Raw genomic sequence first — 128,327 nt, forward strand, 5'->3', positions numbered from 1 at the left:
TTTAAAACTTTATTAACATATTGCAGTACGGCTCGATCGCCTCGCCGACAAGTTAAATGCGTTATCTATAGGCTAATTTTAAGTCCCTCATTACCTCAATCAATCAGATTATATTTCTTTAAACTTGCCTGCTGGATTGAATAATCAAATGAGATCTTGCTAGCGAAAATAATTAGTTAAACTGTTATACAAAATAACGATACGGCTCTCTTCCCATTGATTGATGTATGGTCGATCTTTTACTTATCTCCACTGTGGTGTAACAGGTTCTTCTTTTGACTTTCACGCAGACGACCGGGGTTCGAAACCTAGTCTTTCCCTTCTTTTTGCGCTGTAGGAATAATTCAATTTGGTGCACGTTGAGAGCTATATAAAGAATGACATCCTCAATGCATGTAGATTTATAATATTTTAACTTAAAACTAGGCTACTTTGGCGTATAATCATTAATATTATATTCCAAAAAATTATATTAGAAACGGGGTTTTGAACACCGGTCGCTGGGTTGCCAGGATTGAGCACTACCGCTGCGCCACTGTGCCAGATGGGATAAATTCATTGTTTATACATTAATGAACGAGACAAGATCCACAATCCACGCATAGACACTTCAATTTTATGCTTGAATGAAACACAATCCAGGCGCTCCATTAAACATCCACAGCGGAGAATATGAAAGGAATCAGAGCCAAACGAGCGATAGGTTTCAATCATTAAAAATATCCCCGCGGGATTCACATTTGCAATGCTGCGCGTTGTTAAAATAACCACATAATGTGTACATCGCACCGAGCGAGCGCCACGGTATATATAACGTGCATTATTTAGGACAAAGTGAATTTAGTATCAGCATTTTGGGTCTATTTTACATTTCAAAAGCCCCCTCTGGAAGAATGGAGCACAAAAACGTAATTCAGAATGGTATAAAGCAGATCCTAGACTGTGGGAATAATTTCAGGAAAGAGCTGTCACTTCTTTGCGGGGCGTGGCTGTGCTTCATCCGGCTAACTTGAACTTAACCCTGCTCTCGACCAGGCTCAAACTTTTGGATCTGTTGTCATGGTGATTTGGACAATCCAGGTACGGGGAACGGGAAAGTCCGGCTTAAGTCAGACTTAACCGAAAGTTATCCGGCTAACTCAGTTATCCAGGTACGGGGAACGGGGCCCTGGTGTTCTCCTGGTGTTCTCCATTAGGCCTGTAGGTGGAGCTATGATAGCACACGTACAGTACACACACCGATGGTGTGTGATGTGTCCAAAAATGAATGGGCAAATGTGAGTGAAATGGTCGCACTGTATGCAGTTGTTTGTCTGCATTGCATCCCCCCCCCCCCCCCCCCAAACTCAGATTTAGGGTTGATACAACCATCATAATAATATTGTTAATAATAACAATAGCAATAATGATGTAATAATGTAAAAATTATCATTAATACTTTGGTCGCCAAAAACGTCTTACCATGTCATTCCTCGCCATGCTCATTCTGCCAAAGACGCCGTACCACGTCTTTGATCTGTTTACATCTTTTTTCCATTTTCCCAGTCTGAACTTCACCGCAGAGCTTTTGGACTTGGGTTTGAACCGGAAACTGCATTTCCTCTCAAATTACACTAGGTGGCAGTGTCCCCCTATTTTCTAACACTGTATCCCAAGAGAATGATATTGCAGCCTACAATGAAGCTGATCTTTGATTGGCCAGTATACCTGACCGCAGGTATAAGAGCTTACGCCTCCCCAGAATCGACAAGGTTTTGTTGGGGAGAGAGATAGAGAGAGATAGATAGAGAGATAGAGAGAGAGATTGAGAGAGATATTTACATTGAGATCAGCGTATAGTCATAGTTTTATACAGTATTAGTAGTAGTATCAGAATAATTGTAAGGTTTCAGCTGTGCTTTAGAAGTACCTAGTCGTGCTAACTAGTAGTACTATTGTGAGGGATTAGTGGTAGTCTAGTTAGTATATTGTAGTAGTAGTAGTAATAGTAGTTTGGTCAGTTAGTTGTTCCATTTAGATTATTATTTCAGTATGAGGAAACGTAGTGTAGGTAAGAAACGTAGGGACAGGCCGACGGAGGATCGGTTTGTTCAAACCAAGTTGCCGTTTGGACCCGTTGCAACGACCGGGCCATTGGTAGCTCCGACCGGGCAGCGCCGTGAGACCGTCGCTGGGCCCAGCGGCGTGTCTCGCCCCGGGAGCGTATCTCCCCGTCGCAGTTCGAGGAAGAGGAAGGTGGCTGTGCAGACAGTGTCTTCTTCAGACTCATCGGACAGTGATTCAACTGTTCATGAATCGGACTGCAGCGCCGATTGGAAACCACCAGGTAAGGTCGTGTTGATGTGATTGTGTGTGTGAAACGTGTATATTTGATATAATGCTTTACCTAACGCTAATGGATTCATTGTACTGTCCATGTGAATATGTAACGCTAGTTTGCCAACCAACGCCGGTATGTATTGATTATAGATCAGGAGTCCTCCGACGACGACCTTGATCTTGGTAGGAGATATCACCATGGTAAGTGCACAGCTCATTTTGACGCATGTGCATATTTATTTCATAGTGTATATTCGCCGACCAACGTTATAATTTATTTATTATAGACTCTGATTCATCTCACGACGAGGGCCTTGGTGGTCGACGAGAGCAGGGTAAGTGGAGAGCTCATTTTGACGAATGCAATGTGAATATTGTGTATACAGTATAATGTATATACATACAGGTTCAAATCGATGCATTATACTATCGTGTAAATTTGTTTATTCAACTCAAACAGCTAAATTATTGGAGATGATCGTTCTAAATCAAGGCCTATAGGCCTTGATTTACATGTGGTCACTACTACATGTGCTTCATCTATATGGGGGGAGGTCATGGCCTTGCTGTACATCAATAGAATGCATCACTTTGAAGTACATCAAAGAGAATACAGGTTCAAATTGATGAATTTGTGGAAAATTGTTATTCAACTCAAACAGCTAAATTATTGGAGATTATATTCAGTGTAATTCCAAGTTCTTTTGTATTTTTTATTATAATGTAATTAATTCTAAATCGACATGTGCTTCAGCCATCTGTTTTTTTTTTACAAGGGCTTGTGTGTGTGTGTGTGTGTGTGTGTGTGTGTGTGTGTGTGTGTGTGTGTGTGTGTGTACCAACAGCTGCAGCAGACCATCTCACAGCTAGGCTACAGATGTAAACTCCTAGTTTCGAAGACAGCTGATTTATTTTCTGTGCATTATAGGCTCCGATACCGACTCAGCGTCAGGTGGTGGTACACCCACCTACTTGGGTATGTACTAACTGCATTCATGTATGTAAATGTATTACTATTGTGTTTTATGAGACTTACTTACTGAATGAATTCAATTCAATTCAGATTCTGGAGCAGAGAGTGACACAGAGACTGACAATGGCCCACACGACAGAGCATCACAGTCTACTCCTGCAGGTGATTGTACATAAAATATAACACATAATGCTATATATATATATATCATGTAAATAAAAGGACAATACATTGCACTATTGTAATGTATTACATCATGTGATTCTAGAACTGGATGATAGTCAGGACATTCCGGAACCCGTTGCAGGGCGGAAGCGCACATCTAAGAGTGGTAAGTTGGCCTCACTCTGCACACCACTTCCAGCTCTGACCTCTGACCCCCACACCACGTCCAGCTCTGACATCTGAACCCCACACACACTCACTCATTCACTCACACACAGTTTGTAACTACGTGGTATATGAATGTTTGTCTACAGTAGGGGTGTTATGATAATTGTATATTTGTATAATTGACAGGTCGTGGGGTGCAACGCGGAGCGAAGAGCAGGTCAGCGAGCCGTCAGGACCAGGAGAATGCCTGGTCTCGTGAGGGCTGGGTGCCTCGTAGGATCCCCTTCACATCCCAACCGGGGCTGCTCCAGGACGCCGCGGCACTGAATTTGCACCGGCCTGCAAAATGGCTAGATCTGTTCCTGACAGATGACTTTCTCAATGCCATTGTTGCCCAGACCAACCTCTACGCGGATCAGTTCATTGCCCGGCTGGATCCCACGCTAACCAGTAGCAGGGCACTGGTTTGGAAGGCCCTCACATTGAAGGAGCTGAAGCAGTTCCTTGGACTGATCTTCCTGAGCAGTGTCCTTTGGAAGCCTCGCATGGACATGTTTTGGACCACGGATGAGCTGATGTTCACACCGTTATACTCAGCCACCATGTCACGCAACCGTTATGAGTTGATCTGGCGCTTCCTCCACTTTGCAGACAATACATCCCTAGATGTGAGAGACAAACTATGTAAGGTACGCCCTGTAGTCGACCATGTCAATATGCGGTGCAAGGAACTGTACCAGCCCGAACGTGAGCTCGCCATTGACAAGGGGATGATGGCATGGCGAGGCCGCCTGGCTTTCCGCGTCTACAACCCCAACCAGCCAACCCGGTATGGCATCAAGTCATACTTCCTGTGCGAATCACGCACAGGATATTGCTTCGCCTTCAAGCCATATTGCCGGGATGGCGCGAACCTGGGGGACACGGTCGTCGGTCTGCTTGGACGTTTGGCCGGCGCAGGGCATTCTTTATACATGGATAATTTCTATAACTCCGTTAGCATGTGCACCAGGCTCCGACAGTTGAGGACCGATGTCTGTGGTACCCTCAGGAAGCACCGGGGGGAGCCAGCCATCATCAAGAACCTGACCAATGCTGACATCGGTGTGGGGGAGTGCATTGCTGTCAACAACAAGCAGGTCATGATCGTGGCATGGCGTGATAAAAGGATCGTGAAGACGATCACCAGCTTCCATGAGGACACCATGGAAATGGCAAAAGTGTGGCAGAAGCAGAAGAAGGGCAAAGCAGTGAGGGTGGAGATGCTCAAGCCGTCAACCATCATGTGTTATAACCGCCATATGAAAGGAATCGACCAGCTGGATCAGAACCTTGCATACTATCCGTGTACACGTAAGACTGGAAAGTGGACCAAAAGGTTTGTGCTGTATCTGATCCAAATATCTATGTTCAACTCTTTTGTCTTGTACAAAACCAGGCACCCACAAGGGTATTATCACAACCTCTTCCGGTACACCAGGGCTGTGGCGCGGACCTACACAGGGGCTGAGGAGTTGAAGATTCCTGGGGTGGCAGAGGAGGAGGAGGAGGGCGGCAATGGGGGTGAGGAGGAGGCAGGGGCTGAGCAGGTGGGGCGTGACAGGCAGCTCGACCCTAGGGCCCCACCGGGGGACCCGCAGAGCAGATTAGTGGGTGGCTTTGTGAAACATGTAATGGTGGCGTACAAAGCCACCCCCAAGCAAAAGCTACCGTGTAGGAAATGTCGGGTCTGCCTTAGGTGTGGCCTCAGGAGTGAGACCAGATATTTTTGCACATCGTGCAAAGTCCCCCTGCATCGTGAAAAATGCTTCACTCTGTATCACACAAAGAAGGATTTTTCTAAATTTCTTTATTAGTTGTCATACAGAAGTACAGACTACTTCTAAATAATCCGGCACACAGAAGTACAGAGTACTTCTAAATAATCCATCATTGTGTGATACAGACAGAACCATGTGTACCACTCCGGTAGATAGTATAGCTAGCTGAGAGTAGTATAGTATCAAGTTTCTTTAATAGTTGTCATACAGAAGTACAGAATACTTTTATACAAAATGCTTCTTACTGTTACGCTCCAGAGACTGTGCAAGACAAGATAAGTATGAAATAAAATAACATAGTATAGCATGTAAATTAGAAGTAAAAAAATGAGGTCACAGTGTTCAGTATAGACATATGTACAATGTTCGATGCAGAATAGACGTAACTGAGTTACCATATAATATACAATACTATGCAGTGTACTAATATACAATACTATATAGTGCAAGGCAGAAATGGGATGAGGTGCAATTTACAGTAGGTGTACGAGTTGTAGTGCAAATCCTTTATCAATAAATATAAAGTGTGTTTGTGTGATCTAAAGTGTGGAGAGTGGGTGCTGCAGTGTGTTGTTTGTTTAAGTGAGTGTGTGCGTGTGGGTGTGTGTGCTATACTTTGGAAGCCTGTATTGGATATTTTTTGGTCCACAGATCATCTGGCGCTTCATCCATTTATCAATGGACAATGCAGTCATCGATGCGAGAGACCAACTGTAAGATACGCCCTGTAGTTGATCATGTGACGTGCCTATACTGTGAATGTTACCAGCAAACTTCTAAATGCACAGAAACAATGGTTGGTTTTCACCCAGTGTTCACTTTTTATAAGGTATTGTGTTGGTAAATTACCATAATCCTATACTGTGAATGTTACCAGCATACTTCGAAAATGCACAAACAATGGTTGGTTCTCACCCAGTGTTCACTTTTTATAAGGTATCGTGTTGGTAAATTACCATAATCCTATACTGTGAATGTTACCAGCAAACTTCTAAATGCACAGAAACAATGGTTGGTTCTCATCCAGTGTTCACTTTTTATAAGGTATTGTGTTGGTAAATTACCATAATCCTATACTGTGAATGTTACCAGCATACTTTGAAAATGCACAAACAATGGTTGGTTCTCACCCAGTGTTCACTTTTTATAAGGTATTGTGTTGGTAAATTACCATAATTTTATACTGTGAATGTTACCAGCATATGTGTCTAATGCACAGCAACAATGGTTGGTACTGATGACTGTCACCCAGTTTATTGAACATATTGTGAAATAAAAATGTCTTCACTTCATCAAAGTTTCAAGTTTTCTGCATTGTAAAGTATTCTGTATTTTATAATAATGTTTTCTGGACCTACACCAGTAGTTATAACTTACTTGTTCGTTAGCGCCAGGCATGGTGGTTGATAAGGTAGTAGTATTTCCAGGTGAAACTAATTGATATATTATCAATACAAGATATTATTACTTTATGAATGTGTTTATCATGTATGGACAAATAAATTGGAAAACAGGTAGGTACAGAGCAACACAGTGTCTACAACACAGGAGCAGATTATGCACAGTACATGAATGAGAAACAGTCGAAATGTTTTTTTTTTGTTTATTGCATGCACATGATCTATAATACCTGATATACAATATCTACTAACCTGATCAATACAATATATTCCCACCTGATCGATATAATAGTATTACTGCATTTCAAGTTTGTCAGTCAGTCAGTCACTGTCAGTCAGTCAGTCAGTCAGTCAGTCAGTCAGTCAGTCAGTCAGTCAGTCAGTCAGTCAGTCAGTCAGTCAGTCTGACTAATTGTTTCAAGCAGCATCAACGAATAATTGCGCAGCTCGCATACACCCCTTCCTGACAGGCAGCAACGCGAGCGAGAAAAAGTGATTAAAATGTATTCGTTTCAATCAGACTATCCTGACCTGCCGCGAGCGACAGCGAACTGAGCGGCGATGTCGTTCCTCCCTCAAATATTCGCTCGCTGTGTCTCTAGTTGAGCGATTATGCGGCCGAGTCCCGCCCCTAAACACTTTTTATTGGTCGACAATCGCAGGCTGCTTTTGCCCCCTGTACACACACACACAGACACACTCGGACACGCGCTGCGTCATATCAGGACAGTGTCGTGCGCGATTTCGTCTCCAGTTCGCTCGCTCGCTGCCTGTCAGGAACCGGTGTTAAAAGAGCTGTAACTTTTTTTCTAGGAAATCCGCCTGGATTTCCCCCTCTATTTACCTTTTTTAACTTGTAATTGTGAACGAACGAAGACATGCAGAAACAAACGGTTTTTTTCATAGTGTACATAAACTCGTCGTCGTCAAATGAGCCAAACCATTTCCCCATAGTTATAATATAAAATATAGAAATAGCTCCGCTAAGATCATGAGATATCGCCAAAATCGCCCAGAAATCCTGGCCAGGGGCTGTCATTTCCGGATTTCTGGCTGGCGACCAAAGTGTTAAAAATACCTGATTATGAGAAAAGAAATGTACGATGCATGGAATATTGTTGAGGCAACTATATTTCAAACAGGCACTCCATGTCAAAAAGGTTGCTGACCCCTGGTCTAAGCTGACAACACTGATATGCCTGGGCATGTTCTACAAAAGGGGGCGTGGCCTAGCATCGAGTTACATCCCACTGTCTTTATGTCTGCCCAGTTCTTGGGCCTTTTGCACAAGATATCTCGTTTTTAATCGTTATTTTTTTTATTAGCGATTTCCATTCATATTTCATCAATCTAGCCTCAAGTTACCAGTGGGGATCTGTCTGAACTCGAATTGGGAAAATACCGCCCCCTATCGTCTCCCAGATGGTACTGCACCCCTTTGGATTGGATTGAATGAAACGCATGGGAAAAAAAGAGTCCGGAATCCACATTTTACTTCTCAGGCAAGTAACCCGAGCCGATCGGACTCATTGTGGACCATCAGAACAGCGTGGAATATATATTTCCAGTACCCAGCATTGGATCAATTAAAAAAAATGACAACGTGTTTTGTGTATTCCAGTGTATTCCAGTAAAGGGTGATTATCACAGAATCTTCTGAAATCTTCTGGAAGTTTCAAGAAACATGCGTTTTTCAAAATGGTATAAAACGGAAATGAACCGATTAAAAAACAATCCGTTTCGACAATGTTGACTGCAAAAAAGTCATTGATAAGCGAGGGCCATATTAGACACATAGCCATAATTTAAGATATAGTTTATGCGTTCACAAATATGAGAGCTCTATCATTGAAGTGGGTGGTGGCATTCAACGGGGTAAATAGGAAACGGAGGCCGACACTAAAAGTGTTAACATACTGTATGCAAAATGGAACCAATACATGTCAAGCTCCCTCTTCTCACTCTTTATGATTTTATTGGTGCACCTCACAGCTGCAAAACCCCACCTGCTACAAAGGAGCGTGTGGGAGGGCAACAGAACCAGCGGCTGAAGGGCCGCTTCAAGAGAGTTGTGCTTCCAAAATTGCTGTAGCAACTGCCCTACTTCACAGCCATTTGGGGGACATCCGGCACACCTATCCACCCCCCTCCTACTGCCCAGCCCTCTCCACACCCTGCCCCCCCCCCCTTCACAGTTACCAGCTAAAAACAACCTTGCCCTCTGAGGGGTTGAGTGGCGCTCTGCCTCCACTTCTGTTAGAATAACACTCTCACTCCCTAAATGTATGCCGTGATTGAATAAGAAGTGTCTGTGTTTAGTTTCATATTGTTCTGGTTCAGGTGCTTGAGGCTTACTAAAGAATTAAGCTGTGGATTTTGTGTAATTTTTTTTGGGATATTAATGTTTTACACATGGCACAGCAGAAGCAACAAAGACAGATTATGCAAGAGGGGTAGGATGGGTGGTGGAAATATAATAGAATAGTCTTTATTGTCATACCGTGTACAACGAGATTAAGAACTCAAACGTAAGGTGCGAGACAATAAATCACACAAGTGCACAGTTATCAAAATAACAAAGTTAAGGTGCTACACAATAGATCACACTGTACACAATTATCAAATAACAGCCAATGATCTTTTGTGCTGTATTTATTACCCTCTGAAGCCCCTTGCTGTCCGCCTCGGTGCAGCTAGCGTACCACACTCCACAGCAGAGCGGTAGGGAGGTCACCAGCAGCGTCTCTTCCAGACGTTCCCTCCTCAGCACCGGGAAGAGTAGTCGCTGCTGTGCCTTCTTGATGGCAGCAGTTGTGTTTCCAGTCCAAGAGAGGTCAGCAGATATGAGGTACCGAGGAACTTGAAGGTGTTGACTCTCTCTGACTTATGTCAAGTTATCCTGAAAATTATCCGGCTAACTCAGTTAGCCACGTGCGAGGGACGGGGCCGTACCTACACCATGCATTGCAGCAATGACGATCACTAACTCACTCACACCTTCACTCTCTTACTCACTCATTTAGCCACTCTCTGCCCCTAGTGGTGGGTCACATGCATTGCATTATGAGTGGATATCTGAGGGAGGGAAGGAGAGGAAGAGTTGAGTATCATCGGCATAACAATGATATGAGAAGCCATGAGACGTTATAATGTTACCCAGTGATTTAGTGTAGAGGGAGAAGAGAAGGGGTCCTAGGACCGAGCCTTGTTGGCTGACAGGGTCCCTCTCCATGACACTTGGTAGGAGCGGTCATTGAGGTATGATGTCAGCCATGTCAGCGCAGATCCAGCCACTCCCATTCCTGCGAGGGCCGCGAGGAGGATTTGATGGTTGACTGTGTCGAAGGCTGCAGATAGATCTAGAAGAATCAGGACAGAGGAGAGGCCTTTCGCTTTTGCTAAGTGAAGTGCCTCTGTGACCGCAATGAGGGCCGTTTCTGTGGAGTGGCCAGTCCGGAAGCCAGACTGATTAGGGTCTAGAGATCATTCTGTAAGAGATAAGCAGTAAGTTGGTTGGATACAGCACGTTCAAGTGTTTTAGAAAGGAAGGAGAGAAGAGAGACAGGACGATAGTTGCCTATGACGGTGGGGTTCAGGGTTGGTTTTTTTATGAGGGGCATGACTCTGGCTTGTGGGTGTAACGGTACACAAAAACCACGGTACGGTATGTACCTCGGTTTTGAAGTCAAGGTTCGGTATGGGGTTTTCGGTACAGTGGGGGAAAGTTTGGCTTTCCATGTTCCATTCAGGGGTGATGTAGTGTGCAGTAACTAATTGTACTTGTAGGACTGTCAACGAATATTCTATATTGAAATTAATAATCGATTTTTTAATATCGATTTTAATTTTTTATAATAATAATAATTATATTAGATTGTGAAAAAAACAGCCCCAGATGGGCGGTCGTTAGTGGTTAACATACCGTCGTTCAGTGATGCCAGTAACTAGTTACTCTAATCTGTAAATAGTAATCTAACTTGTTACTTTTTACAAGCCAGTAATCTGATTACAGTTACTTTTCCAAGTGGCTGTGCGTTACTATTTAGTTACTATCTCATAATGCTGATAAGAGAGCCAGGGGTACAGTCAGCTACCTCTCCAGAACCCAGACCGGAGATGGGACGTGCCCTCACCCTCGCGCACTGGCGGACTCAGGGGGGGGGCAGGGGGGGCGACCGCCCCCCCCTGGTGCCCCCACGGTCGAAAAACGCGCGCTTAAGTGCCCTTTTGAGTGAAAGAAATTAGAGGATGTGCCCTATTGGTGCCCCCACGGTTGAAAAACGCGCGCTAAAGTGCCCTTTTGAGTGAAAGAAATTAGAGGATGTGCCCTATTGGTGCCCCCACGGTCGAAAAACGCGAGCTTAAGTGCCCTTTTGAGTGAAAGAAATTAGAGGATGTGCCCTATTGGTGCCCCCACGGTTGAAAAACGCACGCTAAAGTGCCCTTTTGAGTGAAAGAAATTAGAGGATGTGCCCTATTGGTGCCCCCACGGTCGAAAAACGCGCGCTTAAGTGCCCTTTTGAGTGAAATAAATTAGAGGATGTGCCCTATTGGTGCCCCCACGGTTGAAAAACGCGCGCTAAAGTGCCCTTTTGAATGAAAGAAATTAGAGGATGTGCCCTATTGGTGCCCCCCCACGGCTGAAAAACGCGCACTTAAGTGCCCTTTTGAGTGAAATTTTTTTGAGGATGTGCCCTATTGGTGCCCCCACGGTTGAAAAATGCGCGCTTAAGTGCCCTTTTGAGTGAAAGAAATTAGAGGATGTGCCCTATTGGTGTCCCCACGGTCGAAAAACACGCGTTTAAGTGCCCTTTTGAGTGAAAGAAATTAGAGGATGTGCCCTATTGGTGCCCCCACGGTTGAAAAACGCGCGCTAAAGTGCCCTTTTGAGTGAAAGAAATTAGACGATGTGCCCTATTGGTGCCCCCATGGTTGAAAAACGCGCACTTAAGTGCCCTTTTGAGTGAAAGAAATTAGACGATGTGCCCTATTGGTGCCCCCACGGTTGAAAAATGCACGCTAAAATGCCCTTTTGAGTGGCGAAAAATTTGAAGGTGTGCCCTATTGGTGCTCTTCCAATGGTCTAAACTTGACCATGTGCCCCGACGGTTAAATAATGTCACACAAAAGTGCCCTTTTGAGTGGAGAAAATTAGAGGACATGCCCTATTGGTGCCCCTCTAATGGTTAAACGTGAACATTTATGCTAAATATGGGGTATGCTTGGGCATAACTATATATAAAACGTTATACACTGTTATCTTCATTTTAAGGGTAAATTTGTTTTGCGGCTCCAGATGAATTTTAGTTTGTGGGAGGGGGGGGGGGGGGGGGGCTCTTTTGATAGTAAAGGTTGCTGACCCCTGCCCTAGAGCATGGCCCAGGGAGTGCTTAGTGTGGGGGCTTTTGTTTCACTTCAGGTGCATAAACAAATAAACAAACTTGAAACTTGCATCTGGGTCTCTGGGCAGAATAGTCAGCCAGGCTGGGGTCAAAGCCAGACACACACACACACGCACGCACGCACGCACACATGCATTAACCTGTTCATTTCTGCAACTAGGGTGGATGGTACTGTAGGGCTGGGCGATTCTTGCTCAAATGTGAATCACGATTTTTTTCTCTAAGAATTGAGATCACGATTCTCTCACACGATTCTTATTTTTTCAATAAAATAATTGATTGCACTCTTTCTTAAACAGACAACATAACATATCAAAGTGCTTGACTTAAACTTAAAAATAACATATATGAAAGTGCTTGACTTAAACTTAAAAGTCTATTGTAACATACAAAATAACTCAAGTCAGAATCGTCATCATTTAAAAAAGTTAACTTAACTTTTTTTAATATTTTTTAATAAAAAATATCTTCATAATTTAGAAATGAGATTGCATAGGTCTATGAATCGAGATCGCGATTTTATTTCGATTAATTGCCCAGCCCTAGTGGATGGCGTGACACTTTTATGCCACATGCTTAATAGTGATTTTTGAAGAAAAAAACAAATATGGATTATTGTAATGTGAGTCAAAGATGTGATACTGAGATACTTTCCTGGCATATACATAAAATATAGCCAACGCTATCCACAAACACACATGAGAATTGCGACAAGGGTGACTGGAGGGTTACGTTTTAGACACACCCCCTCTTGAATGTTCAGATGCCAGATGGCTGTAACCCTGCATCCTACTGCTGTGGGTAATACAGCAAGCTTTCTTTGAAGTTGCAAAGCTTGAGTTTGTTTTACCAATTATGCATTACTAAATACTAATGTATGTAGGCCTACACTGCAAGTGTTTTTATTGATGGCAGTATGTTTTAGCCTAGGCTAGTGTAGGCTAGCTTTATTACTACTGTAGCTAGCTAACTAAACAGGTACCTTGCTTAGCTGATTATATGCTATAATGCTAACCTGTGTTCTCAATTTAGAAATAAAGTGTACACATTACTTTAGGATAGTTTGCACAAAATATACCCATAGCACTTTAAAGTTCAGTGTGGATTGCTTTTTAAAGTTAATTTAAAAGTGGTATTAAACTTAAAAGTGGGTTTAGCATTGGCCTATATTCTTTTAAGATTACAGAATGCCAAGGAGAGAGAGAAATCGGAAGAATGTTAAAAAGCATCTGAGAAATGCTTCTCTTTGAAGAATTGGGTCCAAAGCAATAATAGTAAGGGAGGAGATAAGGATACAGGTAGCCTATGTATTTGTAAGTCCTCACTACTAGCTACATGTACAAGCTGCTTGTCTCACAGAGCCATAGTTTGGATTATAACTGAGAATCTGGTGCTAACATGGTCAATAATGCTTATTTTGGACAGAAAATGTGTCTTAAACATTTAAATTGACCAACCATAGACCGTTTTTATTCCAATCAAGGCAAGGAGGCTAGTGGTAGTGCTATATGACATATTATTTTATAATACAACATTGTAGGCTACAGTACAAATATTATATACAATACAATTATATTACTATTATAAAACTAATATTATTTGCTCCACCTTAGATAAAGACAGTACAGACAATGAAGATGGAGATATTCACAAGGGAAATGGTGAAGAAGTGGAGGAAGGAGAAAATGCAGATGATTGTATGGAGAGAAACGATGAAGAAGTGGAGGAAAGAGAGAATGCAGATAATGCTATAGAGAGAAATGATGGTGACACAACAACAAATAACTTGAATGCTCTCCTGTTGCCATTAAAATATCCCACTGATCCAGCCCATGTTCAGAAGCACAGCATAGACCACCACTCTGATAGATTTGTTGAGTTTTGTTGCTCTATTCTGAAGATAGGGAGGGGGAGGGAGAGAAAGAGAGGGAGAGGAGGAGAGGACAGGATGAGAGAAGGAGAGTAAAGGACAGGGGGAGAGAAGGAGAGGACAGGAGGAGAGAAGGAGTGGACAGGAGGAGAGAAGGAGTGGACAGGAGGAGAGAAGGGGAGTACAGTAGGAGAGAAGGGGAGTATAGGAGGAGAGAAGGGGAGTACAGGAGGAGAGTAGGGGAGTATAGGAGGAGAGAAGGGGAGTACAGGAGGAGAGTAGGGGAGTATAGGAGGATAGTAGGGGAGTATAGGAGGATAGAAGGGGAGGAGAGGACAGGAGGAGAGAATGAGAATGAATGAATGAAAACTTTATTTAACAGATTGCAGAATGGGTACAATACAGTACGGCTCAATACATACAATTGTTAAGGGGATGCAGACCTGAGAAAGACGTTTGTCTTGTTTCCATCAGGGTCCCCCATTTTCAATTCATATAGACATTTATGACATACATAACATACATGACATTTATGGCATAGGGACATATAGGTATTTAGTACTGATACATTTGTGACATAGGCGGTATTCAAATATACAGTACTGTTACCCCTAGATCCTGACAGAGTATATACATATGATGGGGAGGGGACTGTACATTAGGAGGGGGTGGGTGGGTGGGAGGGGAATATACATACGGCGGGGAGGGAATATATACATGCGGTGGGGAGGAGACTGTCTATTAGGAGGTGGTGGGGGTTTTGGGCATTTACGGTGGCCAGTTTCGAATTGCAGCCTCCCGTAGGTGCTCTTTGAGGGCGGTTTTGAATGTGGGCAGGGATTCACATTCCTTTACAGCTTTGGGTAGGGCGTTCCACATTGTTGTGGCATAATTGCGAAACGTGTTTAGTCCCTTGTTTGAGCCGAATCTGGGTTTAACATGATTTGTTGAGCTTCCTCTGGTGTAGTGGTTGTGGTATTCACTGACCTTTGGGAAGTATTTTGACATGTACATGGGCACCCCGAGGAGAGGGGGAGTACAGCAGGAGAGGACATGAGGAGAGAAGGGGAGGAGAGAGAAAGGAAGAAGCTCAACGGCACTCAAATTAACTGTTAAACTGTTTTATGAAATAAAAATGTTAAAGGTGTATTGTTCCCTGTGTGTTTTTATCATAGAGGTGTGGTTATACTATTAATCTGGATTGTCTATGTTATTCTAATGTTAATCGGATGAAGACTATTTCATCATGACGCATCATAGTTTTTTTTCTTACTGATGGGGTCCCATGTTGTGCAGTAGGTGCCCTTTTTTTATTTTCGCCCCTGCCCTTCAAACAGCCTGAGTCCGCCACTGCCCTCGCGCATGCACACAGCCACACACACATGTTTACGCTTATAGCTGATTTTAGAATAGCTTCAGCATGAAGTTAAATCAACTATCCAGTTCGTTTTATAGTGTAATTTGGCTACTTGAGAGAGATTCCTGTTACGCGCGCACTGAGTCCGTTGTCTCAGAATGGATGGAGTGCCTGAGCAGTGAACAGCTGCGACCTTATATGGCCTGATGACGTCTCATGATGACCTGTCTGAGCAGCCAATCATGATTTATGACATTATGCACTTTCAATAAAGCATTATTTAAAAAAAAAAGTGTTGTCATTCTTATGTTGTGGCAGCAGCAGGGGGACGGTGACTAAGTTACTCTGATAATCGAGTAATCAGTAAAGTAACTAGATTACTTTTTAAAGGAGTAATCAGTAATCAGATTACTTTTACAAGTAATCTGTAGCATCACTGCCGTCGTTGTATTCGTTCGGTACACTACACAGCCGTTCGGTACGGTACACACTAAAACGGTTCGGTACGGATACGTGTACCTTTACACCCCTAGTCTTTCTTGATGCAGGTGGTTTGATCAACTTTTAGGAATCGCATATTTGTGATGATGTCCCATCACATTTATTATGTGCATAAAGTGTGTTAGCACAATATAGGTGAAAGGTCAGTGATGCATCACAACTTACCGTGGAAGTTGCCCGTGTTTACCACTGGTAATAAGACTTTGTTGCCTGTTCAAATGCAACTTTGCGGTAGTAAACTCTGACATTTCTAGAACTTTACAAATTGACAAGGACAAGCTGAATGCACCATTAGGTGAAACATATATTTGATAAAGTCAGTGGTGATTGGTTCAGGTTGGTAATGATGGGAGATGAAGTCCCTCAAGAGTCAAGACATATCAACCATACCTTCTACCTTCTAATTTGCTATTCTATTTATATCCACTTGGGGGCAGTATTGCTATACAAAAAATCAGCTAAGGAGTTTATATACATGCAGTACACTTTCTGTAGGTGCAAACTATGGTAACATCAATTTGATCATTATAATCTATGATCTATAATATAATTAATAAAATATGTATAATATAATTATATATAAATAAAAAATGAATTAATACAATTAAATGTTCATCTGAAATTACTTTAGAAATTACTATACTTGAATTTGGAGTGCATGATACAAAAGTGAAAATAACATTTGACAAGCGAATATTCTTTGAAATACACATACATTTTATTGGATGACAGTATTTGACAGTGAATACTTCGTGTTGATCAAAGTACAACTAATTATTTGTGAAAAGGGCAAGAGAACAAGACATAAAAAAATAAAAATAACAATTAAAGAATGTTCATCATTAACCCAAGCATTAAAGGAATAATGTGTGATTTGTGATCAGTTTGAGTGGCAATTCTGGCTGAGATGAACATGATCACATGCACAGATAACTGAATGTTTGCTGTGAAAATTGAATGGCCTGAATCATTGTATATTCTAGATAGTGTTAAGCAATTTAGTATGCAAGCTAGCTAGACTGCTACCAATTGTGTAAATTCCGTTCACTCATTTGAGTTCAGATTAATCAACAACACATTTGTAGGCTGTGACATATTTGCAGCATAATTAAAAAATGCCATCTTTTGCTGCTGTACACCGATAATATAATGCTAACATCAGCTATAAAGCAGCTACATAGGAGTATCCTGTGCATTACATAATACTGAAGGTTGCAGAAAATACAATGTAATTATCTAACAAAGAATACAATCAAAACAATTGTCTTACATCAATTCCTTCAACTATATGCATCCTTTGTCTCCCAAGGGGGGGTAGAGAAAGGTTATTGGGTTAATTAGAGGGGAGATTACAGATATGTGGAACAGACCTTTGCAGTGTTTTTCGTATGAACATTAAATAACATTCTGGCCCCACTGAAAGAATACAAGCCGTCTGAGCATTCCACTGACTGAGAGTACATCTTCTTAGAATGCAGCATGGTAATAGAAGGAGTCTTTTCCCATAGAGACACTTGGTAAAGAAGGCCACATGTTCCTCCGTGTAGCAATTTCATCAGAGATGACCTCCATTTGAGTGGATAGCAATAATCTTCTTTTTATTCATTGTTTTCCCATTCATTTCTATTTTACTCATGCAAATCGTGCATTGCAAAAGAGTGCCAAAGACAGATAGGGTGCTGAAGCTTCTGTACAAGGACGGTGAAAGGGAGGCTAACCTTGATTCACAGTTTTAAAAGAGGATCTAACCCAGTAAAAAATATATAGCTTAAGCAAACTTTATTTTTTTTTAACTCAACGTGTGACGTTTTTCAAAGAGATATTAGGAGGTGACCATAAACATTCAGGTGAGGTCATGCTCATGATTATATCAGAGACTGAGTGTATGAATTGACCATCAATGTGCCCTATTGAGATTACTTCTGAAGCCACGCTGAAATGACGTGTCGGACATCTTTGAGGATTAGCTATTTAAATAGGAATGTACTGTATGTTCACAGACTGTGGAGAATCAACCTTCTGGTTTCATTTTAGGCAATAGGCACTCCTTTCATTAAACTTTAAATTAAAACATAGAACCCTTACTCTATTCATAGTATTCTCATGATGGGTCATGCATAACCATATGGTGCCATGCTCGTTGGCCAAGGTTGTAATTTAATGACAATGTTATTTTATTACAATCGCATGTCGTTTGCCAACCAAATGTATGCGATGATACAAATAATGTCATTATTGCTGACCGTACACTGACACACGTTGTAGTTTTACTTTTGTTGAGCCAATTTAACACTTTAAGACTGTAAACCCATAGGAAGGAAACATGGTGTCGTACACATTCAACCCTCAAACATCAAAGTTGTAGGAGACCGTAACATTGTTCAGTGGATATAACGTTATTAAATGAGCTTTCATTCCCTCTGGTCAGAGGGATGTCGCAACTACTGTGAGGGCCAGCTTAAGAGTTAGAAACTATTTCAGTTTGTATTGCGAGATAAACATCTTTAAAAGGAGATTGAAGTCTTTTGGATTTCAGTCCAAAAATCCATTACTGCTCCACATGTTTACCTAAATGCTTTTAAGGACGGAGGTATTCAAGTTTCTACTTGTGATTAATTGCAAAGCAACACGCAGGCAGCACATCCTATGACATCCTGTGGATAAACGCATGAGGACATATCAAACTGCCGTGGTCTCTCATGCTATGGCTGGTGAGAAAATGGATAAAAAGTGTGAAAGCACACGCACACACACACCCATGTACGCACGCGCGCACACACACACACACACATCGTACATTCTGCTCTAAAGCTGCTAAAATAATAAAGCTAAAAATCTGTACAATATTTAAATACTGTATTTACAGAAATAAACATTATTTCATAATTTCACCTATCCCAAAACGGCAAATCACCTGGATTAAAAATACTCAAAGTGGGCAAATTCAGTGGCTTTTTGTCCTTGGTTGTATCATAAGCACAAATTAATAACAATTAAGCACATTGGACGGCTATATTAAGATCAGTCTGCAGATCTAGCTAGCAGCACATTACACTCTGCCATTATTTCTTATGACACTTTTCACATTCTAGGATTCATATTTCACTGTGGAAGATTATTTTTCCTGCAGTGAGGTGGGCTTTTATCGGTTTGGTGAGAAATTACATACTGTTAAGACTTGCCAACCAACCTCACCTGGATGCCAAAATGGATGGTGTACACAGTATTACTCAGTCATTTTGTTAGTCCTATTACATACAAATGTTTGCAGTGCACAATATACCACATCTAGCAGCCAGCCATTGCATGAAACAGGTATAATCATCATTATAGGACGATCTGCTGTAATTTGACCAAAACATAAACAGAATTTTCAAGTGTTAAAGACGTCTTCTGAAAGCGTATGCGCCACAAGTTCTTCTTTATTGTATTATTTTTGTAAGATAATATAATCCTTCCTCAGGCATCAAAGCCCTTCCTCAGGAGTGAGAGATAAATACACATTTGAAAAGCTATCTTGTGATGTAATGTAAGTATTACTGTCGAGAGAGGATACATGTGAGTGTTAAAGTGAATAACCGTTAGCGTTCCTTCAGTTTTACCTTGACGAACTCTCAAACCTGACTCAATAATGCTCTGGAAGAAGAACAGCCGGAGTTTAGAGGAGCCCAATGTTTTTAAGCTGTACATGTAATTTTCTGTATAACCATTTATGAGAATAGTGTGTGATGAGTCCAAGTTTGAGAGGGCGCTGAGGAGATGAGTGGAGATGAGACCGAGTGCTACACTCTGGTGCTAAATAGCACTAAAAGTGGTTATTTGGCTTGTACAACGGTACAGTGGGTGTACTGTATATAGCACCAACAGACGTTCCCCTATGATTACGAGCCAAAGAACCACCTTTAGTGCTATTTAGCACCATTTCTGTTAAGAGTGTATAGTATCTACTTGTATAGTATCTACTATAGTATCAGTCTATCTTGCCTTGCAAACAGCTAAACGACACAACCATGCATGGAGCCTGGCTGATGTGGTCCATACAGTGAATTAATGAAAGCAACACCTGCCTGTTCTGTGTGTCAAAACTATGCTGCATCTCTGCACACACAAACAAGCTTGTACAAGATGAATACCTAAAACAGCCAGAGACTAGACTTAGAATATCTAAATAGATACTACACAGGGAATCCAGCCTGGGTGCTAGTTTAAGCAGGTACGCTAACATATCGTCTAGCTAGCACCCATACTGAATTGAGAGTGAACAAGCCTTGAAAATCATTAACACCAATCATATTCCAGCAAAGATCCCTGGCTCAATCTTGAGTGTGTATACTGTGTGAGCTTTAACGGTTTACATTTCCACTGCTTCCTATGACTCTAACAACAACTCTCTGGCACCCAATGCCCCCGCCCTCCCCAGTCTAATGACTGAGGAAGTCGATGCCAGCTTTGACGGAGCGCGAAGTAGCCACATCCACCGCCATGGCGCGGATCTCCGTGTCACCGAACTGCATGAGCGTCTGGATCTCGCGGCGCGGCGCCGTGCTCTCTGTGCCGCTCACGTCCAAGCGCAGCGTGCCACACTTCCTGACGCCGGGCTCGCTGATGAACGCCACGCCCTCCTTCTCCGAGCAGTAGACGTGGATGACGATGACCTGCTGGGATGGCTTGGCGGGCGTGTAGCTCCTCTTCACCAACTCGCCCAGGGCCACCGACTGGTCAGTCGCGATGAAGGTGTCGAAGACGTCCGTGCACCAGCGCGTGCCGTCCTTGACCAGCAGCTTCTCCGGCGGGTGCTTGCCGTCCACGAAGCGGTTGAGGACCCCGACGCCGTAGGTGAGGGGCGAGCGTCGCACTTTGATGACGCTCGGATCCAGGCCGAAGAGCACGGCGCCCTTGAGGATGGTGAGGCCGACGTCGTGGGGGATGATGATGCGGCTGCGCCCCTGCAGCATGTTCTGGACGGCCAGCTGCAGCAGAGGAGACTCAGCGAAGCCTCCAACCAGGAAGAGGAACTTGATGTCAGACACCTCCGGCTTATCAAACAGATCGGCTGGGATTTTAAAAGAAGAGTTTGAATTAGATTTTAATTCTAAATTTATATTTGATTTGAAACCCCTTCAGGTATAGGATTTCGTTCTAATGATGATGTCACAAATAATGGCTACTGGTTTACGGAAAGCTATAGGCGGCTTCAGTGGAATTGCGTTGCTACAGGGAACAGCTTCAGTGGAATTGCGTTGCTACAGGGAACAGCCCGAGTTTATTTCCTGATGGCAGGCACGTGCACACATAGAGCCCAAGGGGTGCTTGAGCACCTGCCCTTTTGAGCCCCATAAAAAAGTCCCCTTAAATCTTTTTTTTTTATAATAATTTTTTTTGTCACGCATATAGACTGTCATCAAGTCCGATGGGATTTGGGAATCTCAAATACAAATCGGGATTGGAATAAAAAATGCATTTATATTAAACAATACAGAATATACAGCACTTCTTGGGGTCTGTAGGGTAAGCACTTATTCCCTCCCCCCTGAACATTTATGGAGATGTATGGGCCTTTTAAGTCAGTGATAAAAGTGTCTTTCAAGGATAAGTGAGCTCCTGCACTGATTATTATAGTTCAATATTCAACATTTGATCACCAAAAAGCATAAAAAGGGGGCCCCCCCACCCGAAAAGGGCCCTTAAAAATCGGGCTTGCGCGCTTCGGGCACTCGGTTACATCACAAACACGTATAGGGCCCTTTTCAGCCGTTGAGCACCTGCCCCTCTAAAGTCCTGTGCACGTCCCTGCCTGCTGCAGTAGTTTGCTAATAGCTGACAGGAAATCAAATGTGCTCCATTTATAATGTTTATGTTGTCTATAGCCTATAGAGGTCTAGAATTCTAAGATAGAATTATGAGAAAACAAACCATATACCTGTAAGGTTTAAAGGCCAACTTGCAGGTTGTATTTTTGTTCAATAAACAATGTGACTAGGGCAACAATGACTTTCATGAAGAGGGGAAAAAGAATTATCGAAATTGACCCAGTTTTAGCGTTTTTTGTCGACCAAACCACAACCTCCACGCACATGCATATTTTAATCCATGGTTTCATAGCGTGCGTGTGTCATCCTAATGATGACGTCACACTGGGTACAGGGCAGCAGGGGCTCTGAGACTCACAGGCAGACGGCAGGAAGCAGAGAGCCTTCTTGTTACTACTAGCCGAGGAGCTAGTCTCTGTTTCACCTAACACTATTGCTCCGTGATCATAGCCATTCATCTCTAAAGCTAACCACTATTTGTAAAAGCCACAACCACGTTACCATATTTGTAATAATGTAAATCATTGTGTCGTTGTACATATTGTGTTTATAACGTTAACCAAGTGCTATCCGAGGGGCTACTATCGTATCAATATGCCGCGACGTGTAGCTTGCTAGCTGGCATGATGCGTGCAGTGCTTTGCCCCACAGGTCTGAGAAGAGGACCTGCACATTTTACTCGTTCCCCAAACTCCTCTACATGCCCCGATCTAAAATGGTTCACGACAGTAGCCATAATACTAACGTTAGCGGGGTAACGTTAGCCAGAGCCATAGCCAGTAGTACTATACGCCCGGACGCGTGTAGCCTTTTTCCAACGCGTCCGCGTTTCCGGGTTCCCGTTTTGCGCTGATTGGCCGCTGACCTACGGTAGTACGCCCCCCTCGCTATGAGCGTAGCAGGAGGACGGACGCTGAAATCAAACAGCTGTTAGCGCGATAGCCGCCGTTCTCGAAACCTAACAATGCCCGATCTAAACTGGTTCTCTCCTCTTTGGATACCTTTGTCCTCACAAGTATTCTGCCAGAAAACGTATGGACACGACAATAGTAATAAGTAATAACATTCTGCAATGTTAAATAACGTTTATCCATTCAACTAGCGGTACTAGGTAGCTAGCCTAGCCGCAATGCTATGGTTGATCCCATTCACGTTAACATGTAAGCTAACAACAGCGTTAGTGAATCAATGGAACGAAGACATAGAGGAGGAAATATCTTTAGAAGAATGGAGCGTGGCATGTAAAGAGGCACAGAGTCAGACAGTCAGTAGCAACCTAAAACGTATACAATATAAATGGCTGATGCGTACATATATAACTCCTGTTAAATTGCATACGTTTAATGATAATATTCCAGATACTTGTATTAAGTGTAGTGAGGAAAGGGGGACACTGTTCCACTGCATATGGGAATGTGTGAAAGTGAAAACCTTCTGGCAAGATGTTATTGATCTGATCGATCAAATCTTATCAAAGAAGTTGCCATTGAATCCCAAGCTTTTTATTCTTGGTTTATATCCTACCACCCCACATCTACAACGCAAAGAGTTTAGATTTATAGATATGTGCATATTACAAGCAAAACGTGTAATAGCTCTTAATTGGAAAAATGTTGATGGACCAAGAATTGGTATGTGGATTAAAGAAATGGCTTCAAATATGTCAATGGAAAAGATGTTGTATATTGTTAGACGTAAACAAAACATTTTTGATAATGCCTGGGGACCATTTGTGTACTTCTTAAAGCATAATACGAATGTTGGGAACTTGCTTCAACAAGAACGGGATTAGGGGGAGTACTGTGGGACAACTCTTATTATTGTGTAAAAACGACAAGAAACACCCTTTACTTAATGTGTAAAACATTTTGGTTGTATTATTATTTATTTGTGTTTATTTTTTATTTAAATCTGTATCCTTCCTATGTGAACCTGTTTTTGAAGTTAATTATTATTTTGTGTGGGGTGGGGTTAGGGGAGGGTGAACGGGGTGAAAATGTTTGCTGAATACTGCTCTGCTGATATACATGTTGTAATTTGCAAACTAAAACCCAATAAATATATTGTTAAAAAAAAAAAAAAACAGCGTTAGTGCAGCTAAAGGGGCTATCGTGTCAACATCAGCGTCCGTCCTGCTCAAACACCTTATAACTACTACTATTGTCGTGTCCAAAGTCTTCTGCCAGGGAACTTATGGACACGACAATAGTAGTAGTTATAAGGTGTTTGAGCAGGACGGACGCTGATGGCGATACGATAGCCCCTTTAGCTGCACTAACGCTGTTGTTAGCTTACATGCTAACGTGAATGGGATCGACCATAGCATTGCGGCTAGGCTAGCTACCTAGTACCGCTAGTTGAATGGATAAACGTTATTTAACATTGCAGAATGTTATTACTTATTACTATTGTCGTGTCCATAAGTTCCCTGGCAGAATCCACAACCACGTTACCATATTTGTAATAATGTAAATCATTGTGTCGTTGTACATATTGTGTATACAACGTGAGTAGCTAACGTAGCTTAGCGCGATAGCCGCCGTTCTCGAAACCTAACAATGCCCGATCTAAAATGGTTCTCTCCTCTTTGTATACCTTTGTCCTCACAAGTATTCTGCCAGGGAACTTATGGACACGACAATAGTAGTAGTTATAAGGTGTTTGAGCAGGACGGACGCTGATGTTGATACGATAGCCCCTTTAGCTGCACTAACGCTGTTGTTAGCTTACATGCTAACGTGAATGGGATCGACCATAGCATTGCGGCTAGGCTAGATACCTAGTACCGCTAGTTGAATGGATAAACGTTATTTAACATTGCAGAATGTTATTACTTATTACTATTGTCGTGTCCATAAGTTCCCTGGCAGAATACTTGTGAGGACAAAGGTATACAAAGAGAGAACCATTTTAGATCGGGCATTGTTAGGTTTCGAGAACGGCGGCTATCGCGCTAACAGCTGTTCGATTTCAGCGTCCGTCCTCCTGCTACGCTCATAGCGAGGGGGGCGTACTAGCGTAGGTCAGCGGCCAATCAGAGCGCAAAACGGGAACCCGGAAACGCGGACGCGTTGGAAAAAGGCTACACGCGACCCGGACGGGCATAAGGCATAAGTTGCCTCGAGTGACGTCATGGCCCTGCTAGCGTCTGATAAGCTTTTAGATTTGCTCCGTGCATGTTATTCGTGCATGGACCTTTTTAACCCTTTCTGAGTGGCATTTCAAATGGAAATAAATAAATAATGAAATTAGATACCAATGATGTAAACTACCCATAACTGAAGAGTAGGGTTTAACCTGCAAGTTGGCCTTTAAGTATAGATTAGCCCAGCGTTAAGTGTGTGTTTTATGGCAGAGAACTCTAGACAAGCTACAGGCTAGAGTGCTGCAGGCCTCATGCTTAGGACCACAAGTCATGAACAAGTGGAAAATGGTAGTAATCCAATTTATCCTCTATAAATGGGTTAAGTATTGATAGAGAGCCTGTTTTCTCCAGGGTGTAGTGAATAAGAAGACCTCAGAGTTTATTCCAAAAGCACTACTATTATTAATAATGATTTCCAACTTCTTACTCAGTTAGTAGCTGAATGAAACTAAATGTACCCTCCCCTTCCCTACTCTGACAGAATAACACTCTACTTCCAACCCCCCCCCCCACCCTCTCAAGCCAAGTATTATCAGGCTGCTCGTCAGATTTGAAGCAGACCAGGCTAAAGTAATGTGACCTACTTTCCTTGGGTCCAAACCCCAGTAAATAATGGAGGCTAGTTGTTTACAGGGAGATATGATGGGAGGGAAGAGAGGGGGCAGTTTAAGTTCACTCTCATTCTCATTCTTCAAAAAGTGTGTGTGTGTGTGTGTGTGTGTGCGCGCGCACGCGTACATTTTAGGTTCCTGACACAGGGAAGTACCGCATGCGGCCAAAACAGGGCTTAAGTAGACCTGTTCTATCATAATGTCATAACTAGACATAATTCATAGTATATAAACCTGTTATTGTGACATGTTATATCCTGCTAAGATATGATAAGATATTCCTTTATCGATCCCCTTGGAATTACAGTATTTTCACATGTTAATCCTGTTATAGGAATTACAGTATTTTGACATGTTAATGCTGATATAAGAATTACAGTATTTTGACTTGTTATATCCTAATATAGAAATGACAGTATTTGACATGTTATATCATGACATAGGAATGACAGTATTTTGACATGTTATATCATGTCATAGGAATGACAGTATTTTGACATGTTATATCCTGATATAGGATACAGTGTGGTGGTGGGAGGAGACGGCAGCTTACTGAGGTGCTGGATGATGTGATCTATGGTTGGCTTGAAGAGGCCGTTCATGGCATCTGGATTCATCCTCAGCATTCCCTGGGAGGACCATTTGACAAAATCCACACTGGAAAACAGGAGGGTGAGAGAGGGCAGGGAGGAAGAGGGAGAGAGATAGGGGAGGGAGTGGGCAGGGGGGAAGAGAAGATGGGGAGAGGAATATATTGAAATTCTTTTATTGGGAAAACCACTTGAGATACAGTATCTAGTTTTCGAGAGGGTCCCACATTTTGTGCATTGTAACACATGACACACAACAACAACAACATTTTTATAAATACAGGACATACAAAAACACAACAGAACAAGTACACATTGTAAGAGGATATGTCTCATTATAAGAGGATATGTCTCAATCTCCATCATAAGAGGCCCACTCCACGGCAGTCACATGACGCTGCCACCGCAGGGCAAACAAATATGCTTACCCTGCGATGACACTGCCAGGCAGCTACAGCGAGAAAGGCCCAACAAAACATTCAAAGGGTGAGTAGAATACAGGATGTAATAGAAATTGAGCTCCAGGACTGGCAGGAGAAGAGGAGCAATCAACCCGCCCAACGAGCGCCCAAATCAACCAATCGACCCCCCCTGCCTAAAATAGGAGTAGAGCCAACTAGCTAACCCGTAACACCCGCATAAAGGACGGCTGTGCCCCACGTCCCCTCACCAGCCCAGGAGCCCCACCAAGGAAGCATGTACACTTGACCATAAAATTAGAACAAAGAGCATTTTTAAAGAGGTAAAATGAAGATATGGATCGAATGATCACCGGAAGATTGTTCCAGTCCGAAGGGGCTTTGAACATGAAAGATTTCTTGGCCATTGCTTTTGAAAATGGAGAAACTGTGAAAAAATACTGTACAGAGTGTCTTAGACGATAAGTGCAAGAGAAAGGGACCATCAACTGTTTCAGGTAAGCAGGATAGTCAGAATGGATACATTTGAAAATCAATTGCAGCCAATGTCTGTCTTCTTAAAGTAGGAGAAGGCCAGTCTAAGGTTTGATACATAGTACAATGGTGGGTTGTGAACGGACAGTCAAGAACAAATCTGCATAGTCTATTGTAAGCCACATTTAGAGGTGATAAATGGGTTTTGGAGGCAGCTTGATAGACAACATCAGCATAGTCCATTAATGGCAAAATAAGTTGTTGTGCAAGTCTCTTTCTAACAGTGAAGCAAAAATGGAGGAAGAGAGGGGGGAAAGGGGGGGAAGGGTGAAAAGAGAGGACAGGGAGTGGGAGGAGAGGAAGACAGTGGGGAGAGGAGTAGATGGCACATTGAAAAACAGACCTACAGAATGGACACCTCAGAGAGGTCTGGAGAAAAATACTGGTGATATTTCTCACATGTGGCAGGTTGTGAGACCATTCTTTATCTTTCTATGTGCAGCTCCCTGCCAATTCAACCATAAATACTAGAGGAATCCATAGTATCTGTCCCTGGTATGATCCCTAAGGTGTGTCTGTGTGTGTGAGAGAGAGAGAGAGAGAGAGAGAGAGAGAGAGAGAGAGAGAGAGAGAGAGAGAGAGAGAGAGAGAGAGAGAGAGAGAGAGAGAGAGAGAGAGAGAGAGAGAGAGAGAGAGAGAGAGAGAGAGAGAGAGAGAGAGAGAGGGAGAGAGAGAGAGAAGCCAGGTAGGAACCGTGACATATATGTTGATGTTGTTTTTCAGAGAGAGGAGATAAAGAAAAAGAGATAGCTTGTGAGATAGTGTGTGGGGTGGTGCCTGTGTCTCAGCGCGCCTCCACAGAGCCTCCAGCGCTGAGACAGACCATTATTTACAGTCATGAACCAGACACCCAGAGGGAGGCTCAGGTTTCCTCCATATAAATATCTGGACACTGACTGACGGATTATGAAAATCTATAAAGATCATGGTGCAATGCCATTAACGGACCAGATGAGTCAATAATGACTGGACATAGTAGGAAGCACTATTACCGTTAATATTGGTTTAATTGTTTTAAAGTGTACTCATAAAACTGTACTTTATCATGTTTTTTTTTAATCTATCATATTTATGTGGTTAGGAAACACTTAAAGGGCAAGTTCATTTTGGACTCCTAGTCCTATTTCCTACTTAACAATGTAAGTAGTCCTTTACATTGGAGTAGTAAGGAGTCCTTTCTTAGCACAGTCCGGCTAGTTAGCCTCAAAACTAATGGAGTCAATGGGGCCATGCTTCAGTCTGTACAAGAAATAAACACAGAAACCTACAACACAGTGCACCCGAAGTTGGTTTCATCATTTATTTCAGGGCTTGTACAGAGTTGAGTGTGGCACCATTAATTTTCTCTTGGTGGCTAACTACAAGATGCGGTTATCCAGTATTACAAACAGCATGGACTGTGCTGAGAAAGGACTATTCTTTAGCTTGTCCTGCATGTCATTCAGTCATGTTTTGATAAGCTCAGAGCACCGGGCCATTCTTTTCTATGAAAAGTAACCTATTTGATTATCTGCAGTGGAGGACGTTTAAAAGACGAATCTGGACACGCCCAAAAGCGAGGGAGAGGGTGTTGTTTTTCTGAACCCAAAACAAATGTACTCAAATGTCAGCTTGGGATGTATGTGGAAGATTGATCTAGAGTGGGAAGACCTCAATGTCAGATGAAAACAAACAGGATCTAACGTTATGTCTGCTCAAAGGTCTGAAAGCATTAATAGTTGTTATATTGTATATAAATGGTCTCTGGCTAGACTATAATGCTAGGCAATGTGCAGCCAAGCCAACAATAACAGTATTAGCATTAGCATTAGCATTAGCCGTTTCTAAAATGACTTGTGCATGGCAGATCATATTTTCTGGATTCCCTTTGTAAAACCAATGTTCAGCAAAGGCTAATCGTAGTGAATGAAGGGGCATGTTCAATCTGAAACTGTTTTGTTGGGCTGAATGCGACCGTGGTCAAGCTAAGGCGCTTAGCAGTGGTTGCTAAGGTATGATTGGAGGGTCAAGAAAATAAGGCGGTGCTTGGGATTGCACAGGGAATTGTACAGGGAACTGCTGAGGAGGACTGTGTATATATATCATAAATCTAACCCGTTCGACTTGTAGGCCTACCATGAATTACACATGAGTAATTGTCAGCTAGCTAACGTTATGTTATAGCATCAAAAGCTATCTATAATAGCTAACATTAGCTAATTTGCTTGTCAAGCTTGCATCAACATCGTATGTGTAATTCATGGTACAACTCAAACAGAATCAAAACATTATTTAACTATCATACATATTGTTTCCGAAATAGGGTCCCATTAGCAGATGGGAAGGGACTTTGCCTCTCTATTCTAACAACATGACTCTATGACGTGCACATACACATACACACACACACTCACTTGCTCTTGCGCAGGGCATGCTCAACACTGTGGCCCCTAAACTTCTTGTAGTAGTCAATGAAGGAGAAAGGAAGGTTGATGTTGAGGGGGTTGGTCCTGTCGGGTGCTGCCGCCCTCTTCCGTGACTCAAATGCAATCATCAGGTCCACCCAGGCGGCCGGCCTCTTGATCTTGAACTGGTCGATGAAATCCTGACCGAAGATCTTACACAGGAGCTTCTCGAACTCATAGTCAATACCGATGGAGCCATAGGGACCGCCTGTGAAAAACATGGAGAGGATATGCAAAAGGGAATGGGAATGCTGGTCAGTATTAGCTCATAGTGTATGGGTCAGTATTAGCTCATACTCTCATAGTGTATGGGTCAATATTAGCTCATACTCTCATAGTGTATGGGTCAATAATATTAGCTCATAGTGTATGGGTCAGTATTAGCTCATAGTGTATGGGCCAGTATTAGCTCATAGTGTATGGGCCAGTATTAGCTCATAGTGTATGGGTCAGTATTAGCTCATAGTGTATGGGCCAGTATTAGCTCATAGTGTATGGGTCAGTATTAGCTCATAGTGTTTGGGTCAGCATTAGGTCATAGTGTATGGGTCAATATTAGCTCATAGTGTATGGGTCAGCATTAGGTCATAGTGTATTGGTCAATATTAGCTCATAGTGTATTGGTCAATATTAGCTCATAGTGTTTGGGTCAGCATTAGGTCATAGTGTATTGGTCAATATTAGCTCATAGTGTATTGGTCAATATTAGCTCATAGTGTATTGGTCAATATTAGCTCATAGTGTATGGGTCAATATTAGCTCATAGTGTATGGGTCAGCATTAGCTCATAGTGTATTGGTCAATATTAGCTCATAGTGTTTGGGTCAACTGATACTGGGTCAATCAAAGGGGTAGTTTAGAGGTGATTATTTTGTATGAGGAGACATTTTGGGGGTTGGGTTTTGGACATTAAGTGGCATGGAATACTTGCTAGTAGTGTAATTGATGCAATGCCTTTAGCTTACTCACCGCCCGGTTCCAAGCAAACCGGGACGCACCAGACAGGCAGGAAATGTCCCTATCTTATAAATGGCATTTTTCAGTGGTTTGCATTGTTTTCTAGCAATGTAGGGTTGTACCAACACTGACTAGATGTGAAATTTCTACCCAGTCCCATTCCTCCAGTTCAGCTGAGACAAGAACCTCCCCCACTAAACCAAGCCATTCTGAATTTATGTCAATCTGTGACGTGTAAGCATGCTTAACTGTGATTGGAGGAGTTAGCGTAACGTTGAGTAAGTATGAGCAAAACCAAGCAAGTGGAAATAATGCGGAAGCGGTTTCCCTGTCAGTCAGCACTTCCTCAAAAGAGAGAAAAAGAGAGAGAGACAGATAGAGGAGAGAGGCGTATGTCTCTCTCTCTCTGTCAAGAGAGCACTCGCTGTATCCCTGTCAACCGGTTGCAAAATATCACAGCGCACACTCCCGCGCGCACTCCCGTATTCCGATCCATGCAATAATATTCACGGGGCTATATCTTGTCATGCTAAACAAGTTACCAATGCATTGTCCCGTGGGATTATGCCCCCCCGCGGCGAAATTAATTAGTCCCACAACCATGCGTCAGCAGTGGCACACACACACAGACACACATAGGACTTATATAACAGGAGGTGCAAATCCAGAGCCTGCTGAATAATGACCCCCACCACCCCAACAACAGCCTGTTCAAGCTGCTGCGGTCAGGCAAGCGCCTACATACACACGCTACGAGAAAAGAGAGACTCCGGCTCAGCTTCTTCCTCCAGGCCATCAGAACACTGAACACTGATCTCTCCACTCACAAGTACACATGAGCACATACACACATGCTGCAACCGCTTTAAACAATCACTTTAAACAAAATGTCACTTTAAACTAAATGGAAAAGACACTTTAAAGGAATGAGGAATATAAAAGTCACTTTAAAGGAAAGAACAGATGGTTCTTGTATAGTAAAGTGTATAGTTTAGATATAGTAAGTATAACATAATGACGGAGTTAAAATTGTATATTGTATAGTAATGTACATAGGAACCAGTGCCTTCTCAGGAATTTTGCATGTCTATTTTTATCATGCACATCTTATGGCTTACCTGTTTTTTTTTCTTCTATGTCTTTTTTCTTATTGTATTATTACACAATCGATGCGGGCATGACCACCCGCTTTTCACTGTATACCCTGGTATGTATGTGACAAATAAACCTCTTGATTCTTGACACATGAAAACACAGAGACACGCACACACAAATTGGCCAGGCTGCTGAAGCCTCGCGTGTGATAGCCTCTTCTCTCTCCCTCTCTCTATCTGTCTGTCTCTCCCTCTCTCCCTCCCTTAGGGGTATCTACCAGTGCAGGTGGGTGACTGTCACTCAAAGCACATTGCGAGTATGGGCAGAGCCCAGCCAAAAACAGCTTGGACTTTGCAAGGGCAGAAAGTGGTGCACCAAAGTACTTGATTAAAAATACATAACAATGAATTTTATTGAATTTTCTTTTACAGATGTGTTCCATAGACTCACAGGAATTGTGTAAAATTGCCCAAATAGTGAAAAATAAAGCAAAATATGACCCCTTTAACACACACGTTAACATGCAGGCAAAAGCTTCAACAATCAAAAACAAAAAGCTATGCTTGATTCATGTTGGAACGTGGCCTAGCACGTAGTGACTATGTCACACTGCGTCTAGTTCCAACAAATCACGTTGTTCTAAAGCATGAGAAATGCTTGAGGACCGCAGTTTTTTGTTTTGTTTTGTTTTTTGATTGAAGCTTTTGTCTCGTGACCCCATTTGTTGCCCCCAATCACTGGACTCTGTGAGTCAGCTAATGGCATTTCATCAACTACACTACTAGCAATTATTCCCTTCTACTGAATGTCCCAAAATCCCAACTATCCCTTTAAACTTAATGCGTAATGGAGGGATATTGGAGCACTGGTGACAGAATGCTGTGTTTCAATTAAAATACAAATTCAAACTATCTAGCCATGGCAGACTATTTGATTCCTTAAGGGCTCGAAATTGCCTGAGTTTTGGTCATATGCTCCCGAAATGCTCCCGCTGTTTGGCTGCTTCTATGTGCAGTGAAAACTACTCCAATGTTTTAGAACCTAGTCATTGATTTAATTCAGCGTAACCTAAGATTAGCCACGGAGCTAACGCTAGCTAATCAAGCTCACAGAGAGATAACAGCTGACAGCAGGTAGTACAGGTACAAATCAAATAAAAAAGGGGGTGGGGGCTGTTGTGTAAACCTTGTACTCTTTAGTTCACATATAATAAGAGACGGAGAGTGTGTGATCACGTTGACTGTTTACTAGTAAGTCAGGAAGTACCGTGCAACATACAAATATGTCCGTGTAGCAACACGAGACAATACCTTACAGGACAGGGGCCCGGGGAGGGAGCTCTGTGTGTGTGTGTGTGTGTGTGTGTGTGTGTGTGTGTGTGTGTGTGTGTGTGTGTGTGTGTGTGTGTGTGTGTGTGTGTGTGTGTGTGTGTGTGTGTGTGTGTGTGTGTGTGTGTGTGTGTGTGTGTGTGTGTGTGTGTGTGTGTGTGTGTGTGTGTGTGTGTGTGTGTGTGTGTGTGAGCGTGCGGAAAAGACCAGATGACATGAGTTTGATAGTATTTACTGAGGATTGCCAGATAATGTTGATATTTAATTAAATGTTAAAAAAATAATACAAAATAAATGTACATGATCATGCAACATAAAACAATTGTTGTAGGAACGGTTTGGGAGAGGGAGGTAGGGAGGGGTTTTAGATTGTGTGTTGTGAAGTTTAAACTTCAGAGAGAGAGTACAAATTTAACTCTGGCCTCTTTAAGTGTGTATTCTTCAACGTAATAGCTTATCTACTTGAAATGTACTGAAAAAAAATTATATATGTGACACAAAATTGCGTATTTTTTTTGACCGGTAAGAAATATGCTTGGCGGGTAGAATTTTCCCATCTACCCGCCACTGGCCGGTGAGTCAAAAAGTTTATTTCGTGCCCTGCGTGAAAACAAAAGCAAAACCACTGCTAGTGTTGCAAAAAGAAAGAAAGAAAGAAAGAAAGAAAGAAAGAAAGAAAGAAAGAAAGAAAGAAAGAAAGAAAGAAAGAAAGAAAGAAAGAAAGAAAGAAAGAAAGAATAACGAAAAAGAGAGAGAAAGGGAGGTTTTGGTTAATCCTCTTACCTGAGGCTTTGTAGAGCTCCTTCAGGTGTCCCTCAGGGAGACGTATCTGATGGACTGTAAGGTCGACTGTTCCGCCACCGCAGTCAACCACCACGTAGCGGTCGCCTGCACAGAGATAAAAAAACACGTGTGGCAAAAAATACTCCAGCTTGAGTGGCATCTAAAATGGCTTAATAAATACAAAATAAAGTGATAGCATCCTTCTCAACGGTGTGACTTCTGGCTCTTATTGACTAAGGCCCAGATCAGACAGGAAGCGTTTTTCAGGCTGTAAAAAGTGAGGCGCACTGCACTGCTTTTATTTTGCTGCGACTAGGAGATTTATAAGTCAGTCTATCAGGTCGAGTGTGTGTGAAGGTGTGTGTGTGTGTGTGTGTGTGTGTGTGTGTGTGTGTTCATGCCAATTGGCTAAAAGGAGGTGTGGCAATGGGAGTGACCTATCGCAAAAGGGTATGGATTCCAAATGGATTCACAGATTTGCACAAAATCTTGTGGAAAGGTTGGTCATGACAGCTGATTAACTGTGCATGTCAATAAAACAAAAAGGCGCATAACTTCTAAACTGATTCACGTAACATGGCCGCACTTTGTGGAGATTGATCATGGGGCAAGGACACACACAGCCACACCCCTTGTGTGTGTGTGTGTCTGCATGTGTGATTTCATGCATAGATAGATCATAGCTATTGTGAATTTGCACTTGTTTTTTTTTTTTTTTATATATTTTTTATTATTGCAAAACAAAAAATTATTAAAAGTCAGTACTCAACACACAATGCATAATGAATGAATTTGCACTTGTTTTTGTTGATGTCTTTGAGTTTAAATTTTTTCACCTTGGGGTGTTCAGGGCACTGAAGCTGCTCCCCAGATGCTGAAAAGTGCCCCGTCTGATCCGGGCCGAAAAACACTGTTTTAGAAACAGACTGAAACGAGGTTGAGCGTAACTCGATGTGACACAATGCCCTGGAAACACCACTTCAGTGATTCTCAGGTGAGTACTGGCCACTCAGATTCTCCCCCCTAACAGATTCTGGTGGTAAATGGAGAAGAGGAAGGGCGAGGAGGGGTATGGCATGATGGGGGTATTGGTGTGGTAGGTTAGGTTTGTGGGAGGAAGGGTGGTTTATCTCACACAGCCACGGTCACATCATCACTTATATTTTGGACATTTGGCACCACTTAATATTACGGTAGGCAAATTACTGTGGAATAACACAAACATAACCAGAAATTACTTGCTAAATGGCCTAGTAGTTTCTGGTAAGATTTGTCAATGAAAAGGAATTATTACCTCCTTGAGAAAGTCCTTAATTACATCTCATTACCAAGTAATTAAGTTATTTCTGTTATTACACAGCAATTACCCTGTAATTTGTGTACTGTAATATGAGGTGCTACCGAACATTTTGCTCACTGTTACCAAATAACATGTCTAAACAGTTTTGTTAACAGTAGAATAAGTGACCTCACTAAAGGCTTACAAGTGAATGGATGTCCTCAGGATTCCTATAAATCCGACTTTGAGGCAAAAACACTTTGTTTGGGTCGACCTCTCAGTGCAACAGGTTTTAACTTTGTATCAGAGCAACATTCAAAGCCACCAACACAGTTTTATACAACAAGCAATCCATCGGTATTGTGGTCTGGGCAGCGTAGGAAACAGCAAGAGCAAGTCGCACCCCAAAAAGGAAGAGAAAGAGAAAAAGGAAACAAGAGGGATAAAAGAGAAAGACTCTACCTTCTTCCAGCTCCGACCAGAGCTCTCCTACGACATTTTCCACCAAAAAGGTGCGGCTCTGTCGATTACGCCGGACATGATCCTTGGCTGGTTATTAACAGAGAGAGAATGACCCAGTGAGTGTGATGAAGGGCAGAAGAAGCGCTTGTGTGTGTGTGTGAGGCAGTGGGTCAAGCAAGCAGCAGGCGGACAGGGCTGTGGAGTGTGGTGGTGGGAGGGGGGGGTTGGCTTGTGAGGTGAGTGGCAAGATTCTACATCCATTCTCTCCATAACGGTCTATCAGGAGTTGCTACCGATATAAACAGTCATCCATAACACACACAGTGCCCATACAATACCCAGAGCAAGCAAAACGGTGATGACATCGGTAGAGTATGCGACCGTGTCGTCTCCGACTAACAACAGGAAGACGCGGTAACACTGAGCATGACCACATCGACAAATCTGTCAAATGGACATTTCCTCCTACACAGGGGGACAAGACGGAGAGGGGAAGAGGCCTTTCTGATCCTCATTAGCTTTCGGGAGGTCGTGAGAAAGGTCTGTCGTCGCTAGCATTACTCCTTCCCAACACTGTATAAACAGCATCGGTTCAATCCGGATGTAACCTTCCAAGAAATATTGGAAGCCTGACTTGACACAGACGTGATAAAAGATGCTTGGGGTGTGAATTATTACACATTATGTGTTAGTTTAAGATGAAAACAGCCACAGCAGGGCAGAAGGTGGACTCTTCCTGTGGGCTTCCCTCACAACACAATAAGTCGGAGTTCCACCCAGTTGGAAAAGGTTTTGTAACGTCCGGTGAAATAATATAGCATTATAAATTATTGGCATGTCTTCTCTCAGTCTGTTTGTGCATTGACACAATTAAAGCAGCAATATTATAACAAAATAGAAATATGTACCTCTTTTGTTTGGCGCAATCTTGTTAATTTCTATTGAAAAGCATTACTAAATAGATCACTGAACACCAATAAACAACTCTACCTGCACTTTTATAAACTGTACTCTTAGCTTGATGCCTTAAAGGGGCACTTCCCCAAAAAACAATGCTGATTTATTTTGTACATAATCTCACACACATCCAAAACTCTAAACAGTTTTGCACACATTCATTTAGTCTGATAGTTACTGAGAGTAAATTTGTTTGAATATGGCCACCAGTGATGTCATCGGGGACATTGAATCCATGTGTTGTGTTAATTACAGCACCATGAAATGATGTAGATGAAGAATGTCTTATATGGACTGCTACCTTATCATTTCCCTATAATTGAAACTAGCTGTAATCTACTCCACAGTGCACACAAAGTAGCTTGACCCATTTACTTTGCATTCATTTGTGGCTAACTAGCTGGAGCTATTAGGAGGAACAACATGAACTGTGCTGAGAAAGGACAACATCATTGGTAAATAGCAAATAGGGCTCCAAAACTATGAACTATCCATTTAGATTATATAGTTCAGTCATTCTACACTCTAAACAGGTCATTGGAGAGACTGCAAATGACAAACATATCATAACATCTGACCTGAAAACATGTCAGTAGCCTGCAGCGTTAGCTACACAGACATCCGCACTGAAGAAGACAATTAGCATAGCCTAAAGGTATTTCCTTTGGTCTTGTGTCAACAAGGCAAAACAGGGTGCAATAAAGAGGCAAAGCTGCAGGCCCATTGCAAAGAGGACAGTATAGCAGAGAGGCGGTTTTTAATGGAATTGTTCGTAACACTAAAAAGGAAACAAAACGACTTGCTACAAAACAAACATATTCAGGGAAAAGGATTAAATGTGATGTGATTGTGTAAAATCATAATTTACTGGATTTTGAGGTGAAATGTCGGTTTTAAAGACATTCAAATGAATAACTGCTGAAAGGCTGGGAATCGCACAGTGAGTGGTTGCCATGGTAACTAAGGACTCTGTGGCAGAAACTACTAGATGGCGCATGTATTTAAGCTGGTCTAAGTCATGGAAACTATAAAAGAAGGAAGGGTCACACGTCAGAATACCAGCGTTCTATGCTGTTTGGGGCCAGACTTTGGTGACAGTTCTATTGAAGCCTATATTCAAAAAATATATATACAAGCTATCTGAGGAAATCAACCAATATAACATTCATAATAGTTAATAATGCAACAAATTGCAGATGATTCTGACATCCGATTTAACCTGTTAAAATACATAAACAAGTAGATGGTGATCCCAATCAAATCAATAGCGGAAGAAGGCATTTTTCTAACACATAATTGTCTTTTTTCACCAAATTGACCATTTTGTGTTGTCAGTAATTTACCAGTGACTTCACATATTAAACAGAAATTACAATATGTATGAGAGATTAATAATGAACATGAGTTGAATATTAATGAAAGATTCCACCCTAAAACATAATGTAGATTGTTATTCTAATAATCTTGGACAGTTAAGTCAATATCTATAAACACAGACAGCTGTCTCCCTAAGATGGAAACCAGAGCATCAAGACTTACATTTGTGATTTGATTTGAAGTCGGTCCAGTGAAATTGAATTTGTCACCAGCTTCATGGGCTCAAAGAATTTTTGTTTGAGTTATTGCAGTCAAATTCATTTTCAGAGCTCACAGCTGTGAATCATAAAATGTACCCATATCCCAGTAAAATCACCATGGGTAACTTTCATAGTATCCTAGGAGTTGTTCCACTTGTCATGGTTGGTTTTGACTTGGTTTGGTGGTGCTGTGATGGACATCTGTCAATCACTGGATTCTGTGGATTTATTCCTGTGATGGACAGCTGTCAACCCCTGGACTCTGTGGTTAATTGCCCCTTAGGAGGGCAGGTGTATGGGCTTGATTGCACCTGATTCAGTGCAGCTGCCCCTAATTGTGGCTAGGCCTATTTTCTTTTTTTTTATCTACTTTTTCTCCCATTTTTTTTTTTTTATTATTGGTCTTTTTCCCCCTCCATTTTTCCTCCGATTTTCTCCCATCCCAATGTTAGTCGTATGCCAATTCCCAGTCCCTTCCTGGTCGCTGCGCACTTACCCCCCACAGTCAGATCATCTGGGAGAGTGGAGGCTACCACGTGCTTCCTCCGACACACGTCCAGCCAATCACCGCTTCTTTTCACCTGGCAGCGCGGATTCTCATCGAGAGGGCGTAGCGTGTGGGAGGATCACACTATCCCCCTCAAGTCCTATCCGCGCTTAGCAGGCGCCCCGACCGAACTGTAGGAGTCGCTGTTTACAACGACCCGGACCCACCCCGCCAGCTTCTCCCACCCTCTAATACAGCCAATTGTATTAGTGCAGACGGCCAGCCAAGCTGGTGACAACCCCGGAGCTGTGAGCTGGATTCGAACAGGCGAATCCAGCTCACAGCTCCGGGGTTGGTGACGAACGCAATCTCCACTCGGCCACCTAACCGCCCCCTTTTTCTCCCATTTTCTATTTTTCTCCCATCCCAATTTCGTATTGTCCAATTCTACCCTCCCCTGTCTCGAACGCTGTTAGGCCATGCCTCCCACAGGCCGGCTGCAATGTGGACGAAGCCTTGCATCACATGTCCCCTCCGCGTGTAGCTTTTCTCCAACGCGTCCGTGTTTCCGGGTTCCCGTTTTGCGCTCTGATTGGCCAGGTCATGTGACATGTGCGCCAATCGTGGGACGGCAAGTTCTGCGCCTATTTCCGGGTCGAACAGCCTGCAAACTACCTAACGCCTAGTTTATCAGTGGTTAAGCTTAGGCGACTCTTTCGAAGTTGGTTAAGGTTAGAGTTTGGAATCAGGGCAGGCGTTCTATCGCCATGCTCTAAGACAAACTCTAACCTTAACCAACTTCGAAAGAGCGCCTAAGCTTAACCAGTGTAGAAACTTGCGGTCCCACGATTGGGCGTACATGTCACATGACCTGGCCAATCAGAGACGCGGAAACACGAACGCGTTGGAGAAAGGCTATAGGCGTCCCCTCCGGTACACGAGGAGGCAGCCGTTGCATCTTTTCACCTGCACAGCACGATCTCTCAGCGGCGAGGGTCTGCGTGGGAGGGACACGCCGCCCTCGTCGCTTCCTGATTCTACTGCGCAGGCGCACCAACCGACCTGTAGGAGTCGCTGTCCACAACGTCCGATCCCCACCCACCAGCTTCCCACCCCCTAATACTGCCAATTGTATTAGTATGAACGACCAGCCAAGCTGGTAGCAACGCAGAGAGCTTGGCTCGAACCAAGCATATCCTGCGTTGGTAGCGAGCGCCTTGCCCACTGCGCCAACTAGCCGCATGGCTGGGCCTATTTAAGCTTGAATCTTGCTTGAATGTTGGTTATCCTTATGGTCAGGCTTTCAATAAATCAGTTTTGTGCTGTTCTCCGCCCTGTTGAGCATTTAGCCTCTCTCTGTAGCTGTTAGGCTACTGGCTTTATTTAGCACTTTGTTTTTGAGAAGCTGTTTTGAGCTGAGTGTTTCATTATAGTGTGTTTCTTTTCATGTGTTTCCTTTTGTTTTATATCTGTCATTAGTCCACTATAACCCATAAACTCATTTAGTGGAGGTTTATCATTTTTGTTTAACATATTTATATTCTTTATATAAACTACAATTGTAGGAGGTCTTATGCCTTTGTGGCTTATTTCAGGTTTCCCATAATACCTCTTTATTAAGGTTTGTTGGTTTTTGGAGTTATTTATTTTCTAATCAACTCCTTGATTTGAGGCAGTCCACCTGTAAAGGTTGTTTTTAGTTGTTTATTATATTTATTATTTATCAATATGAACGTGTGCTTGAGATTGTGCGTATATCTACGCACAGCTCCGACCGTGCATACATGGTACCAAGCAGTAGAATAGGAAAACTGCAACAGACGGAATAAGCTTTCATGCATTAGAGTTCCAACACCGACGTGTTCGGTATGACTCATAATTAATTATAGTTAATTGTAAAATAGAGACATGAGTGTAATTATTGTCAAACCCTATAAATAGCATTTGGAATAGGTCTTTCTGAATGAATGCAGCATGGTTTATCTTGCGTTATCGGAAGACTTGTTACGGATATAGCAGTCTATTTGCCGAGAGAACATAAGTAGACGCAGAACAGAACAGAACATAAATCTACCCTTGCAAGTAGGGATGTCCCGATCGCATTTTTTTGCTCCCGATCTGTGATTTTGAGTATCTGCCGATACCGATTTTTCTCGATCCGATCTTTCGGCAATGCATTAAGAAAAAAGAAAAGAAAAATTGCAATCAAGTTGACCCTTAACACATTAATCGCCAATGACGAGTTAACTTGTTATAGCCCGCCAATCGTTGGACGCCAACAACGAGTATAGGCCTACTCGTTGTTATGATCGTTATTTCTTTTATTCGCTATTTCCATTCACAATTCATCCTGCTGTGCTGTAGGACTGTGTGGCACTCTGTCTGAGACCGCAACGGTCCGATACCGCCGCCTAACGCCTTACGGCCGCTATTGCACTCCATTTGAAATGATGTGGTTTGTTTTCCAGGCCAAGCTGCAGCGTGCAGGCGGGGTCTAAACACTCCAGCAAGACAAGCGGTTACAACAGATGCATCGACGAGTGTCCCCGCCCCCCCGTTCATTTTCTTTGGTGGATAACGTTGGACACACGACCGCGACCAGTATTTGGAATGACGATCAGATAATTGGATTATTCTTTTTGCAGTACATCATAGACAAGATAAGGACTATATATTATCAATCTTGTGTTGATCCGTTAGAAAATGTCCCGCGATTGCAGCATGTGTCTGTGGGCCGTGGCCCGTTGGCTGGACGGACGCCCCCCCCCCCCCCCCCCCCCCCCTTTCGTGCATGCATGATGAAACATAATATTTAAATATTTAAAAACGATTAAATATTGTTTAAATTAAAAAGCTGAATATTATTTTGTGTCATGTTTCCAAATAAGAACAAAATGCTTTCTACCTTCAATTTGTTGGTTAGATGACCTCTGTGATCAATCTCGCTCTGAAGTTTCTCTTTATAATTTGCTTAGCCATTATTCCACATTCCACAAACAGGCATGTTCCCATGGAGGTGTTTAATTACCATATATGGTTGATTATGGGCGGTTCTGTATGCAAATACTTAGAATCGTGCACAAGCATAGACGGTAAGAACAATTGGTATTTATCAACACGGAGTACTTGCATGTGTGCGTACGACCTGTGTACGCACGTTTGATAAATCCAGATTTGTCTGTGCGTAGAGACATTCTAAATTCTGTGTGTAGGAACGAAAATAGGACACTTACTATGCATTATTGATGAGGGCCCTGCAGCCCTCCAGCACTATTCACTGTCTATGGAGAAGCTCTGGGATGTGTCTCTTGATGACATCATCACTTAACACCTAGAGCAGGGGTCAGCAACCTTTTTGACATGAAGTGCCTGTTTGAAATATAGTTGTAACTAGTGTGCCATATCAACAATATTACATGCATCGTAAAAAACATTTCTCATAATCAGGTATTTTTTATGATAATTTTTACATTATTACATCATTATTGTTATTGTTATTATTAACAATATTATTATGATGGTTGTATCAACCCTAAATCTGAGTTGGGGCGGGGGGTGCAATGCAGACAAACAGTTTTGCTTTACTGAGCTCCGTTATCTGGGGGCTGTAGTTGGTCACTTTAAGCTGCACACCGGAGCATCTTTTAATCCAGCTGTTTGCTGTTCTCTGATATTTTCTGACATTTCGTTGATGCGTCGCTCAACACTTCAAGCTGACATGGGGATATCTTTTATCCTTGATTTGATTGTCTCTTTGTTTGGCAAGCCTTCAAACAAAACATCTGAGCTACAGAGAAAAGCCTCCTTGATATACTCGACTTACAAAAAAAAACCTGTGGGAGGATTTCAACAAGATATAAATATCAAAATATTTCACTATAATATTTCAAAGCAAAAAAAATATATATATATATATATATAATTTTTTTTTTAAACAAATTCTTTTTATGCTGCCCCCTGTGCCAATGAAAATGCCCCTGCGTGCCTATGCAGGCACGCGTGCCTAGGGTTGCCTACCCCAGACCTAGAGTCTGGTATTCAGCTTAAAGAAAGAATTGTTCATATATCAAACCTGGGCTGTACAATATTATAGAAATAACATGTGAATTTTACTTTAGGGTGGATTTTCCTTTTAAAGTAAGTACTACATCCTCTGCTTATACTGACTATGTGAACTTTCTTTGCACTGCCTGCTTGCTCAACTGACTACTTCAATACACTTTCTTTGCAATGTAGAATTCAATGTAGAGGTCAATAGAAAAGTTATTTCAGGGCCAAATTACTTCTATTAGCAATTACAAAAGAAAAGAAGAAATACATTTATATTCAAGCTCTCACATGTATGTATACTATTGTAATTGAATGCCTTGTAAAGGTGGCATGGTCTATCTATCTATCTATCTATCTATCTATCTATCTATCTATCTATCTATCTATCTATCTATCTATCTATCTATCTATCTATCTATCTATCTATCTATCTATCTATCTATCTATCTATCTATTGAACCTTACATGTGATTGGCCTGTATCTATTGAATCTTTATGTCACCTCTGTGCTCTTATTACTTGATCTCAGTGCAGCCTTTGACACTATCGATCACTCGATTCTTCTAGGTCGGCTTGAGAACCATGTTGGCATTCGGGGTCTCGCACTAGCTTGGTTTAAATCCTATTTAACTGATAGAACACACTGCGTGGTCTATAATGATTTAACATCTGAGACCCTCCCAGTGCAATGTGGTGTCCCACAAGGCTCTGTCCTGGGCCCTTTGCTATTTTCGATTTACATGCTACCCCTCGGCGATATCATACGCAAATTTGGCATAAACTTTCATTTTTACGCTGATGACACCCAATTATATATACCTATTAAGCCAAATGATTCCTCCCAACTACAAAACCTTGAGGCCTGCTTGCTTGCCGTCAAAAAATGGATGTCGCAAAACTTTCTACTCCTTAATGCAGATAAAACTGAGATGTTAATTGTTGGCCCCCCAAACCACAGAGGCCTGTTTCAGGACATCTCCCTCAACTTTGATACCTGTCATGTATCCCAGAGCTCCACCATAAAAAACCTCGGAGTCATTTTTGATTCCTCCCTCTCATTTAATGCACATATAAAAAACGTCACCAAAATTGCATTCTTCCATCTTCGTAATATCGCAAAAATACGCCCCATTTTAACTCTGGCTGATGCTGAAACCCTGATTCATGCTTTTGTCTCATCACGTCTGGACTACTGTAATGCACTTTTTTCAGGCTTACCTAATTCAAGCATCAAAAATCTTCAACTCGTGCAAAATGCGGCTGCACGGATACTAACTAGAACTAGAAAATTTGATCACATCACACCAGTTTTGTCCGCCCTACATTGGCTTCCTATCCAAGCCCGCTCTGACTTTAAAGTGCTACTCCTCACCTACAAAATTTTAAATGGGCTTGCACCGCTCTATCTATCTGATCTCATCTCCCGATACTCGCCCGCTCGTGCTCTGCGCTCACAAAATGCGGGGCTTCTATCGACCCCTAGGGTTAAAAAGAAATCCGCCGGCCACAGAGCCTTTGTCTACCGCGCTCCCTACCTGTGGAACAAATTACCTGCCGTCATCAGGGGCGCCTGCTCTGTCGAAGCTTTTAAATCCCTGCTTAAGACTCATCTTTTCTCTCTCTCCTTCAACCTACCTTGATCTCACCTGGTCGGGGACTGACCTTTAGATTAATCTGTGTAGTTTAGTTATGGTACAGGGTACTACATGGTACCACTGGGTAGTTTACTATAGGGTAGTTTAGTTAGGGTACAGGGTACTACATGGTACCACAGAGTACTACTTGGTACTGCATGGCATTACAGGGTACTACATGGCTTACACAGCTCTACATGGCACTACAGGGTACTACATGGCACCACAGGGTACTACATGGCACTACAGGGTACTACAGGATACTACGGGGTACTACATGGCACTATGGGGTACTATAGGGTACTACATGGCACTACGGGGTACTACATGGCACTACAGGGTACTACATGTCTGCTCCTTTGCAGCACCACAAACATGGGAACTCTCTAACTCTTCCCCCCCCCCCCCCCTCTCCCCCCCCCCCCTCTCCCTCCCCCTTCTCTCTGAGTACCCGTCTCCTGGCGCTGACCAAGGTGATGGATGCCTCGGGGTCTTGGCCAAGCTTGTAGTGACTGCTCTACATGCACCTCCGAGGCATTGGATCAGTTATTCACCGCCGTCTGTCCGTGGTCCTGTCAACTGATTAACAGACTGTTAACAGATTAACAGTCAACGCGGTTTCATTGCTGGGTTAAGTACTTCTATTCTATTCACATAATACGCTTACTTCATATATCTACTCCATTCACATATATGCCTACCACTTGTATCTATTGCTATGTCCGCCTACTACAATCTCATGAGCTGTCTAACGCCTGTCCCGTCTCCCTGTCTTCCTATGACTTGCTGTCCTGGAGTGTTGACCGGAGTGTTGGACGTCCCGTGACGAAGGCCGGGAGATTGCGACCCCCTCTGCGTGCCCCCCTGTCTTCGGAGGTTTCGTAGTGGTGACCGGAGTGCCGGATGTCCCGCGATGATGTCGGGGAGTTCGCGACCCTCTCTGTGCCACCCCCCCTTCCCCCTGTCTCCGGCTGTCCCTGAGCAACGACCGGAGTGTTGAATGTCCCGTGACTAAGACGGGGAGGACGTGACCCTCTTGCGCCGCCCCTGTGCTTCAAATAGATCCGCTATCAACTCTATCTTTAATTTTTCAAAATGTACAGTTGCTATTGCATGCACTCATCTGCGTTTCACCACACACATGAGTGCATGCTTACCAACTGTCCGTCTGCAACACTACTATCACCGACATCTAAGAAGGGAGATCCCCCCTTGAACGGCCCTTCTAAGGTTTCTCTCCTCCACATTGCCTGTGGAGCTTTTTTCCCTATTGTTAGGTTTTAGTGAGTTTTTCCTTACCTTCGCGTGGGGTATGTCTGGGAGTGCTTGCATTCTTTCATTTATTTGCATTTATCTAAAAAATGTTTGGACCCTATGGTGTTCTTGTTCTGTTCTTGACTTATTGTTATGTTGTCTTCTTGACTTGTTTAAAGAAGACCTGTACGGCCCATGGGGACATTAACGTGTGTTGTCGGGCCCTATAAATAAATTTGATTTGATTTGATTTGATTTGATTTATGTGCATACACATTTCCTCCCTGTCAAACATCCGCATCTCTAGGACTTGTTTTTTAATGAACACATTCAACATTCCAGCAGACATAATGGAAATAATACATGTAAGTAGCAAGGTTATATTGCCTTTGAGGTCGCTGCCTACTTCAGATGGATGGACAATTTTACCTTTATTAACCGTTTGGATTAAAGGCCCTTTTGAAAGGTATTGAGCAAATGTTCTTTGCAGTTAATTCCAACCAAGTCATTTGATTGGACTAGAGGCATTCAATGAGCGCTGATATTCAGTATAACAACACTGGGGACTTTTAACTATATGTATCACTCCGCCACACAGGTGTTCTATTAATAACCATTAATTAGGCAACGAGTTCAAGAGCGCAGTTGTGGAACAATTTACGGTCTAAGTTCAAGAGCGCAGTTATGGAACTATTTACGGTCTAAGTTCAAGACCGCAGTTGTGGAACTATTTGATGGCAGAGCTAAATAAATGATTAAATAAACAAACAAATCACGATGTGTTGTCGCTTATTACTGTGTTAACTAATAGATGTTGATTGTAGAACTGTTGTATAAAAGCAATATCACACTCGAGGTTGTGCTGTTATACTGAATATCAGCGCGGCTGTGATTATCTTCAGTACAAATCACAGCCGTGCTGATATTCAGTATAACAGCACAACCTCGAGTGTGATATTGCTTAGATAGTCTCCACAAGAGTTGTTGTTGAACTAGGGGGGGGGGGGTAAGATCTATTTGCATGAAAGCATTATGCTATTATGACATATCTGAGTACAGTAGATTGAGAGACGGTCCTGAAAGCCAACGGCCTTCTCAACCTTCACATTAGATCACTGATGTGGAACAAACACTGAGGCCAAAGCAAAATGGGAGTCCATGTGAAAACAAACTGAAAGGGTGCATTATGGGAAAGTAATTTGCTATTGCTGCTTCACATGCCGATGAATTGGATGTCATGGGAGTCCAGAATGGTCCCTTTCAATTTCAGAACCAGCAAATTTTTTCTATATGTTATTGAATTGCCATTCATATAGATTCACATTTGTGATTTATGAATTGCACTAATTCCATCACTGCAGTGCCCTCAATGTGCAGTTAATTTGGCATAAACAAATTTGCCAAATCCTAGTATCAATCAAGATACTTTGCATTTATGCATATCAAATGTTTTATAAAAAAAGAAGCAAAAGCAAGTTGAAAAGTGATCTTGGGATGTAAATAGTGAGCGACGATTTATTTAAAGGCCCAATCCACTATACTATTTTTACTATAAACAAACAAACCAATGTAAACAAACATTTTAAAGCGACAAAATGTAGCAAATTCAATTAAAAACTCATATAACCTTGTTTTCTAATAATAGTCCTTGTATCAAGAACTCAAGAAAATTAACGTTTTTCTCAATTTTCAAAAAATTTTGGTGGTGGGGCTATCCTCTTATTTAGGTTTTAATGACGGATTGGGCCTTTAACTCCATGCATTAGGTGTCTAGATGGTAAATGAGAGCATGTTTACCATGACCTGGGGAAACTATCACATAACAACAAGTCAAAAGGAGGGAAAACAGTAATGTTAAAGTTTGTTATAGCAAAACAAATTACTGGCACACTCTCAAAGAGACAACATCTCATGGATATATGTATGTATTGGCAACTTGCACTCCATACATCTTAATCCTAGTAGGTTATATTCATAGTATTCTCATGACGTGTGATGCATTTACTACCAATATGGTACACAGTTCTCATTTAATGATGATCACCTGTTATTTGATTATAATCACCTGTCGTTTGCCTGCCAAAACCTCTGCAATGATGATGTCATTGAATACTATGAATAAGCTTAAAGGAACACGCCAACATTATGAGAAATGTGCTGATCCTCTTCTGCAGAGTCAGACAAGAAGATAGATACCAATGTCCTCTCTGTGTGTTCAGTAGAAAGTTATCCGGCTGCAATCTAGTCTAGTTTAGCACAAATGAATGGATGCGGATGCGGACCAGCTAGCCTAGCTGTTGGCCAAAAACACCTCTCCTGGATTTTAAGATAAGCTAGATTGCAGCCGGATAGCTCTCTACTGAATGCACAGAGAGGAAATTTGTATCCATCTTCTTGTCTGACTCTGGAGAAGAGGGTAAGCGTATTCCCCATAATGTTGTGAATGAACTATACAAGAAAAACTAATTTTGTACACATAATAAGACCCAGCGACTTTGGGTCATTGAAAAGCGCTATACAAAATACATTTATTATTATTATTATTATTATTATTATTATTATTATTATTATTATTATTATTATTATTATTATTATTATTATTATTATTATTATTATTATTATTATTATTATAATGGTACACATGGTTTTAAAACAACATCACCATTCAAGCCTGAGATTAGTATGAAAGGTATAATGTATGAAATAATGATTGTGGTATGAAAATATTGCAATTATCACAGAGATTATAACAATTAGTCTATATTCCTTTTGGTAAATATGCCACACTTACAACATCTTGACATCACCTTCATAAGCCTGTGGAGTGGGCGGGACTTACCCTGGGTCATGTTCGCCCCTACATTTTCAGTGGGACTGAAGCCGTTCTGATTGGCCCGGCTGTCCAGGTCTACCATCTGGTGGAGGCGGAGCTTGCGGCAGTAGATTGAAGCTGCTTCTGGCTCCAATGCAATGAGCAGCTGTTCTGGGCTGTCCCGGGAGACCAGGCCAGACTACCAGAGGACAGAGAGAGCACAAATAAAACGGAAATGCATTTAACCCTTTCAGGTGTACAATCACACATATGAGATTATCATTTTGAGAACTGAACATCATAATGATGATGTCACAGTAATTACCAGAGAATTTAGTCAATTAAATTAAACTCATTAACGGAACTCTACTGAGGGACCCATGCTTTCAGACCACAAGCTACAACCTGAAACCCTGCATTCTCCATTTCAGGTTAGTCTCACTAAAGATGAAATATCTCCCTTTCAACAGGTAATTTGACAGAGGGGTGAGGAGTGACCTTCTACCTGGTAAAATATTCAATAATAAAGATCCCATCTCTCATCCCACAATTCATTCCAGCCAATGTCATCCCGATGACAAACGAGAGGACTTCTCAGTTTCTCTGTGCTAGCTCCCTTGTGAACACGCCTCCTGTGGCCACACTTCAATACAATAGCCGCTGTACGCACACCGATAGCCCTGTTGCCTTGGTAACAACTTGCAATGCCGGCACAAGGTCAACAAGAGCCTCCACCAGAGGGAACTGTTTGTCTTTAAACAAGTCTTGCCATCATCTGCCTTCTGTAGGCCTGCTGAAATTACATGGCTTTAGGCCTATTTACGTTGTTTTCAAATGTATTGATAATAGGCACATATTTTAATTATCTTCTGGATTTAATTGTGTACTATTTCGTATTGTATTTGATCCTGTGATGTAATGTAACCACGGCCTGTTTATTTGTATACTGCTCCATATCGTGTGTCACTACAGACTCCAGGGACCACAGCTGATGAGCTTATAGTTACATCTGGTGCACTATATTTATTGTGCATTGTCCCTGTTCTATAAACAAATAAAATAATGAATAAATAAAAACACAGAGAAATTTCAATGAATTATGGCATGAGAGACATTGTGCTGCTTTCAGACCCAATAGAGAGCTAGCTGCTCCATGGCTCTGACGTGTCAGGGTCAAATGTGAGACGTGAATTAGGAGAATTCAACATTGTAATGATTGCGTCACAATGGAGCAATAGAATGGTCGCTATGTGTTGATTGATATATATATATATATATATAAATTGGTGTCTTATTACTGGATCTTGTATACAAGTCAAAGGAACAGTAACATTGTGCTTTTCCAATGTTTTACCTTCTCTACCACAGCACAGATATTAGGCGTTTTCTATTTCAAGCTATTCACTTCATACGCCATTTCTGCCATTGTCTCTTTATTTCCTGTCACTTCGTGATAAATATGCTAGCCACTAGCTAATGTGGATATTCCCAAATCTATCAGCACAAAACTGTTTAGGTAGATCATTTTGTTTATAAGAATTTGCGTCAACTACAGGGGAACCATTGTTTACAGCATTCCTTCATCAATTTATTCATTCATCAATTGAAACCATAAGTGCATGTATTACTAAAGGTTTAATAGCCCTTTGGAAAGGTATGAGGCTCTGGGCAGGGAAAATTACAACAGCAATGAATCACCCTGTACCAAGATTAAACCCTATCATGTTTCATAGCTCTGCAGTCGCCACAGAGAACTACTACTTTTGCCATCAAAGATAGAACCACAGGGGCGTGGTGGTGTTACAAGGCTACAGCTTAATGCTTTGATCCATAATGACATGGAAGAGAGATAGAGAGATAGAGAGAGAGAGAGAGAGAGAGAGAGAGAATTAAGAGGCTGTGGATTGCATCATGGCCCCCAGAGATCTCGACGATGTGGTCTGAGGAGGAGACGGGAAGATGGAGGGAGGAGGAAGAGAGAGAGGATAGGATGACGGAGGGTGGGACGCTTTTCAGCTGCTCTCCCTCCATCTGCCACAAAAAAGAGCCGATCCAGCTAGCTGTATGCTGAGTCACTGATACCCCTCCCCTCTCTCTATTCTCCCTCCCCTCCCCTCTCACGCTTTCTCCCCAACCCTACTTCAAATCCCACTGCAGATATCAGGTAATCAGGCTGTCTAAAGAGCCTCCTCTCCTCCCCTCAGTCTCTCTCTTATCGTTTTCACCCCTTTCTTAGGGTTTGTGTCCATAGGGGACGTTTTATGAGTTGTCAGCTCCTTTCTGTCATTCATTTATATGCTGGAGAAGCGACAGGCGCGCTCCTCTTCCTAGAGCCGCGCCTCACGTTTTATGAGCTCTCGACGGCAGCATTTTTGGCGGAGCGCTCCCAGCTCATAAAGTTGAAACTAGTTAAACTTTTTTGGAAAGCAGCGCGCTCATCAATGTAACTCATCGAGGAAGGGGCGGAGCCGCGGCTGGCGCGAGCTCTGGGGAGACCCAGAAAGACGATCAAAGCTTTTTTTTCTTCTTTTTTCAAATCGGTCCGCCTCGAAAAAAAGGCTATTAGTGGACACATAGCCTTAGGGGCCTTTCTCACTCACGTATTGGGATCGAATCACTGCTCACGGGGGAGTGTTCTCACTCAGACGGACACACCCCTTTTTGGGATCGAACCGCGCTGATTCGTTTTACCCCCCGCTGAACCTGGGACAGTTGGATTAGGTGGTCTCGGAATCGGGCCGTGGGAGCGGGGGGCGTGACACACACAACGTCGTTACTGTCATGCTTGTTTGAATTTTGGGCAGATAACACCACACAGCAACAACTGGAGAATACCCACAAAAACGATATTTATGGGCAATTTGAGAGTTCAGACCTCAACCAAAAACAAGCATGTGGAACCTCACAGCTCAGTGGATGAAAACATGAAGCCACATTACAAAGCACAGCACTTCTGGCTCGCATTAGGCCTGGCAATTTTTATTTGCAATGCTATTTCTATACATTAGTTTCTTGTTTGAATGCATTTATTTCTATTAGACCAGTGGTGCCCAACCAGTCGGCCGTGGTCGACCAGTAGATCAATGACATGTAATATAATTGCCACGAGCGATGGGATAATGTTAGCTGCTGGACAGGCTAAGCTAACTAGCGTTAACTAAGTACCAGGTGAACAATGGGGGGGGGAGGGGGTGGAGGTTTGGAAGGGAGGGGGCATAGTTTATACACAGGTTAAGAGGTCTTGGCGATATATGCCACACAGATTGTATTACTATATTTGTGAGGAGCTTCCATATACATTAGTTTCCTATTCCCCGATTCCTAACCTTACTCAACACCACATGCCTAATCTTAATCCTAACCTAACCCTTAACACGGTCCCCCTTTAAAGCCAGCACTGGCCAAATTTTTATTTATTTATTAAAAAAACAGAGAAGCAAACTACATCAAATACATTCAGGAAAGGTCCAGAAATCCACTGGAGAGGCTAGTTAGTGATGTTCCCTTCTCCACATGAAGAGTAACACTACAGTGTCATCAAAATGAGTTTTCACACACTTTTTCTCACAGCCTCAAAAGTGTTCACTTCTCAGTCTTCACCTTAGGCGTCTACAACTCAAATGAAGAACTATGACTAGGGATGGGCATTTGAAGGCATATGAATATTGAAGTAGTCTATAAAAAAAAAAAAAAGCTTAAGTTAATCAGTTAACCAAGCTACCTAAAGTGTGCAGCCTAGGGCTGGGCGATATAACGATAACGATAAATATTGCGATATATTTTAATAATCGATATCGAATATCGAAATTAAAAAGAAAATTGAAAAATCGTTTTTTTTTAATATATATATATATATATTTTTTTTTTTGACCTGCAACAGGGCAGTTTTAAAATCAGAGACAGTGGACAGACTTGTCTTTCTTGCCTGCAACTTAAAGTAATGGCTTTGCTTGTCCAAATGACAATACTGACCAAATTGAGATTTATTTTTCTCTTGTCCATTTATTTTGTTTGCTTTCTAATTTAAAATACAGTTTGAAACCGTCTGTACACAGTAGGCTATGTGTGCTAGCAGAACTAGACTCCAGTCACGAGTCACGGTGCACATGTGTGGTGGTTTGTCCACCAAAAAAGCGCCAAAAAATCGAAAATAAACTGGCAGAGCCAGAACTGTTCAACTCCCCTGGAGCCACAGCCAGCAGAGAAGCCGGTTTACTTTCGCTTTTAAACCAGCTGCAGCCTGAGAACTGGAGTGTGAGGGGATGTAACACTAAAGATGGCGGCAATGACAAAGAATTGCTACAAAATAAACATACATCTGTTGTTAAAAAAAAAAAAAAAAAAAGTTTAATACTTATAACAATTCGATAATTATCGATATCGAGAAATATGATAACATTATCATATCGTTATCGCGATATGATTTTTTTCCATATCGCCCAGCCCTAGTGCAGCCCACTCATAATGTCGCTTGAAGGTCTTCTGTGATCCTCGCCTTCACTAAACAAATAATCCTATTTGCAACTGTTTACCATGTATTAGTCAAATATACGTATAAGGAAATCAAATCGAATGTTACATTTATTGGACACAGAAGAAAAAAAATCAGTTTGCTGAATCAGTGCAGTTGATGTAAACAAAACCATTTTGAATAGTCGAATACCAGTCAAATAACTGCCCATCCCTAACTATGACTATGAACTTCGTCTTCACAATTATAGTAATACAAGTACACACACACACACACACACACACACACACACCACACACACACACACACACACACACTATCACTTGTGCTTCTCGCACTGTTCTCTCTCACTCTTTCTCCTTTCTCTCATCCCTCCCTCATCCCTCTCTCTCTCTCTCTCTCTCTCTCCCTCTCCCTCTCTCCACACAGCCACACCTCTTTGGTCACTGCAGTGACTCAGTGAGTCAGACAGGCTACAGACACACCCAGATGACCCTTTCATACATATCCCTCACGTATGCATGTTTCTGGCCTCTGCATAGTCATGTGGCTGTACAGGCCAATGCATGATCCACACGTTTTGCCACATGAGGGTCAGGGGGGGTCTATACATGCTGCTGTATTCTCCTCTCTGCCTCCACACACGCCCATAAACCCCCCCCAAACACACACACATGCCCATAGCCCCCCCTCCACACGCACACATGTCTGCACACACACACACACACACACACACACACACACACACACACACACCCATAACCCCTCCACACACACACACACACACACACACACACACACACACACACACACACACACACACACACACACACACACACACACACACACACACACACACACACCACCCTCTGCGCTCATCACTCTGTCGTGGGAACACACACACCAATAAATATTAGAACTCTCTGACACATGCATCTATCTATATGCTTAAGTGTCCATGTGACTTTATTATGTAGCCTAAAGCGTAACCTTAAATTGAGAATAGCTGAACAGCTATAAGAAATTAAAACATGGATTAAACTATTGCGAGGCACTACAAGGAAAGAAACCATGATTCTGCCACCTCCCTTAAATTCACAGCGATAGAGAGTGGCAATATCATGAATCAGTTATTGAAAAGGGAAGCCTATTGGATATATACTCTAGTCTCAACAATTTTCTCAAGTCCATTTCTCAAGTTTAAAGTTCAAGTTTTGTTTTATTTGTCACATATAAGGTACATTACAGTGAAATGCTTGGTATGAGCACCCTGAGAGTGTGCTTCATACAGTCAAAAAATACAGTAAAATAATAAAGACCAAACACTATACACTATACATGGCGATGGCAGCCATGCAAGGTGCCGACCTGTTCATCGGGAGCAGTTAGGGGTTAAGTGGTCAAGGACACTTCAACACGCTGCCAGGAGGAGCCGGGAATCGAACCATGAACCTTCCGATTACTATTCAACCACTCTACCTCCTGTGCCACTGTCGCACCAAATGTATAAATGTACTATGATGAAATGGATTATGTATTTTGTATAGTACCATCTTTCTTTTAATATATATATTTATTTTTTAATATATATCTTTTAAAATATTTGTTCTTATTAAATTAACTTTATACTTTATCATATGTATGGTATGTTATGGAAATGTTTGCATTCTAGATCTGACATTAATTATATCTCATTATCGTATAGAAATTGGAATTGGTATACTATTTTGCATTTGAAGTGCATTTATGTAATGTATGAATGTGAACCTGTTGGATTCTCAATCAGCACCTGATTATGTAAAGGTGCACCTGATGGAAGCACAGAGTGAATCTGATGAAGCAGCAGTTTTCAGTCTTCTTTTAATGTAATGCACTAATAAAAGTGTCAAGTATTCTGGTGTGAGCTGGAATATTGTTTTTGTTTTACTGTGAGACGTGTTCTACTCACTGTAGTTTGTTAATCTCTCTCTCTCTCCCCACCCCACCTCTCTCCCTGTCTCTCTCCCCCTCACCTCTCTCTCCCCACCTCTCTCTCTCTCCCCACCACACCTCTCTCTCTCTCTCCCCACCACACCTCTCTCTCTCCCCACCCCACCTCTCTCTCCCTGTCTCTCTCCCCACCTCACCTCTCTCCCCGCACCTCTCTCTCGCTCTCCCCACCCCACCTCTCTTTCTTTGTCTCTCTCCGGACCCCACCTCTCTCTCTGTTTCTCTCCCCACCCCACCTCTCTCTCTTTGTCTCTCTCTGGACCCCACCTCTCTCTCTGTATATCTCCCCACCCCACCTCTCTCTCTCTTTCTTTGTCTCTTTCCCCATCCCACCTCTCTCTCTCCATCTGTCTCTCTCTCCACCCCACCTCTCTCTTTCTCTCTCTCTCCCCACCCCACCCCTCTCTCTCTCCCCACCCCCTCTCTCTCTTTGTCTCTCTCCCTACCCTACCTCTCTTTGTCTCTCTCCCTACCCTACCTCTCTCTCTCCCCACCCCACCTCTCTCTCTCTCTCCCCACCACACCTCTCTCTCTCTCCCCACCACACCTCTCTCTCTCCCCACCCCACCTCTCTCTCTCCCCACCCCACCTCTCTCTCCCTGTCTCTCTCCCCACCTCACTTCTCTCCCCGCACCTCTCTCTCTCTCGCTCTCCCCACCCCACCTCTCTCTCCCCACCCCACCTCTCTCTCTCTGTTTCTCTCCCCACCCCACCTCTCTCTCTTTGTCTCTCTCCGGACCCCACCTCTCTCTCTGTATATCTCCCCACCCCACCTCTCTCTCTCTTTCTTTGTCTCTTTCCCCATCCCACCTCTCTCTCTCCATCTGTCTCTCTCTCCACCCCACCTCTCTCTTTCTCTCTCTCTCCCCACCCCACCCCTCTCTCTCTCCCCACCCTCTCTCTCTTTGTCTCTCTCCCTACCCTACCTCTCTCTCTCTCCCCCCTCTCTCTCTCCCCACCCCACCTCTCTCTCTCTCTCCCCACCCCTCTCTCTCTCTCTCCCCACCCCACCTCTCTCTCTCCCCCCACCCCACCTCTCTGTTTCTCTCCCCACCCCACCTCTATCTCCCCCCCCCCTCTCTCCCCACCCACCTCTCTCTGTCTCTCTCCCCACCAACCTCTCTCTCTCTCTCTCCCCACCCCACCTCTCTCTCTCCCCCCACCCCACCTCTCTGTTTCTCTCCCCACCCCACCTCTATCTCCCCCCCCCCTCTCTCCCCACCCACCTCTCTCTGTCTCTCTCCCCACCAACCTCTCTCTCTCTCTCTCCCCACCCCACCTCTATCTCTCTCTCCCCCTCTTCCATTGATTTTTATTTTGTAGCCGCTCCCATCAGCACCACTCCATGTCCTCCATCAGTGTGTAGGTCAGCCCAGCACTGCTTGTGTGTGTGTGTGTGTGTATATTTGTGTGTATGAGTACGTGTGTGCGTGTGTGTATGAGTGTGTGTGCGTGTGTGTGTGTGTGTGTGCACGTGTATGGGCATGCATGTGTGTATGTGTGTGTGTGTGTGTGTGTGTGTGTGTGTGTGTGTGTGTGTGTGTGTGTGTGTGTGTGATAATATGAGTGTATATCTTGATATAGACTCATTACTGTCTGGCCCTGCAGACCTTGAGCATCCACCAACAGCTCTCTCTCTCTACATCTCTGTGTGTCTCTCTCTCTCTCTCTCTTCTACAATACATCACAGTACAGCAGCAGCCCCCCCCCCCTCTCTCTCTTCTACAATACATCACAGTACAGCAGCAGCCCCCCCCCATCTCTCTCTCTCTCTTCTACAATACATCACAGTACAGCAGCAGCCCCCCCTCCTCTCTCTCTTCTACAATACATCACAGTACAGCAGCAGCCCCCCCCCCATCTCTCTCTCTCTCTTCTACAATACATCACAGTACAGCAGCAGCCCCCCCCCTCCTCTCTCTCTTCTACAATACATCACAGTAGCAGTAGCAGCCCCCCCCTCCTCTCTCTCTCTCTCTACAATACATCACAGTACAGCAGCAGCCCCCCCCCCTCCTCTCTCTCTCTCTACAATACATCACAGTACAGCAGCAGCCCCCCCCCCCCTCCTCTCTCTCTCTCTACAATACATCACAGTACAGCAGCCCCCCCCCCTCCTCTCTCTCTCTACAATACATCACAGTACAGCAGCAGCCCCCCCCCCTCCTCTCTCTCTCTACAATACATCACAGTACAGCAGCAGCCCCCCCCTCCTCTCTCTCTCTCCTCAACAATACATCACAGTACAGCAGCAGCCCCCCCCCCCTCCTCTCTCTCTCTCCTCAACAATACATCACAGTATGGCAGCAGCCCCCCCCCTCCTCTCCTCAACAATACATCACAGTACAGCAGCAGCCCCCCCCCCTCCTCTCTCTCTCCTCAACAATACATCACAGTACAGCAGCAGCCCCCCCCCCTCCTCTCTCTCTCCTCAACAATACATCACAGTACAGCAGCAGCCCCCCCCCCTCCTCTCTCTCTCTCCTCAACAATACATCACAGTATGGCAGCAGCCCCCCCCCCTCCTCTCTCTCTACAATACATCACAGTACAGCAGCAGCCCCCCCCCCTCCTCTCTCTCTCTCCTCAACAATACATCACAGTACAGCAGCAGCCCCCCCCCCTCCTCTCTCTCTCTCCTCAACAATACATCACAGTACAGCAGCAGCCCCCCCCCCTCCTCTCTCTCTCTCCTCAACAATACATCACAGTATGGCAGCAGCCCCCCCCCCTCCTCTCTCTCTACAATACATCACAGTACAGCAGCAGCCCCCCCCTCCTCTCTCTCTCTCTCTACAATACATCACAGTACAGCAGCAGCCCCCCCCTCCTCTCTCTCTCTCTACAATACATCACAGTATCACAGTACAGCAGCAGCCCCCCCCCCCCTCCTCTCTCTCTCTCCTCAACAATACATCACAGTACAGCAGCAGCCCCCCCCCCCCTCCTCTCTCTCTCTCCTCAACAATACATCACAGTATGGCAGCAGCAGCAGCAGCCGGCAGGCTGGGTGGTGAAGATAATCATGCACAGTCATCATTTCAGCCCACCTGCAGTACCCCTGACTACCTGTAGAGGGCTTGTTCTAGAGCAGAAGGGAGGTGCCCTCTGGAGGATGCAGTGAGTGATGCTGGGATGTTGCATCATCTAAAAGCTAAAGGTTTCTCAGCTTTCACCCAGCCGAGGTATTACAATCAGTGATGAAGGCAAGGAGAGGAAACTGGAAAGCAGGTATTATACCGTTTGGATGTGCATGTATGTGTGTTTGCATATGAGTGTATGTGTAGTTTGTGCATGCACATCTGCCCTCATTTGAAATCGTCCACAGAGTCAGATGAGAAGAGTGATATCGATTTCCTCTCTGTGCATCAGTTTTGGAGTTGTAAGTTGTATTTCTTCACTTTTGACGGAGCTAGGCTAGCTGCTCCCTACTGCTTCCAGTCCTTGTGCTAAGCTAGGCTAGCATGTACCTGGACCTCTCTCTGGGGCTACTGGACACACATAAATGAAAGGGATATCAATCTTCTTGTCTGACTCTGGAAGGAGATGGCAAATAACTGTATTTCCCAAATCCGCAGAGCTAATGGTGCTAATGATGGAGCATCGCCGTCGGTTGTGTGATAGTAAAGGGCTAACCTTCTGTCGTGTGGCAGTGAAAGGGTTAACCTTCTGTCGTGTGGCAGTGAAAGGGTTAAGTGTGTCAGATCTCAGCCCACCTTGTACGCAGCCTCCCTCATGAACTGCTTGGCCGGCATCTTCCAGATGGCTGGTACAGTGATCACCCATCTCACATCGTTGTTGTCAAACTCACTGCCCGTCTGGTCGCTCAGCTCCTGTAGAAAAACACACAATCAAACATGACATCCAATCTCCACACCCTGATACAATTATACCCCCTCCAACACCAAGAGAGAGGGAGTTGAATATACAGTAGTATGGATAGTTCAGATATGGACTTTGTTTACAGCTTTGACCACTGGTTCAGTCTAGTCTAAACCTAAGGTAGTATCTATTAATTTGTATAATATTATTTCCATACTATTATACAGCTCAGTTTCAATTTGTGAATATGGACATGTCTCTCCTTAAGCTGAACATCAGAGAGACACGACTCTAGTGATGATGTCATCAAGAGACAAATCCTGGAGCTGCTTCATAGACAGTGATTGGTGGGACAACTCCCAGGTCACTATGATAGTAACTAAGTGATTTTACTGGGATATGAGGACACTATGACAGTAACCATGGTGATTTGAATTTGTATCAGTGCTTAAGACTACAGTACTTTTAGTGTTTAAGATAATACAGTACCTTTAGTGCTTAAGATAATACAGTACCTTTAGTGCTTAAGATAATACAGTACCTTTAGTGCTTAAGATAATATAGTAAATTTTGTGCTTAATTAAGATAATATAGTACATTTAGTGCTTAAGATAATACAGTACCTTTAGTGCTTAAGATAATATAGTACATTTTGTGCTTAATTAAGATAATACAGTACCTTTAGTGCTTAAGATAATACAGTACATTTGAGTGATTAAGATAATACAATACCTTTAGTGCTTGCTCCTTAAAGAATGCCAGTGCATATGCAAATATATCCAGAGCTTTCACCCTCTTGCCATTGGCCGCCTGGATGTCTGTGTCAGTGGAGAGATTCTGATTGGGGCAGAAAATAAGAAAGGAGGAGTTAAAAAGGTGTTCCGTCACTCAAATAATTTAAATGAAACACTGTACAAGATAGGCAGACAGACTGATGATGCAAATACACCCTGAGCTGCTCCTTAATAGCCCATTCACGTTAGGCCCATTCCCTGTGGTGACTGATGTGCAGCAACAGCAGCAGTTCCTGGCAGGAATCCCTCTGACTTGGCAGGACAAGAGAGAAACACCGGAGTTTGCTGCAATGTCAGCTCAGAGTAGCCAAGCTGCCACCCTCACGCCGCACAAGGACACAGTGACTGAGTAATGATGAAGGAAGCCTCTGTGTGTGTGTGTGTGTGCGTGTGCGTGTGTGTGTGTGTGTGTGTGTGTGTGTGTGTGTGTGTGTGTGCGTGTGTGTGTGTGTGTCTGTGTGTGTGTGTGTGTCCTTACTGGGGTGGTGTGGAGCTTCATCTTGAATTTCTCCAGGTAGAGCCAGTGTTTAGACTCAGTGGGGTCCAGGTCGTGGTAGAAGTCACGTGCTGCGTAGCCAAAACTATGGAACTTCCTGTCAGGGGTCATCAGGATGGTGGTGGGAGTCTTCTGATTGGACACACCAGGGTCCCCGCCCTCCCAGCGCCTAAGAGTGTCAGTCATTTTTAGCCAATACAGACGTCAATCATACCCAAATGACCAGTTGCCTTCTCATATTTTCTGTATAGTGAATGTGAAATTATTTTGGTATTTATTTATTCAAATCAGTATACTGAACTTTGGTTTGGACTTATTTTCAATGTGAACACATTTTTAAATGTGTGGAAAAGTATCAAGGGAGTACTATCCAGCATAATATGACAGTGAGTAATCTGAATATTAAACAGCAACATGCAAAACAACACTATGAAACCACACAGTGACTAGTCAATTCAGAATGCCTTTGAATACATTTGCATAATAGGGTTCTCATCGATACTTCTCTGATCTCAAAGCTTACAAAAGACTCACACTCTATATATATATATATATCCAAAATGGATGTCCCTTTTATCTTTCTCTTGTCATTAAAGGGTAAGGGTAATTTTTAAACCCTAGCCCTAATTCCTACTTACCAGTGATGTTGTCAATGAGTAGAGTCCTTTCTCAGCGCAATTCATGCAGTTATTCATACTGGAGACTCACAGCTCTGGCTAGTTAGGAGCAAGACCCATGCAAAGTCAATGGGGCCACGCTTCAGTCTGTACAAGCTCTGAAACAAATGCTGAAAGCCACTCCACAGTGCACCCAAAGTAGGTTTCCACATGTATTTCAGAGGTTGTACAGACTGGAGCACGCCCCCATAGGCCCCAGTGTTTGTGTGGTTAACTAGCCGGAGCTGCATGTGTACAGTATGAAGAACAGCATGGATTGTGCTGAGAAAAGACTCTGCTTAGACAATACGGCTAGAGGTGCAAGATTCTGAATTTACCCTTTAAAATCTCTGAGAAAAGGCTATGTGAAGTTGACATCTAGGCTAATTGAGCAGCACTATTGTAGTTCTGGGCAAATGAAGGCCAACTATTATTAGCATTAGCTTTATTCCACAGATTGGAGTGCGCTCAATGCGTGCTAAATGCATGATGGGATTAGGTAATAGGTCGTCTCACTAGGGGAGGCCTGCTGTGACGTAAATCATTTGGGGGATTTAGGGGGAAACTAGATGCGCTTTTGCTAATCTGAATTATGGTGGGGATGATGGGGATTATATATTATTTGGCAATGTGATTGAAATTGAGAAGTCACACTGCAGGATTTTTATATTTTCTCGCCACCGGAATTATATGGGGCGGCTATGGCTCAGGGGTAGAGCGGGGCGTCCAACGATCGAAGGGTTGGTGGTTCGAATCCCGCTCAAGCCCATGTCCATCCCATTGCCGTTGTGTCCTTGGGCAAGACACTTAACCTACTTGCCTCGTATGAATGTGTATGAATGTGAATGAATGTTGGTGGTGGTCGGAGGGGGCGTAGGCGATGATTATTCGCCACGCTTCCATGAGTCTGCCTCAGGGCAGCTCTGGCTGCAATTGTAGCTTACCACCACCGGTATGACTGTGTATCCAGTCAGTGTGTAGGCCAATATTCAGGTCTATCTAAGTAAGTAAGTAAGTAAGTAAGTAAGTAAGTAAGTAAGTAAGTAAGTAAGAACGTAAGAACATTTTATAGCACCCTTCTCAGCACAAGTGCACAGAGTGCTTCACAGCATTTTAAAACATCAGTAAAAATACAAGAAATAAAACATGTGAAGAGAAGAAAAAACATTCAAATGAGCTAAAACAACAGAATAGACAAAAAAAAGACATAAACAGAAAGAAACAGCTATGGGTGTTTAAAATACCTGCCTATAGAAGTACATTTTTAGCTCCCTTTTAAAAATGAGCTCTGAGGGAGCGTTTTTCAGGTTTAAATGGAGGGTGTTCCAGAGCCTTTGGGCAGTCACCGCAAAAGCTCGGTCCCCTATTGTTTTGAGTCTGGTCCTGGGCACCACCAGGAGCTTCTGATGGGACAACCACAGCCTAAAATATGTAATATGTAATATACAAATGACTACAAATATGAGTTGTTCACATGTCTGTGTTTAAAGCCTTTCGTAAAGAGAATGGTTTCAATTGGGCTTTCTGAGGGCACATCTTGAGCTAGGAAATTAGGAACTGGCTGGCATTTTCTGAAAAGCTATTAGCAACTCAGGTTCGTTTTTCAATAGTTACACCATTCAATCATATTCCTGGGCCATTGTGCAGGCCCTGCATCAACGAAGACAGACGATGAATGCTAATGCCCAAGTCTCAGGGAAAAGAATGTCCAATGCTCTGTATCAAAACACCAATGCACCCCCATCCATTCAGAGGCATTTATTCAGGAATTTCTTCACTTTGGAGAGCTAGCTACAAACAAGAGCTCTGTGCTAAGTGTTAGCAAGAGCGAATCCTTCTCTATCAAGTGGTAGAAAATTAGCATAGGCTATTGTTCAAAATATAATTGATCTGAAAATTAAAAGAGCTAGCTAAAAGCACATAGGCTAGTAAAGTTGGCCTAGGCTATTCGAAACGGTGGTGTTCCCTTGACACAACGTGGGCATCTTCTACCCATCCTTTCTGAGGCCTTACACTGAGAAGCCATTGTTTGGGTAAGGATTTGGAGCGCAGATGGCTGAATCCAAACCAATAATCTGTGGGATCTGGAGTTGTTTACACTGCAAGTCTGGTAGCACTAGTGAAAATATCTTGACTTGACTCTTATCTGATGATCAGACTTAATGACCCTTGTGAGGAAAGAATTCCCAAATCTATGCCCTTGAAAAACCTTTTTACGTTTACGTTTATCATGTAATATTAAGATGATTATTTGGCCTGAGAAAACTCTCTCTTTAAAAACAGAAATCATCCTTTAAGTCTGTCTGGCTTTGAGTAAACTGTGTTGCATTGTCTTTAAAATGAATTTGTTATTTTTACAGTGATGTCCGTGCCTTCATTTTATAGATTTGCCCATGACTCAGCATAGAAAAAAGCTAGCAAAAAAACAACATTTTGGCTTGAAGATCTGCAAGCTTGAAGTTGCGGCACTGTGGCCGCCATGAATAATACATGTTAAACCATCTCTCGGCTGTTTTCAGACATATCTTCATACATACATACATACTATGGCGATCCCTTTCAAATGTGTTACAAGCTACGAATCAACAGACAAAAACAATCCAAGCCAATCTAAGTGTTGATGTCCCCATTTCAAAATGGTGGAAGAAATACCATGCTCACACGCTGTTAGGAACACCATTAAATTAATTAAAACATATATTTATACAGCCGTGAACACACTCCTGAAAATAGTTAAATTGTATTGCATTGCAAAGTCAATGTTTCAAGCATTGTAATGCAATATAATCTAACTATTTCTGGGAGGAAATAGAGTGTGCGAGCCCTACCATCTATTATAATCTGCTCTACAACTCAGTACCTATAAAATATATTATAATATGTTCTATAACTCATCTATAAAATGGATGTGAGTATGTCTACCTAAGAACCATTTACCAAAATACCCACAGCTTGTAAACCATAGTGTGAACCTGGAGACTTAACAGTTAACACTATACGTGAGACAACGGTAAACAGCTGTCAGCTTGTGACGGCGTGGGGGGCAGTGGACTCCTGTGGTTCCTGGCATGTCAGGGGCGAGTTCCTTGACCTCTGGGGGCACGTGACTCCAGATCCCACCGTGGCAGGCCAGCTAGTTTCACAGCTTAACACATTCCCGCCCAAGCACGGAGATATCCATGTTTCGATTCAACCCGTTGTGGACAGAGGCACGGATATATCCGTGGGAAGTTGTTATTGCTTTTATTCCATTTTAATAACCTATTCAAAGTCGCCGAGCGGCACTGCAGATTTACCCTACTCTATGAATTCGAGAAGGTGCAATACCGGCCAGATCCTCTTAGGGGCGCTATCGCGCTAATGCAGTGTGCCCTGTGGCTGAACGGATCAGTCTTTTTTTTTTTTTTTTACTTTCAATGGAGATTTCAGTAGCAGGATTCTGGATGTGCAGCATGTAGCTTGGATTACGTTTCGGATCACAGATTTCACCATGCAATAAGGGGATTTATCATCAGCCAATGGACATATCGATCTACCAGATGGCGATCGATATCGGGGAAATGCTCGGGGGGATCAGCCCGGACCACGGTAAGATCTTTTTCACGTAAATTACAGCCCGATCGGGCATTGTTTTGATAGCTATCCAGGCGATCGGCCTATGTGGCTAGTTAGACGAACACGGTTATTGGTCATCAATAATAATAAACAACGTCCCCCGCCCCCCCCCCCCTTTCATGCATACATGCTTTGGGATCGTCCCGATCATATGCAGTTTGAGTTATTTCTGTAGCATCAGTAAAACGGAAATGCCATTGGATATAACGTTAGCAGCTATTAGCCCTATATCTAGCCTTCCAGAAAATATACTAGTCCCAAATCCCGTATAACGCTTATATTCACGGCGCTATAAAATTAGAACCTATTGATGATTTTTTTTTCTTTAAGCCATTTTGAAGGGACGGTTTATGGACTCAATTGACAATGAGAATGGACAGATAGCAATACTATAAAGTATAGATTTAGCTGTACAAACAGCCCCACGTTTGTTTACATTCCCCGGTCCTCTTGACATTAATTAGACTCAGCCCAATGGCCCCGAATGTGTTAATGAACCAGGTTCCCCTACGGTCACACTGAGTGCAACAACAACAACAACAAAAATGCAATATGCAAAGTACATGCGGAATCTAACACAAGGATCCCATATCTCCAATGGAGACAGGTCAGGAGTGGTTATTGTGCCATTATTAACACTTTGGGTGCCGGGAAACGCTTTACAGCATCATTCCCGGCCATGCTCAAGTTGCCGAAGGACGCTTTACAGCGTCTTTAACACTTTGGCTGCCATGGGTTAAATTCATTATCAACCGTAGGTTGCCGGCTCTATTTGTTTATAGAGAAAGTCCCCTTCTTTGCAGGGCTATAACTTTTTAAATTCTATTGCTACATTGCCATTATTAGGGCCCATTCAAAGTCCTATATGTATTGTTCATTGTGTAGCAACGTTAAACTTTTTCATTCACATATTCATAGTAAAGTATGGTCTAATGTATAAGTATGTTTTCATCTCTTTCTGCAGCTTTCTCCAGAACGTGATCTATAGCCCCAAATACATTATATTGATGATGCAATACAGTTTTATGGCAATCAGCGCGATATAAAAAATTCCAACTAGACGTACTTCTAGAAGTTACTACACGTCATCTGATGTTGACCGGATGGGCTAGGGGGCGTTTATAATTCCGTGGGCAGCGTTATACCAATCATCTAATGTGGGTAAAATGTTTATAATAGCAGTTAGTATCGAAGACGGTAACTTTACACGCTAAAACTCACCCCAGTCTCCGCGCGCCGTTGGGCGATCATCGTAGAGTACAAATTTTACCATTATGGGATGTCGATTTACCCGGTCCATCTCCAGCTTGTATAATGGTATATACGTCCAAATCATGTTGTTTATCGAGTTATTGGCAATCGATCGCTATGTAGTGTGTCGAGATAGAGTCCCGGAACCTATAGCTAGTGCCCGGAAGTAATACGGCCGACCAGCACAATCTCCATAGCACTTCCTGTTAAGCGATTGCGCCGATCGGCCACCAGATGGCGCTCCTGAACCGCCAGAGAGCTCAGTGGGTCCTCCTGGTGGATCTCAGGCCAGCGGAGGGGAAATATGAATCCGATCCCAGATTTTTGAAATATTGATATTAAACTTGAGCATGGCCGGGAATTACGTGTTTAGGCGTTTTCCGGCAGCCAAAGTGTTAATATCAATATTTCAAAAATCTGTGATCGGATTCATATTTCCCCTCCGCTGGCCTGAGATCCACCAGGAACATATGACCCACACTAGATGAATGATATAACGCTGCCCACGGAATTATAAACGATCCCCCGCCCATCCGGTCATCATCAGATCATACGTAGATCATTCTAGAAGTACGTCCAATTGAAATTTTTTATATCGCCCCGATTGCCATCAAACTGTATTTCATCATCAATATAATGCATTTGGGGCTATAGATCACGTTCTGGAGAAAGCTGCAGAAAGAGATGAAAACATACTGATTAGACCATACTTTACTATGAATATGTGAATGAAAAAGTTTAACGTTGCTACACAATGAACAATACTTATAGGACTTTGAATGGGCCCTAATAATGGCAATGTAGCAATAGAATTTAAAAAGTTATAGCCATGCAAAGAAGGGGTACTTCTCCATAGACAAATAGAGCTGGCAATCTATGGTATATCATGAATTTAACCCATGGCACCCAAAGTGTTAAACATAAAATACTACATTCATAAAATGTATTCTGGTTGTTAGTCAATATCCAGCCTAAAACGTTGCTGCTTGATATACTTTAGATTTTAGTGTCTCAATATATATTTTCTTTGCCACTTTGATTCACTGATAAATATAATTTATTTCATCATGATAACACGGCAGGAAGCTAGCAAACAACAACACCCAGTTTAGCTCAGGCATCCGTTTCAATGCGAGAGTAGGATAAAACGTATGCATCGATACTTGCCAGTAGTGTAACCAATGCATAAACACTAGCATTATTTCCCATGCTTGATTCTTGATTCTCAATTCTTCTTGATTCTCAATTCTTCTTGATTATTCTTGATTCTCTCAGACCAAAGTGATATCTTGGAACTAGCCCCAGTGTGTAGTAACTGCTTACGCAACAGGGCTAGTTCCAAGATATCACATTGGTCTGAGAGAAGAATCAAGCATTGGAAATGTGCAAGGACGTATGTTTTCTGTTGGATGGTTAAAACCTTTGTTGGCATGTTGTGGTGTAGATTGAAACTATTTAGTTTCAAGACCCCATGTGCTGTCTGTCTGAAGCTTCCTGGTTAGCTCAGAAGCTGGACAGAATTCAGACTATGGGACTCTGTAAGTCAGCTAATGTTTATACATTGATTACACTACTGGGAAGTATTTAATTCCACTTAATGTCCAGAAAAAATTATCTGAACTCTAACCTGAGAATACAATTAGCTTAGTAAAGCCATATTATGTACTGGTTGTTTGTTTGTTTGTTTGTTTGTTTGTTTGTTTGTTTGTTTGTTTGTTGGACTACAAATTATTTGGGGGGTAATCTTGAGGTTTCACCATAGATTCCTGATTTTAGGTCCAATGACTGGGCTGAGCTGATGCTAAATGTGTGTCAATACTCCATCGCCTTGAAACAATGAAGCAACTGGTGTCATCATCACAGGGAACATTTCACTGGCTGGTCAAAGGTCAATTGAGCATATAATAGAATGGTAAGATGAAACAAACACAGTTCCTTCTGACCTTTAACACCAATAAGATGTAGTTAGAATCCATGATGGCTCCATCGATGGCTATTTATGACACAGTATTGTTGGAGTACTTCTCTGGTGAACAACCAAAGCAGGCAAAATAAGAAATAAAACGCTACACTCTTACAGTAAGAGAGATGTTGAAAACCAAACATCAACATTATGTCACGGTTCCTACCTGGCTTCTCTCTCTCTCCCTCTCTCTCTCTCTCTTCCTATCTCTCTCTCTCTCTCTCTCTATCTCTCTCTCTCTCTCTCAGGTGCAGAATGCAGGTGTGATGCTGTCAGCGGAGCAGCTGATTGACGTCTATGGGCCAATTACTTCAGTAATATAACCTCGCCCCAGATGTCATTAGGCTGCCAGATCGTAACTTTGTATTTCCCAGTTAGTCGTGTTATTCTGCTCTCTCTCGTATTGTTCTCTAGTCCATTGTGCTTCGACCGTGTCTAACCCTTGTTCTCATCCTTCCCCACAGTCCTACCTGGCTCTTCACCCTGTTCTCTGGCTCCCGACAAAGACCCCTGCCTGCCTGACTAACTCTCCTTGCCTTTCCCGAAACGTATGAGGACCTGCACCTGTTTTGATCCCTGCCTGGCTAACTACCCTGTACCCGCTTCGACCCCTGCTGACTACTCTGTTCCTGTGTATTGACCCCTGCCTATATGACTCTCCTGTCCCGCGCACGCCCCTGGACTGTACGAGTGCTTCCCCCGTGTATCGACCCCTGCCTGAATACCTGACCATTCTACATTTATTAAATATACCCAAACTGGGTTTGAACAAGACCTGTCTCTCTATCTGCATATTGGGTTCAATATGTCAAACCGTGACAATATATCTGTTAACAGTAGAGCTGCCGCGATAACCGCATTACCGCGGTATCGCTGTTGCATCACGCTCACCGCAGAGTTAGGCTGAATACCGCGTCACAGCTGTTTTTTATCATAATAATAAAGTTGGCTTGCGGCTTGCGGCTCTGCAGATATACCCTACTCTGTTCCAAGCGACCCTATTGGTCCAGCCTGGCTCTGCGGCTCTGCAGATACCCCCTACTCGACGCGTCACACTTTGTAGCCTCTGAACGAAAACAGAACGCCGCGCCGCCATCTTTACTGCCTCGCTAAGGATGTATTTCATTCAGGATTTGTTTGCGACAGAACCAAGTGCAATAAACAAAAAAGAATGGATTCACTGTGTATTCTGCCTTATTTATTGATGAAACAAAACCGACATCAACCCAATTTACCACCGAGCGGAGAGTTTAGTGTCACAACAAGATCGCTGATGTGTTAAGTTTGTTGTTGTTATTAGCCTAATACTACAGTCAGCCGATATACACGAGAGGTAACAACGTTAAACCCGGGTTTGCTTGGTAGAATACACAATGAGAGGTAACGTTAGCTTTGGCAGAATAGACGCAACGAGAGTCTGGTTAATGTTGTTATTGATTGATTGATTGAAACTGTGTTAAACTCTGGCTTGCTGCAAGCCCTCGGACATCTATGCCCACGGAGCTTTCAGTGTACACAAGCGAGCGGCGGCGGCCCCGCCTGCATCCCCATTCCCCAAACGGAGTAGTACCTGGCTGCAGTGGAAAAGGAACGAAGTACCAGGTGCCTAAAGCGGGTCGAGTCGAGTAGGTAATATGCAGTGGAAAAGCGCCATTAGACTAGAGGCAGGCTATAAGAGTAGACTACAAAAAAAAAAAAAAAAATGCATTCAAATTTTTTTTTTTGCGCACTGTGCGGTAATTACCGCGGCGGTAGGAAATATTTCGCAAATTCGTGCGGTAAGGAAAATATCAATACCGCGGCAGCTCTAGTTAATAGGGTAATAAGAAGGTTTTCTGGCTTGTTTTCATCAGCTGCCTGACAGTATGCACCACACCAGCGTAAACAGACTTCTGTATTCAGAGAGAGAGAGAGAGAGAGAGAAATAGAGAAAGAGAAAGAGAAGGAGAGAAAGAGAGAGAGATTCTGTTTCTCTTTCACATGTACAGTCTCTGCTTGTCTTCATCACTACTTCTTCAGAGCTTTGTCTCCCCCCTCTCTCTCCTCATCATTCCCCCTCTCCTTCTCTCTCTCCCCCCCACCCCTCCCTCAGTGACTGCATTGCAGCGTTGGCTCACCTCATGGTGTGAATGCACTCTGGCTCCTTAGTGAAGGCGTAAGCATAGCCACTGGACGTGGTTCCAAAGTCGATGGCCACCACCACCACGAAGGAAGGTCCTGATGGGACTTGGTCTGTGTCGCTTTGCTAGGGAGAAAATAGTACGAGACAACATAATTTAAACATTCTACATGGACCCAAGCTCATTTCACGTTGCAGTGTTTGCTGATATCACAGCGAACAGGAAATAAATGACGGTTCAATCTGTTCCCTTAGCAACACAATTCCGCTGCAACCGTCTGTATCATAATGCTGGTAATCTCCACGTCATCCAGCATGACAAATATTACAATTACTGTATCTGTACACCAGAACACTAATATAATTCAGATCAAAGTGTAGACACGTGAATATGTCCAACCGTAATTCAATGTGTCTAACTGTATTCATTGTGCTCTAACTGTTTTATGATAACGCTGTGTAACTTGATGACCCGTTTTGATTCTTCATACTCTAATATGGACATTCAGTAGTGGGAAATGCCGCTGGACTGCCGCCGGGGGGAGCTGGTGCGACGTTGGGCTGGCAAAGACAGGTGAAGAAGAGGCTGGTATGAAGGAGGAGTCTGACCAGGAGACTTTCTCTTTCGTCGAATTCCACAGAAGCAAGCAGGTGTATCGGCGACGAGCTTACCATACAAAAGACACGCTGGATACGGCTCCCGCATCCAGTCCGAACAAGTAACGTCGCTGGCCCATAGTTTATCATCCCAGTATAGTGATTAGGGCACGTTGATCTAGGGCTGGGCGATAAAACGATAACGATAACTATCGCGATAAATTATTTCCTCGAAATAAACATGAAACGTGGTCGCAAAGTTTCGATATATCGATTTTCCAAGCTTGGATATGAGCACACGCACTAACAACCAATCAGTGAAGGAGATGGCCGAGAGCGAAGTAGACCCGGAAGGAGACCCAGAGGTAGGACTCACTCAACAACAAGGCTTGCTAGGCTAATTAGCTTGCACGGCGCTGTTTTATATATTTACGTGCCGAGTATGTGTGTGGCGTGAATTCTGAGGCCACGTTTATAGTAGTGTGGGGTATACAGTGGACATCGTTTCAATATATTGTGGCGGAAGAGAGTATTTTAGTGTCATATTTATTACATTGTCATGAGATACTCCGCTTATCGGCTAACTGCTAACGTGCACGGACTGATGACGACATCAACTTGACTCGAGACATTCGCTTAGAAACAACAGGCTGGCTAGGATAACTAGCTTGCACGGCGCTGTTTTATATATTTACGTGCCGAGTATGTGTGTGGCGTGAATTCTGAGGCCACGTTTATAGTAGTGTGGGGTATACAGTGGACGTCGTTTCAATGTATTGTGGCGGAAGAGAGTATTTTAGTGTCATATTTATTACATTGTCATGAGATACTCCGCTTGTCGGCTAACTGCTAACGTGCGCGGACTGATGACGACATCAACTCGACTCGAGACATTCGCTTAGAAACAACAGGCTGGCTAGGATAACTAGCTTGCACGGCGCTGTTTTATATATTTACGTGCCGAGTATGTGTGTGGCGTGAATTCTGAGGCCACGTTTATAGTAGTGTGGGGTATACAGTGGACGTTGTTTCAATATATTGTGGCGGAAGAGAATATTTTAGTGTCATATTTATTACATTGTCATGAGATACTCCGCTTGTCGGCTAACTGCTAACGTGCGCGGACTGATGACGACATCAACTCGACTCGAGACATTCGCAGCAGCATAAGAAGTTAATTAAACTTGACAGACATTATATCGACGATAATTATCGATATCGAATTATATGAAAATAATTTTATAATTTTATCGCGATAACGTTTTTGGTCATATCGCCCAGCCCTACGTTGATCCCAGAAAAAGACGTTCGACAGCCGGACTGCACCGTTGACCCGCCGCGAGCAGCATTTAGAACGTATAGTCGGAAGAATAGTTTGGTCACACTGACCAGAGCTTAGCTTCAAGTATAGGCCTGCTAGCCCAGTTAGCTCACGCGTCGCTCCACCGTCTTCCAGCCCTCGGAGCAGACACCGCAGCAGACGTCTCCGGACTGCACCCACATCCAGCATTCTCCTAGCCGACCGCCAGTCCAGCGATTCGCCTGCCTAACGTCAGCCCAGCCAGCCCCCTTGCTATCACAGGTGACAACCACGGGACCGTTCGGCGGCCAACTCGCGTCACAGACATTCGTTGCGGGAGCAGGCCAGCACTCGGTTGGTACACTCACAACAGGTACTGTTAGCGCTCCAAGCGCCCTGGAACATTATCGGCAAACATTCTCTTTTTCGATAGCATGCCCTCTAAGGGCGAAGAGGATGTGACTAAGGGCGCCCCAACTTTATTATTTTGGTAATGCCGGCACTTATAAGGTATTTTGTTTCAGTGTGGGCCCACTCTATTGCATTTGTTGTGTTGTATTATCGTGCATATGGCACCATTGTAGAAATAAGTTGTTTCCCACTGTGTGGCTCCCGGAGCGTCCTGCCAACCTCCTCGTTATTTGTACATGAAAAGCCTATTAACCCTTACGGGGACTTGTTCATGCAGATACATGTAACCTTCAGTAAAAGGAGAGGCGTATAAATGGGACCACTGTGTGCGTGTGAATTAATGTGCATTATTGCTTAACCCTTTTATTTTGATTAATGTGCATTATTGTTTAACCCCTTCTTATCCACGGCCTATGTGTAATTGGGGCAGGTGCTCTGTACAGGTCTCCACCAGTCAACAAGGAAAGGTACTGCTTTGGGGAGAAATTATATCATCTACCATTGGCATTACTGCCACCGGGGGTGAGAGGGTGTGGGACGTTTTAGGCAAAGTGTGGGTGTTTGGGGAATTACTACAGTCGCCCTGGAGGGCACGAAGGACCAGCGTAGAACCCCTAGGTTAGTAAATCCTAGGCCCCATCCGCTCCCTCTGCTAAATCCCAATTCTAGTACCCCTACATTACAGTCGGGGACTCAGCCGGACCCAGATCTGCTGTGCTCCCACTACCTGGTGACAGTTCATATCCACTCTCATAAAGTAGGGATAATCCACCCTTCTAGGAAAGCTATAATAAAACAAGCCACCAAGAATGCTAATAACTGTATCAATCTTTATATATAAATACAGTATGTATAATTTATCACACATTTTAAAGAAAACAATTCTATGCCACTTAATAAAAGATCATTTTCTAAATATTCTGAGCACAAAGTAAAGGCCATTACTTAGTTAGTTTGTTGTTTTTCCAGCCTCTTTGCCTCATCTTTTCCGCAGGTACCAATACATGGCAGCTTAGAAGAAGAGAATATAAGGTGCTGTATAAGTGTTCTCTCATGCAGGGTGTTCCTTACTTGGATGTGAGTGGGGGACAGAGGGGTGATTCCAGGATCACCCATGCTCTTGGCTGGAGACGGAGTTGCCATTGCATCTGAAAGACACAAAATAAATGAGAAATTGGTCAAGTTCATGAGGCAATATCTGAAAGCATTCCCATGTCACGGCCATGACTCCCAGCACCTACTCCTGTTCTGCTCTCCCTCCCCCTGGTCTCCCCCTGGATTTACCCTGCAGGCCCAGCAGGTGTCCCCAGTGTGTTCCTCACGTGTCGCCGAATCTCCTGTCCGACCAGCTGTTCCTTGTCTGTGTATTGCATTGCCCCTTGTGTGTTCTACCCAACTGTTTCCCCTTGTGTATTTAAGTACACGTCCCTAGTCAGTCCGGTCGCCTGTTCCCGTTACCCATGTCTCCCCCGTGTTCCTTTCGCTACTAGTAGTTTGTGTCTCCTGTTTGTCTGCCTGCATTCAGCTATTATATTACCCAGTGTTGGGTTTTAGCTCGTCTTCTGCCTCCCGTGTCTCTCCTTTGTCCTGCACTTGGGCCCACCATTACGACAACCATCACATCCCATGTAGACACTGAAAGGAAATCGAATGCAGCCAAGTAACCTCTGATCTCAGAGTTGCATACTGTAAATGTGCTGGAAGACAAAACACGTCTTCCCTCCTGCTACATCTCCCCCGGCTCCCTGGCAACTTCTACAAATGCCTGCCGCAGGTTCCTTTAATAGGAAATGACATTTCAATTGAATTAAAGATTGCGTCTGTCTGTTCTTAACACTTAATAGCGTTGATGGAAAGTGTTTTCTCTTCTCTTCTCTCTTTTATTTTTTTTTACAATATACAATGATAATACTCCCTCGATGTGTTTTAAGTATCTGGGGGAATTGTCTCACAACGGGACGTCACATTATCCGTCCATCTTTCTGCCTCCCTCGTCCTTTTCTCTCTACACACCCCTACGGAGCAGAAGAGTGGTCTGAAGACCCGTAATACACTTTGCCGGGCAATTACGGTGGTGAATTACGGACCACCTGTGGATAGATTCCATCTACCACCCAGCCTGTCCTCAGCGCCCCCCAGCCCCAGCCCCATCAAATCACCCTCACAACCTTCAATTTTGATTTCCAAAGATAACAATACAAAATAAATCAAGGCTAGAGGAGTAAAATGATTGCTCCTGTGGTAAATGTGCTGCAGTGCTGTGTTATTCCAGGGTTGACTCAACCCATTCTTTCCACTTAGTTTACCAACACAGAATGAGACATCTCAAGTACATTGATCTCTATTCAGGCGTTTATCAAGACCATAACTTTTACATTGGTTTATTTTTAAATTCCCTTGTATGTTTTTTCAGAATACAAAAAGGACTTGCAGTGAAAGTCAAACAATCGTTTTTCAAGAAATTACCTACCCTACATAGGCTACAGTTCAGATTACCTACCCTACATAGGCTACAGTTCAGATGACCTGCCCTATAGGCTACAGTTCAGATTACCTGTCCTATAGGCTACAGTTCAGATGACCTGCCCTATACCTCAGGAAGCTCCAGGTGGTCCAGAACAGGGCAGCATGGTTGGTACTGGGCTGGTCACTAAGGTCTAATGTGAGCAGTATGCATGCCCGGCTTTGCCCGCCTCTCTTGGCTTAACGTTGAAAATAGATTGTCTTTTAAATAATATACCTGTGCTGTTCAAGTTGGTCATGAGCAGTAAAACTCCTGTTTTTATACAGGAGTTTGTTTTTAGTAATACTGTGCATGAGCATTACACTAGAGGTTCCAGTAGTGGGCAGCTTGATTTGCCAATTGCCAGGTCCAAAAACCAATGGTTTATGGAGATCTTTTATTTTTAGAGCATTAACTCTTTGGAATAACCTGCCTCAAAACCTCTTCTGCATTTACAGTAGATTCACCTTTTAAAAGAATCTTAAATTGTATTTAACACTGTAAAGTATTTTTTCTTTTCTTTTTTTTCTGTTTCTGTGCTTGCATGTAATTTTAGCCATCTTAATTGTTAGTTTCATTATGCATTGTGTGTTGAGTACTGATTTTTAATAATTTTGTTTTGCAATAATAATTGTTTTTGTATGTTTTTTTTGTGTGGACCCCAGGAAGACTAGCTGGTTGCTATGGCACCAGCTAATGGGGATCCGTAATCAAATCAAATCTATAGGCTACAATTCAGATTACCTACGCTACATAGGCTACAGTTCAGATGACCTGCCCATTCGGTACAGTTCAGATGACCTACCCTATAGGCTACAATTCAGATTACCTACCCTATACGCTACAGTTCATATTAGGCCTACCTACCATAGACTACAGTTCAGATTACCTACTCTATATAGGCTACAATTCAGATTACCTACCATTTTAGGCTACAGTTCAGATACACAAAGAGATGAGCTACCCTACATGGGCTATAGTTCAGATACACAATGAATTTAAGTCATTTCGATGCAAGTAGCCTCGCACATATTCATAATTTCAAGAAAGCAAAGAAAAATCTAGGCTTCCAATTCTTCAATACCTACTGTAGCCTATGTTTATCTATTTCTAACGAGGACCTCCTCAAGTACTCTAATAGTGCTAGTAGTCTACTAGTAGTCTTTTCACTGCAGTCTTCACCACACTGACTGATTCATCTTAAAGTAAAGATTTACCACAGAAATACTGTAGTGCTTCATCATAATATTTCTATAGTGGGAATATTATAGAAATCTAATGTTAATCACTATAATATTCCTATTATAGTGATAATAGGAATATTACAACACAGGTATACTATAGTTTTACCCTATCGTTTTTATTGAAGAGTAGTTAAGGTACAATTCAGAGGCTATGGCCAGTTTGAACCTCTTCAGAGCACAATGAGCATTCAACCAACATAGAAAAAGAACCTGGTGACAGACAGATGGAGTAGTATCCTGTTTCATCGACCACTCCCACAATTCAACCACGACCTCACCATTACCCACGGACATCAAGCAGAGTGGTCCGACCCGAGAATGTTCCGCACATTCTGACAGGAAGCAGGGGTGGTCAAAGGTCACAACTCCTCCACACATTTCTGGCCCAAATAACAAAAAACATGAGCAGGTGGGGCCATCGTTACAGGACCCCACGTTCCACACGATCAAAAACTCCCTAGTTATTCAGTAACATTTGTATTACTTTGAAAACGTTTCCTGAACTAGAAAACGTTGCACACGTTTCATCATCTCTGTAGCCGAAAAGAAGAGGATCCTGGTTTCTAAGCACAGAATTGTCTCTCTCCTCTCTGCAGGAGTGGTGACTTCCTGTTCCCCTACATTCCTGTGTTTTCCCCAGACGACTGAATGGTTCAGTCTGTCAGACAGTGAGCTCATGTCAGACATAGTTTATTATAAGTAGGAGGACCTCTCTCTACCTGTGCTACAGCGTGGTGAAATTGTGAAACGCATCTTATTCTAAGGCTGAGACGATATGCCATTTGGAAGAATCGATAAATCGGGACAAAATTATCGACAAATATTATTATCACACACACAAACTAACGTTAAAATAATTTTTTTCTTTTTTTAAGAAAAACGTATTTTAAACTTTTTTACACATGCAAATCGCCACTTAACGATTTCACGCAGTTATCAATAAGTGGTCTCAGCCTTATCTTATTCATTATCAAATTTAAGCAAAATGCAAACATGAATACATTAGTGGGGTGCTTGGTCATCTACTCTCAACAGGTTCTTATATCCTGAGTTCAGAGACAAAAATATAGGATTGCAATAATCTAAAAGTCCAAAATCTCTCAATAGCCCGGGTTGGCCATAAAATGGTCGGAGTATAACACTATTGTCTGAAAAAAGAAAGGTTGGCTGTGTGTAAATAGTCAGGCAATTCTACTACAAACACAAAAAAACAAGGAATCCAAAACTGCAGCTAAAGACAGACTCCCCACGGGTTTAACACATGGTCTCCAATCTTCTGGGCCCAATAGTTCAAAACTTTTCATCTCAATCAGATCCGATCAGATTTTGAAATCCCATTTTTTGAGATGCAGGATCAGACAACTCGGCCAGATTTTGTCCCGGTATTTCAAATCAATTCAGGATAGGATCACCCTGATCGAGATTCAGACTTTTCAAAATGATTAGATCCTGAATATCAGTGCTTTAATCCTACCAATCTCCATCTAGTGGATATGAAAAAGAATACAAGGAAGACACGAGACCACATTGCAGAGACATCTATAATGTCTAATTATATTTTTAAATACATAAAGGACATACAATCATAATGGAATTGTAATTCAAATTATAAGTGAGGTTTCAGTTTGCTGAAGGTAATGACAGATGATGGACTTTCTTTTTGTTGAAGATTTTTTCTTTAATCTAAATTACATTTGTGATTGACAATCTTTATTGTGATACTTTTATGAGCATAAATATTTATGTCATCAACATTTGGTTGAAAACAAAATAGACCATAACAAATGTGACAAACATTTTTTAACATAAAATGTATTCGCCATGAAGGCTAAAGATTGTGTATTATTTCAGTTAACAAACTTTGCCATCTTATTTATATTGAAACATATTTTAAAATAAATTGTATAGTACATTTTGCTCTGGTAATCCACTGGAAATAAAGCTTGGATTTTATTTCCTGATCTGATCGGATAACAAAGTGATCCTAATCCAGTTTTTTGGTTTTCAACTACCCAAAATTCAAATATGATCCGATCAGATAGGGATTAAAAGTTTTGAACTCCTGGGCCCTGATGACCATATTGCGACTTTTGTACGATCACTAAAACCCACTCTGGCTTGAGTGGCTGGGCTATGAAAAATACACCTAATCCAATCCAAGCTTTTAACCCTTGGCCTGATGGCGCTCCTGGGAGAAATTACATCATCACAGCCTCTTCTAGCCGCCTCGACCCAGACAGCTATGGCTCTCAAAAACCTCAAGAATACAGTCTGGAGTGCAGGTGAAAGAAAAGAAAATGGATTAACGTGGCCTTCACACGGCTTTTCTTTGTATCCTTATTCTGACAATCCCTGAAGAAAACATTCACACAACAATCCAATGCTCTTTGCTAAACCATCATATGAGATCTCTTTCAGCTAAACACACTGTCTACCCCACCCCCTCCAAACACATACACAGAAACAGACAAATGCTTGTGAAAAATTTAAATGTGACCAGGTCCTGATTATAGCAGTTGGCCTCCATGATGACCTAGTGCCATATGGCTATAAAAACATAAAATACACTTCCTCTTAATTGTGTACTGGGTATATTCAGGATATATTCAGGGTATATTCGGGGTACTGGGTATATTCAGGGTATACTGGGTATATTCAGGGTATATTCAGGGTGTACTAGGCATATTCAGGGTATAATGGGTATATTCAGGGTATATTCAAGGTAAACTGGGTATATTCAGGGTGTACTGGGTATATTCAGGGTATACTATGTATATTCAGGGTGTACTGGGTATATTCAGAGTGTACTGGGTATATTCAGGGTATTCAGGGTAGGGCTGGGCGATATAACGATAACGATAATTATCGCGATATTATCGATATCAAAACGTTTTTTTTTTGTGACCTGCAACAGGGCAGTTTTAAAACCAGAGACAGTGGACAGACTTGTCTTTCTTGCCTGCAACTTAAAGTAATGGCTTTGCTTGTCCAAATGACAATACTGACCAAATTGAGATTTATTTTTCTCTTGTCCATTTATTTTGTTTGCTTTCTAATTTAAAATACAGTTTGAAACCGTCTGTACACAGTAAGCTATGTGTGCTAGCAGAGCTAGACTCCAGTCACGAGTCACGGTGCACATGTGCGGTGGTTTGTCCACCAAAAAAGCGCCAAAAGATCGAAAATAAACTAGCAGAGCCAGAACTGTTCAACTCCCCTGGAGCCACAGCCAGCAGAGAAGCTGGTTTACTTTCGCTTTTAAACCAGCTGCAGCCTGAGAACTGGAGTGTGAGGGGATGTAACACTAAAGATGGCGGCAACGACAAAGAATTGCTGCAAAATAAACATACATCTGTTGTTTAAAAAAAAAAAAAAAAAATGTACTTATAACAATTTCGATAATTATCGATATCGAGTGATATGATAACATTATCATATTGTTATCGCGATATAATTTTTTACCATATCGCCCAGCCCTAATTCAGGGTATATTCAGGGTATACTGTGTATATTCAGGGTATACTGTGTACAGGGACCGAAACTAAAGCCCGCCGCCCGCCAGGGGCGGGCTGTTTTTACCTTTGGCGCATGACACTTAGAGGGCTGCCCGCCGTGTGGCGTGTAGACGTGTAGTTCATAACTTCATAACGATACTCTTGTGCGAGTACAGATTATAGCCGCTCGTCTTTTTTTTCTCCGCCGCGAGATCGTTAAATAACTACAAGTCCCACATCGCACTAGGTCCAATCACAGTAGAGTGACGTGACTGGTTTCATGAGAAAAAAAGCAAATGACCAATCGGAAGCTATCATTCATTTGGCTTGTTTACTTCCATCTGCTCTAGTCTATATCGGACCTCCAAGAGCTAACGTTACTGTTTAAACAATGACCCAGTCAACTATTCACTTTTAGTTTAATACATGACGAGGCATTGTCTAACGGTATCTAGCTGGCTAGCTACTGATAGCTGCTGATATCAACAAATGCTCCAGCAATAGTCTACTCGAGTGCATAATACCTCCGGTCCCTCGTTAGCTAGCTTAGCTAGCTCACGTTGATCCATCTGGCCCAGTAAACTAAATTGTCTTAACGTTATCTACCGGGCTAGCAGTAGCTACAGATAGCTCCTGATATCAATGTCTTATAACATTGATTGAATGCGTATTCTAGCTGAGGGCATGTTGAATGTGATTTGACAAAAGAACGGTAACGTTATAAATAGGTCCAGCTGCATCGCCGGAGAATCCTTGCATGCTGAATGTAGGGTCTAGCTGAATATAGGGTCTAGCTGCAGGGCCGGAGAATCCTTGCTGGAGCTGGAGGCTACTCAAGTATACACACAGACAGTGGCGCTGTTTGCAGATAGCAAGCATTTTGACTTATTGCGTGGTGGCGATGTCTCGCAGATAATACAACTACAAGTATGATTATATAATATATATTTTATTTTAAAAAAAATTTTATATAAAATATATATAATTTTTTTTTTAATCAAAACAATTTTGGCAGGTAAGAAATATGCTTGGCGGGTAGACTCTTCCCATCTACACGCCACTGGCCGGTGAGTCAAAAAGTTAATTTCGCTCCCTGACTGTGTATATTCAGGGTATACTGACTGGCTATATATTCAGGGTATACTGACTATTAGTGGTGGGGGGAAATATCGATACAGTATAGTATCGCGATACTGTATCAATACAAGGACAATTGTTTTTTATTTTATATTAAAAAAAATGTATAAGGAAGTTGCATTGTTCATTTCAATACCTGTAATAGTACAGTAGTCCACACACACGCACATGTGTGCATTCAGTTAAGTTGGAATATGACTGTTAATACAAACAGTTTGAGTTTGTCAGGTACATGCAACACAGATTACAGTGTTGACATCTGTCTGCTTGAGAAAATCCCATTTGCTCCAATAAAAATGATTGAAGTGAGATGAACAGACTGAAAACTTTATTTTATTAGATAAAACATGTTGACAAAGTTTTATTTTGCAGTTGGAAAAAGGTAATAAATCGCAATATATTGCAATATTAATATCGCAATACTCAGCATATCGCAATATATTTTTTATCGCAATACTATCGTATCGTGACTTAAGTATCGTGATAATATCGTATCGTGAGGCCTCTGGTGATTCCCACCCCTACTGACTATATATTCAGGGTATACTGGCTGGCTATATATTCAGGGTATACTGGTTATATATTCAGGGTATACTGGTTATATATTCAGGGTATACTGACTAAATATTCAGGGTATACTGGTTATATATTCAGGGTATACTGACTAAATATTCAGGGTATACTGACTATATATTCAGGCCAGGGTATACTGGTTATATATTCAGGGTATACTGGATATTCAGGCTATACTGTCTGTCCAGCACCTGTAAAAGTGTCATGGAGGTGCACGTTCTATGTTTTTACTGTATCTATAATATACCTGTGACACTAGTTGATACATACAAGGAACTGAGACATTGGTGATTCAGAACACAAGAGGTTTGCTCGGGCAGGTCAGTGTTGTTGGCCAAGATGGTGACAAGCAGAGCAGATATAATGTGAGGCGCCGGTCCACACCTTCAAAGAGATGCCCCATTAAATCCACTGCTACAAATAGACCGTGGCACGCACACACACACACACATCCCCAATCAAAGGGGTACATTCATGGAAATGAGTTTGGACGGCTCTCTTTTTGAGAGAATGTCCCATTTCTTTCCGCCCCATCTGAGGTCCCATTCATTCCATGCAGCAACACAGTGAGCAGTCAGACTGAAGGGAGAGAGAGAGAGAGAGAGAGAGACACACACACAGAGAAAGACAGACACACAGAGAGACAGCGAGAGAGACAGCGAGAGAGAGAGAGAGAGAGAAAGAGAAAGAGAAAGAGAAAGAGAGAGAGAGAGAGAGAGAGAGAGAGAGAGAGAGAGAGAGAGAGAGAGAGAGAGAGAGAGAGAGAGAGAGAGAGAGAGAGAGAGAGAGAGAGAGAGAGAGAGAGAGAGAGAGAGAGAGAGAGAGAGAGAGAGAGAGAGAGAGAGAGAGAGAGAGAGAGAGAGAGAGAGAGAGAGAGAGAGAGAGAGAGAGAGAGAGAGAGAGAGAGAGAGAGAGAGAGAGAGAGAGAGAGAGAGAGAGAGAGAGAGAGAGAGATACTGCATCCAGCTGGCCATCTGCCCAGATACACACAGCAAAGAGAGGACAGCCTGACAACAGCTGCAGCCAGCACAGTTTATATCTACACACACACACACACACACACACACACACACACACACACACACACACACACACACACACACACACACACACACACACACACACACACACACACACACACACACACACACACACACACACACACACACACACACACACACACACACACACACACACACACACACACACACACACACACTGATTCTAGGCCTGGATTTCAGATTGAGGTGTTCTCCATCTCCGACTAGATCTTTCAAATAGATCTTAAAGGGAAAATCCACCCTAAAACATAATTTACTACACTGTGCTATTCCAATAATAAGCTGAAAACCAGAGCATCAAGACTTGAATCTGTGATGTCATCAAGTGACACTTTTTGGAGTTGATCCAGTGACCGACTTTGTGGGTTCATATAATTTTTGTTTAGAGCTACTATCCATATAGTTTTATTTAAAGGGGCTTACAGTACAATCACCATGGGTACTGGTGAGTTGTTCCATTATTCACGGTCTATGGAGCAGCTCCAGGATTAGTCTCTTGATGACATCATCACTAGTCTCGTCTCTCTGGTGTTCCGCTTAAGGAGAGACATGTTCGTTATTAAAAAAGTTAACTGAGCTTTACAGTATTATAGAAAGAACATTATGTGAATTATGTTTTAGGGTGGCTTTTCCTTTTAAGCAGCATCCCTCCTCCTCTATGCAAAGGGTTCAGTTTCATAACCCAGGGAGTGAAGATCACATTCTATGCTAATCCATAGATGCCCCCTCTTAGTCGGTCAATCGGTCGGTTTGGTCTTCGTCAACCGAGGCTTTATTAGTCAGTTAGTCATTTCTTGTGCTTTCCCCCCCTGGCTGAATACATTATTACCTGAGAATGATGAGCACCTCTGGTAAGAACTAGATTTACAGAGGTCCCTCTGCACAACATTTTACAGATTTGTCTATAAAATCAACATCCTATGACTATTAGTGCACCAAGTACGTCAAGGAGGACTGCCCTAGTGTGTAAGTTGGTAGACTATTAACTGTTCTGTGTTGTTGAGATCTACCCCATTCATTGTAGCAAAACCATTAGACTGCAAAAAAAATTCACCAAGTGGGTACACTAGTAAATCAAATACCTAAAAAAATCCTTTTTAATTTCTGACAAAGTGAAAAGTGTCTGACATCCCAACAGGTGAGAACATGTCAGTCTCTCTATGTAGTCTGCAGACTCCAATGTCCTGGAACTAAAGCGCTGAGGCGCTGACGCACGACCAGACACCTGACCAGATCCATAAATCTATAAATCTACGTGTGCAGCTCACAGTCAAATGATATGTGCATCCATGGAGATTCTGCAGAGTGGACAGGATACACCTGCTATCGCCCTGTGAGGGGTAACCTGATTAACACATAGAACAGGTCATCAGTATAGTAGCACTGGACCTTAAAGCGTTGGACTGCGGGGAGCATTTTACACATGATCTGTAATGTTGTCTCAGGGCAGTTTTGCTGGTATGATTAGACTGCAGACCTGGGCATTGTACGGCCCGCGGTTGTTGACTTGATTCAACAACAAAGCAGTCAGGGCAATGGCAAGCCGAAAACTGTTGAGTGTGGTTTTTTTTCACAACTGAGGTAGGTAGATTACATTTTTTTTATTTGCAATGGCAACTAGGCAGCAACAATCTCGAACACATGAAAACCCTGAAAGAAGTCAAACCATCAGCTGATCACCGGCACAGGTACTCATCCATGTTAGGCGTTTTCAAGATTTCAAAAAGGTTGAGGATGAAATGCAGCTGGTTTCCTCTCCCTTTACCTGCAGTGTTGATAGTGCACCCACTGATGTTCAGCTTGAACTCATTGACCTGCAGTCTGATTCACTACTGAAAGAGCACTTTAAGTCAGCATCACTGCTAGAGTTCTACTCTGCTCTCAAGGAGGAGAACTTTCCAAACATGAGGAGACATGCTCAGAAGATGTTGGTTCTCTTTGGCTCCACCTACATATGTGAACAGACATTCTCAGTCATGACGTTTACCAAGTCCAGGTACAGATCCTCTCTCACTGATGAACATCTGGCAGCTGTGCTTCGCATCTCCACCTCAGACATGCAACCTGACTTTGATGGACTTATTAAAGCTCAACAGAGACTGGATTTCTCACACTGAATGAAAAAAAAGGACTGAAGAACACTAAAATGTGGAAATATAACAAGTGAAATGGGACACTTGATATTTTTTTTCTTTTTTTTTTGCACAGTTCTGAAAACATTAAATGTTTAATATAGGCATGTAAAGTAAAAAAGGTCACAAAACTAGGACACTTTTCTTTACACAGTTCAGTGACATGTCTTGTTTATTTTGGCTATAAGATGATGTGATGTCTTTAGAAAGCTAAGAAAATCCTTGTTTCAATAGTATATGAAACTCAAAATAATAACTTTATTTGTATAGCACTTTTTCATACATGCCCTTTGTGATTAATGTTTCACATTTTGTTTATCATTTTGGAAATAAATTCTATTTGAATAAATTATATTTTTGAAAGCTAACCTCGCCTTTTAATTGCCAAATAATAACATACACTCTTACCAGGGGTCAAAACAATGCCATTTACTGCTTTTTATATAGAAATAAAATGTATATTATGCATAATTGAGTTTGGAATTTTGGCCCGGCCCTCCAACAAATTTTCAGTTGCTCATTCGGCCCCCCGGGAAGAATAATTGCCCACCCCTGGATTAGAGGTATAAGAAGTAGGCGGCCGGGTAGCGCAGCAGACTAAGGCTATGGTTAGACTAGTGTATTCCTGGCGTTTTTTTATACGTTTTTGACGACGTATGATGTCCTATCTACACAGAAACGCGTTTTTTGGCGTTTTTTTGTGGATACGGCTGAAACGCAAAATTGTGTTTGCGTTTGGAGATACGCAAAAAAAACGAGTCGACAACAGCGTGTAGTCAGCACGCTAGCCGTTGTTGCGAAAACGCCCATGCGCAGTAGATACCATCTGCGTGCCCTTCTGGTGACAACAGTGTGTGTGTTTGGGACAGAGCTCCGTGTCCCAAATAGCTTCAGCTACCATGTGTTGTCAAGTTATTGTTATAAGGACCCCAGTCCAAGCTACAACAGTCTGCATTCCCTTAACAATTGTTTGTATTGAGCCGTATTGTATTGTACCCATATGCAATATGTTAAATAAAGTTTACATCCATTCATTCTGCTAGCATTACCGATTGCATGAGCAACTGGCTAACGTGAGCTATCAGGATTCAGACCCTGTTAGCTCAGAGTTCCTCTTTCAACTTAACAAGCATTAAACAAAATGGCCCAGTCATCTATTCACCTTTGTTTAATACACACAGCGTTGTCTCTAATGTTATCTAACTACTGATAGCTCGCGATATCATCAGTTTTGATGCTGGCTAAGTAGCGTGAGCTAACGTTAGCTTCTAGCCACAATGCTATATTGTTATAATGGCATACTCCATTGACGTTAGCATGCAGCTAACAATGCTACCGCTAACAATGCTACCGATCGTTTTTTAGACTAAACTATCCGCCCCTGTGTGTCACTTGTGTTGATGTTAGTTTTGTTTCATCAACAAATGACAGGCAGAACACACAGTGAATGTATCCGTTTTGTTTATTGCACTTTTATTAGGCTTTGCTGGAAAATTATTGCTGCATTGAGTAAAGCAAGATGGTGGCGCGGCATAGGCGCCTGGCTTATTGACATTTTCTTTGCTGGAGCTTCCAGGAAGTGTATTGGCACATTCGTTCTGATTGGTTGAAATTGCCTTCATGTTTGCCACCTACTGCCACCTACTGCTTTGGCAGTGTACTACATCAGTGTGCTCTGGTGACAAAAACGAAAAAAAAACGAAAGTGTGACTCGAGGCGCATGACGTCGCGGCGATACGCGGCGATGCGTATAAGAAAACAATACGAAGATGATACGAAAGGTGTAACCTCAGCCTAAGCGTCTGTCTACCACCACAGAGACACTGGTATCGAATCCGGCTGTCAGCGGTACCTCCGGCTTGGTCGGTCATCATACTGACACAATAGGCCCATCTCAAACCCTGCCCCTTTTCTTGATCCTCCAATCACAGCTGTCGCTTACCTCGTACAAACAAAAGTCTGAGGTAAGCGACAGCTGTGATTGGAGGATCAAGAAAAGAGGGCAGGGTTTGAGATAGGTCCATTGCTGTCAGCGGGTGGGAAGCCGGTGGGTTGTATCCTGGTCGTTGTAAACAGCGACTCCTACAGGTCGGTCAGGGCGCCTGCACAGCAGGGGAGGGAATTGGGGAAGGTAGTGTGAGCCTCCCACGCGTTACACTTCCCCAGTGAGAGTCCTCGCTGTCAGGTGAAAAGAGGCTGCTGGCTGTCTCCACATGTATCGGAGGACGCATGTGATAGACTTCAGGGCTCCCTAGACCGGCAAGTGGGGGGGGCAAATGCGCACAACGACCAGGAAGGGGAGGGGGGAATTGGCATAACAACTAAATTGGGATGGGAGAAAAATACAGGAAAATGGAGGAAAAAAGTAGATACATTTTTTTTTAAGAGGTATAAGAAGTAAAGGTGCTGATGCAACAATGATTTTTTCCCCCATCTCCCTGAAGCATATTGTCACATTTTCAGATTGCAACATATTGCACCCCTAATAGACCCACCTATCAGCCTGACCCACATATCAGCCTGATCACCACCAACAAAATGGGTTCTCTACTTTGCCCACCACTTACTTAAAGTCTACATAGGGAGGTGTAGTGGTTACGTTATTTCTGTTTCCGGCCAGTCCGCCATCTTGAAAACGCAATGTAATTCCCCATTGACCATTTCTAAATCGTCTCGTTTAAAACAAATAAAGCATAAACATTTGCATGGTGTACCTTTCTGTGTGTATTCATCCACAATCTATAGCGCAACATGAAAATATTTGCAATTAATCGTTAAAAAAGAAATCGCCAAATTTTATTTCAACCATAAATGCTTAAACAATAATGTTAGTGATAGAAGAGAACTCGTTTTGTGCAAAAATGGAAAGCTTTTCAATGTTCACAAGGCAGAATTGTTACAATAGCCGATTATCCATATCCCCAATGATAAATCCCTATAGCTATGGGTGGACCTTGCGGGCGGTCCAAAGTGACGTCAGACTACACCTCCCTATACCTCCTCAACTCAACCAACATTATAACACTGTGCAGAAACTGTTAGTCTACATGTACCTCCTCAACTCAACCAACATTATAACACTGTGCAGAAACTCTTAGTCTACATGTACCTCCTCAACTCAACCAACATTATAACACTGTGCAGAAACTCTTAGTCTACATGTACCTCCTCAACTCAACCAACATTATAACACTGTACAGAAACTATTAGTCTACATACCTCCTCAATAGGGATGTCCGATATTATCGGCCGACCGATATTATCGGCCGATATCGGCAGTAAAATGTGATATCGGAAAATATCTGTATCTGTAAAAAAAAAAAAAAAAAAAACAATAACAATATTTGTTATATATATATATCCAGTGAAATTATTAGTTACCTGAAATTATTCAGTTTTTTTGGGGGGGGGGGGGACCCTGCATATATCGGTATCGGTTGATATCGGTTGATATCGGTATCGGAAATTAAGAGTTGGACAATATCGGAATATCGGTATCGGTAAAAAAGCCAATATCGAGCATCCCTACTCCTCAACCAACATTATAACACTGTGCAGAAACTATTAGTCTACATGTACCTCCTCAACTCAACCAACATTATAACACTGTACAGAAACTATTAGTCTACATGTACCTCCTCAACTCAACCAACATTATAACACTGTACAGAAACTATTAGTCTACATACCTCCTCAACTCAACCAACATTATCACACTGTACAGACCTATGTCAAGCAACCTGATAAATGTGGTTGAGCAGAAATACATTTTTAAATATATTTTCACTCCATAATCAATCTGAATGGAATCGGTAATTTCTCATAGGACAACCTAGGCCGGGGTTGGGACCCCAAAGGTAGTCACAAGATGATTTGGGGGGTCATGAAAAGACAATATATTATCTTAGGTATAGATGCTTTTTGTGTGAAATTGTGAATATTTTAAGTCCAAAGCCTTGAAAAGAAGAATGAAAAATCATTATTTGTGTCAACAGCATGTCAGAGTCTATGCTACATCATGGTGGGCGTTTGTGAAGAGGCATCCGTCTGTTTTGAGGGGCCACAAACCAAGAAGATGGAGAGTTACTGTGGGACCGAACTGTAATAGGCCTGAATCGATAAATAATGTACGAGTAGCAGGCTCTATTAACACTCTACACACTGTTACAACATGCACCGCTAGGACTGTGGTGGAGACTGGTATATCTTGAGAACTAGAATGTATTTTATAGACGAGAAGACACATGAATGCCCAGTTCTCTGTGAATGAGAATGAGCATGACCACCTGGTGTCACGTGTGTCGTCCACATCAGATCTGAGACCAGCGAGGTGACTAAAGACATCCGACCACCTGGCGTCACGTGTCGTGTCGTGCACATCAGATCTGAGACCAGCAAGGTGACTAAAGACATCTGGTCCACTGACGGCAAAACACACAGCCATCCCAAGGTGCTGCTCAGGAGGAACAGGCCCTGCTCCGGAGGGGAGGGGGGGATGCTTTAAAACAATGGGTGACATATTGACAGCATGACGTCAGCTGCCCGGGGAGGCTTTAAAACAATGAGGAATACGATGCTGCTTGATTAATGTTGTTTAATAGTGGAGACTTTGTAAATGTGGAACTCTCCATAAAAGGCTGTTGATCAGTGAGGCTACAGCTCCGGCTGAACCCAAAAGCGAGACCGCACTCGCTAGTGGTTCGTGAGGGATGGTTCGCTAGTAAGAGTTCCATTTCTTATTTATTGATCTATCTCTTCCTGAGGTCGGGTTGACTTCCTTCACAGTCATCTGTTGTTTCCTTGTCCTAAACCCATACTTTGATTTGTGATCAACAGTTTGATTAGGGTGGAGGATCATCGTAAATGATGCAATTGACTACGACAAATCACAAAGACTCGTATGAAACAATGGACAGAGCCGTTTGGAAGAAAGGAAGAGTGAGGCAGGTTCCCGGAGAGGGCAGAGCGTTTTGGAGGAGCGTTTCGGAGGAAATGCCTTAAACCTCTCCACTGAACAATGGACTTCCTTCCTGCCTGTCTGCATTGGAAAGGCTGATAACAACAAAAGCTCCACTGAAATAGTCTCGGATACTACAATACTATATTCACATTAACACAGACTGGATAAAAATAGATGGCTATTGTCCTAATATCCACATCAAGACAACGTGTTCAAAAGCATCCTTTGACACCATTTCTGTAGTAGGGTATGGGTTGAGTATCCAAGCTCTACACAGTATGTATGAAGAAATCTCTTAGCTGCTGATGTTGTTTTTTAAAGCATGATTTATTTAGTAGAGTCGAATTATTCAAAGCTTAATGTACCATCCAGGTTTACAGCATAGCCGACAATTAATTACTATCATGCTTTGAGTTTTATGAGGAAAATCTGCCCAGGCTGACTTACAGAGGGAGGCAAAATGTCTTGATTTTAATTATGATTTGATAACATAAATAAATAAATGTGGTAATCTATTGGATTGATGACATTTATGTCTGAAACGTATGATCAGAGATGTTGATATGAAGACTGACTACATGTGACAGCCAAGCACGAGTTATGCATGACCTTCGAGGCCGTACAGCGTCCGTTTACATTCGGATTGTTTGCATTGGAAGGAAAACTGTAGTTTGAGCTGTGGTGGGCTAAGAGGAACCTTCTAAAAAGCTTATTTTCAAACTCTCTAAAGAACATGGGCGGCAACACATATTACACCCAAAGTTTAGATGGCCTGAACAAGTTGTGCTCCTTGCTATGCCTTTACTGTAGATTACAACAACAACAACAACAACAAATGTTAGCTATAATGGTGACACATAACTGTCATGTCCAGCGTAAAAGGTACACATTCTGCATACAGTATCTAGCAGTGGTATGTGGACTAGCTTGTCAGTGACAGCGTCGGGGTGGCAGTGGGGAGGGGAACTGAAAATAAAAGAGACACTATAAAGCACACACACACACACCCTGCTGTTTACATACTTGACATACCACAGCAACATATGAAACCAATTACCATCTTGTTGAAAAGACTTGGTAGTAGTATATTGTTTTTTAACACTTGGGCATTCAACAGACAAAAAGAGAATCTTGGCAATTCAGTTTTGCCACGTCAACAAGGTTGATAGGAATTTACTCTGATGCATCAGCGCTGGATATTTAAAAACACTGTAAGACGAACAACCTCACACTAACTAACCTAAAGGCTTTATTGGTCGCCGGAGGAAGAACTGTGTTTACAACCTCTACAGGAAGTCAGGAGTGATAAAAAAAAATATGTCACAACCCAGATGTTTCGACAGCTGTTTTTGTCTGCAAAATGAATCCTACGTTTCCCCTCTCCCGTCTCATATCTGATGGGTGTGTGAGTAGCACCTCCCTCATCCTGTAAACTCTTTCATAGAACCTCCCATTGGGAGTGTGCACACAGCCAATATCTTAGACATGACATAATGTCTTCTTTTCCCTGCAACTATCCTAACCATAACATCCCAGGGTCAGGGAGTGGGTGGATTATTAGATTGCTTCATGAATGTGTATACTTGACTATTGGTCATATAGTATATATTTAGGACAGGTGCAACGTCTTCTCACTTTTATGACAACATCAGAGCCAGAGGGTGGGTTTCAAAGTCCTTGTCAAGTTTTCAGATCACTTGTAGTTGTGGTTTTAAGTAGAGTTGTTCCGATACCGATACCAGTATCGGAAATGCCTCTGATACAGCCTAAAATGCTGGTATCGGTATCGGCAACTACGCGTCAAAGCTATGCTCCGATACCATATGACGTAATTTATCAACAACACGTGTGGTATCCTCCTGCTGAGAGTGAGCATTATAAAACAAACGTGTTTTTAATCGACCATGAATTAAAGTGTCAATGCTGTTTGTCATTTTAACAGCAGATTTCTTAAATGCCATCGTCCCGACAGAGCCGTGTGACAGGGAGCTCTGATGTGTTCGCTTGCTGGTGTTATTTAGCATTAGCTGAAGAGCTAGTTTTAGCTTAACGTTACCTTGGCTAAAGTTGAGACTATTCATAATCCAGCAATAATGGCTGCAGACCTGCAAGCAAAGTACAGCAAGTTGGCACAGGAGTATTCCAAGGTAAATAACTTTTTCACCAGTAACGTTACATTCTTTCCATCTACCGGTAGCTCACATTAACTGGCTAACCTAGGTCACGTTAACGTGGCTAACCTAAGTGTCGTCACTGATCGACAATTAATGACATAATGCGGACCGCCATACCAGTGGCAATGTTTAGCTTTTAGTGCCAAAGGATAAGAGTCTGAGGCGGAGTCTCAAAAGAGAATGTTGAATATTTATTGTGCATTAAAAACAGAGCCTCTGCTACTAGCTAACTGAACCGGAGCAGCCTGGATGGGAAGTGCAACAACATATATATCGTCCGTGCGGAATCAATGTCCCAACAACCGTTCCGTGGGTGAACTCATTGAGCATAACTTTGTCAATTAATGATACTAATACTAATCTATACAATCACCTGTTGTTGAATACCATTACTTTCTAGTAGGGATGCACCGAATGGGAAATTCTTGGCCGAAACCGATACCGAAAATAGGAAACAGTTGGCCGAAAACCGAATGCCGAAAATGATTAACCCTTTCTCTGCCGGAAACGGCTTACGACGTGTTTCAAGTTCATGTGAATTCTGCCAGATCACGGCGTACGACGTTATTCTGATCATATTTCATATTTTTGCCATGGTATTCATATTTCCATCACGGAGGCTGGTCTGATGCTGTCTGAGCCAGCACAACTCTGCAACGCTTCAATACTGCCACCTGGTGGCTGATCGGCGAGTTGCAACCGGAAGTGGATCTCTTGTGATCCCGGTGCGTCTCCCTATTCCGTCCGGCCACTCGTATATCGTCGCGGGACTCAATACACACACCGTGGATATGGATCGTTGCCATAACTCAATAAACAACATGATTTGGGCGTATATTAGTATTATACAAACCGTAACCATCACATAACTGGGATCAGTTTGCTCCACTCTCATCGCCCAACGCTACGAGGAAGCTGCCGTGAGTTTCAGCGTTTTTCTTTATTATTAACCATACAAACTGCTCTGATCTATATATCACCCATACTACATGAAGCATTTAACGACTATCACGGAATTATAAACTACCCCCCCCCCCCCTCCGTTCACCCGCGCATGATCAGTCGTAACGTTTAGGACCATGTACAGTTGACATTTTTAATATAGCGTTGATCGGTATCAAACTGCATTTGATGATCTAATATATGCATTTGTGCCTACATCTCACGTTCTGGGAAATACTGCAGAAAACGATAAAAACATATTTATACTCTAGACGGCATTTTCGTATGAATGTGTGAATGAAAAAGTTAAACGTTCCTACATCCTGAACGATAGATAATCGATGTTGAATGGGCCATAGTAATGTCAATTTAGCAATACAATTTAAAAAGTTATAGCCCTGCAAAGAAGGTGAACATCTCCATAGACTTACAGTGCTGGCAGAGATCAAACAGCGATGGATATAAGCGTGGCAGAGAATGTGTTAATATGAATATATATATAATTATAATAATTTTTTTGGCTACCTGATTATGGCAAAAGACATGATTACGGCAAAACTTTACTTAAATAATATTAATAATCACTATTATGGGCCCATAAAACATTTATTCAGCACTTTTGAATGCATACATTAATTCCAGACTGACTGCTGAAAGATTGTACAATTTAAATATTTTCTCTTTGCATACAACAAAATGTGCATTAAAGTCAAGTGCATTTTCTTTTCTCTGTAGGATAACTACAACAAAGTGCATTCAGAACAAAGCCAAGGTGCTCAGTGGGGTCGCGTGGGTCAAATAACAGGGGAAGCCAAAAAAAATTTATTAAAAAAAAATTATTAAATGTTTTTATTAATTTTTTTTTCTTTTCATTTTTTTTTAAGTCAAGCAGTCACCATGTACACTACAGTATGGCTCGGCGGGCAGTCAAACTTTCTTTTTATTTATTTAACAGATTGCAGAATGGGTACAATACAGTACGGCTCAATACACACAATTGTATAAGGGGATGCAGACCAGAGAAAGACGTTTGTCTTGTTTACATCAGGGTCATTAACACTATGATTGCCGATGACGAGTTAAGACGTCATTCCTAGCCATGCTCATTCTGCCGAAGACGCCGTAACTCGTCTTTGATGTCAATATTTCAAAAATCTGTGATCGAAATCATATTTCCCCTCCGGAGCCCTGAGACACACTGCAAAGCTCCACTCAACTCTCTAGCGGTTCAAGAGCGCCATCTGGTGGCCGATCGGCAGATCGCCAACCGGAAATGACCCTTTGAACCGGAAGTGCTCATCCATATGTGGTCCGGGCACTCGCTATCGTTAGAGAGACTCCGTCTTGACACAGTGAACATCGATCGGTGCAAATAACTCGAAATAACAACATGATTTGGACGTATATACTATTATACAACCTGGAAATGGATCAGGCATTTCTCCATCCCATAATAGAAAAGATTCTGTTCCACGCTCATCTGCCAGCGGCGCGAGGAAGCCACGGTAAGATTCAGCGTTATATTCTAACGTGTTCCATATAAACTGCTATGATGAACATGAATCATCTAACACTGCCCACGGAATTATAAACGATCCCCCGCCCATCCGGTCATCATCAGATGATACGTAGTAACTCCTAGAAGCACATCCAGTTGAAATTTTTTATCTCGCACAGATTCCTACCAAACTGTATTTGATCATCAATATAATGCATTTAGGGCTATAAATCACGTTCTGAAGAAAGCTGCAGAAAACGATAAAAACATACTTATACTTTAGACCAGTGGTTCCCAAAGTCGGGGTCGCGACCCAAAGGTGGGCCGCGAGCAGCCACGGGTGGGCCGCGAGATGATTTAAAAAAAATAAATAAAAAAATAATAATAATAATCAGGCCACTGAACTTAGAAGCAGGCCAGGACAGTGTTTCTAGTTGTATTCTAAAATTCTATTCTATTGTATTCTAAAATGTGACTATATGGTTTTATATTAACTTAATAAATAAACAAAAACGAAAAATCTACTTATTTCAACGAATATTTCAAACTAAATAACAGATTATGCACATAAAACACTGAAAACAACCGAAGCAACAATAGTATTTTAATGAGGCTATTATTATTATCATTATTATTTTGCAACAAGTTAGCCCTCTCATAAATAGCACATATAAATGAATAACTAACTTGAACTAACTTAATAGGATTGAAGTGATATTTGGCTTAACAAATCGGCCACCTGGCAAAAAAAAAAAAGCCTGACGAAGTGCATTGGGCCGTGGCTCTCTGACGCCTTATTTTCTGGGTCCTGGCCTAAAAAGTTTGGGAACCCCTGCTTTAGACCATATTTTAGTATGAATATGTGAATGAAAAAGTTTAACGTTGCTACACCCTGAACAATACATATAGGACATTGAATGGGCCATAATAATGGCAATTTAGCAATAGAATTTAAAAAGTTATAGCCCTGCAAAGAAGGGGAACTTCTCCATAGACAAATAGAGCTGGCTAGGGATGGTAAATTATGAATTTAACACATGGCGATCAAAGTGTTAATACTGCTGGAGCATTGGTTAATTTTTGGTCAGATTTTTCCTTGCACGATTTTGCGCGAGACAAATTCGAGACACATATTCGGGTGCAAAAAGGTGTCCCACGGTCTCCTCTATGGCCGTGAATATTTTCACACGGATCGGAATCACGGCGCGCCCGTGGGACACTTTTCCGTTTCTGCGGAAAATGGATGGATAGAAAAGATTGCTTATAGGAATGGATAGATAGAAAAGATTGCATATAGGAATGGATAGGTAGAAAAGGTTGCCTATTGGAATGGATAGGTAGAAACATTGCCTATAGGAATTGATAGGTCGAAAGGTTGCCTATAGGAATGGATAGATAGAAAAGGTTGCCTATTGGAATGGATAGGTAGAAACATTGCCTCTAGGAATTGATAGGTTGAAAGGTTGCCTATAGGAATGGATAGATAGAAAAGGTTGTCTATAGGAATGGATAGATAGAAAAGGTTGCCTATAGGAATGGATATATAGAAAAGATTGCTTATAGGAATGGATAGATAGAAAAGGTTGCCTATTGGAATGGATAGGTAGAAACATTGCCTATAGGAATTGATAGGTCGAAAGGTTGCCTATATATAGGAATGGATATAGAAAAGGTTGCCTATAGGAATGATTAGATAGAAAAGGTTGCCTTTAGGAATGGATAGATAGAAAAGGTTGCCTATAGGAATGGATAGATAGAAAAGGTTGCCTATAGGAATGGATCGGTAGAACATCTATAGTAAAATTTTCTGCTGTGTCTTTAACACATCTTGCAGGGAGATTAAACAGACACAAACTATGATCTATCATTTGAATAATGTGTAGTTAGACTAGCAGTCTTAACATCTCTATGCGTGAACTCTAGTCACTCACAGTAGTTTCACTGGAGATCTCCGCCCAAGAGAGCTTCAATTTCTATCAAATCTGCGACCAAAATAGTTTGAAAGAAAATGCGGCTATAACTTTGCATTGGGTATCACAAATAACAAAAAATTAAGCTTGTCGTTTATGAGTTATGCAGTGATGTAGTTATCAGAAAAGTAAACATGCTGCATAAGGAAACCATACCTTTATGGCTACATTTATTGTATTTCCATGGACAGAGTGAATAAACAAGGCTGCACAGATGCCGTGAAATTGTATTCTTTTTTTCAACTCATGTTCGGTTATTATTTATAAAACAGACAAAAAAATATGGGGGGAACACTAAAATAATATTATTTATTCAATATGTTAAGGGGAAATAATACATGTATAAGTAGCACAGGTTAGTTTACTTCCTACTTCACGCGAGTGGAACGTTGTCCAAATCTCTGCATAGGAGAATGACATGACACTCTACAATACTTCTGATTGACAGGGCACACCTGTATTTCAGTCTTCTGGTTTTGGAGGGTTGAACTGTCTGACCTCTTGAATACTGCTGAGTTGATTGAGGGGCCTTTCTCACTCACCATTCGAGAAAGCCCCCTGAAACAACGTCCAACAGCAGCCCCCAGCACAACACACACACCAAAGAGTTCTACTGACACAAATACACACAATCTCTGAGCTAGGAGGAGGAGGAGTTGACTAGTTCAGAGTCACTGGGTTGACCTCAAACTGTGAAGCTAATGACCAAGGCCTTAAAACATCCTTTGAGTCCAACCTGCCAGCTGCCACCCACCCCTCCATAACACCTTCCACCAACCAACCCCCCTCTGCCACGCCATCCCCCACCCTCACGCATTCACAGATAGATGACAACCATGGGTGCAAGTGACAGCAATTTGCTTGAATACACACTTAACCCTCGAGTCAACCTTGTCGCCGTTCTGGTCAAAAAGCCCTTTTTTTAACGTGTGTTTGTGGATAGCGTTGGCTAGATTTTATGTATATGTCAAAAAAGTTGCTCAGTATCACATCTTGGACTCACATTACAATAATCCATGTTTGTTTAAAAAAAATAATCACCCTATTAAGCGTGTGAACAACAACGGTCACAGCTTTCACCCTAGTCGCAGAACTGGACAGGTTAGGGTTAGGGGGTTAGGGTTAGAGTTAGGGTAACCCTAGGCCTAGGGTAACCCTAACCCTAATTTAACACATTCCCTGCCACGCACTTTCAGCATCTTTTCAACATCGATTATCTATCGTTCAGGATGTAGGAACGTTTTACTTTTTCATTCACACATTCATACGAAAATACCGTCTACAATATAAATATGTTTTTATCGTTTTCTGCAGTAATAAAGAAAATAAAGAATGTGAGATATAGGCATAAATGCATATATAGATTATCAAATGCCGTTTGTTGCCGATCCACGCTAACGGAGGGGGGGGGGGGTCGTTTATAATTCCGTGATCATCGTTAAATGCTTTATGTAGTATGGGTGATATATAGATCAGAGCCGTTTGTATGGATAATAATAAACAAACAGGCTGAAAGTAACGTCAGCCTCCTCTTACCGTTGGGCGATGAGACTGGAGCAAAAAGCTCCCAGTTATTTGATGGGGATCCATTTCCGGTTTGTATATTACTAATACATGCCCAAATCATGTCGATTATTGAGTTATGGCAGCAATCCATATCCACGGTGTGTGGCTAGAGTCCCGCGACGATATGCGAGTGGCCGGACGCATTTAGGAGACGCACCGATATCCAACCGGCCATTTCCGGTTTGGCAACTCGCCGATCATCCACCAGGGGGCAGTATTGAAGCGTTGCAGAGTTGTGCCGGCTCACACAGCATCAGACCAGGCTTCGTGAGGGAAATATGAATACCATGGCGAAAATATGAAATATGATCTCAATAACGTCGTACGCCGTGGATTGGCAGAATTCGCATGAACTTGAAACACGTCGTACAACGTGATTGGCGGGGAAAGTGTTAAGAAATGGTTAAAATCCTGAAAATGAATAAATATTCAATATGTATGGTGAGGACTGAAGTTAATAATGATATTCATTACTCACAACAGATGGATACATGAGATACTACATTGCATTAAGCTTGAGCGAATCAGATTCTCCCTAAAGGGCTCCCTTGAAACATTCCAAGTGACCTGGCAACCATTTCTGCAACACATCGATACCCTGACTATCAACGAAGAGACTTAGAAAGGATAGAGCTTTACACCTCTAACTACACTTCCTTATTTTTTATCGTTATTTTATTCCTATTTTCTAATCCCCCCCCCCCCCTCCTCCCTGTCCTGGTATGTATGGGTGTGAATGAGACCCCCGGGGGCTGGGTGGGTAACTGGGGGAGGGAGAGGGGAACGGGAGACGCAGCTGCGGAAGGTCAGACTACTCAAGAATTACCACATAATATGGGCAGGGGTAGGGAAAGGAGTGAAATAACCTCATTGATGACGTTCTTCCACAGCCACAGCCGTGCTGGAGTTTTCTTTTTGTGTTTTTTAGTTCTTTCTTTGCTTCTTTGTATCTAAATATTTGTGCATAATACAGATAGGTCTGATTGATACTATTACTGTGTGTGTTTTTTTTTTTTTTTTTCATTAGCATCTATGCTGTATGTTTGGATGTTTTGCAGATGTGTCTTCAAAAACCTTGATGTGGGGAGGCTGGGGTGGGTATGAAGGAGGGGAAGGGGAAATGAAAGGGGAAGAAAAGATGAAAAGATGGAGAATGTATAATACTGACGAATGTAAATGTACATACTACTTTTCCTGTAATAAAGAAATTAAACAAAAAATAATGATATTCATGAAAGAAAATTGGAACAATACATGAAAAATATATGTTTTACTGAGATCGCCGTTTCGGTCACTAGGGAGACAGGTAGTGGGTTTTTTAAAGGTTGACCTGAGGGTTAAGTAAATTCAGAGTAACTACTAGGGCTGACCTTCGAAGCTTTTTTTGGCAATCGAAGCTTCGGGACCGAGCTTCGATTTTAATTTGAATTTTAAGCTTCGAGAGAGATTTTTTTTTTATCTTATGTTGTGGGACTTGTACAGCACTTTGGTAAACGTTGTTGTTTGTTTTTAAATGTGCTCTATAAATAAAGTGGATTGGATTAATTAATTAAGTAGCCCCTTTCGTGACTGTGACGCAGCCAACAAGGTTTCACTCGGCTGCGCTGCCTGGGTGCAGTGGGGCTGCTCTCACAGCCAACGACATGACATTACATAATTATGTTGCAACCTTCGTCTATCAAGCAAACAATTATATTATATTTAATTTATAATTTATAATTTATAATTATATCAGACAATGCACCTACAAAAGCAGATGATTACAATTAAATTAGCCAACTTGGTAACACATTAGTCATAGCAGCATAGGCATATAGCCTTATTAATGTTTTGTGTGGCGTCGCCGTCATGTACAATGATACTTACGTTTTTTAGGTGATTTGACAAAGTTGTTGTAGAGTTGGGATATGCCATTTTCTTCTGGCATATCTGGCACTCGGCTTTTTGGGCATTGTCTTTGCATATTTTAAAGTGTAACCACACGTCTGATGACTTCTTCGTCGACATGTCTGCTGCACATGTCCTTGTGGGTGGGTCAAAAATCAGATATGAATTTCAAAGATACCCAGCGTACAATATGGGTTTAACACAGCTTTACGGTGGGGTCTGGAAGCTCGGAGTTGCTAATAAACAGTTTAAATCATTGTTACAAAACGAGTGGTACTCACAGAGCGAACGTTGGCAAGATGGCGTCTTCTTCTTCTGCCGCTATTTGGCTGCCTGGTGTGCATGCGCTGTGACACCAACGGCGGAAATGGACGTTCGGTCTGTAAATACCACTCGTTTTGTAACACTTTTTGCGCGTGCTTCGGTGGATATACCGGGGTTGGCGTAGAAGTCCAAGCTGTCCTATGGCTGTGATGCACTCTGGAGTGGTGGAGTTGTTGAAAACCAGCAGCTGGGAGGTGGAATATTTCAGCATCATGCCAGGCGTCGATGGAGTTAGCCAGGCGCTAGCTGTTGTTAGCCATGCACATCCATCCATGATTGCATCATGGTGATAGCCATGCAGTTCCACCGCACTGACCGCAGTCTGGGATATTTCCATGCAAGCTGGACTCTGTATTCCACTTGGATTTTTACCAGGGCCGAAAGTTCATCTGTCTTGTTGACATGTGATCTTACATTTTCCCATGATGACGGAGGGCAGGTATGTTTTTCTATCGTTATAAGCTATGTGTGTTCTATTGTGGTGGGTCATAACAGAATGTAGCGCTCCGTCCTCCCATATCTCCCACGGGGAAACAACACCCACAGCATAACAGTGGTGCCCCCCTACACACGGAACAGTGTGTTGGGGATAAGGGTTCCGCACGGACAATTATGTTTGTTACTTTCCTGTCTGCAAACGAGCTACTGTTAGCTAGCAAGTACTGGTAACGTTGAACCGTCCGACTACATGCCAGCTGGACCAGCTACCCTCCCCACTCCTCCAGACCATAGCACCAGACATCCTCCCATTCCTAACTGCAACCATCAACTCCTCACTCAACTCGGGGGTGGTCCCCACCTCCCTAAAACAAGCCAGTCACGCCGCTCATAAAAAAACCAACCCTGAACCCCACCGTCATAGGCAACTATCGACCTGTCTCTCTTCTCTCCTTCCTTTCTAAAACACTTGAACGTGCTGTATCCAACCAACTTACTGCTTATCTCTTACAGAGTGACCTCCTAGACCCTAATCAGTCTGGCTTCCGGACTGGCCACTCCACAGAAATGGCCCTCATTTGCGGTCACAGAGGCACTTCACTTAGTAAAAGCTAAAGGCTTCTCCTCTGTCCTGATTCTCCTAGATCTATCTGCAGCCTTCGACACAGTCAACCATCAGATCCTCCACGCGGCCCTCGCAGGAATGGGAGTGGCTGGCTCTGCGCGACATGGGTGACATCATACCTCAATGACCGCTCCTTAGAGCTGCCGCGGTATTGATGTTTTCCTTACCGCACACATTTGCAATATATTTCCTACCGCCGCGGTATTACCGCACACACACAAAAAAAAAAAAGTTTGAATGCATTTTTTTTTTAGTCTACTCTTTATATAGCATATAGCCTGCCTCTAGTCTAAATGTCTATCTTTAGAGGATGACTTTGCAGCATGAATATTGTTTGGGATTCGGCATGCACGCATTCGTTATTAAAAGTGAAACACTGATTCGAAGTCTCCCCTCGGTGTCGCGCCCGCCGGTTACCCCCCCGACCCTTTCTTCTTCTTATTATTATAACGTTACTACTTATGATTACAAAGGCATTCGATTTGTGGCATTAACGTTAGTATAGTTACACGTTCGTATTTACCGGACCACATAGCAAGGCAAGCGTTACTCAATTAATATCTAAGTTCCTTTCTTTGCTCAGAGCGTGCCGAGTTGTACCCATTCTGCGGTCTGTTAATAAAGTTTTCAATCAGACAAGTGTATAGAACAAAGGGCTTTTATTATAACATTTCGTTGCAGTAAAATCATTATGCCTCGTTCCCTGAGGAGCGACGGTACGTCGGTAATACACTCCGGTCTCCGGTGGGAGCTAACGTATATTAGCCGTGTTGTGACTGAGCTCTGATCAATGGCTGAGATTCAGGAAGTAAAAGCACTGCAAGACGATCCAACGTGTGAAGCGTCTCTCTTCTGACCAATCAGTGGTCTGCAATGTTTCATGTGACTTTTCTGGTACCCAATAGGGTCGCTTGGAATCTCGACAGAGAAGTAGGGTATATCTGCAGAGCCGCAAGCCCAACGAGAGCGTAATAATAATAATAATAATAATATAATAAAAAACAGCGGTGATGCCGGTATTCAGCCCAACGCTGCGGTGGGCATGATGTAACAGCGATACCGCGGTAATACCGATACCGCGGCAGCTCTACCGCTCCTACCAAGTGGCATGGAGAGGGACCCTGTCGGCCAACCGCCCCCTGCGGACGGGCGTCCCCCAGGGCTCGGTCCTAGGACCCCTTCTCTTCTCCCTCTACACTAAATCACTGGGTAACATTATCACGTCTCATGGCTTCTCGTATCATTGTTATGCCGATGATACTCAACTCTTGCTCTCCTTCGCTCCCTCAGATATCCACGTCTCTGAGCGTATCTCGGCCTGTCTGTCTGACATCTCCGCCTGGATGACGACCAACCACCTCAAACTGTACCTAAGCAAACCGCGGTGACCGCGTCCCCGACCGCCAAGAACCTTGGTGTTGTCCTCGACGACCAGTTGAACTTCTCTGCTCACATCGCAGCGACAACCAGAACCTGCAGATTCCTCTTGAGCAACGTCAGAAGGATCCGCCCCTTCCTGACAAAAGAAGCCACCCAACTCCTCGTCCAATCAACAGTGATCTCCCGCCTTGACTACTGCAACGCACTGCTTGCTGGCCTCCCGGCCACTGCCACCAAGCCTCTTCAACTCATTCAGAACGCAGCTGCCCGCCTGATCTCAAACCTACCGAAGTCGGCCCATGTCACCCCACTTCTTAGGGACCTGCACTGGCTCCCCATTGCTGCACGAATCTGCTTCAAGGCCCTCGACCTGGCATACCGTGCCGCAAAGGGAACCGCTCCCGCCTACCTCCGGTCAATGGTCTCTAACTACACACCTTCAAGACCCCTACGCTTTGCATCTTCTGGCCGCCTCAGACCTACTCCTATCCGAGCTCCGGGAGGGTCATCAAAGAGAAGTCGCCTATTCTCAGTCCTTGCCCCACAATGGTGGAATGAACTACCCACCCCAGTTAGGACAGCCGAAACCCGTCCAATCTTTCGCCGTCGACTAAAGACGCACTTCTTCAACCATTATCTGAAATAAAAAATAAAAAAATAAAAAAAACGAACTAACCGTGTCCTTACTGGCATACACTTGTCCTAATAAACTAACCTACACTGTAGCACGCAACACTTTGATGAACATTGTTACTCAGCTGATAGAGTTGTACCCTTCCTGATGACTTGTCGTACAGAACTTGTAAGTCGATTTGGATAAAAGTGTCAGCTAAATGACTAAATGTAAATGTAGCGTCTTCAGGCTGCCAGTTCCGTGTGGCTGAAAGGTGCAAACGATCAAATACTTTGCCTGATACGACCGAAATCGGTTTAGTCTGGACATGGCCTCATACACACAGAACATTTGTTCACATATAGGCGAATGTACACATTTATTTGGATACAGAGCAGCTGGCTAGTCTAGATGAAACAAAAAAACAGGCCAGTGATTGGGTACATTATGATGATGATCATGGGCAAAATAAAAGTAATTTCTTCTATTACAACCAGATGCTGAATTGGATTGTAAGTAGGTTATAAGGAGCCACAAGGTCAATCTGAAACAACCGCAGACCGACCAATGAGGCAATCATAAGTACTGACATTTGATTGGACAAGACTGTGCAACATGCTTGTATGAGGATTTGTTGTATGAGCGTGTGTTTTCTGGTAGAGAGCAAAGAGTTAAGAGAGGCTGTTGAGAGATGTTAGTTAAATCTGCTATTTGGAATCTGACATTGTTTACATTCAAATGACGTAAGTCTTCCAGTCATAAAACATTTTAATAGGGATGTTATTGGATCAGTTATTGGATCAGTTATTCACCGCCGTCTGTCCGTGGTCCTGTCAACAGATTAACAGTCAATGCGGTTTCATTGCTGGGTTAAGTACTTCCATTTCTATTCACATAATACGCCTACTTCATATATCTACTCAATTCACATATATGCCTACCACTTGTATCTATTGCTATGTCCGCCTACTACAATCTCATGAGCTGTCTAACGCCTGTCCCGTCTCCCTGTCTCCCTATGACTTGCTGTCCTGGAGTGTTGACCGGAGTGTTGGACGTCCCGTGACGAAGGCCGGGAGGTTGCGACCCCCTCTGCGTGCCCCCCTGTCTCCGGAGGTCTCGTAGTGGTGACCGGAGTGCCGGATGTCCCGCGATGATGTCGGGGAGTTCGTGACCCTCTCTGCGCCGCCCCTATCTCCCTGTCTCCGGCTGTCCCTGAGCAACGACCGGAGTGTTAAATGTCCCTTGACTAAGACGGGGAGGACGTGACATAGATTGCTATCAGCTCTATCTTTAATCTTTCAAAATGTTCAGTTGCTATCGCTATTAGCTCTATCTTTAATTTTTCAAAATGTACAGTTGCTATTGCATGCACTCATCTGTGTTCCACTACACACATGAGTGCATGCTTACTAGGGGTGGGAATCACCAGTTTCATCACGATACGATACGATCGATATGAGACGATATTATATGCCCATTTAACACAATCAGTAACATTTAAATAAAAAAAAAGGCAATGGAAATATCATTTGACATTTTTATTTTTGATCTCTTCCAGACATTTAAATGAAAAACAATCTATTGTTTTTAATACAAATAGACCTCCTGTTCACTGTTTTTGGTTCGTTTTTCTTTTTTTTTCGATATTAATATCCTATCACAGCGCTGTATTTTGGCTGGAAAAGGCATATTGGGAGTCAGAAGGTGCAGTACCGGCCAGATCCTGTTAGTGGGGCTATCTCGAGAATGCAGTAACCCCCCCTCCTTCCCAGTCCCTAGTGGACCTCTCTATCGCTCTATCAGCTTAGCTTAGTTAGCTCACGCTAACGCAACGTTAATTTCGGTATTTAACGCGACGTGGGCATAAAGGAATGGCGAGGATGGAAAGCATGTTAGATGCATTTGACCCCTTGTGGGGAAAAAAACAACAGGCACTTATTTCGGGCAAAATAGGCGGACTCTGAAGCAATGCTGTCTAACGTCTACACACGCTGAGCTGCGCTGAGCTACTGTTGTTGTTGCAGCCGGGCGGATATGCTCACGAGGGGATTTTCAAAACAAGAGTATCGCAATATGAATCGATCTTTTTACGTTGCATCGATCCTATTTGATAATTGATAATAGATCGATATATCGATCTGGATCGATGTATCGTCCCACCCCTACTTACCAACTGTCCGTCTGCAACACTACTATCACCAACATCTAAGAAGGGAGATCCCCCCTTGAATGGCCCTTCTTTTTTTCTTTTTTTTTCTTTGTCTTTTTCCCCCTCCATTTTCCTCCGATTTTCTCCCATCCCAATGTTAGTCGTATGCCAATTCCCAGTCCCTTCCTGGTCGCTGCGCTTTACCCCCCACAGTCAGATCATTTGGGAGAGTGGAGGCTACCACGTGCTTCCTCCGACACACGTCCAGCCAATCACCGCTTCTTTTCACCTGGCAGCGCGGATTCTCATTGAGAGGGCGTAGCGTGTGGGAGGACCACACTATCCCCCTCACGTCCAATCCGCGCTTAGCAGGCGCCCGGACCGAACTGTAGGAGTCGCTGTTTACAACGACCCGGACCCACCCCGCCAGCTTATCCCACCCTCTGATACAGCCAATTGTATCAGTGCAGACGGCCAGCCAAGCTGGTGACAACCCCGGAGCTGTGAGCTGGATTCGAACAGGCGAACCAAGCTCACAGCTCCGGGGCTGGTGACGAACGCGATCTCCGCTCGACCACCTAACCGCCCCTTGAATGGCCCTTCTAAGGTTTCTCTCCTCCACACTGCCTGTGGAGCTTTTTTCCCTATTGTTAGGTTTTAGTGAGTTTTTCCTTACCTTCGCGTGGGGTATGTCTGGGAGTGCTTGCATTCTTTCATTTATTTGCATCCATCTAAAAATGTTTGCACCTTATGGTGTTCTTGTTCTGTTCTTGACTTATTGTTATGTTTTCTTCTTGACTTGTTTAAAGAAGATCTGTACGGCCCATGGGGACATTAACGTGTGTTGTCGGGCCCTATAAATAAATTTGATTTGATTTGATTTATGTTCGATATTGGCTTTTTTACCGATATCCGATATACCGATATTGTCCAACTCTTCATTTCCGATACCGATATCAACCGATACCGATATATGCGGGGTTTCCCCTCGCAAAAAACGTAATAATTTCAGGTAATTAACATTACCTCTTGTCGTCGAATTAACACAACAGTATGCATACTTTTGACAATAAATCAAATAATAATTTGTTCTTACTTGCTTGCCTGGGTACATAAAGGTTAAATAAATGTAAAAAAAAAGAAAAGAAAAAGAAAAATAATAATAATAATAATAATAATAATAATAATAATAATAATAATAATAATAATAATAATAATAATAATAATAATAATAATAATAATAAAATTAAATAAAATTATGCTGTGGGGGGTTATGGCATGGGCCAAATGGACATATGATATAGCAGATGGCAATCAAATAATTGGAATATTCTTTTTGAAATCTCATCGGCCACAGGTAAGGCAAGCAATTTAACGTCAATTTCAGCTTGGTTGTGCATTGTTTTCATAGCCATCAGCGTATGCTGTTGTACTAACGAATGCCGTTATTGACAATCAATTAATCAGAAACAACCCTATTATGATGGAACATAATATACCGATCATATGCATTTGAATTTTTAATTGTAGCGTGTATAGGGACGAAATGCCAATGGATTAAGTATAATATGCGTCGCGGCCTAATACTAGCCTCCCAGGAATTACCCTAAGCCGCTCTAAAACCATACTTATATTCACCACGGTATAAAACGGGAATGTATGGATGAAAAAAATATTCCTTTTTCACATCTTGAACGATAGATACTCGATGTCAAATGGGCCATAGTATTACATACATAGCTATAATATTTAAATAGTTATAGCCCTGCAAACAAGGTAAGCGACTCCCATCGTTTACAGCAGTACAGTTTACTTTTTACTTTAATTAACATGTTAAATGTAAATATATCACAGGTATATACAGGATTAATATAATAACATGAGTAGCAATGCATGAGTATATAGCCTACAAAGAGTGGTATCCTGCATACGTGAAATACATACATAAACAAATTAAAACAGCAGTGAACAATAGGAAACAACTATTTAAAGAATTGCCTATGGGGAATGGCTAAATGGCTGTAACTAGAAATGCGCCTTCGCATTGTGCCTCCGAAGGTTTCAGCACCCTAGAGAGCACCATAGTGCACGTGCAGCTTCATGTATAGCCTTCTGACCAAGAGAATATTAAAAAAAAATGACATGTTAGAAAGAAATTCGCTTTGACTTGGATCTCACTCTTCAGTTACCTCAATGTCGACAGTGTCGCCTGCATGATGCGCGCAGTTGTGAATGATGTGGGCAAGACCGTTTGCCTTCACAATGCTGTCGTGGTCGCAGTGAAGCTTTTTGTACACAGATTTGTGTTTCCATAGTTAACACTAGCATTATCCGCCACATATGCAGATATGCGGTCTAAGCCCAGACCATTTTGACGAAGTCTGCTCGTGATCGGGCTGTGGATTGCATTTCATTGTAGTCCCAGCTTGGGAGTCCAATAGCGCAGAGTGGGAAGAGTTTGATTGTCCCGTGATTAGACGCATCAGATGCGATGAAATAGAATGGCACTGGTAGGCCTATCATAACATAAACAGCTCCGCCAGGTGCTATGTATAGTAGTGTTGTCAAAAATATCGAAGTATCGATACATATCGATACTGAATATTTAAAACGGCTTCGATACTCATTTCCCGAAAATACCGATACTTTCTGCAGTATTGGTACCAGCTGGCGAGGGTTCTACAGCAAGTTGTTGACGCCTGTTCAGAGCACGCTTGCCCCTCCGCCTCCTCCGAGTCCAGCCCTCCCCCTCACAGAGCAGTCTTCAGTTAGTAAACAAAACATTTGAGCTGATGATGGCAAATGCAGAGCCTCCGCAACTTGTGCTTGTGGATAAAGAAAACAGCAGAAGTGCTGTTTGGAGGTACTTCGGGTTTGAAGTAAACAACAAAGGACAAGCTAAAGCTGCCCCAATGCTATTTGCAAGAGGTGTTAGAGCAGTGCCAGCGCGGATCTCCATAAAGAAATGAAAGAGGTTCGTGACAGCTGCTCTTTCAACGTCACTATGACTGAAGCATTAAACCATTAACTCTAGTTTAATACATGATACGTTGTCTACTGATGGCGCATAATATCAACAGCTTATTCGTTGTAACGTTACAGCTACCAGCTAACGTTAGCTACTGCTAGCAGTTAGCTCTGTTAGCTTAGCTGCCCATTTATAATTACTGCATGGAAACGGAGTAACGTTAACGTTTAAACGTTATGTTGAGGTCATACAATACTACAGTCGACATAAGGTTAACGTTACCCCGTTTCCATGAAGTGTTTAAATAGCAGCAATCTTGTTGAAAATGTAACGTTACTAAAATGCTCCGAGCATAGCCCCCGGCCTCTCTCTCTCTCTCTCGTTATCTTTAAATAAAAATCGAAACTGTTACTAACTGTAATACAAACAGTTCAGTTTGTCAGGTACATGCAACACAGATTACAGTGTTTACATCTGTCTGCTTGAGAAAATACCATGTTCTGCATTTGCAATAAAAATGATTGAAGTGAGATGAACAGTTATTTTTAAATGTGTAAGAGCCGCATTTAAGCTTAACTGTTTTGATTCATTCTGAACCTGCATTAATACATTTCTCTGTTTCAGTGAGTGGGGCGCCTTGCTCAGGTGAATGGGGCGGGGCTAACGCTATAAGCCACAGGTGCGGCGTGTGACGGGAGGGCAGCAGGCAGCAGCAATACTGTCATTGACACGCAACGTTTTGTTCCCGAGATTATTAGGATCTCTTGTTTATTTCTATGTACGATATTGTTTTCATATTTTGTTCTTGCTGGACATTAAAAGAGCAAAAAGAGCAACAAAAACGTGCAGTGGTTTCTGTTCTGCGATTGCGAGTCTGACACTGCTTCCCAGCCCTAGAAGTGGCCAAGAAAGGAAGATTCAAATGGAGTTATAGGACAGACTTGTTTGGATTTTGGCCACTACATCAAGTCAATGACAAGCTGTGATTGAAGAGCACGGATTATTGGAGGATCAAAGGGATCTAAAGGAACGAAAAAGGATTATTGGAGGATCAAAGGGATCTAAAGGAACGAAAAACGCCGGCCCGACGCGCGGCTACAAACAGAGGAAACGCCGGCCTGGCGTGTGGCCTGTAAACAAACAAACAAGCAAATAATTGAGGTATGTGCTTGCAAAAACCAATGCCACATGAATAATTATTCGTTTGGAATAAATGCATGGATTATTACTAAACGGACTTCGCCTCTGATAACGATGTTTATGGACAGTGAATATTTTATTTTGTGCTTGTGACATATCATGGATAAAAAGAGCAGCCAAGGAAACGCCGGCCTGGCGTGCGGCTGTAACCAAACAAACAATTGAGAAAGACAAGGATAATGAAATAACCAGCCACTGTTTCTAAACACGTTGAAGACCTTTTGGATTTATTTATTTGTTTATTCTGAATTAAAATGGCGAGTTCAGATGAGGCAGACCTGCCCGTTAATGACATGGATGAGGCGCAGCTGCGCACATCGAGACAAGGAAAGGCTTCGCATTTAACACGGAGAATGAACATTGTTAACAGCCTAATGTCTGATAAAGAATGCCTGGATGAAGTCAAAGGGAACATGATAAAGTTTAACGGACTTTCGGATGGTTTTAAAGCCTTGCATGTCTCATATGCGCAAATGTTGGATGAGAGCGCAAGACAAGAGGACGATGAGAAATGGTATCAACCGAGAGCCACACAGATAATCTCATTCCTTGCCAAAGTTACAAAGTGGATAACCGACGTAGAAAATGCTGATTCACTCAACTTGATTCAAGTGGATGGTCTGCCAGCTGACGAAGGTGAAAATAAGATAAGATAAGATAAGATAAGATATTCCTTTATTAATCCCCTTGGGGGGGGGAAATGAAGGAGTAGGGTATATCTGCAGTGCCGCAGCCCGAAATGAAGACTGTTAGGATCTCTTGTTTATTTCTATGTACGATATTGTTTTCATATTTTGTTCTTGCTGGACATTAAAAGAGCAAAAAGAGCAACAAAAACGTGCAGTGGTTTCTGTTCTGCGATTGCGAGTCTGACACTGCTTCCCAGCCCTAGAAGTGGCCAAGAAAGGAAGATTCAAATGGAGTTATAGGACAGACTTGTTTGGATTTTGGCCACTACAAAATGTGTGATCTAAAGATAAACAAAGGGTTTTAAAAGTGTTATATTTATCTTCTCTTATAGTACCAGAGAGAAGCTGAGGAGAATCAACCAGCAACAAAAGCTAAATTTTTTTTTTTTTTTAAATATATATAATGCACGGTATTTGACGGTATGACTTTCATTTTCATCAGCGGGGGGGGGGGGGGGGGTTATGTGTTACCAAGTAAACAAATCATCGTCAGCTCTCAGAATGGTAGTCCCGCACCGGTAAAAGCCTGCACCGTTTTAGCATTAGCATCTAGCCTATAGCCATGGCAGACTATTTGATTCCGTAAGGGCTAGAAATTGCCTGGGTTTTGGTCATATGCTCCTGAAATGCTCCCGTTGTTTGGCTACTTCTATGTGCAGTGAAAACTACTCGAATGCTTTATAACCTAGTCATTGATTTAGTTCAGGGTAATCTAAGATTAGCCGCAGAGCTAACGCTACTTAACGTGAGCTAACGCTAGTTATTCAAGCTCAGTAGCTCACAGAGAGAGATAAACAGCTGACAGCGGATAGTACAGGACGGTACAAATACAATAAAAAGGCAGGTGGGGGCTGTTGTGTAAACCTTGTACTCTTTAGTTCACATATAATAAGAGACGGATTGCTCCACAACAACACTGCTCTCGTCACAACGCTTTACGGTATTTTCACAGCACTGTCGCAACATTACCGTAAAACGTGAACACCATTGTGACCCACTCGCTCCACTAGAGCGGTCTCGCCCTCTGCTGGCGCGTGTGTGCACTACACTCAGTGTGTGCATTACACTCAAAACTCCGTTTCACTGTTATAGAAACTGAAGCGCATCTGTGATTTTGACGGTGACGGACGGTATTGAAAATCAATACCGTAGGTATTTCTAAATACCCTGGTATACCTTAATACCGTCATACCGCCCAAGCCTAGAGAGCATCCTGACTGGCAATATCACCTCCTGGTTTGGGAATGGCACAGCACAAGACCGTAGCAGACTACAGAGAGTGGCCCGTTCAGCCGAACGCACAAAGTGGGCTTCCCACTCTCCAAGACATTTACAACAAGCGTTGCATGGGTAAGGCTAAGAGAATAATCAAAGACTCTAGCCACCCAAACAACTGCCTCTTTGAACTGCTGCGGTCAGGCAAGCAATACCGGAGTCTCATGGCAAGCACAGAGAGACTCAGAAGGAGCTTCTATCCCCAGGCCATCAGGATGCTCAATGACAATAACACTATGTAACAAACCATCAAATACACTCACAGCACACACATCCACATGCACACACTCTTTAAATAAACAACTCACTGTAGCACCCACTTTAGACACTTTAAATGTATATTATTGGTAAAGAGATTTGCACGACAACTAGAGCTGCCGCGGTATCGGTATTACCGCGGTATCGCTGTTACATCACGCCCACCGCAGAGTTGGGCTGAATACCGCATCACCGCTGTTTTTTATAATAATAATAAAGTACCCTGCTCTCGTTGGGCTTGCGGCTCTGCAGATATACCCTACTTCTCTGTCGAGGTTCCAAGCGACCCTATTGGGTACCCGAAAAGTCACATGAAACACTGCAGACCACTGATTGGTCAGAAGAGATACGCGTCCACACGTTGGAGCGTCCTGCAGTGCTTTTACTTCCTATTGTCAGCCATTGATCAGAGCTCACAACACGGCTAATACGTTAGCTCCCGCCGGAGACCGGAGTGGATTACCGTCGCTCCTCAGGGAACGAGGCATAATGATTTTACTGCAACGAAATGTTATAATAAAAGCCCTTCGTTCTATACACTTGTCTGATTGAAAACTTTATTAACAGACCGCAGAATGGGTACAACTCGGCACGCTCTGAGCAAAGAAAGGAACTGAGATATGAATTGAGTAACGCTTGCCTTGCTATGGTCCGGTAAATACGCTGATGTTATTGAACGTGTAACTATATAACGTTAATGCCACAAAACGAATGCCTTTGTAATCATAAGTAGTAACGTAATAATAATAAGAAGAAGAAAGGGTCGGGGGGGTAACCGGCGGGCGCGCCGCTACCACCCCTGCCCGCGACACAGAGGGGAGACTTCGAATCCGTGTTTCACTTTTAATAACAATGCGTGCTTGCCGAATCCCAAACAATATTCATGCTGCAAAGTCATCCTCTAAAGATAGACATTTAGACTAGAGGCAGGCTATATGCTATAAAGAGTAGACTACAAAAAAAATGCATTCAAACTTTTTTTTTTTTTTGTGTGTGTGCGGTAATAACCGCAGCGGTAGGAAATATTTTGCAAATTTGTGCGGTAAGGAAAACATCAATACCGCGGCAGCTCTAACGACAACTCATACCTCATTGCACCTTACCCTAAGTTGTACCTCATCCCATTTCTGCATTGTACTTTATATTGTATTGTAACTCAGTTACAATTTTTTTTCCTACTCTGTATTGTATATTGTATATATGTATATTGAACACTTTTGTTTACACTTGTTACATACTTGACTTCTATTTTGTACTCATCTATTTTCTTTTGATCTAGCACACTCTCAGGAGCAGAACAGGAAAAAGCATTTCATATAAAAGTATTCTGTATTTTTGTATGACAACTATTAAAGAAACTTGAACTACTTGCGGTGCATTAGTGCATGGTTGGGGATTAATGAGAGGACAAAAACAATAATGATTCATATTTAAATTGTTTATTGAAATACGGGACACTTATGGAAATGCGGGACATTTTCTTCAGTTGCGGCATGCGGGACAGATGGCTAAATATCGGGACTGTCCCGCGCAAATCAGGACGTTTGGTCACCCTACCTCCTTCTGTTTCTCTATAGTCACTGGCTGTTCCCGGGCCTTCAGTCTGAGCTCAGAAAAATTCCAAAAATCTGTTTCTAATTTTTGCTATTCTGAATCATTGCTGAGGGGGGGAAGCCAAAGACAGATTGATGTGGCCTCGTTCAATTAAAGAAAGCAATAGTGATTTCATCCATCCCACATAAGTAATCTATTTCATTAGGATCTAGCTTATATGGGTGTGCCAGCGAGCTCTAGTGAAGATCTCCAGATTTGCTATGGCTGGCACTTCAACGCACTGACTGCATAGATCATCCAATAATGACCACTTGTGATGAGAAACACTCCTTATGCATCAGGTAATAATGAATGAACTGGGTGATGTTCCAATTCATATCAGCCACATATCATCTAATTTGCGTGTCATTGTAGTTGAACGCCAGACAGAGGTGGCTGCTCTTTGTCTCAGAATAAACAACCAAGTACCCACTCTTTGCATAACAATAGCCCAGGCCAATGTATCGTCGCAGCCAATGTAAATGACTCAAGCAAAAAAATGTGGCCTATCTGATCAGGGTCTTCAAATAATGATGTCTGGGGGCGCATACAGACAGTGAAATGAGGGTGGACTGGCCATGCCTGCTTTATAGCGCGATCTCTCTCTCTCACACACACAACGCAGTACGCACGTTCCGAGACTCGTGCTGCGTTATGACTTGTCATAAGTGAATTGTATAGAAACAACTCATCAAAATTGACTATTGCACAACTGATTAAAAAAATAAATAAAAAAAATAACAATGAAGAACCCCAGGCGAGGTCCAACTATAAGTAGCACCGCCCTCCTTGCCATACCTTGGCTTTTACTGAAACGACGCCACTGCAGCCTACACCTCAACTGATTGATTGATTGATTGAAAACTTTATTAACAGATTGCAGAATGGGTACATTACAGTACAGCTCAATACATACAATTGTTAAGGGGATGCAGACCAGAGAAAGACTTTCGTCTTGTTTACATCAGGGTCCCCCATTTTCAATTCATCGTAACATATATGACATACATGACATACAGATAGACAGTACTGCTACATCTATACATTTATGACATACGAGATTTGCAATTACAGTACTGTTTGTGATACAAAAAGAGTCCAGAAAAAAGAGTATACATTTGACGTAGAAACTGTACATTGGATTGGGTAGGTGGGGGTGGGGGGGGGGACTGTACATTGGAGGTGGTTGGGTGGGGGGGGGGGGGGGTAGGAGTGGGGGGGAGGGTAGGAGGGGTGGGTGGGGGACACTGTACAACTGTACAAACAAAACTGTACATTGGATTATTGACAAGACCATACTTGGTAATTTACTGTACATTGGAGGGGGTTGTGTTCTGACATTTACAGGGGCCCGTTTCGAGTTGCAGTCTCCCTTAGGTGTTTTTTGAGAGTGTTTTTGAAAGTGGGTAGTGATTCACATTCCTTTACAGCTTTGGGTAGGGCGTTCCACATTGATGTGGCATAATTGCTAAACGTGTTTAGTCCCTTGTTTGAGCCGAATCTGGGTTTAACATGATTTGTGGAGCTCCCTCTGGTGTTGTGATCGTGGTATTCACTGACCTTTGGGAAGTATTTTGACATGTACATGGGTACCTTGGTCGTGTAGTGTATCTTGTAGACCAGGCCCATTGCAAGTTGCTGTACTCTGTCGTCTACTCTAAGCCATCCTAGGTTGTCAAAGTGGGCAGGGGTGAGGTGGGTTCTAGGAGTAAGGTCAAGCAGTAGTCTGACCAGTTTGTTTTGAGATGTTTGTCATTTTGTTTTTAGCGCCTTTGAGGTGCTTTGGTACCATGAGGTGCAAGCATAGTCGTAGTACCCTTGAATGAGTGCTCCTGCTAGACTCTTCAGGGTATTCTTGTTTACCAGTGAGGAGATCCGGTACAAGAATCGAGTTCGTTGGTTGACTTTTTTTATTACATTGGATGCCATTTTGTCACAGGAAAGATTTACCTCTAGGATGGAACCCAGGTAGGTAATATCTTCTTTCCTTGTGACAATATTGTCACCCACTGTAACTGAGAAGCCGTCGGTCTTGCTGAGTTTGTTATTTGAACCGAAGAGAATGGACTCTGTTTTGCCCATGTGTAATGATAGTTTGTTATCAGCGAGCCATATGCAGATTTTGCCTAGTTCTGAGCTGAGGGTTTTTTCAACCTGTAACTTGTTCTTGTCAGAGACCAGCAGGGCTGAGTCGTCCGCAAACAGGAACAAGTTGCAGTCACAAGCTGACGACATGTCATTTGCATAAATTAGGAACAGTAGCAGACCTAGTATGCTTCCTTGTGGAACACCACAGCTAACTGTGAGGGGGGGGGGATAAGGTACCAAAGAGCGGCAGTGATCTGAGTTTGTTCCAATCCCTGTTTGTGTTTATATATTTTGCAAGACAAAACCTACGACCTACAATGCTGATATGCCACAGAGGTTTTAACCGTTCTTATGTTTGACAACATGCTTGCTTTTCGTCCACTGTTGACATCACATCAGCCCACCCGGGTACAGCACTCGGGGCCGCGCTGTAATGTGCGCGCATCCTGCCTCCAAAAGTGAACAAAGGGTCCTTTTATCAGCAACCAAAGTGTCACCGTGGGAATGTGAAAGACAATCATACATTGTAACTTAATCCAGAGATAGTTTATCAAGTTAACTGCGCAAAAAAAACAATGTAGATATATAATTGGTCCTTTATAATATCCAGACCCACTTTGTGCTGACAAACGGTCGGCCAATCATCAAGTTCACTGTCACATGTATAACATTAATCAAAACCATTAGGTGGGTGTGTCGTGAGCTTCTAAAGTCAACAAATAATGGGCTTGTGCAAGATCCTGACCTAATCAACTGGAATGTGCCTTCCCCAGTCCCCACCACAGCGGGGCATCAGCAGGGGAGGAGTGATCACACGACGCGATAGACGGGGCAGTTCACGCGCAGCATCATTTCAATAGCATGCGACACACAGTCAATCACAAACATTGCCTTTTCGTTCTGTAACGCAGAGGCGTCCCTCCGAAAAGCACACCGTGTGCGCGCTTCTGCATTCCTCCCAGCATTACATCATTGGGGCGCATTCCCAAAATCGCAGCTCAGCCCTAGTAAAACGACGTTTTTGGGACTGTAATTTCAAAAACACAACTTGAAATGTGTTTGAAAGAATGCACACGTTGCAAACACAGCAGACACAAAAATAAGAATAAATTGTGTTAGGTTGGAAACATAATATAAGATAGCCTACACAATATAACGTGCATCAAACATCAACTATGGCGGGCGGGGTGATCAAACTAACACACAATGGGCTGTTTGGGCTCGGCAGGGTTACCTGAGACGGCGTGGTGGTGAGGCAAGAGTTTTGCTGCATTGAGTCAAATCTCCCGTGGGACAGATCACGTGACCAAACCCTGCACCGTTATTATGGAGGAACCCAAGTCAACGGTGACTGCTTTATCCTCCTGCCCCATACAACGACGAGCAGATAGCAATTGGCACACATATATCAGTAGAACACGGGCAATTAATAACAATTAAATCTATGCTGCCCGCACACCAGCTATCCGCAGAGGTATAGGTACCCCGTACGTAGCGGTTGCCCTTGGAATGTGATGGTAGCCTCGCCCCCCCCCCCCCAGAATATCCTCATACTAAAGCAACGCATGTCGTGATAAAAGTGTCATAAAGCTTACATTGAACACCACGAATACTAATGTTGTCTAATTATCCCACATCTCCATCATCCTCGTTGTCATGTGCGTCCACGGAAAGACGCCCACTAATGTTGTTGCCCCAAAGTGAACATTAAACGTCCCACAGAGTCAACAGCTAAACAGACGCAGTGCGTGCGCGCATTAATCACGAATAGGAATTCAGCGCGCAAACTGAAATCATAAGAAAATGGGTATTACAGTACCTGTTATTATGTTGTCTGTTGTTGCCGATTCTTTCTCTGTCATGATATCCCGCTGGGTCGCCTCCTCCAGAGCCTTCTCCCCAATACAGCTGCACCAAGCAATTTTCCTGGATTGTTCAGGAAAAATGTATCACCGGGAAATTTGAAGAACACCCCTCTTCGCTACTTACTCAACAGTATCTAAAACTGGCCACCTTCTATCTTCAATTCCTTTGTATAGATGGCGCGTTAAAACGGCAGGGTGACCCATTCAGCCGAAGGCTTTTCGAGTTGGGCCAGGCTACACCTCAAGAGAGAGGACTGCTGAACCCCAGACTGCACTTTCTGATTGTTAGGTAGCCCTCTGTCCCGCCCCTTCCATCAACTCGCAACGACCGTCCTGGCTAGGAATGTTGTCTGTTTCTCAACAGCAGCCTGCAGTGATGCAGCACTATTTTGTATTGAAACAACCCAGATAATACCTTAGGGCCAAGGCAGGATCTCGAAATGTAGGCTAAACAGACGAAATAACGGATTTCTCTAGATTAAAAAAGATCAGATCTGACTGCATGATTGGCTACATCACTGTGCACAGAAGACAGTATAGCCATTCAGTGCAGCAGTTGAACAGAACAGGGCAAATGATTTCAAGCTTGAACACATACTGACCCATTACTGGGCATAGTATAGTATAGTATAGTATAGTATAGTATAGTATAGTATAGTATAGTATAGTATAGTATAGTATAGTATAGTATAGTATTATGTATAGTATAGTATAGTATAGTATAGTATAGTATAGTATAGTATAGTACTAAGTATATAGTATAGTATATAGTATAGTCTTATGGCATGAACTGCAACCTCTGTATGAAAAGTGCTATACAAATAAAGTTATTATTATTATTATATTAGCTCATTACCACATGTCAGTCAGGAGAGTTCCACTGAGAGTTTTTACATTGCCATATTGTAGGCTATTTGATCAGTTTCGTGTGAAACAGGTATACACTAACCCAGTGGTTCCCAAAGTCGGGGTCGCGACCCAAAGGTGGGCCGCGAGCAGCCACGGATGGGCCGCGAGATGATTAAAAAAAAAAAAAATTATTTTTTATTTTTATTTTTATTTTTATTTATTTTTTAATATTTTTTGTCAGGTCACTGAACTTAGAAGCAGGCCAGGACAGTGTTTCTAGTTGTATTCTAAAATTCTATTCTATTCTAAAATGTGACTATATGGTTTTATATTAACTTAATAAATAAACAAAAACGAAAAATCTACTTATTTCAACGAACATTTCAAACTAAATAATAGATTATGCACATAAAACGCTGAAAACAACCGAAGCAACAATAGTATTTTAATGAGGCTATTATTATTATCATTATTATTTTGCAACAAGTTAGCCCTCTCATAAATAGCACATATAAATGAATAACTAACTTGAACTAACTTAATAGGATTGAAGTGATATTTGGCTTAAAAAATCGGTCGCCTGGCAAAAAAAAAAAAAAAAAAGGCCAGACGATGTGCATTGGGCCGCGGCTCTCTGACGCCTTATTTTCTGGGCCCCGGCCTGAAAAGTTTGGGAACCCCTGCACTAACCAACCAACCAACCAACAGGTAATAACCAAAAATGACTAAATATTCCGTTTTCAATAATGATAATAAAGGCCAGGGGTGTCCCCAGAAATTTTACTTTAGGGCTCCCTCTATGGGGGTCTGTGCCCCCCCCCCCCCCCCCCCCCCCCCCCTCCCCGGGATACTTTTATTGATCTTTTTTGACAGGGGAATGGAGACAAGGTTTTCAATGAGAATTTAGAAGTTAGGCTATTCTTTCTATTATTGTTGTCATTTGTGATACATGAACAATTATCTTCAGGAAAGGTACTGTCTATGACCATCCATATATCCATATAACTCATTTTCATTCGATACATTGAGGTGAGAGGTCAAGGAATTCTTTGGAATATGGCCCTTCCCGACAAGCTAACATGACATGGTTGGTAACTATGGATACCTTAGGTTGTCTAGTTTCATATGATACCAGCATATGGACTGGTTTTCCTCCTATCTCACTGACAGACATCAATTCATCTCCCTCTCCGGCCACACTTCTTCCCACTACTCAGTCACACTGGGGTCCCCCAAGGCTCAGTCCTCAGCCCCCTGCTCTTCATCTGCTACATTCTCCCCCTCGGTCACATCATTCGCAAATACAACCTCAACTTCCACTGCTACGCTGACGACACCCAAATAAACATCGGCACACAATCCCCTCACAACCCACCCCTCAGTCACATTGAGTCCTGCATCACCAAACTTCAAACCTGGATGACTCATAACCTCCTCAAATTAAACAGTGACAAGACTCTTCATCATCGGCACCAAAACCACCCTCAGTAGATCCGGACCCATCACACTCTCCATCAATGATTCTACCATCACCCCCCCCCCCCCCCTAGTCCGCAACCTTGGTGTCATCCTTGACCCCACCCTCTCATTTGACCCCCATGTCCGCTCCATTGTTAAAACCTCTTACTTCCACCTCCGCAACATTTCCAAAATTTGTCACTGCCTCTCCCCCCTGCCGCTGAATTCCTCAGATTTCATCTCCTCCCGCCTCGACTATTGCAACTCCCTCCACACTGGAATCACCTCCCGCTCCCTCCATAAACTGCAGATGGTCCAAAACTCAGCTGCCCGCCTCCTCACTAACACCCAGTCCCATGAACACATCAGATCCTGTCCTCCACTCTCTCCACTGGCTCCCAATCAAGGAACGCATCAACTTCCAAACACTACTCCTCACCTTCAAATCCCTCCATAGCCTGCCCCTCCCCTACCTGACTGATCTCCTTCTTCCTTACCGCCCCACCCTTTCCTTCCGGTCCTCCTCCACTGCCTCCCTCACTGTCCCGTCATCCAAGCTCAAACACTTTGGTGATCCGGCCTTCTCACGCACTGCACTTCGACTCTGGAACTCCCTCCCTCAAACCATCAGAGACTCCCCCACACTCTCCACCTTCAAATCCCGCCTAAAAACCCACCTGTTCGCCCTAGCCTTCAACCTTCCCCAACCTTAACCCCCCCCCCCTCTCCAACCTGTTTTGATCTTTGTTACTGTGGCCTTATGTTTTCTGTTTATCATGCTGTTTTCCCTGTTTCCCTGTGGTCTTATGTTCCTTTTGTTTCTTTGTTTTCTCTGTTTTCCCCACCTAATGTCAGCGACTTTGGGTTCTTGAGGAGCGTTTTACAAATACAATGAATTATTATTATTATTGTTAGTATCTTCACAAGCTTTAAAATCAAGTACACTAGAGCCCATGAAAGCCAGCTAATGGGGCTAAGATGTTTTGTGTTTTTTTTAGGGAAAAAGTATTTTAGGGTGGCTAAAATCATTTAAAGAGGGCTTGAGCCCCCTTAAAAATGGTCTGTGGATGCCACTAACAAAGGCTATGATAATGTTGAGAGGACCCCAGTAGAGTTATCAGGAAAGATATGTGAGGCGTGCACCGAAGTAGACGGCAGACTTTAAATTTTTTCAAATATCACTCCCAACTCTCGAGCCTCTACCTCTGTCAATCATTTGGCGATCTCAAAAATGATTGGACAGGGTTGTAACGAGGGTTGTAATTTCCAATGGTACCCCACGTGGGAATGAGCGAATCACTTCACAACACATGAAGTCCATCGTGACTGTGGTTATACTCACGGACCTCCGTTACATAGACACAAGGTGAAACTCATAAGTCACTGTTGCATTATAGGCATACAGTATGGGCTATAGGAGGCCCAGGGAACATACATAGAAGAAATAACTATATACATTGTACAAAAAATATCTAAAATACATTAGAAGTTACAGATATCCAAAAAAAAGAAAAAAGAAAAGACATATCATGGTATATATGTCAATTAAATCACAAGACGAATATGTACACATATTACACAATTTGGTTACGTACAAATAAGCAGTGGTAAGTGGTAACCTTTTCTTTGACCAGATATATTTGTTAAGTAGGACTAACATTCCTAAGAAATGTCTCATTTCATTTTCTTGATTCAAACCTTTTGGAGACATGTATTACGTAATAACTTTCTCTCCTGGGTGATAGATTATTTTGGGGTCTTGACATGCTCTATACCTACTGTACTGTATGTACCTCAGTCTTTTCCCATTCCCAGAGTGACTTAATCTGGGTTTATACCACACATCAACCGACCATCATTCTTTATACACAAGGAATCATTTTACTTCATGAATTGGCTTGTAATTATACAATTTATTTACATACAACACATGTTCATAAAGTGTGAAAAAATATATACCAACTTTAAGCATTTGCTTAAATCCCCAATCTGGAACGTGTGTGACCATATAAATATGAGTTATATTGACATCCATTGAGTCAAACTTAGTTTCCATGGTGGTTTGGGCCTATGAAGTCCATTAGGACACATGGTTGTGATAATGGGCTAAAATAAACTTGAAGAGCTTATTTTCTAGGTGGAAAATAAGCTTTTTGGAACTTTCTTAACCTGTTAATCTGTAGACCGTTTTCGCCCTAAAGGTACATGCCTAAGTAAATGTGGAAAAATGGAAGATTGCTCAACTTCTGCAAGGTCAATTTGCATGTTCTTGGTATCTAGGAACATCTAGGGACCTGGGGGTATGTATTTCCAGTGTCAGAAATATTGTGTCTGTTACTAGGCTGAGTAAATTGTAATGAATAAATTAATTATGATTAATTATGATTTATGATTTTGATGATGATCAAAAATTGATACGGGCACGAGAAAATGCTCACTGAGCTCATTCACCACCTTATTGAGATCATGTGTACAAAAAATCTAAGCAAATGAACCGCGGGAATATGATTAAACAGAAGGATTTGTAGATACAGTAATTAATGATAATCGACTTTAATTATAAATTCATATTTGACCTTGAACTTGACCATGACCTTATTATGGCCAAATCATACATGTACGGCCGGAATTTGTTATAACAGGAGGAGAGCCGAATGGAGATTTACTAATATATATATAATTTAATAGGGATTCCAGTCAGATATTGGAACATGAAGAGAATATTATGAGAGTACGAGTGTGTTGGGGACCGAGGGACAACACAGGGTTTAGGAACAGAATAGGGCGACGGACTGCTCTGTCGTATGTTAGAGCGACGGACCACTCCAGAGTGACGGACTGCTCTGTTGTATGTTAGAGCGACGGACCGCTCCAGAGCGACGGACTGCTCTGTTGTATGTTAGAGCGACGGACCGCTCCAGAGCGACGGACTGCTCTGTTGTATGTCAGAGCGACGGACTGCTCTGTTGCATGTTAGAGCGACGGACTGCTCCAGAGCGACGGACTGCTCTGTTGTATGTTAGAGCGACAGACTGCTCCAGAGCGACGGACTGCTCTGTTGTATGTTAGAGCGATGGACTGCTCTGTTGTATGTTAGAGCGACGGACTGCTCTGTTGTATGTTAGAGCGACGGACTGCTCTGTTGTATGTTAGAGCGATGCTCTGTTGTATGTTATTAATATTATAATATTGATAGACAAGTTAATTAAATAGAGTTTAATTATACAATGGATTAAATAAGAACTTCACAGAGAGATGAGGTGCAGTTAATTAACGAGGTTAAGGTGGAAAATAAAGAGGGAGTTTAATTTTCAGTTGCGCCTTCTCACACCTGATAAATAGGCAAGAGTTTTCAGAGGACACGGTCACCAGAAAGAACTAGCGTGCGCGATCGCGCTGGGGGCCAACCATGGGACGAAGATAGGGCGCGGAAGTGGGTATCGGTAGCTGCTGGTGTCACGACGGAAGACGACAAACAGGGAACCGCCCTGTAGGACAGAGATGGGTGTTGAGAAGGTGGTAGACTAATAGATAACGATAGCGCCATGGGCTGTATGACACTCACAACGTCAACACAGCCTGAAAGGGCGTGGCCATGGCAGGGGCTTGCAGAGAAAATATATATAGAGAACTGGAGATGACAGTATGGAATGAGCTGCAGGTCCAAGGCCATGGTATAATGGAAAACACAAGGGAAAGTTGTGGACAGAAGACTGCTGGTGTTGTTTTTCTGCTTTCAGAGTCCGGAGACGACCGATAGCGAAAGGGAGGACCATCGACAGCGGTGGAGATGGCCAACGGGGCGGAGTCCAGCGGTCACAGGCGGTGTTGCCCAGGGGAGGACGAGGCAAACATTAAGGGGGGCTTTCCTGCGGAGACGCTGTTTCGAGGCGTTTTGAAACCGAGAGCATGGGCGGGTGTATTGTTGAATCATGAACAAAACAGGGACTTCCTTCCAGAGTTTCATCAAGAGAGAGACAAGACGACAATGTGAAGTCCTGTGTATTCATTGAGAATAATTCCCAGGAGTATGAGATATATTGGAAACCTTATGGAGGATTTATATATAAGATATATATATATATATATAGAAGGATATATATATATAGAAGGTAGATAGGGGGGAAATTGATGACAATTTCCGGTAGTATGTTAATATAGTCCTTTCGGGACAGATAAACTATTTCTCCACCAGGATCCAGGGAGGAGGGGGGGGGAAAGGTGAGTTTATCTCTGGATCACAAAGAAGGGAGGGTTTTCTAACTGAAGAGACAATTCCCAGAGGGGAAACCGCATTGTAAGATGGACATTGCAATGGGTGGGTAAAACAACAAGATAGAATTGTGGACATCACTGTGACGACAGTTTGAGGTGTCGCGTAATAGTACGAGTAAGCGTAAGAGGGTACGAGTAAAAAGTCATGACTTGCAGTAAGAGTAAAACCATGGTAGAGAATAAGGAATTAAAAATGAAAAAAAGGAGCTTTCGGGGGCTGTGAGGTTTGCCTCTGGGTGTCGTTTAGTGGATGTGCGACTGTGTGTTCCCTGGTGCCACGGGGAACGCATCGTGGGCATCGACTAGCGAGATCGCAGTTTTGACGGGATGCTGTCTCCCTTCATCTGGCACGAGGGAGGGAGGCCGTGTACGTTAAAATGACAGCCGAGTATAATTGAGAAACCAAGTAGGTTGTTGATTCTGACAGTTGTTTGAAGAATCAAAGGGGGGAGTGAAGGATGTCGAGGTTTTTCAATGTATATAATGTATATATTGGGGGAGATGACAGCATCTAACGGTGCTAGGTCAGAAAGGTAGGTGTGCATGGAGGAGGAGAACGGTAGAGAGAATCAGTCTGTCAGCAGCAGACTAAGAGAGCCCAGGGCTTCAAGGTAATTTAGCTTGTTAAACATAAACACTGATAGGGACAGAGAACAGTGCAGGAATGGTCAGAGAGAGAGTTTGACATCATTAGAAACGGCAGTTTAATGTGTGTTAAAGGTTAAAAGAAGTTACCATGACAACACGTCACATGACAACCAGAAGAGGGGCGAGGCCTGTCATTGATGATAATGATGATGATGATGATTATTATAATGTGAGTGTTCTTCCGCGTGTGAGTTAGATCTAGACACGAAGCTGACGCAAGCAGACGTTTGATCAGAGACTCTCATCCCTCTCACCCTGGCCAGGGGGGGGGGGGGAATGACACATCATCAATTAGCTTCGGCTAACGGGAGAAGGGTTTTGGCTAACGACAAGGCCTCAGCCACCATTGGACTAAACAGCAGAAGAGACGATAGAATAATGAATTTAGTTCCCAAAGACTTTTCTCAAGGACAATACGAAATGCGTAACATCTGAGGCTTTTGTTAACAACGATTCCAAGAAAGGTACTCCGCTGTGAATTATTATGTGTACGGATTGCATTAAAGGGGGAATGACCACAATGTACAGCGAGTATGAGAGGACGTCGGAGAGATAAAACACAATGCAGAGTCAACGGATAAAGAGGTGATAAGTGGCTGATTGTGGTTTTGACGCATGTGGTGTGTACTGTAGACAGTGGTTCCCAAAGTCGGGGTTGCGACCCAAAGGTGGGCCGCGAGATGATTTAAAAAAAATAAAAAATAATTTTTTTTTTTTTTTTTTTTTTTTTTATTATTATTTTTTTGTCAGGCCACTGAACTTAAAAGCAGGCCAGGACAGTGTTTCTAGTTGTATTCTAAAATTCTATTCTATTGTATTCTAAAATGTGACTATATGGTTTTATATTAACTTAATAAATAAACAAAAACGAAAAATCTACTTATTTCAACGAACATTTCAAACTAAATAACAGATTATGCACATAAAATGCTGAAAACAACCGAAGCAACAATAGTATTTTAATGAGGCTATTATTATTATCATTATTATTTTGCAACAAGTTAGCCCTCTCATAAATAGCACATATAAATGAATAACTAACTTGAACTAACTTAATAGGATTGAAGTGATATTTGGCTTAAAAAATCGGTCGCCTGGCAAAAAAAATAAAAATAAAAAACAGACGATGTGCATTGGGCCGCGGCTCTCTGACGCCTTATTTTCTGGGCCCCGGCCTGAAAAGTTTGGGAACCCCTGCTGTAGATGATGGGTTGCTACATAGTGTCATTGTCATTGAGCATCCTGATGGCCAGGGCCCAGGACTTCAAAACTTTTAATCCCTATCTGATTGGATCAGATTTGGATTTAGGGTAGTTGAAAACCAAAAAAACAGGATTAGGATCACTTTGATATCTGATCAGATCAGGAAATCAAATCCAAGCTTTAATCTGGATCAAATCTTCAAAACGCGCAGTTCAAACCGACAACACAGGATTAGGATCAGTTTCATCCCCAAAAAATGGATTATCTTGATCCCACCAGAGGGGTGGATTTCCAGTGGATTACCAAAGCTAAATGTACTATACAATTTATTAAAAAATATGTTTCAATATAAAAAAAAAATAAGATGGCAAAGTTTGTTAACTGAAATAATACAAAATGTTTTGCCTTCATGGCAAATCAATTTTATTTTAAATTATTTGGTCACATTTGTGGTGGCCTATTTTGTTTTCAACCAAATGTTGATGACATAAATGTTTATGCTCATAAAACAATCACAACAAAGATTGTCAATCACAAATGTAATTTAGGTTAAAGAAAAAATATCTTCAACACGCCTGGATGATCAGGTGCCTTTGAATGAATGTGTTTTGTTGTTACCCTAGTGGAAGTATTCTTTTTTATTACAATTCCATTGTGATTTTATGTCCTTTATGTATTTAACAATATAATTAGAAATGATAGATGTCTCTGCAATGTGGTCTCTTGTCTTCCTTGTATTCTTTTTCATATCCACTAGATCGGTAGGATTAAAGCACTGATATTCAGGATCTAGTAATCTTGAAAAGTCTGAATCTGGATCAGGGCGATCCTATCCTGGATTGCTTTGAAATACCGGGACAAAATCTGGCTGAGTTGTCTGATCCTGGATCACAAAAAAATTGGATTTCAAAATCTGATCGGATCAGATAGGGATTACCCTTTTCTTTTAACATTCTGCAATCTGTTAATTAAAATGTTCAATCAATCAATCAATCAATCAATAGGGATTACAAGTTTTGAACTCCTGGGCCCTGGGCCCTGGGGATAGAAGCTCCTTCTGAGTCTCTCTGTACTGGCCATGAGACTCCGGTAGCACTTGCCTGACCGCAGCAGTTCAAAGAGGCAGTTTTTTGGGTGACTAGAGTCTTTGATTATTCTCTTAGCCTTGGCCCTGCAACGCTTGTTATAAACGTCCTGGAGAGTGGGAAGCCCACCTCCAATTGTGCGTTCGGCTGAACGGGCCACTCTCTGTAGTCTGCTGCGGTCTTGTGCGGTGCTATTCCCAAACCAGGAGGTGATGTTACCAGTCAGGATGCTCTCTATTGTGCACGAGTAGAAGTTCTTGAGGATCTTCTGACTCACTTTGAACTTCCCTAGGCGCCTAAGGAAGTAGAGGTGTTGCCATGCCTTCTTCACTACACTGTCAATGTGTGTGGTCCATGTCAAGTCCTCGGATATGTGGACTCCGAGGTACTTAAAACCTAAAACTGCTCACTCTCTCGACCGGTGCCCCGTCGATGCTGAGGGGGATGTAGTCCCTGGCCCCCGACCTCCTAAAGTCCACAATCATCTCTTTCGTTTTGCTGACGTTCAGGGAGAGGCTGTTCTCCCGACACCATCGCGCCAGGTCCTCTACCTCTTCCAGGTAGGCCCTCTCGTCGTTTTCAGAGATCAGGCCCACCACGATTGTGTCGTCAGCAAACTTGATAATTGTGTTGTTGTTCTGCTGTGCTACACAGTCATGTGTGTACAGCGAGTAGAGGAGGGGGCTCAGAACACAGCCCTGTGTAATATGTACACATTGTACAATACAATACAATTATGTAAACATATTACGTATAACTGTTAACACAATGGGGACGAACAACGTATTTATCCGTGTTTAGATTCCACCCGTTGTGGACAGAAGCACGGATAAATCCGTGGCAAGTTGTTATTGCTTTTATTCCATATTAATAACCTATTCAAGGTCGCCGAGCAGCACTGCAGATTTACCCTACTCTATGAATTCGAGAAGGTGCAATACCGGCCAGATCCTCTTAGGGGCGCTATCGCGATAATGCAGTGCAGTGCAGGCTGAACGGATCAGTATTTTTTTAAACTTTCAATGGAGATTTCAGTTAGCAGGATTCTAGATGTGCAGCATGTAGCTTGGATTACGTTTTGCATCGCAGATTTCACCATGCAATAAGGGGATTTATCATCAGCCAATGGACATATCGATCTACCAGATGGCGATCGATAACGGGGAAATGCTCAGGGGGATCCCACCGGACCACGGTAAGATCTTTTTCACGTAAAGTACATCCCGATTGTTTTGATAGCCATCCAGGCGTTCGGCCTATGAGGCTAATGAGGCTAACGCGGTTATTGGTAATCGATAATCAGAAACGACGTCCCCCCCCCCCCCCCCCCCTTTCATGCATATGTCACCAGACCCCCATGGGAAGTATCCAGATCTAGGGTTAAAGTGTGCAAACGCACGGAGACACTTCCCAAAGGGCTCAGCTGACCTACCACACATGAATTTCCCCAAGACCACAAACAGACACGGGAGAATGTTTTGAGAAACAATAGGAAGACTTTATTACAGGAAAATAGATATATAGCATACAAGTTTATACTCTAAATAAATAACTACTAGCTAACCTAATTCTAAAAGACCCGTGCCTGTAGGCCTAGGGTGGATAAAAAAGGAAGCGCTTCTCTGCCCTGTAGGCCAACCCCAGGCTGCTACTCCCACCCCCACTACCTGTTCTGCCCCTAAAACACTGCACATGTGGGAAATGGTGCTGAACTGCACCCAGGTCTGGAAATGGTCATGAACTAATTCAGAATCACACTGCACACTACACTACAAACATAGCCTGAGAATATAAATACCACACATCTGGTCTCAGGGAGTCACAGCACATAATCAAGTACTATTAAGAACAATGCCACACTGGTGGCACACAGCAAAGATAAGGGGGGCATGTCTATAGTAGTGGGTATGGGGTGCTACGAGGTTTAGGTCTGGGGGCCAGAATGTTCCTCCCGCATCCTAGCCTAGGCTGGGGCAGTGAAAAGCGCTGGTCATAGTTGGTAGACAATACGACAAAAAGGATATAACGCAGCCTTCGTTTGTTTAGTCAATCGGCCGCCCCGTTGTACTGCTCTCCAACGAGCGGGCCCAGGTTAATAGTAACAGTGTTTCCGCATGCGGTGCTCTCAATTTCTCTTCCGCTTGTAATGTCAGTTTGCTTTATCCAAAGTTCCTTATAGCACAGTTCATATATTCCATTTACTGATAGCTCGGGAAACAGTACATTCCTCTGGCGCAGATCAGTGGCGGCTGGCCACCGGGGGGCGCTAGAGCGCCGACCCACCTGTTAAATGAGAGAAGAAGAAACATTTTTTTTTGTTTTTTGTTTTATAGCCCTATAAATAATATAAACATGTTTAAAATGAATAATATTTACTCATTTTAAGTATGTTTGTGTTTCCAATGCACAATATAACGCTAATATATAAAATAAAAAATACTCGTTTTCCTGAACAGGAAGTGACTCACTCCTGCCGCATTTCTCCTGCCGCATTTCTCCTAGCCGTATTTCTC

At 42.7% G+C, this 128,327-nt stretch overlaps 1 protein-coding gene across 2 annotated transcripts; it reads right to left on the reverse strand.

Moving 5' to 3' along the window:
• Nucleotides 1-16,681: 16,681 nt before the first annotated feature.
• Nucleotides 16,682-116,528, reverse strand: hspa12a (heat shock protein 12A). 2 transcript variants are annotated; one of them, XM_084322105.1, is made up of 12 exons: nucleotides 116,251-116,528; nucleotides 72,759-72,835; nucleotides 69,378-69,505; nucleotides 59,758-59,944; nucleotides 59,218-59,322; nucleotides 58,380-58,496; nucleotides 48,231-48,402; nucleotides 35,433-35,519; nucleotides 33,692-33,796; nucleotides 29,478-29,736; nucleotides 26,095-26,198; nucleotides 16,682-21,028 (listed from the first exon to the last, which is right to left on the reverse strand). In XM_084322105.1, exons 1-12 carry the CDS (start codon nucleotides 116,291-116,293, stop codon nucleotides 20,397-20,399), a joined length of 2,016 nt encoding a protein of 671 aa, XP_084178231.1. In that variant the 5' UTR covers nucleotides 116,294-116,528; the 3' UTR covers nucleotides 16,682-20,396. The 2 variants fall into 2 exon arrangements, with proteins under 2 accessions (XP_084178231.1, XP_084178232.1); XM_084322106.1 differs by lacking the exon at nucleotides 35,433-35,519.
• Between the last annotated feature and the right edge of the window lie 11,799 nt (nucleotides 116,529-128,327).

The sequence above is a fragment of the Notolepis coatsorum genome, assembly GCF_963971535.1.
Source record: "Notolepis coatsorum genome assembly, chromosome: 9".
NCBI classification, from domain to species: domain Eukaryota; kingdom Metazoa; phylum Chordata; class Actinopteri; order Aulopiformes; family Paralepididae; genus Notolepis; species Notolepis coatsorum.

Bases quoted from the DNA above. Each gene is read 5' to 3' on its own strand.
- hspa12a (XM_084322105.1), bottom strand. From the start codon at position 116,293: ATGACAGAGAAAGAATCGGCAACAACAGACAACATAATAACAG. The intron at 48,403-58,379 runs GTGGGCTGAGAT...GTCCTCTGGTAG, and splicing joins TGAGGGAGGCTGCGTACAAG to TCTGGCCTGGTCTCCCGGGA. The intron at 33,797-35,432 runs GTAGAGTCTTTC...ATCTCTGTGCAG, and splicing joins CTGGTCGGAGCTGGAAGAAG to GCGACCGCTACGTGGTGGTT.